This window comes from Microtus oregoni, unplaced genomic scaffold (genome assembly GCF_018167655.1).
Source record: "Microtus oregoni isolate MIOR12 unplaced genomic scaffold, Mior012 000031F_ref0000149, whole genome shotgun sequence".
NCBI classification, from domain to species: Eukaryota; Metazoa; Chordata; class Mammalia; order Rodentia; family Cricetidae; genus Microtus; species Microtus oregoni.
Genome location: NW_024543090.1, coordinates 18,847,996 through 18,992,174, shown reverse-complemented (window position 1 = coordinate 18,992,174; position 144,179 = coordinate 18,847,996).

Sequence of the window (144,179 nt, the reverse complement as noted above, 5' to 3'; positions counted from 1 at the left end):
ATATTCAATCCATATGTTTCTAATTTGTGTTGAGTCAACTCATTCAGATGAACCTCCAGGATGGTAGAACTGTGGCCCAGGCAGCCAATGTCTCTTAATGAATTTTCTTGCTTGTTGTACAATCTTGCCAGGAGTACCTCAGAGCCCAAAGAGCTGAAATTAGTTTAGACCTTGGCTCGATTATTTTCCTTTACCACAATATAAATTTCCCATCAAGTTGAGTCATGCTGACATACTCTGCATTTCTGGTTTCCTTATTGTCTCATTTTTCAACTTCAGTGCCACTGAAACACAATGAGTTGAAGGCATTCCTGCAGCGCTGACAAAGGTCTGGGCGCATCCTTCCTGATTTAAAGTTTCCATGATGAAGAAACGCTAGCATTGGCCAAGTCCAACCTTTCCCACCTCCTAAGGCTCATTTACTTCGAATTTACCCTAAGGGATACAGAGAATGCCAAAGTCATGGGAAAAAAAGTATTGAGATCTTTAAAGTTCTTGGCTGAATGTTCCAACATCTCTTAGCAATGATCATATTTTTAAAAGTCAATCCATCTTACCAAATTAATCTCGGCTGAAGAGCACCTGTTCATTGAGTACGGGAACATAATTTGCAGTCTGCATTTTACACTGCAAAAACTCATCATTGCTACCTTGACCTATGTCTGTCCCAAAAGCTGTGTGCTCTTGCCGTGATAGTTCACACCCTCAGCAAAGATATTAGAATGGATATTTGGGGATGACATCATAATTTAAGGCAGAAATGAAATGCTTGACAATTCCTTTTTATGGGAATTTCATTTTCGATAAAAATGAGCCAAGTTTCTAAAAGAGTGTACTTATTGTGCCAAGATAAGCCTCCCAACAGATATTGTACATAACCCTTCCCTTTCGTTCTGTTTATATCTCTGTTGAACTAAGCCCAATTCCTCATTTCTGCTGGGTCTTTCCTAAGGCCTATGCACAGTTGTTAGTGCTGCTTAAAGCATACTCACTGTTCTTTACTAACCCTACAAGCAGACACAAGCTATTGCTAACTGGCTCCTTCTTTTCCTTGGGACCTACAGAGAGCTTTTCACCCAGCTCTCAATAGAAATTCTCCCTACTAGCAACTTTAGCCTTCCTTGTACATCATAATTTTTATTCAACTACTTATTGGATTATTTTTTATTTACTTGTTCCTTTGAGAGTGTAAACCACACCTGATTGGTTCACCATTGCACACCTAGTACTTTTAGCAAAGGGCCTGGAATATGTGGGGGATATTCCACCAACTCCACTGAGAGAGTTGCCTATTCACATGGCAATATGGATATCATTTTAATATATTAATAGAAAATGTGTTTATATCAAAGGGTTGTGCTCATTAAGAAAACACATAGCTGTCCTTCCTCATAAATAGTTATTCCTTTGCAGATTAGTATATGCAGGAATTTCCTGGCAATCTCTGTAGACACGGCTGTGAACTTGTGCCAAACAGCAAAGGTCACGGGACCTTCTTCCACTGAATTCGCTTGTGCTTACATTAGGTCCAGTCCAAAGCAAGAGGAATGGAAGCAGTTGTTCATCTTTGAATTTTTTTTAATGTAGTAAATAACCCATTGTATTCTCTGCTTAAATTAATCATCCCTGAGCACTTTATCTCTGTTTCTTGTTAGCTATGATTCCCAGAAGTGAATAAGTTTCCAATATTCAGTGCATAAACTGAGATAGAGTGGAAAAACTTAAGAGTTCATGCAAGGATTCAAAACTTTATGCCTTTTGGGTTGACCTGCATTCCTTCGGTCTCCTGATAAAAACGCTAAGCATGTCTAACAGAGTGAAAATGTAAGGCATGCCTGTAAGTTCCATGGGGCTAGGAACTGCTAAAGCCAGTTCCAGTGAAGCATGGGCCAAACAGGAATCAGAGCCTGTATGTCTTTCCCTCTGGCCCTTTGAAAGACCACCTTAAAAATAAACTTTTTACTCAGTGGCCTTTACTTAGCAGCCATTATTCCTCAGTAGAATTGTCATTCAGTTGCTTTGAGTGAGGCAGTCTTTGGGATAGGTAACTAGGCTGACTAGTTACCTGATGAGAAAGTACAACCACACTGAGTGCCTTCGGGGGAGTGTTGAGGCCACAATGGGAAAAGAATCCTATCTTAGATCTTTTCTGTTTTACTTTTAAAAGGCAGCAAAGACACAACACTTTTGGTTATATAAATGAGACTTTCTCAGAATGGGAACTTAGTGCATAGAAATCAATATAGAGAAGTTGCCAGGCAGTGATGGCGCACGCCTTTAATCTAGGCACTTGGGAGGCAGAGGCAGGTGGATCTCTGTGTGTTCAAAACCAGCCTGGTCTACAAGAACTAGTTCCTTTGCCTGAAGAGTTCTTTATTTCTCAGCTCCTAGTCAACTCATCTTACTCCTGACTTATTACTGGCTGGTGACAGAGACTAGACACAGGTTCCCAAGGCTCATCTTTTGGGGAAGTCACACGAGCTGTGCTTAATTCCTTCCACTTCTTCTTGCATTACCTATTTCTACATACATATTTATATATAGGAAGCTATACCGGAGCAAATCAGTACCTGTTACAAGAGCCAATTGTTAAGGTGTTACTTTTGTGAACTACACTAGCTTGAAATCACCTATGCAAAAATATTTACACCACATACATTGGCACGTGATTTTATGGAGCTTGACATCTACCGGAACAAACAGAAAAAAAACATGAACAAGGCAGAACTAAAATAGTTTGACATTAATATACAACTTGCCTCCCTGTCATAAAAAAGGCAGAGAAAAGAGAAACTTTTTTTCTTCTCTTACTCCAAGATTTATCTTTCTAGGTTTGATAATCTCTAGTAAACATGATGATACCCTTCTTACAGTATACAGTAGTCTTTGTTTGAGGATGGTAGAGCCAGTGAGAGATGCTAGCTGGGGAAGGGAAGGGATGTGTGTCTGGATGAGGTAAGTCAGAGCTAGGAGGGTGTGCATCATCTATAGCATGGACTAAAGATGGTCCGCTTCTCCTGTTCCTATGAACAGTTGTGCTCCTGCGAAGGCGCTGTGAAAGGGAAAAGCTGCTGAGGGAATGGGACCCAGAAGGTGGAAAGGCAGTGTCAGCTGAGTAGTGGAGCCAAAAATGAACTGTGCAAACTCCCAGAAAGCAAAGCACACGCAGCAACATGGCAAAGAGTTCGGCATGCTCTGGGCCTTGTTTCCACTGCTGCATGCGCTCTCATAGTCTCAGGACACCCCAGAAGTCCTGAGCAATAGCTAAGGAATTCCCCCTTCCCTCTGCCTTGTGATTGGAGTTTTCTCTTGTCCAAGAGACATTTGCAGCAAGCTAGCCCATGAACCTTGGTGCTCAGTAACCTCAAGAAAGAGGATCAGATGCTAGATACTGACAAGATCCATCATTTTCCTGGCCCTTGATTCCTCTCCCATCCACTCTAAAAGGACAGGACAATAGACTACTATCTTGGCCCTATTCTGTTTCACTTTGTTAAGACACTAAAGGACACCATAATTTTTGGTCGAATAGATCAGACTCCCTTAAAATGGAAATTCAGTTATTATAGTTAGCATATTTCAAATACGTTTCCAAGTGGCGAACATATTGAAGGCAAGAAAAATCCAATCTTTCTGTAATTGCATGCTCGCTTCAAAGGTAGAATGCTAAATGCCTCAGCTGTCAGTTTAGTGGGGTGTAAATACACCTAAATCATGAAACAGACCTCTTGCTTAGGAAATTCCGTCTTTGGAAGTTCATTGATACTCTGAGTTTCTTTTTCATCTGACTGATTCCCCTGTGAGCTCCATCATCTAAATTCCAAATAGAAAGGGATCCCTTTTGTCAGCATGTTGAATGAGTTTAGCATCTGAAGAAAGCTGCTTCTGCTAGAACTACTACCCTGATAGATTAGGGCATTTTCTGCTGTCTTCTGCTGATTGCCATACACTTTTTAACAAAAAGATTCTATTGTCTGTTTAAGATTTTGGATCTAAGAAATCTACTCTGTGGGACTTGGGAGATGGCTCCATTGGTAAGTACTCATAAGTGTGAGGACCAAAGTTTGTGCTGTAGGAGCCTGCTTGTTTGTTCCTGGCTGCCCAGACCACGAAATAAACACACAGGAACTGTATTATTTGTAATACTGTTTGGCCAATAGCTTAAGCATATATCTAGCTTACGCTTATATACTAAATTAACCCATCTCCATTAATCTGTGTATTGCCACGTGGCTGTGGCTTACTGGGTAAAGTTCCAGCGCATCTGTCCCCGGCAGAGGCTACATTGTTTCTCCGTACTCTGCCTTCTTTTCCCCAGCATTCAGTTCAATTTTTCCCACCTAACTCTGTTCTGCCCTGCTCTGCTATAGGCTCAAAGCAGTTTCTTTATTCATTAGCCAATAAAAGCAACACATAAACAGAAGGACTTCCCACATCAAGTTTGGACTCCCAATATGCAGGCAAAAATCGGTGTGCACAGTGTGCCTGTGCATGTGCCTGTGAGCCCAGCTCTGGGAGGTAGAGATGAGGCTTGTTGACCAGTCAGCCTACCCAAAGCAGTAAACTCTAGGTTCAATGACTATGAAGAAGAGGGGAAAGAAGAGGAGGAAGAGAAGGAGAAAAAGGAAGAGGAGAAGAAGGAAAGAAAGAAAGAAAGAACAGAAAGAAAGAAAGAAAGAAAGAACAGAAAGAAAGAACAGAAAGAGGGAAGGAGGAAGGAAGGGAGGAAGGATGGAAGGAGAACTAGAATGACTGAGGAAGAATTCCCAGTATCAATCTCAAGATACACCTGTGCTACACATACAAGCACATATATCTACAAAGTGTTTTTTTCTTTTAAAATGAAATGTACTTTAAGACTTTAAGATCCACCTGTTTAGGCAGGTGGATCTCTGTGAGTTTGAGGCCTATGTTCTGAGTTCCAGGACAGATAGGGCTATGTTGGGAGATCCTGTCTCAAAAAAAAAAAAAAAGTCCTTTAAGGATGCTGTTATTTAAACCTTAGCGATCTCCAAATCTCCAACAGTATCATGGCTACATTGGTGAAATGACATTGCATTGCTCGGCTGAGCATAGGAAAGATGTTATAAGCAGGGGACATTTCCCTAACATGGAAGAAGACGTGGCTTGAACTCATCTTTCCCATTCCTGCTTTGTCTCACCTGTCACTCTCCTCTGGCCTTCTAGCTACATAAAGCAAGTGCACAGAGAATCACTCTCTCAAGCACTCACTCAAGCCAGAGTATGACCCAGGAGTCTCTTTTCCTCCCGATCCTCACAGGGCCTAGCAAGGCCTCCACTTCAGTGGGCACAGACTTTCTTCCAACAATGAAAACTGACACTCTAGTTCTCATTTGCCAATGCCAGCATGACTTGGACATCCCTTTTCACTGGTACCTGCCCCTGTCAGATACCCATGAAGGTCAGAAGGAATGCCAGCAATGCAGATAAGTCCCCGATAACCGGCAGCTGAATGAAAGTGGCCACGTTACCAGGAAGGCTGCTGTCAAAGTGAGCGAAGGGTTCCTGAAAGACTTGGCTGCAGTGGCCTCAACTTACAGCACCTTCCCCTGAGCCAAGCAGGCTGGCATGTCCTATCTAAAGTCTCCTAGGAATGAGACAGTCCCTCTGATCTTTGTGACAACTGCTCGGCATGGCAAAGCCATCCCCAGTGGCTGCTGGGAAGGGGGGCAGTCATGCATTTTCACCCATAGGAATGGATTTAAATGGCTGTGAGGGAAATCCTGACTCAAGTGGCGGGGGGCATTGAAGAACCCATTGGCCTCTTGTGTAGATGGATCTATTGACTGGTTTTAGACTCAGAACTTCATAGTCAAATGAGTCTCTTAGATCAACAGGTAAGGCACTTTCTAACCTGAATACTTCGGAACTATCCTTGCCTACTACCTATTTTCAGGATGGCGAGGACCCAGGATGAGTTCACAAACAGAACCCGGGGAGAGTGGGCTTCCATCTTTTCTCTGGACTCCATCCACCTCTGATGTCTGAGCAGCTTGCTTATTGGTTGGATTCGGTGCTCACTCTCCGCAAGCTTCTCAACCCCATGGCCTACCTCAGTTACAATTTGATCTTTCTTTCACCCTCGACTGTGATTTTAGAACAGCGGGTGTCCTCCCAAGCCCGACTAGTAGTTGGTCACAAGGCTGGCTCTGGGACATTAGCTTCCCAGTCCTGTAATAAGAACAATGGGGTTTCCAGGAAAAGCTGAGCAGGTGAGTCATGAGGCACTTCGCATGACATGGCATCCTACTTGTGTGCGGAATGTATTTTTGTGTAAAAATGAGTGTGAATATTTTGAGTAAAGAAAAAAATAGGGAATGGTGAGAGCTTCCTTCCAATAGCAACCATCATTCAGGACTCTTAATGCTTTCACACTCTATTAAGAAAAGTGAAGTTCGTGTTTCAGAACACTCGCTTTAGAGTAAGTACAGTGCTCCTAAACCCCAAAGCGGTCTGTCTCCATCATTAACTAAAGCCTAGAGGGAGAGGCGTTTAAAGGTATACTCTGCCCAGCTTGCTGAGAAGCTGGGTCCTAAGCCAGCTCTTTCCACCGAGGCCTTTCACAATAGCCCCTTTACCTACATTTCCTACCGTTTCCAGGTTTTAATTTAGAAGTCCTATGATATATTTGACATAAATGCCAAGGAGATTGTATGTAATTACTGATTATTGGCAGCAACCCAGATGTGAGGCAATTATACATCTAGACAAAGTCGATAATTGGACTGATAATGAACCTGAAACAGAAACACTCTTACTCTATGCCTCCTGGAGCTGAAAGGAAAGGCTTCTGAGTCGTTTACACAAGGTATTGAACGGCTTTCTGCCATGAAAGCCTGCTAGCCATACCAAAAGGAACTACTGCAGTTCTTTAGGCTATCAAGGGTCTAATATGAGCACATTCTCCAGAAAAGTCCAGGGAATTATTAGTATAAAATCATTCATGAAATGTTTAAAATTTGTGTGGGAATATACAACTATGTTATGCATAGTTCTTACTCTGGGTCATGGTCAAAAACGTGGGAAAGACACTGGCCCAGTGAGCAAACAGACATTGACCTTTCAAAGATAATTAGTGGAATGTTTTTTCAAAAATAGGCTCTGTCTTAGCCCCCTAAATCTCTTTGTATTCTACAGAAGTCTGTTCTGAGTGAGTGTCAAAACCCAGCAAACTATTAAGAAGTTCAGCTTCTCCTTCACTCCTCCGATCACTGCAAACACTGCAAATTTGACCTCTTGACATGGTGACAATTCAACCTCTCCACTTCCATGGCCACCAGGCCAGATCAGGCCTTCTGTCTTTCCCATGGCAGCTCTCTAAATTGAACCAAAAAGAGTCAGACAAAATGAATACGTCAGACAGTCTGAGACACACATAAAAATATCAGTCACCACGGGCAAAACACCCGAAAATGTAGATTCCATTTGTTAGCTTATTCTGACAGTTCAGTACCATACAGTGGGCAGTTTAATACATAACAGAAAGCTGGGGAGCCCAAGAGCAAGGCACTTACAGGCTGATTGTCCGGCGAGGGCTTGATGTCTAGTTTGTAGATGGTAGCCTCTAGCAAGTCTCTGGCATTGTGAAGAAGCAAGCTTCCAGAGGCTGTGTTGGTAAGGACACCAATCCAGTCTCATGATCTAAGAATGCCCCCAAAGGTACCACCTCTTAATACCATCTTGTGGAGAGGAGAGAAATTCACCAACAGAAACGCAGTCTGACATAGTCCAGGGTGACACGGAGGCTGAGAGGAATTTTCTGATTGTGTATCTCTGCTGGATTGGATGGATTTGGAGAGTATGCTTAAAGCTTTTAGACATTATCCAAAACCTAGCCCTACATTTCATAGTCAGAGGAATGGCAAATGAGTCACTGGTTTACATCTGAACTCTGCAGGTGATCTAGGTGAGCGTCACTTACCCAGCTCCTGACCATATGTAGCACCCGTGAAAGCCGTTACTGGAAAGATTACCAGGGATTTGGATTTGCCCAAGTGCTAATGATCTATTAATTGCCTTTTTGCTGCCACCCTATGCGTGTTTAACTTCTTTGAAGGGCTTGGCTGGGGTTTCTACAAATACAAACCAACATTTACCAGAACTCAGACAACATATGTGATCCTGCTTTCTGCCATCAGATGAATACAGACAGTTAACAAGGACCAAGACTTGATTTTATTTCTATTGAGCTTGTTCATGCGAATCTGACTCAAAGTCTTAAACAGGTTGGGCAGACTCTTCCTAGCAATATCACCCAGGTCCCAACTTCTTGAGCTAGATGGTGGTCTCTTCATTTATCTCAAGCTGGCCATGCACTCATAATCTTGTCTCGGTCTCCTGAGGCCCAAGGACACAGGCATGCTCTTCATGCCCCATGCCATCAAATTGTAACTTATAGACTAGTAGATGTCCATTCTGGGGAAAATGGAAACAAGCTGCCAGTAATCATGGTGCTGTCTGAGTTCATGTTTGTGCTTGAAGAGGGCAAAACCTGCTGTTTGTCAGTGATTGCCTTGAAAAAATCATGAGCTATTCTGGCAGGGAATAGAGTTATTTATGAAATGAATTAGACTGTTTTACATAAAGCACAAGATAAAACAAAAGCTGTCTAACAATCAGATGGTTTTGTTTTTGCTTTTGGCTTCAGGATTTCTTCACTAGAGGCTTCAGGTTCTTACTCATTTATATTGGTAGGCTTTTTCAGACTTGTGGAATAAAAGATTCTGCAGCTCCTTTGAAATTATATTCAGGACAATGAAATCACAAAAAATATCCAGCTTCTTTGCCATGATACTGCTGTGCACTAGAGACACCGGTCTTTGCCTGGCAAGGGCCTGCTCCCAGCTGCTCTATCTGCGGGGCAGACAGAAGGGCTCTGTGTGGATGAAGAGGAGCCAGACACAACTGTACCAAGCCAGAAGCAGGCATCAGGGGTCTGGACATCTGAGGAGAAAGTTGAAAATGAGCCAATGTATGAAACATTGGGAGGTGTTTTAAAGGGCTCTGAAAACATCAAAAGCTAGGCATTAGAAGAAAAAGAATCAAGAAATAAAACTGCCATTTTTTTATAGGCCTTTGGGCTCTCTCCCAATTCCATTGAGCCTAGAAATACTTAGTCGGGCTAAAACTATTCATAATATAAAAATAAAGAAGACATACTTTAAAGAAGAGAAAATGAATGGAAAAGTAAAGCTTTGGAAGAATGCAACCTTTGATAAGTTCTAATTTAGAGTTGATCTGATTTGCCATTGTTTGGCAGTGTTTCTACCTGGTGAGGATTAGACAGTGAGACCAATGGTCCTGCAGACCCCGAGGAACTAATATCATCTTTGTGGGCAGCTTTGTTTGTGTAGGGAAACCTGAAAGGTGGTAAAGAGGGCAGAGAAGAATTCAATTTGAGCCACAGTTATCTTCGTGCATACGAGTTGCACACTTGTTGAGATAGACCCAAGGTGGTGGTTAAATGGGGTCCTTCCTGCAGTCTCAGCCCTTGTCGAGAGGCCTTTTCCAGAGTTTCTGAGACATCAGGTTAGTTGATGTTTTTGTCATTTCTCCTGGGACTTCCTAAAGTGTCTCACCTCACCTTGTATAGAAAACACTACAAAATTTAAATTTTCACTAAAACAGTTTTTAAAGATTTACTCTAATTATAATCAATCAAGTTATTAGTTAGGATTCCTGGGACTCAGTAGCAGCATTCAGGTCTAGCATGTGTGAGGAGCTGTGCTGAAGGCTGAGTACCAGCCACAACCAAACAATTATATACCTAAACCACACTAACCATATTGAAAGTGCTTGTAGCAAGCTTGGTATCTTCTGCACTGTAGAATCTGCAACTTTCCAGCTCTAGGTTCTCCATATCTGAAAAGTAGAGCATACTGTGTGGTGTGGATATGAAACTCGGCTGCTTAGAGTAAGTCAGTTGTTGTCAATAGTAAAATTTTCTTTCTTCAAGATTGCCTGATGGGGCTGGAGAGATGGCTCAGAGGTTAAGATCATTGCCTGCTCTTCCAAAGGTCCTGAGTTCAATTCCCAGCAACCGCACGGTGGCTCACAACCATCTGTAATGGGGTCTGGTGCCCTCTTCTGGTCTGCAGGCATACACACAGACAGAATATTGTATACATTATAAATTAAAAACAAAAGATTGCTGTAAGAGTTCTTTCATCTTACACGTGTCAGAATGGCTAAAAATCAAAAACACCAATGATTGCCTTTGCTGGAGAGGTTCTGGAGTAAGGGGCACACTCATCCATTGCTGGTGGGAATGCAAACTTGTCCAACCACTTTCGAAATCAGTGTGGCGGTTTCTCAGGAAATTCGGGATCAACCTGCCCCAGGACCCAGCAATACCACTCTTGGGAATATACTCAAGAGATGCCCTATCATATTACAAAAGCAGTTGTTCAACTATGTTCATAGCAGCATTATTTGTAATAGCCAGAACCTGGAAACAACCTAGATGTCCTTCAATGGGAGAATGGATGAAGAAAGTGTGGAATATATACACATTAGAGTACTACTCAGCGGTAAAAAACAATGACTTTTCGAATTTTGCATGCAAATGGATGGAAATAGAAAACACTATCCTGAGTGAGGTGTCCCAGACCCAAAAAGATGAACATGGGATGTACTCACTCATAATTGGTTTCTAGCCATAAATAAACGACATTGAATCTATAATTTGTGATCCTAAAGAAGCTAAATAAGAAGGTGAACCCAAAGAAAAACATATAGTTATCCTCCTGGATATGGGAAGTAGACAAGATTGCCGAGCAAAAATTGGGATCTTGGGGGTGGGGTGGGATAGGGGTAAGGGGAGATGGGGAGAGAAATGTGAGAAGGGGAGGATGGGGGGAACTTGGGGAATTGGGATGGTTGGGATAAAGGAAGGATGGATATGGGAGCAGGGAAGCATATATCTTAATTAAGGGATCCAGCTTAGGGTGGGCAAGAGACCTGAACCTAGAGGGGTTCCCAGGTGCCCAGGGGGATGTCCCCAGTTAGTGCCTTGGGCAGCTGAGGATAAGGAACCTGAAATGATCCTATCCTATAACCACACTGATGAATATCTTGCATATCACCATAGAACCTTCATCGGGCGATGGATGGAGATAGAGACAGAGACCCATATTGGAGCACCGGCATAAGCTCCCAAGGTCCCAATGAGGAGCAGACAGAGGGAGAACATGAGCAAGGAAGTCAGGACCATGAGGGGTACACCCACCCACTGAGACAGAGGGACTGATCTATTGGGAGCTCACCAAGGCCAGCTGGACTGGAACTGAAAAAGCATGGGATAAAACCGGACTCTCTGAACAATGAGGACTGCTGAGAAGCCAAGGACAATGGCACTGGGGTTTGATCCTACTTCATGTTCTGGCTTTGTGGGAGCCTAGCCAGTTTGGATGCTCACCTTCCTAGACATAGATGGAGGGGGGAGGACCTTGGACTTTCCACCTGACTGCTCTTCGGTCTGGAGAGGGAGGGGGAAAGGAGTGGAGGGAGGGGAGTGGAGTGGGAGGAAGGGGAAGGGAATGGGAGGATGGGAGGAGGCAGAAATTTTTTTTCCAAGAAAAAATAAATAAATAAATAATAAAAAAAGATTGCCTGAGAATTTGTAATCACCTAGATGGGGCAGTCAGAGCCTGAGAAATCAAAGAATAACAACAACACAGCTCTTATAAACCCAACCACAAAGCAACAAATTATATAAAGGTAATGAGAGATGTCTTTTTTGCATAATCACCATGACTGGTGTGAAATGAAATCAAATGATTCATTAATTTTTCTTCCTAATATTTTCCATGAGGTGCATAAGGTTAAACAGTGTGAGGAAATTCACAAGTAGTCGTTGCAGAGTGTGTACTTTGGTGACTTTTGCTATGAGCTTCATCATTTTAAAGGCAGCACTTCAGTAGACTTTCATGTGTTTTCTGGGCTGTGTGACCATTGCCACTCTGTGATTCTGACAGCCACATCCTTATTAACACTGTGCCCCAATATCCTCCTTCTGATACCCCTGGCAGTCACTCCTACACTTCCTGTGTCTTTACATTTGCCTGCTCTTGAAATTTCACAGGATGTGAACTCTATATTATGCCTACTCTTTATTATATAGTCCATAATCTGCTCTTTATTATGTAGCCCATAGTCTTCATTTTATTATATAGCCCATTGTCTTTGTTTTATTTTCAATTATATGTTATTTTATCTAATTTTTTTCATGCAATATATTTTGATCATGTTATTTCCTCTCCTCCAACTCTTCCCAGAGTATCTCCACTCCCAGACACACCCAAACTGCCGGGAAAGGAGGAGTCAGTTTTCTCCAGTGGGGCAACCCTGGTTTGATCAACCATCCTCCATGTATATCAGGCTTATCCCTTCATGTGACAACCATCTATTATGATAACTCAACAATCCCCCTCTATATGGACATACCACATTTTGTTTATCTGTTCATCAACTGATTAACATTTGAGCTGTCTACACCCACTGGATATTACAGACAAGCTTTTATAATGTTTGTATACTATCTCTAAAAGACCCCAGAGAGATTTTGTCTGCTCTTATGTTGCTCGTCAAGTGATGGCTCTTGGAAAGCGTTCAGTTCAAAAGTCTAATTTAGAGTAGAGTCTTCACATGCAGCTCTGCCTCGGGTTGGTCCAGCAGGATTTCACCTCCCTGATTCCCAACACGACAGACCTCCTAGAGGAATCCACCCTCTGGTTAGAAGAAGACAGACTGGGACAAATCCATCAGGCAGTTTCCAATCAGATGGCTGCAGCCAGGACTTCCCTTTGGGGGTCACTGATGCTCCATTCTTGTCTTCTTTAGCATCCTCCACCTATCCCGGTGTTGGAACTCTCTGTCCAAGGTGTGGCAACATAAACAGGTATTCCTACAGGATCTATGGGCCATTTAGTGACATTCTTAGCCTATAGTGTATAATCATTTTATTAAATCCCAACTATTATTCTTGTTCACAAGCATAGCCTTCACATGACAAGGCCAAACATTCTCTCTGCACACATTGTCACAGGCTTGGCTAGTGAGAGGTGCTTGCCTGCCACTTGGACTTGTGTGCACAGACCTGGGTTATGAAGCAGCTTCATTTCTTTGCTCCAGATCTCCCTCAGAAATGTTTAAAGGCCACCTGTCTATGGAAGTCTGTGGTTATTTTCTTCTTTTCTGTTCTGTAGGGGCATTTGTAAGTGTCTCTGAAAGCCCTCAGGCTTGTGAGATTCTGTGCAGAGGGTTTTTTTTTTCCATTTGATCATTTCTTTATAACCAAAAAAATAAAAATAATAATAAATGTGTAAAAGGCATTTGTGGTGTCTTTTATGAGAAAGGACAGAAAAGGTGTGCTCTGGTATGTAGGAAATACAGATTTCTGAAATTGCTAAATGTGTTTAAAGAAATAAAATTATCACCCTCTTCTATCCCCAGGGACAATTCCAACATGGCTTAAAAAATGTTATTTGGGGGCTGTCATAAAGGAAGCCAAGAGAATGAGCAGCACCAGGAGACCAGATGGCACACAAAACATTCCGATGTTTTGTTTAGAAAATTCCAACCTGTCCATTATGAACATACATTGTCACATAGCTAAGAGGTCTCCAAGCCAAATTCTTGGTCTCTGTGTTTCCTGAACAGAGAGGAAAATGTGTAGCTCTCTTTTTAATAGTTTAAAAAGCACAGTTAAACCTTTGATACATTTCTGAGCATTTCCACAAAGAAATTGTCCTACGTGCAATAAAAGTCTATTTGGTAGGAACTAAACCAAGGAAAGCCTTGGGAACCTTTACTAACCCTTTATTAACGCACTTCCTCTGCAACCTCCATTATCACACCAACTCATGCAGGAAGCACATTTACATAAGTCCCTATACCTTGGCAGTTTGGGGAAAACTGCATAAGCATGATTTTCCATTGAGGGTTTGTTGCTGAGCCCTAATGTCTTCCTTGGGGGAGGGGGTGAAAAGGTGTGATGTCAACAAACACAGACACTAGGAGTTAGGTCTAAGGTTTACAGCAGACTCGTTTATTCAACAATGGGGGTGGAGGAAAACTTATATACCCCTCTGACAGTGCCAGGCACACTCCAGGTTGGCTTCTTTGGGCCTGGTAGGACTTCCTACAAGGGTTCTCCACGCATTGGCTGTGTCTAGCGTGTCCGGGATTAACTCTGTCTCGGTCACACCTTTGTACTGGTAGAAATCAACACAAGTTAAGCTGTTGAGTCCTCCTGAATTCCAGATTAGTTCTTCTTCAAACCCTTGCTCCTTCACAGTCTAGACTTCTAAGGGATATCTCAAATCTCAGAGTGCTCCTATAAATTTACAATGTGGCTGCACTGTCTGTCCCTCCATCCACATTGCCATCACCCTCATCCCCCAGCTCTCCCAACCCTGAAGTCAAGGTCCTTTCTAACGGCTCGCACTTCATTGAAGACTATTATTATTCCTTCAGGAAAGAAGTCTAAACATCGTTTTTGGAAAAGTATTCATCCAGGGGACTTTGGAAATATCTCAATTGGCAAGGTCTTTGCCACGTAAGTATGAAGACCTGAACTCAATTCCTACCACCCATAGAAACAGCCAAGTGTGATGGCCTATGCTGGAAATTCCAGCACTGCTGTGTACGTATGTGTGGCAGTGGGTAAAGACAGGTGGACAGCTGCACTCACTGGACAAGTAAGTCTGGACTAGTCAGTGCACCCAGGTACAAGTGAAAGACCTGGTCCCAAAACACAAGGTGGACAGACAGCTTCTGAGAAGTCACACCCAAGGTTGACCTCTGGACTCCAGACGCATGCGCAGACACATTCAACCTGCACACGTGTGAACGCACACCGCTCAGACACATGTGGACAAATGTTCATCCAGAATTTCTCATCCATCAGTCAAATCATTCATTCTTTGGAATATTGGGATTTTTCCCCCTTTTAGCTAAATATCCTGGAACCAACATATTCACAGCTGCCTTCACCATATACCACAACAACGGCTGTAGCCTCTTAGTTCTTTGTTGGCTGATGAGGAAGTTACAGGCAGGACGACAATTTAAAACTGCTACGTGTGCTAGGTGCTACCAGTCCCATAATATGTACTGCAAATGAAGACCCATCTTCACATAAGGTTGTGTAGGGTCCCCTGAATGCTACCAGACAGACACTAACATGGACATCCTTCACCATTATTGCCATCAGATCAGTATCCTCCCTCAGAACTTGGAAAGTATCCCTTATTTGCTCCACATCGCATAAATGTGTTTGTGGAGGAGTTTCCTGTCTGGAAGGATTCCACCTGTTCATTCTGTTCCCTTTCCATAACATCACCAGGGATGGTTCGTTCGATGAAACAAACTGCAAGACCATCTGGCCCCATACACTCATAAACATCCTCACGTTTACCGCTTGCCAGTCATCCTGGAGCCTGTGTCCATCCCGACGCATAAGCCCCATCCATCCTCCAGGGCCTATTAGTGAGTTACTCTCTCCCACAAAACTTTCTGAAAATTACTCAAGCTAATTCTCCCCATTCTAATTCCTAATGGGCTTATAGCCTTATTATAGTGTTTATTGTACTGTGGGCCACGGAGCAGGTTGTAAATTATGCTTTGCATTTGAAGGTATCCCCAAAATAAGTGTATTCAGTTTATTTTTTTTTCAGCTATGATACAAAGTATTTGGGGCTCTTCATGGCACTTTCACACATATGTTTCGTTCCACTTTGCTCTTAGCCGTTCCTCCTCTCACCTTGCTTGCATTTCCTCTACTCATGCCTCACTGTTCCCATTCTCATCAAATAAGCCCATCTTTTACTTTCTTGTTACAGGAACTGTGTTACCCTGACTCTCTGCCTCCGCGCTGACTTCACATTCCCCCGCCCCCCATCACTCGTATTTCCCTTTCTACTTTCAGTCAGTTTTTGGTTTGATTGATTCTCTGTATTGCTCTTCCAGACTCCGTTTCATTCACGTCTGATCTACTCTTCATTATTTCTTGTCATCTGCCCCTTTAGGGTGCAGCTTGTTCTCATTTTCCTAAGGCCTCGGAGTGAATCATTGATTGTTTGGAATCTCTCTGGCATATTACAATACCTGTAGCTACAAAGGTCCCTTTTAGAACAGCCTTAACTATCGCTTAATGATTATTGTAAATTGTGCTTACATTTTCAGTTGATTCTAGATTTATTTTTAAGATTGCACCCTAATTTCTTTAATGGCTCAGTGGTCATTCAAGAGTATATTGGTCAATATCCAAGTATTTGTAAAATTTCTATATTTCTATTGCTACTAGTTTCTAGTTTTATTTCATTATGATTTGATAAGACACATGAAATCATTTTCATTATTTTATGTTCATTAAGACTTGCTTTTGGAGCTTGCTCTTGTTGTAATAGGAGTGGCGGGGCTGTGTCCCCTGCACCCGGCCGCCCACATGGCTAGCTTATGCCTGAAATAATTATATGGAAACTGCATTCTTTTAAACACTGCCTGGCCCATTAGTTCCAGCCTCTTATTGGCTAGCTCTTACATATCGATCTAACCCATTTCTAATATCCCTGTAACACCACGAGGTGTCTTACCAGGAAAGATCTTAACCTGCGTCTGTGTCCGGTAGGAGAATCATGGCGACTCCTTGACTCAGCTTCTTTCTCCCAGCATTCTGTTCTGTTTACTCCGCCTACCTAATTTTATGTCCTATTAAAGGGCCAAGGCAGTCTCTTTATTTAACCAATGAAATTAACACAAAACAGAAGACTCTCCCCCATCATGCTCTGAGCAGGCAGGAAGAAGCCACAGATCTGTTTGGTGCCATTAAAACCTAGCAGCTGGAGATGGACACATATATGTCGGCTCAGAGTAGTTTGCTCTGAGAGGGTGGGAATAAGCCATGGGCCATTATGGGGAGTGAATATATGGTGGAGTATGGGGGGAAAGGGGCCGAGAGAGGTCTGTACCCTATAGAAAGAGACAGATCTGAAGAGGCTGTGAAGAACAGGTTGATGTGGGAAGCCTGCTTGCTTGCCACCTGGAGACATGGTATTGTCTGGTCTTGGACTGCGGCCAAGTGCCATGTCTGGATTGGTGATCCTCCTGAAGCCATGGTCTGTATCAATGCCCATGGCTCCTGCTACCACTGAGGGCCATATGGATACCTGGAATGGAGGTTTCTGAGGGCCATGCCACCCACAGGGACTAGCCTGAAATGAATGGTCTGTTGAGCTGCAGCCAGAAATCATGTCTGGGTCTTTGCCCCAACCACAACCAGGATCTGTGTTGGTATCCATGGCGTAGGTTACCATCTGGGGTCATGTGGATCCCCAGGGTCTGGGCACCCACCTAGAGCTATATTGGGGCCTGAGAGTCACTCTGTAGCTCGGGTGATGTTGTTAAGAGTGGCCTGTCTTGCCACCTGGGGCCACAGTGGCATCTGGTCCCGGGCTGCTTCTGATTACCATGTCTGAATCCATGGTCCTAAACCAGTTGGAATCTATAATGATGTCTATAGTTCATGTCACCACCAAGGGCCACATGGATGCCCAGGTTTTGGACCACCACTTCTGGCCATGGTGGCAACCAAGGGACATGCCATGGCTAGGGCCGTGACAATTTGGGTGGCTTGCATGGCTAACAGGGACCATGGTGTCAACTTGACCCGAGTTGCTGTGGGGAAGGGGAGCTATCTGGGTTCATGGCCTTACTGAGAACAGGGTCTGCACCTTTGTCCAGAGCTCCTATTACCACTGAAGGCTGTGCAAATGCCAATGGGGCCATACAGATTGGGTGGACAGTGCTGCCACTTGGGGCCAGGGAATCATCTGGGCTGGGCTGTACCCAAGGACCATGTTGGGGTTCATGGCCCTGCCACACCTGGGACTGTATTGATATCTGTGGCTCCTGTTACCATCCAAGGCAGTGCAGAAACCGGAGGCCATGTTGGTGACAGAAGGCCATGTGTCCATGGTGGCCAGGCATATCTTAGTACCTTATGTAAAGACTTGGGGTTATAGTGACACCTAGACCTGAACTCCATGCTGGGGTCATGTCTGGGCCCATGGCCCTTCTGTAGCCATGATCTGTGTTGATATCTATGGCTCCTTGTATCTCCACAAGCCACAAGAACTTTGGACCTCTGGACTGCTACCTGTGACTATGCTGGAGTTGGAGGGACATTTTGCTCCTGGGACCATGCCAACTTTAGTGGCCTGCACTGCCACCTGTGGCCATGGTGTCATCCAGGCCAAACTGTTGCTAAGGGCTATGTCTGGGTCTGTGACTCCACTGCAGTCAGGGTCTGCACAGATAGCCAAGGCTCCAGTTACTACTGAAGGCGATGCAGATGCCTAGGGCACAAACCCACCACAAGAAAACCAGCCCCACTCCTAATAGGAGAGCTGCCCCCCCCCCACTTGGGAATGCTTGCCCTACACCTCACCATGGGTCTGGGAGAACTACCCCTGCCCGTCACCTGAGAGGAATGGTCACAGCAGCCTGAACCGACCAGTTCAGCTGCCATCCAGGCATACATCCAGGGATTGAAGTTGGCATACTCCGACATGTTGTGGGCTAATCCTTCTGTATGCCGTGACTACATATTGCTCTCATTGGTTAATAATAAAGCTGATTTGGCCTATAGTAAGGCAGAATAAGGCTAGGCAGGAGAGCCAAACTGAAAATACAGAGAGGAAGAATGATGGAGAAAGGGAGAAACAAGACAACCATCTGAGGAACAAGATGTACTAAAGAACAGGCAAAGCTAAGAAGCCACATGGCAAAATGTAGATGAATAGAAATGGGTTAATTTAAGTTGTAAGAGTTAATTAGCAATAAGCCTGAGCTATAGGCCAAACAGCCTGTAATTGATACAAGCTTTTTTTTTGTTTGTTTGTTTGATACCAGGCAGTTGGGACAAAGAAAAGCTCTGCTTCTGCTTACACCAACATCTACCACGTCTGCTCCAGTGTTTGAAGGAACTGATGCTGTGGAACCATAGCTATCAGAGAGAAATGTCGGTGGGGGGCAAGTTTTGATGGTGTACCAAAGCCATGACCATTTGCAAGCAATGCTGTTTGCTCCTCAATGCCACAACAGTGGCAATGGAGGGGTGAGGAAAATGGAGGAGTGAAGTGTTTTTCCATTTTTCTGAAAAAAATATTGTTAATTTTTATCTCATTTTTATTTTTTTTAACTTTCCATTGGGGGGACATTACAAGAGGGAGTGTCTTCCATACCTATATCTGATGGAATTTTCTAAAGCTAACTGTTGAGTGTATATTATCCATTGGATAGTTTCAATCTAGTTTCTTGGTGGGTTTTTAGTTTGGATTTCCAAGCTGAGAGTGGGGACTGGAGAAATGGTACATCAGTCAAAAGGACATGGTACTATTGCAGGGGACCTGAGTTCAGTTCCCAGCCCCTACGTCCAGCTGCTCATGACTGTCTGCTAAACCAGCTCCAAGAGTTCCAACGCCCTCTTCTGAACACTGCCATCACCTGCCCTCACGTGCCTACATCCCCACACAGACACACCTACATACACCTACTTCAAACCAAGCGTATCTGAATAGGTAAGTCAACAAGATAGGAAAAAGTCAGCAACTTCCTGGTTTTTGTGGTTACTCCAGGCTAAATAATCATATCTGGAGACGTAGAGCTAGGTACAGTGAGAGTGTGTGGTGAAAGGATATGGTGTTTGTCTCAAATATCTTTTGCTATTTTAAGTCACTAGATATAAATGACAGCCTGGGACACTGGATTCAGGTATGCTCACTCGAAGAAACCACTGAAATTCTGGCTCTCTTTGATGCTTTTTTCCCCCCCTATATCTGTACTGAGTGTATGTAAGAGTGTCTGGAAGGGAAGGGCTGTTTTCTCCCCTAGAACAAGCCTTAGCTGTGTGGCTAATCGGGTGTGTTTTGAAAGGGTCTCAGTTTCCTTCCCTTGATCTAAGGGGAGCTGTGTTTGATCTAACCCACCTAATCTCTCATTTCCAACCAGATGAGAAAACATGGTTCTCAGAAACCCACACCACTGGGATTAAGAGGAGCAAATAAGCAGAGGAAAGTGGTTAAAAAGCAGATCTGAGTTTAGATTTTTAAATTTAAGTTGGCATTAGCCTGGCAGATCCTCCAAGCAACTCCATCTGAAGCTGCTCTTGTCAGTAGCAAGTGTTTTCTAACTTAGATGAACTACCATAAATCAGGGCTCTTCCTCTCCTCCTAGGAACATCACTAGGATGTCTGAAAAAGTGTGAAACTTCCACTGTGTCCATTAAAGTTAATATGCTAAATGTTTGCTAAATCTCTGTGCTCCTGACGTTGAAAAGACCACAAAAGCTACCCAACTTCAAGTCTCTATTTCAGTTATCACCCGGGATGTTTCTATCAGTCTCAATAAATGTATGCCTTCTTAACTCGTCTTGAAAAACATGGTTGTGTTATACCTGTGTAGGGTACAGAAAGCAGAGCTTTTTCTCTGTTGGATAATAAATATAAAGACAAAAATGGACAAATATTCTTAATCCTTTATTTTTTAACTAAAATATAATTGCATTGTTTCTCCCTTGTCACGCCCTCTAACTTCTCTTATGCCTTCCACCCTTTATGAAATTCATGGTCTTTTTTCCTTTAATTATTATTGTTATACACACACACACACACACACACACACACACAAATAAACACAGACAAACAAACTTCTGGCAATATTTTATAAGAATCCTATTCAGGAATGTGGTAGCAGAGAAAGCCGAGGTTTCTGTGGGAGGAAACACAAGATGAGTTCCACGCTCACCTGGGCTTTCCTTCATTTATGTTACAAGGAAGTACAGATCCAGCAGAAAGAAGGGGTCTTCTGGGAGAAACAGACCAGCTTGCAGACCTGCTGAGAAACATGGAGCTCAGAGGACAGGTTACAGGAGAGGACAGAGCTGCACATAGCACAGAAGGTGTTTGTATTTCCCCTTGACCACTTCAGTTCGTGCAAACAGTACGAGACAGCAAGGGCTGGATGATAGCCATTAAGGGTAAAAGCTAAGATGGCTATTCTGGATATCATCCATGCTAAGATTAGATTAGAACTCAAGAAGGAAAAGCCAGAGAATAGCACCCCAACAGCTCTGCTTATGGGTAATCCAACAATAACCCTAGCAAAGACTCAGTGACACTTTGCTGGAATCAGGCTGATCCTTCAATAAATCAAAGAGCTTCCAAGACAATACACAGCATTGCCCAAAAGAAGAAAAACATCTTGATATCCACCTTCTAATAGAGAAATAAAATATTCCATACAATTTTTAAGATGTTGAAAGTGACTCTTAAGGAAAATAGCAAATTGAAGCCCAATCGGTGATAATAGAAACCCAAACCAAGATAAACGTTTTTAAAGAAAATATAGATATAATGGAAGACGAGGTGGGGACATTTGGTGTAAAATACAATATCTGAGGGGGAAACATCAGTAGAAGCTATTAGAACACTGGAAGATCCAGAAGGAAGTAAATTCCTTGGAAATTGTTCAATAGACAATACATTAAGTAAAGTATGCTGGGGTCAAAGGAATCATTGAGTATGTCAGAGACATAGTGCCCATGAGGCAATATTGAGCCATGCTGAGAGCATTGACTGTGGGCAACTGAAGGATGCAAGCATGTGCCAGGAGAGCCAAGGAAGAGGAAAACAAAGAGCCGGGCACAAGAAAGCATTTGAGAAGTTTAGAACTAAGAGTCTTCAAACTTTGAACATGAATATCTACTCGAACATTTAAAAAAAATGATACAGCCAAAGCAAAAAGAGAACAATTTCTAGGCTAATTATAATTAAGTTGATTAAAAATAAGCCTAGGACAAGAGAGAAATTTAAGACCACCCAGAGCAAACACATTAAAAACTACGGAAGCTGGAAGATGACAGAGGGGTGGGGCTCTGGAGAGGAGCATGTTGCCAAGGTATGACTTCATAGCCTTCACAGCCTGAGGAAGTGTCCTGAAAATGATGGCAAGATAAAGACATTTCAAATAAAGAACCAAAATATGTCATAAACAGCAGAACTATACAACTAGGGTGCTTTTGAAAAAGCTTGTCAGCCTGCTAAATGATTGATACTTCAAAGAACCCAGCAAAGAAAATAGTGTGTAAGAGAGTAAACACTTTGGAAAACAATGAAGACTTAGCCATATGTTCTTAACCTAGTTGGCTTTCTGTTGCTGTGGTAAACACCATGACCAGAAACAACTCTGGGAGGAAAGGGTTTATTCCATCTTATAAATCCCAGGTCACAATCCATGACTGAGGAAAAGCAGGACAGGAACTCAAGGAAGAAACACAGAGGCAAGAACTGAAGCAGATGCCATGAAGGAACATTACCCATTGGCTTGCTTTCCATGGTTTGCTCAGCATACTTTCTAATCCCATTCAGGATCTGCCTAGGGGTGACACCGCCCACAGTGGGCTTAGCCTACATCAATTAAAGAAAACATCCCTATAGATTTTCACAGGACAATCTGGTGAGTCAGTTCCACAGTTGGGGTTCCTTCAAAAAACAAATTCCAAACCAGCACAGACATCTCAATTTCATTACAAGACAAGCACCATTTTGAACAAAAGACAATTATGTAATGATTCATTTTAACTCAAATAAAATTTAAAGATACAAAGGATAGAGGGATAGATTCTATAAGATTCTTCTGTTGTCTATAAAGATACCTAAATTTAATTTAAACAAAACTTATTATCAAACTGTAATTATTAAAATGCAGTTTGATAATAAGTTCAATAATAAGTGTGATCATCCTAAAACCAATCACTAAAAGTACAAAGGAGGGTACTAAAGTAAAATAAACAAGCAGACAGAAAAGTAACACATATTTCATTGATGTGCATAACAAAAAAGGAGGAAGAACAAACAGAATTGCAAAGGATAGAATCAGGAAAAGTTGCAAGAGAGTAGACTAAAAATCACATCAAGGATTATAGAATTCAGATTAAGTAAGCTGATTAACAGGCAGAGGTTGTCATACCATATACAAAGGCAAGACCTGACCTTGGAGAGGTGACTCAGTGGTCATGAGTATTTGCTGCTCTGCCCGAGGACCTGAGTTCAGTTCTCAGCATCGACCTACAACCAGCTGTAACTCTAGCTCCAGGATACGACAACCTCTTCTGACCTCCACGGGTATCTGCACCAACGTGTAAGTGCACACACCCCCATACACAAAATCATAATAAAATTAAAGAAATTGCTTTTTAAGACACACCTATACTGGGACAAAGGTGAAAACAACAGAGAAAAAAATTAATGTGTATTTGAAGGAGAAACCCATAAAAAAGATAAGAAAACACCATGAGCTATTTTGTGCTTATAACCAATCCTATATAAATTTTTTCAGAAATCAGAGGAAATGTTTCCCAGTGCATTTTATGAATCCAATATTACCTTAATACCAGATCCAGCAAAAATATAAAAAGAAAACTATGAGGAAATCCTCATCATTCATAATTCATAAAAATCCTTAACAAAATGTTAGCAAGTGAAATTCAGCAATATATAAAAATAACAATGTCCTGTGGCCAAGTGGAGGGTTCCTAGGAATGCAATATTGGTTTTCTACTTGGAAATTGATCAGTGTGACCACGCGATAACAGAATAAAGGCCAAAGAAAGCATCAAACAAAGAGAAACACTTGGCTCTTTTAACAATTGAGAAAGTGATTTAACAGGATCCAGTCTCCATTCGTGATAGACTGGGTCCAGAAAACCAGAAGGAAAAGTTCCTCAGCCTGCATTAAGTGTTTATAAAAAACCTGGAGTCAAGCACAGGGGCGCTTCGGGTCATGAAGTCCTCTGTCACCGTGATGTGTCTTTGTTGCGTACACTCCTCAGAACTCTTGGACCAACACTGTCTGAAGACTGAACTATGTCATAGATCCGAGAATTTAGGTAATAAAAATATGTTAATATCTGAATGTTTGGGTCTACTTACAACTCATGTATTGAGCCCTCATCCCCTTGTGATAAGGAGGGCAAGGAGGCCTTAGGGGCCGAGTAGGCCATGATGGCAGAGCAATGATAGTTCTCGGTGAGACAGGGCCTTCATGAAGAAGCCTATGGAGGCCACTGTCCCCTTTCCTCCTCATATGCAGTCCTAGCAAGAAGGGCTTCTCAGAGCCAGGAAATGGGAATTCACCAGAAAATCATAATAATGAAAATGTCTTGGCATTCAGTGTTCAGACTTGAAAAAATAAATTCCTTGTATTTATAAACAATACATAGTTTCTTATAGTAGCCAGAATTTAATAAGGCAAAATATATTAATAATCACTCAGATTTCACAAGCATGTGACATAAATGCCAGATAATAGCAATAGAAAACATGGGGTAGGTGCTATGGTTTATATCTGGAAGTTGTTCAAAGGTCAGGGTTTTAAAGGCTCTATCAACACGACACTATGGGAAGGGGTTTTAAAGGCTCTATCAACCCGACACTATGGGAAGGGGTTTTAAAGGCTCTATCAACCCGATACTATGGGAAGGGGTTTTAAAGGCTCCAATATCAGTCTGACACTACAGGACTGCTATCACATAAGGCCAACGTTGACATTTGGCTTCCACATAGACATGTATATCTTCATGTATACACACACGCACACACACGCACACATGGATACAAGCACATCTGCATACACACAACACACACCTTAAACACGTGTATACACAAATTCACACACAACTCACACACATATACATGTACACTGCACACACACACACACACAATACACATGTACATGTAGACACACATACATACACATATACAAATGTGTCTATGCACAGGCCCAAAGTAGAAAATAAATTTCATTTCTTAATGTGAGGAAGGAAATTTTGGGAAAATGAAGATTATAAGAATATAATTTAGGGTGGTGGTGGCGCACGCCTTTAATCCCAGCACTTGGAAGGCAGAGGCAGGCGGATCTCTGTGAGTTTGAGACCAGCCTGGTCTACAAGAGCTAGTTCCAGGACAGGCTCCAAAACCACAGAGAAACCCTGTCTCGAAAAATAAAAAAAAAAATAAAAGAATATAATTTATAATGGAATCAAGTACATGCATAATGTTCTTAGCCATAAGTGTGCATAACTAATCCAGTCAGCTTTGGGGAAGAAATTTTGACAAATTGATCCCATGATATATAGGGAATTTCAGAGGATATTAATAAAGCCAAACGATCTTCAAGAGAACTAAGATGGAAGAAGGGGGGTCTTACCATCTGATCACGAGAGAGCTTATTCTAACATTGTTCTCTGAGATAAAGTAATAGTAACATAAGGATATGCTTGTGCTTACATGACACACACATGTGCACATACACACACACCTCATTTTTCCCCTTAATGCATTCAAGAAACACCACAAGTATCCAGTAGTCAGCACTTAGTGCATAGCTAGTTCAGAGGAAACATTTATGAATGAACATTTTTAAGATTGATTTTCATCTGTGCGTATGCATCTATGTGTGTGTGTTTGTGTGTATGTGTGTGTGTCTATGCTCACATGTGTTGTGAGTACCTGTAAGGGACCAGAAGAGGGCATCCAATCTTGATGGAGGAAGGTCATTGGTTAAATAAAAAGAAATTGCTTGGCCCTCATTGGTTAGAAGATAGGTGGGAGGAGTAAACAGAACAGAACACTGGGAGGAAGAGGAAGTAAGCTCAGACTCCACAGCTCTCCTCTCGGGAGCAGACGCCTCAGAGAGATGCCATGCTCCGCTCTCCCGGGCAGACGCACGCGATGAAGCAAGCCGCCAGGTTAGACATGCTGAATCTTTCCCGGTAAGACCAGTGCTCACAGATTATTAGAGATGGGTTGATCGGGATGTGAGAATTAGCCTGTAAGTGCTAGAGCTAAAGGGCCAAGCAGTGTTTAAATGAATACAGTTTGTGTGTTGTTATTTCGGGTAAAGCTAGCCATGTAGGCGGCTGGGGTGCTGGGGACGAAGCCCCGCTGCCCGCATTACTACACAATCTCCTGGAGCTAGAGTCTTGGGCAGATTCAAGCCATCTGACATGGGTGTCAGGAAGTGAACTTGGGTCCTCTATAAGGTTTCAAACGTTTGTAACCACTGAGTCCTTTCTCCAGCCCCCTCGTGACTAGTTTTAAACCATGTACAAGAAGCTACTAATGGTATAGGCCCCTGTGGGTCAGCCTGTTAAGAGGGCTGTTTACCCGCAACTGTGTACCTCCCTTACGCTCCTGAGTACGTTCTTCACACATCTGACCATGCACAAACTTCTGTCATGTTTCTTAGAAACCCAAATCTTGGACCATTTTGAATTAATCTTTCTGACAATGGGAAGAACCCCATGTATCTTTGTTGAATAAATTGTTGTTTTCAATTTACTCTGTTATGTTTTTCATAACTTTAATCACTCGTTACCTTATTCGGATTATGCCAAAGGCTGAACTAAAAGTTCTGCAGCCTGGGTAAGTGGCAAAGTCAGCCTCCATCCTCAAAGATCGTCAAGGAAACTCATTGATGACCAGCTCAAAGAGATGCCCTGAAGGTGGACCTTCCATCTCTGAATGGTAACAGCTGAGCCAGGGGGACGAGCTTGTTTGCCAAGGTTCAATAGGACTAAGGATTGGCAAATTCAGAATTGGGGGCCCTCCCCAAAATTTTCCCTCTCTCTTTCCCCCCTCCCTCCCTGCTTTCCTTCCCTCCTTTCTTCACTCCTCCTCCTCTGCCTCTTCTCCTCCCCCTTTTTACCTCTTTGTAGTAGAAACAAAACTCAGTGGTTTTCAACCTGTGTGCTGTGATCCCTTGGGGGTGTCAAATGATCCTTTCGCAGAGGTTGCCTAAAACTGTCTTGCATATCAGATATTATTTACATTATGATTCATAATAGTAGTAAAAGTACACTTATGAAGAGTAGCAACAAGAATAACTTTATGGGTTGGAAGTAACCACAACATGAGGAACTGGATTGAAGGGTTGTAGCATTAGCAGTGTTGAGAACCACAGTTCTAAGGGAAGATTAGGTTATTAGATCGCTTTATCTTTGAGGTCGTTTGTGATAGTGGCACAATAAAACGGCTGTGCTTTTTGTTCTGTGAAACTATGTTTGCATTTCTGTGGATGCAGCCACCACTCTCATCTTGTGGTACTGGGGATTGAACCCCGGGCCTCACAGGCTAGGCAAAGTGCTCCACAACCAAGCTATAACATAGCCAATAAAAAGCTTATTTGTAAATGTGCCCTTTTATGACACTTTTCTTTGTGTCACATGCCTCAAATATTAATAAAGAGAAACAGTAAATAAAATTCACATTTAGGAAGCAAATGATGGTTTGGAGACATGGCTCAGCTGCTGAGAGCTCTTGCTCCTCTTCCATAGGACCTAAGTTTGCATCCCAGCACTCAGGCCAAATGCCTCACAACCACGGCTAATTCCAGCTCCAGAGGGATTGAAGCCCCTGTCTCCACCAGCCCCTACCCTGAAACCCACATGGACAAACAAACATACACAAAATTAAAGATAATAAAAAACGAATCTAGTAGCAAATGAAAATTAAAATGCATCTGTTACCGTATGATCCCTGGGAAGAATTCCAAGTATTGGACACAGCCAGAATGCTGCTTCAAACACCAGTGTAGGGGGGCATGAAAATGTCTGGGCAGTAAATTAGCAATGAGATGTCTTCTGAGTCATATTTTCCTAAGCAGTGTCTTTGTGTAGCTTCAGAAATAAGATAGGGTCCACGTTGAGCTGAAGCAGACAGAGCTGTTGATCAAAATATAAGGAAAGCAAGAACTCGCGTCTGTTGGACAGCTCTGCGACAGGCCTGGACACTCACACCAGCCAAAAGACAGCGCAGTTGACAGACAAAAGCCAAGACCGGAGGAGCCTGCACAGTGCAATGCTGTTCCTGGGACTGAGAAATTTCTTCCACCACCCAAATCTTTAAAACCCTTGCCGAAAAGTTGTCCGCTTGTACAAACAAGAGAACTTGGGCTTTAGGAAAGCAGTAAACTTCCATCTTCTGTTTTCTCCAGCCCTTGGTTCTAGTTTGGGCAGTAACTGAGTTGGTGAATCTATTTCTAGTTACACTTTCACTAATAGGAACTCAGCATCGCCTTCCCTTGCTAAGTACATGTGTAGTAAACATGTTATCATGCATTTGGAAATGATTCTGATCTATTGGGTTGCAAACACCCATATGTCAAAATTCAGCCTTAGTTGTATTTATAAAGCATTTCTTTACCCCCCCCCCACTTTTTTCATAGATTCACGATGAACAGGGGAGAAAGGCAAGCCCCCCTTAACAATTAGGATTATCCTAAGAAAGACATAAATAAAACCTCCTATGTCAAACCACATTTTCCCCAATTTTCTGAGACACAATCTTCTTCTTTAGCCCAGGCTCCCTGCAAAAATCACTATGTGGCTCAGGCTGGCCTTGAACTCACAGCAGTCCTCTCAAGCACTGAGATTTTAAACCTGAACCACCACATCCAGTTTAGAACACATTATGGAAGACAGAGTTGCTTGCAAGTGGTATGTGGTTGGCTGTTAAGACAATAGGATGTGAGCTTCAGCAATTCAAACGTAAGAGGGAACAGCAGCCTAAAAGGAAGGCTGCTTGTTTAACCAGCACCTTGGGCTGCACGGGAGACACAAGCCAGAGTGCTGGAGGATTTCATAACAGACACGTCTGAGCATACATATGTATACATATGTATACAACCCACATGCCCACACCCGCCTACATCCTCCACACAGCATACATGTCCTTAACTCTTCCAGCTACTTAGTAGATTCAGTTTTCCATGAGAGCTTCTTGAAGATAAATAACCTCTCAGGAAAAAACAAAATTGTAAAAATAGGCCCGCTGAAGACAAATTTTATGTCCTTTGGATTCCCCAACTGGCATAGCTTCCTTTCAAATGCTAATAGGGCAGAAAGGTTAACCAAAAAGTTCCCATTCACATTGGGACAAAATAAGAATTGTGCACTTGGCACCTGCTTAAAATGGAAGATTCTGGTAGTTCTCTTTGGAGAAAAATTTCTCTGATTAACAAGACCCTGGCTTGCTTCAGACCTGTGATATCACCTCTCACATTAAGGGTAAAAACCAGAGCATCCCAGACAAGACAAGAGGTGAGAGCTTTCTCTTATATCTTGGCACTGAAATAGCAGGTGTCATGACCCTGTGTCTCCCTCCTTGCTTGCTGATAGAGAAGTATCATGGGAAACCTTAGCATATGGAGAGGGCTTTTGTGGGTAAAGTGAAGGTTCTTAAAATTGGACATTGTATTTCTGAAGTTCATATAAAACCACTGAGTCCACGTAGCACTGCCTGTGTGCACAGGGATGCAGGACTCCCTGCTGGAACTTGGGTAGCCTCTCAGAGGAGACATTCCTGAACCTTGATGCGTCCTCATTCAGCAGCCATGCATTTCCAACAGCTCCGCAGACAATGCGTGAGCCTCTCCCACCCTTGGAGCTGACTTGATATTGTACAGGTCTTGTGTGTATGTAATCATAGCCCCTGTGTGTTCATGTGAGCAAAATCTCTGTCATGTGGCAAATACTCTCTCCCTATGGGCAGACATCCACTACTTCTGGCTCTTGTAAACTGCCCACCCCCTCTTCTACAATGGAGCCTTTAGCGGGGAGTGTGACAAAGATTTCTCATTTAAACTGAGCGTTCTCTATGGTCTCTTATCCTCTAAATATTGATTCCAGGTTAATTTTCATCTACTGTAGGGGGTGTGGGGGAGAAAGGAGGAGGAGGAAGAGGAAGAGGAGGCTGAGAAATGCACTCCCTGTGAGTATGAAGGTAAGAATTTAGGGTACAGTTTATTTCTATGTCCCGAACACATTATGTGCATGTGTGGAATTATCAAACAATAGAAACTAAAAAATTCAGATGGAGTCAGTGGATGATAAGATGGCGACAAATTATTACAAACTACTCCTTTTCACTAGAAAGCAGTAGTATTCTATCAAATGTCTATGAGACCATTCATTTATTCAGGCAGGGAGGGAAGCATGTTATTTACCCCACCCACACACACACACACACTTGGGGAAATTGTATGTAATTGTCTAAAACTTCTACAAGCATTCTCATGTGTTTCTACTGAAAGTGTATAAAGACCTAGGAGCGAGATTAATAAAATCCATGGTAATTGTATGTTTAATTTCATATTAAATTACTGGCTTGTTTTGAGAGGGTCTGTAGGCACTTTCCACTCTTATCTACAGTGAATAAGTTCCAGATGTTTCTCCATCCTGTTAGGCATCTTCACTTAGAAGTCTTCTGATGGGCAGCATACAATTTCCTTCCTTTGGAAAATCCAATCTGAATTTTCACGTGGTGCTTCGTCCAGTCACCTTTAATGCGATTGATGAAGACGTTGTGTTTAATCTTAGTCCAGTCACCTTTAATGTGATTGATGGAGAAGTTGTATTTAATCTTCCATCTTCATGTCAGTTTTTGCCTTTTATTTTTTTTGGAGTTAATTGAATAGTTTCAAAACTTCATTTCTGTTATCATTATCTTCTTAGGCATAATTCTTTTTGTTTCTCTGTTTCTTAAGAAGCTGGAGTCAATATCTCCAATTTCATGCATGACTTGAGAGGCTCCTCAAAGTATTCCCATCTTAAGGTTTTTTAATTTTTATTGGCTTTTAAAATTGTGTGAGCATGTGTGCATGAGTGTCTTTGTGCATGTGACTTCCGGTGCCCATAGAGTTCAGAACAGGGCATTAGAACCCCCGGGGCTGGTTGTGAGCTGTCCACATGGGTGCTGGGAATCAACCTCTCACTTCCGTGAGAGCAGCATGTGCTCTTGACTACTGAACCATCTCTCCAGTCCTGGTAAGTATTCTTAATATCTCTCTCACTGCTTACTAACGTCATTCCCGTCCCTCACCCCCGTTCAGCAGGTTAATCTTTGTCTTATTGTATTTTATACAGTCCCAGAGTATTCACTGGAGAAAATTCAATGGCTGTTTAATAAGATTTGATTTTTATGTATTTACTTGAGTATAATCCATGATTAATTCTTTTGTTTAGTTAACAGTGTCCTTTCTATTTTCCCTACGTTAGCGTCTCCCGAAGTCAAGCAGTACTAAACTGGCTGGTGTTGAGTTTCTTCCCCTTGGAAACACAGAGAAGCCATTCTAAGAATCTCAAATGATAACTCAGTGATATAAGTTGAAATTTTAAGTTCTATTATTTTCAAGCAATAAAATGAAATTTCTTCTTTACCCAAATCAGGTGTAAGGGAATCTTTATCATGCAACCAATCTTCTTGTTTAAGTTCATGGCCCATATTTATATAAGATATATGTATATTTAAATAACTAATTGCTTATTGAATACTTTAAATTGTTAGCTTTAATCTGCCATTATTACTGAAAATGTGCTTCAAATATTATTTATTAAGTGAGTTCCAGGCTCTTCAGGAAGAACTTTATAATTTTTATCTTCCTTAATGATTTCAAAACAACATATTCTTTCATGTTCTGCATTTTGTAAGGGCTAATTTCACAGCACAATATTAAATTAATTTAAATTTATCAGCCGGGCGGTGGAAATTTATCATTACAATATTAAAATTGTAAATAGTTTACTGAATTTAATGATAGATTATTTAGTCTCGAATTAAATAAAAAATAACTTCAGAGTTTTTGACTTTCAATCAATATTAAAATATAAACATATCACTTATGGAATCATAAATATCTGCATAATGAAACACAGAACAAGTTACTTGCGGCAACTAACTTTGAAATGAAACCCAAAGTATAAATCTGATCAAATGTATATTGTTCCATTATAATACAGTATACATTTTGTTGCTCACTTCCAAAATTAAACTGAAACTATTTCTTTTCCCTCCTGAAAATATTCATGCTAATTATTAAATATAATACTAAGATTTATACCCTGGCTCCCTAGACTTACCCGTTTGTGAAAGGGAAATATTGTGAGACAAAATAAGAGTCGGGCAAGTATAATGCTATGGAGTAAAATTTCCATGAAAATATTTTCATGGGTACTGAAGGAAATCACTTGTGCCAGCTCTTCTTCATGCTCCCTGGGATGTGGTTTAAGGAGTTTGGGAATGCTAGAACACTCCACCCGCCCTTCCCTTGTCCCACTTCAAACCTAATTACTCTAATTTAATTCTCAACGTTTTGGTGCAGATCCACTATCAAAAGTCATTCTTGACCTTTTTTACATGAGTCGTATTAATTTTACAAATCAAAGGCTTTCATTGTGATGTTTCCATACATATAAAATACTTTGAAGATAAACAAAAACACATTACACTGCTATTTTAAGGGCAATTCCTGGGAAAATTATTAATGTTTTTTAAAAAGTTTCTATTTTTAAGGTAAGATCTCCTTAGTCCCATGAAAACTAGAGTTTAAAGACCAAGGATTCCTTAGACACTCGAGGCTGTTCCAAGGGGCCACAAAGTTTGACAAATGGACCCTCAAGAATTATGTCCACAAATGTCTCAAAGGAAGCACAAAGTAATTGGCAAAAGGAGTGAAGTTAGGGCTGTGGACATTCATATCTTACATACTGAAAACAGAACAAATGGAAAGACTTTAGAAAGCACATGTTTGCCAAAATCTTAGAGTCAAATGCAAACATCATACCACAGTTGGGAATGATGTAATCATTTCTTATCTCCAGTATGTGTCTCTGTATGGGATAGAGCTGGATTCCAGGGATATTAGTAAGTTAAGATGTGGTTCCTGAAATGGGTTCCAGGCTGGTCCTCCACAATAATTCCTCTAACACATCAAATCGGTGACTCAGTTTTACAATAGCTTTATTGATGTTATTCCCAAGACTCAGGCCAATAGTATGCTTAGTTCAAGGGGCATCAAGGAAATCTGGGTTGAGACTCATTCCAAGGTTTGGGTCACTCCTCAGTCCCTGCCCAGTGAGCTATTCTGCAGTACCTTTCTGAGATAGATTAACTTTTCCAAGCCAGCAGAATCCATTTTCGAGGGCAGCCTACATGGCATGGTAAAGAAATTAGAAAAAAAAATGTCTCACTCTCAGAGGAATTAGAAGCAAAGAGGCAAAAGCTATGCAAAAAAAAAAAATTATCACCCTCTCAAAGTTGGGAAAAAGTTCTAGACAATCATTATTCTTAGAGTCTGTGGACATTTAAAGAAATAGAAATAAAAATGCCATTAGATTCCAGAATGTAATAGTAACAAAATATACTTGTAGTATGTAGTATAATATATAGTAATAAAATATACTACTAATAATGAATAATAAATATATTACTAAATAGTTAATAAAATATATAATTATTGAGAGTCTTTGTTTGTCTTGCCAGTCACTTCCCAAATCATGACAAGGAGACTTCTTATTGATTATGAAAGTTTGACCGATAAGTTTGTTTTTAGCTGTTGTAACTTAAATTAACCCATTTCTATTAAGCTATGTCATGCCCCAAGGCCTGTTTACCTCACCTAAAACCTGTCCATCCTGCTTCCCTGCATCTCTCAGTGTCTCCACCCCTTTTCTTTCCAGTCTCTTCTGTGCCTGGAAATCCTGCCTAGCAGTTAACCATTCAGCTTTTTATTAAACCAATCTAAGTGACGCATCTTCACAGTAGACAAGTGCATCCCACAAAATATAATATATTTTATTAATTTGAAAAGTTACTTCCATACTTCACAAATCCTCACAGTCAACATTGCAACTGGTTGCCATTGTGGTTTTCAACCAGCATGGACATTTTGAAGGTCACTCAGTAGCGGTCTTAACATAAAAGCAGAGCAGATTCTATAGAATTGCACCTCATTGGGTTCCTGGATCAGGAGTTTGCCTGATGATCCCCCATCCTCTAATCTCTGTCCTGTGTCCCAGTGTCCTGTGGTTTTAGAAGAAAGCTGATATTGGAGCCGCTCCTGTCCTTTCCCACGCTCAGTCCCTGTCAGACGGCGCCTGGGGCTCTCTCACTTTGTTCAACAACTAAAGCCTCTGTCCTGCTTTTGTCCTGTCTCTTCTTGATCCCTGAGAAGGGGAGGGCGTCAATCTAAGAGACAACTTGGGGTATACTGTAGCTGTCATTTCCAGGCTTCAGTGGAAGAGGGACTTCCTGTGATCCCACGGAAAAGCCAGACTTATAAACACAGGGAGGGACCAATAACCCAAGCTGACCCAGAAAGCCTCACCCAGTGCCAGGACCTCACCCAGACTGACCCAGCGAGCTTTCACGAATACCCAAACCTCCCACTTGACCTCGACCGTGCATAGAAGCCTGAGCTTCACACTTAGAACTGTGCAAGAGAGAATACTGATGTAACCAGCACCATGGGTGGAAAGAGCTGCTACACACACCAAGTGTGGTCCTCGTCTGAGTAACTCCCTGAGAAGATGACCAGTTATCTGCCATTGTAGAGGAAATGCCCTGAGGTGGACCTGGAGTGCTCTCCGGTTAAAACCCCCATCATCTTCAAATGCTCTTGGAATTTAGTTACAAAGGAGACATTGTTAAACTATTGGAAAATCTCCCTTGGTGTTAGTTCCTTTGGAAGGAGTGTGTTTTTCCTGTTTCGTAACGCCATCTGACGTGGCCAGGTTGTCATTTTATGACCTGAGCAAACATCAGTGCCCTGGCCTGTGAGGACTGTTATTTCCAGGGTTTTCTTACAAAAATGTAATCAGGAAATCCAATTCTGTGCAGGCAATGTGCTGCCGCCATGATGAAATACAGCAGCTTCCCCTGAGAAGCAGAGTTTTCAAATATTTTTATTAATTACACAAGAATTTCATACATTAAATTTTAGTCATCTTCTACCTCCCCTCCCTCCATTTATTTCAGCTTGATCACCCCTTCCACACACAACCAACTTTATGTCCTCACTTTTTATTTAAAAATTACTTTTCATAGAGTGTGTTTTGATCATCTTTCCCCTCCCTTCAACTCCTCCAGGAGCCACCCATCTCGCTACCCATCCAACTTTATATACGGTCTCTCCCTCTCCCTCTTAGACCTGAGAAGAGGTGTTTGATGATGAAAACATCCCATTTGGGACTCGTGCTACTGAGTCTCTCCACAGACTTTTTAAAAACCCTCTGAATTCAATTTACGCTTGTTGGGAGCAGTGAGAGCCCAGATCCTGAATTTCTTGTAATCCCCTGATCTGAGTGCCTACAGCTGCTCTGAGCAGGAGACCTTCAGGAGTTCCGATGGCAGGAGAGTGGTTTCTAGTGGGTTTGGCTGGGGCGTGGCTATCTCTATATAATCTGCTTCTGAACACAATAAAGGAATTCAAGGATGATACGTGTCACTGTCTCTCTGTCTGTGTGTGTCTGTGTATTTTAACCTCCAGCCCCCTGGCCTGGGAAGCTCGGTAACTGGGTAATAGCGCACAGAGCACAGACACAGGGGTGCGGTGTGCGCCAACGCTGACATCCACTAGACGGCGCCCCACATACCAGGGTCCCCACCATTAAAGAAAACTAACTCTCCCAGCAGCCATCTATACTATCCCAACAGCTCCTCAGCTAGGTAGGGGTGGGACTTCATGACTTCCTCCCCAGAAACCGTATTTATGTATTCAGTCAGCTTAGAGTTCAAATAAGTGAGAAAGAAGTATAAGAAGAAATGTTTAGGTCTGCATCGAAAATATCGCAACGAGCACGAACCCGTCTCCGCAGAAGAGCACACCAAACACCGAGAAACAATTCTGCAATGATAGGAATTATCGAAGAATATGTCTCTCCTATGACTGTATGCCTTTTTTTTTTATCAAAAACACTTTTGACGAATTGATTTATGAGCCAAATGCTAAGAAGGATCACAGAAATGATAAATAGTGCCAAAGGTCTTCATTCTCTGCTTATCATAGAAAAGATGTGTAATCTTACAGATGGCAAAAAAAAAAAAAATACAGGTCTTGGAGAAATGACTCAGCAGTTAAAAACACCAGTCCCTCTTGCAGAGGACCTGGGTTTGATTCCCAGCACCTCCACAGTGGCTCACAACCATCCAGAACCCCAGTTCTAGATGATTCAACAGTTCTAGAATCATCCAGTTCTAGATGATTCAACACACATGCATATGGGACACATACATGCACGCAGGCAAAATATTCATAGACATAAAGTAAAATGAATACGTTTAAAAGTGCAACTTAAAAACAAAAAATACATCACACACATGCAATAAAAAGAATACATACACATGATACACTCTAAGAAAATGTGCTAGAAGCATTTTTTCCTTCCGTTTTGAGATGGTGTTTTATATCTCTCAGGTTGACCTCAAACTCATTATATAGCTAAAGATGTGGCTGGGTTTGAACTCCTGACCCTCCTACCTCAATCCTCTCAGCCGTCAATCCCACAGTCCTGCACCACCTCACACAGAGAGAGCATAGTCTTCTGAACAACACATGACATGCATTTATATAAATGAGATCGAATTATATATGAAATGCATTTGTAAATTTCGTGGCTTTACTTACATAGTTTAACCAAATGCTTTTATAACCTCAATACACAGTTACATTCCCTTTTCTTGGTTTGATTTGAAAATAGCCATACTTACCATCTTTTGGAACTATCAGAGACAGAAAAAAAGCAAATGTCCAAATATGAGTTTTATATATATAGCTAAATGGTTACTGTTCTGTGTTATGCCGTGTTGTCACTGACTGCCCTCTGAGCCAAGTGACTGCCTTTTGGGGGCATCCAACAGTGCCCTCTGCAAAAGATCATTCCAGCCAATTAACTCTGCATCCACCCCTGCCTGAGCATCCAAAGCTCCCTAACAACTGGCAACTCTATGCATGTCCATCCCGCAGGAGGGGCTAGAACACATATACAGGCCAGGGAAGACTAGGGGTACCTCTATCTATGTGCCTACTGCTACAGGGGAGCCCTCATCCCTGCTGGGTAGGGCTTCCTAAAAAGTGTCCACACCTGTAAGTAACCCCTCACCTTTGCTCTGTAAGGAAGCACAATAAACTCAGCGGTTCCCCAGTGTGAAGTTCAGTGCTTTAGTATACTCCTGCTTCAGTTGCGGCTGGAACCTTAGAAGAAGGGGTAGATGTTGCTTATGTCTCTCCCAGGGAAAGAATTGTAGCAACATATTCCTCTAGCAAGATCCCAAGGACAGGAGTTGGAGAAGAAGTTTTTTTTTTTCTTTCCAGAAAAATAACAAAATGAAGTTGCTTCTTAAATGAAGAAAAACTATAAACAACTCAGAACACATGCATCAGTTGAAGAGGACATGGTAAGGAATATAAGCACATATGCACACTCTGCCTGGACCAGCCAAGCATTATGGGAACACTGATTCCTAGATCTACACAGTTTCATACCATGGGAGTTGGAACTGACTGCGTCCTGCTCCCAGCTCTGTGACTTGAAGCTATGTTAACCAGGAAAAAAAACTTTATACTTTTAAGTTTTGTTTTTATTTATTTTTATATGCCTAACTCTGACGATTACGGTGATAATTAAATGACACTAAATATAACTTTGCAAAACAGTTGCCAGTTTGTAGAACTAGAAAGACCTGAGAGAGCTCCTGGTGGTAACAGTATTAGCAGTAACTGTCCAGATCATTGAGACAAATGTTTCATTTCTGCCATATGAAATGACTCCCTCTCTTCTTGAGTTCTAATCAATGACGTGTGATTAATTTAATGTTTTTTCTTTCTTTTCTTTTTTTGTTTTTTTTTTTATTTTTTATTTTTTAAGACAGGGTTTCTCTGTAGCTTTGGAGCCTGTCCTGGAACTAGCTCATGTAGACCAGGTTGGTTGGCCTCGAACTCACAGAAATCTGCCTTCCTCTGCCTCCCACGTGCTGGGATTAAAAGCAAGTGCCACCACCTCCTGACTAATTTAATAATTTTTCTTATGTCACAAAAAATAAACCAGAGAGAGGATTATAGTGAAGATATGATCAAAATACAAAATGTTTGAGGATAAGATTATTCAACCTTATAGAAAAATCCAAGTATTGTTTTAGAAATTAAAGCTCATAAATTGAACTTTATTCATTGTGTCATTATGTCATTGTGTCATAAAGTATTAATTAAATGTCACAAGCTGTGTTTCATTAATAGTTATTGTCTTTATATACTAAAGTGTTACTATCATAGCTATTTTTTTATTAAAGTGCTAAAAAATCATTCCACTTGGTCAAGTTAAGGGAGTCTGATGGAAGTTAATAAAAAGCAAGCGATCAGGGCAAGTAGAGCATAGCAGGGAACATTCCAAAACTTTTATCTTTATGTTAGGTTTTTCACTATTTTTGTTTGTGATTTCTTTAAGAAATGTATTTCTAATAATCCCTTAATGACTATACATTATCAGGAAACAATAAAATAACATTGTATCTTTTTTAAGTGTAGCCCTAGGTGAGTTAACTTTCTATAGGCTTTAGAAGGCAAAGCAATATGCTTCGGACTCACGAATGTGGTCCCTCTGCATCAACCTTGACTGTGAGCAAACTCTGCCATTTTCCACACCATAATTTTCCTTGTACTAAACCAGAGGCGTTATGTGATGTGTTGGGCTGTGTGGTGGATTAAATATTGTTCCCCCCAAAATATATCCACAGCCCAAACTGTGGAGTCCATGAATATGAACTTATTTGGGACAAGGGTTTCTTCCTTCCTTCCTTCCTTCCTTCCTTTCTTCCTCCCTCCCTCCCTCCCTCCCTCCCTCCCTCTCTCCCTCTCTCCTTCTCTCCATCCATCCCTCCCTCCAGAACTGTGAGAAAGTAAATTTCTGTCATGTTAAGGGGATTGGTCCATCAAGAACTCACCCAGGCGACAGAGAAATGAGCTCTGTGAAATAATTTCTCTGCCCCAAAGTCAGGACCAAATGAGTACCAGTCCTTCACCCATACTTTTTGAAAAATTATTTTAATTTATATTTAAACAATCTCCTGCAACTCATATGTGTTCAAAGTGATGGAAATCAGTGATAGTCTAGGGCTTTGTGTTAAACGGGGCATTGGCATCACCCCCACTAGGACTCAAAGAATAGTGTGGCCGGGCGGTGGTGGCGCACGTCTTTAATCCCAGCACTCAGGAGGCAGAGGCAGGTGGATCTCTGGGAGTTCAAGGCCAGCCTGGTCTACAAGAGCTAGTTCCGGGACGGGCACCAAAGCTACAGAGAAACCCTGTCTCGAAAAACCAAAAAAAAAAAAAAAAAAAAAAAAAAAAAAAAAAAAAAAAAAAAAAGAACAGTGTGGAAAGGGGGTGGAAAGAAGGTGGGAGCCCAAGGATGGTGAAAGTGCTCTGAGGCACTGTTTCCTCAGCATGATGTGGCCATCCTACTCATGACCTCACTGTTGCTATGGTTACCTGTACAAGGTCTGCACAAGCATGAACCCTTCCTTCCTACTATCTCCTTAGTCTCCTCTGAACAAGGCTGATTCCAGCTCAGTGACATTTTATTTCACATGCTCCCCATCCTCTTGGATTTCTAATCAGTGGTGCTCACTCTGTGAGTCACAGATGCTTAGAGAGAGGATGCCATTGCAACCTTGTGCACCAGTTCCTTCTGGGCACCATACTGTTACCAGGAAATGGTCTCATGCTTAGCCAGTGTTTATAAGAGAAGTTAAAGAAATAAAACATGAAATATTTGCCATGTTTGCGTGACTGTATTCTTCAATTAAAATATGTTAAACATAACTTTTCCCCTGTGGGAGTGCATATCTATTGTCAAATAAGAAGGTCTTTACATTGGAAGTCAACACAAACATTTCTTACCCAGTATAGAATTAATGGATCTCTCTTTCTAGCCAACATATTACCTACTACATGTTGGTCTTTATATTTCCCATACGTATACACTAAATGTATGGATTATTAGATGAATCACACAGCCCTATGATTTCATTTCAAAGAACATCATAGGGTCGGATCATAAGGAATATAAAAGTGAATGTGTGTTGAGGAGTAGACAGCTTTTAATTGGCTGATAAAAGAGAAGGAAGAGATGGCCCACTTTCTATAGGTGGGGAGTCTTGGCTTCAATACTTAATCTCTGGTCTCAGAACTGTAAATCTAGGTTCTCTCACTGGAGTTATGCAAAGAACTAGGAGAAGTAAAGATGCAAGAGTCCAGGAAAAGGCCACTATACCCATATGACGGACACATCTCCTTGCCCTCAGCCTCCTGTACCATCTGCATGTGACCGCTGGAGCTCTGTAATCAATAGAGTAACAAGAGGATTGCTAACACTCCAAACTCAGAGGTCATAGCCGATGCTTGTTCCCGTACGGTTCTCCTCAACAGACTCAGAGGTCATAGCTAACGCTTGTTCCCGTACGGTTCTCCTCAACAGACACTTCACCAGGAAAGCAGGCGTTTGTGCCCTTGCTCTATGCAAATGCCCATCACCATAGTACAACCCTGATGGCCTCACACTTTTGAGAAGAAATAGCTGACTTCCCCTAAAGATTGTTTTTTTTTTCTAGAAATTGGAAAGGCATTTGCTTCTTTCATAAATAAACATATATATTCAATTCTATGTATGCACTTAAATATACACAATTATTTCAGAAGCAAAATAATTGACTAAATACAAGCCCATTGAGAGGATAGGGTGGGGTGAAAAGCTTTCTAATTGAAACTTTCATACTCAAGGTTAGAATTAAGGACTGATTGCCTTCTTTCCTCGGCGAGACAAACTTGATCTGTTTGTTTGGTTTATTTAGGCAATTAGTTGTAAAATTAGGTTGAGATTTTAAAACTGTGATAGTTATTCTTTACAGGTCTGGGCACTGAGCACAAATATTTCTTTAAGTTTTTCACTTGAGAATTGCCTTCTTCAGGTGAGCGCTGGCAAACGTTGTAAAATGTATAAATTTGGAATGTTAGGAAGTATAGAAAAGGGAAGGAAATGACCTCAGTCTGCAGAGAGGCACAGCGACGCTTTCTTGAAATAAAAGCCTGCTCTGTCCTGGCTGACCCAATGCAGCCCAGTTGAGCATAGCATTCTGTTCTGTCACTTAGTCCTGCCAGGGGAGAAGGGAGCCAATGGCGACACGGGTACCTGAAGTCACAAAGAGCTTATGTGTCCCCAGTCTCCTTCCACATTCTTTCTTGGGTTCAAGGGGAGAGATGCTTTGTTAGTTTCCCCAAGGTCTATCACAAACGGTCTTTGACAAAATGCCCAGAAGGTCTGAGCAAGAACAGCGGGAGCTAGTTGGCGCCAGCGGTGCCCATGGGTTGGACAGTGAAAGTCACTCTATACAAAGGTACCTAGGAACAGCCTCTGAGTCCAGCAAAGGAGAGTCATTATTGAGGAATGAGCAAAGACTCTTGGCTGCAATGGAAGAGGGCAGTTCTGACAGGAAAGAGAAGGACAAGTCTTGAGAGGACTCGTGAGGGTCACCAAAGCCCTTCACCACCCAGGGATAGTATTTCCTCATGGAGGCATTCCAACCAGTCAGATGGTGGATTCTGTGATAGAAGGACTTCTCTCTAAGTGAGTTTTTCATTCATTTTCTCTAAAGTCTGAGATGGGACTTTCAACAGGTTGGTAGCGTTGAGTAATGCCACCCACGTCCCAACCACATCTGGTACAGCAGCACACTATTATCAATGGCTCCACGGGTGGTTATTACAAACACTAGCTCCTGCACTTTCTGGGACTAGTGTGACTCCCCGGAATTAAGCCATTGAATAGAATCTAAGTTTCCTCCATAATTTATAAAGCCCCAGTTTCACATAGTGTTTTTAATATAGCAAATATTTCTTGACCTCATTTATTAGCCAAAATCTTTTTTTCTTTTAAACATTGCTTGGCGCATTAGTTTCAGCCTCTTATTGGCTAGCTCTTACATATTGATCTAACCCATTTCTAATATTCTGTATAGCCCACGAGGTGGCTTACCAGGGAAGATCTTAACCTGCGGCTGTGTTGGGTAGGAGAATCATGGCGACTCCTTGACTCAGCTTCTTTCTCCCTGCATTCTGTTCTGTTTACTCTGCCTACCTAATTTCTACCCTATCAGAGGGCCAAGCAGTTTCTTTATTAGTTAACCAATGAAAGCAACAGATAAGATACAAGACACACCTCCATCAGTCAGTTCTAAAGGCGCCGCAAATTCACCATTCACTTTGGAAAGGATTTTGTTCTTCCCTGTATAGAAGGTTCTAGGTTGGTGTTGTCTTTGTGTTTAACCGATTGCCACCACCCTTCTGTTGTCTCCTATCTGCCATTGTCACCAGTCCAAAGTCTGCTGTAATTCTTGCCTCCATTCCTGAGAGTCCCTGAGTCTTTGTTCTGTAATTTAGATGCTCTCTGGATATTGCAATAATGTGCCTGGCTGTTGTATCCTTTAAGCCCTTCCTGTGTGCAGTTTATTGCACTTTGGGAACTAAAGGTTTGTTATTGTTATCCTGATCTAAAGCTTTCTTTTTAAAATGTGTGTGTGTGTGTGTGTGTGTGTGTGTGTGTGTCAGAGAACAACCTTGTGGAGTTAGTTCTTTTGCATGGGTTCTGGAAATTGATCTCAAGGTTTTGCAGCAAGTGCCTTTACCCTCTGAGCCATGTCGCTGGCCCCCCAGTTTGAGAACTGTCTAGCCGACCTTCTGATTTTCTTCCTGGGGATTTATCATCCAGATGCTGGGCCACTTGGGGTTTCCCACATCTTAGGAGGCTCTGTCTATTATTATTATATAGTCTATCTGTCTATTATTATTATTATAGAACACAAGTAAGTGTTCTATCCCCACCATTTTGCATCATTTCTATGGTCCCCAGCGGCCCCCCCCCCCCCCGTGTTTCCTTAGGTCTAACCCGATGTTAATCGGAGCTGTTGTGTATTTGCCTTTTTTGACATTGTTACTTCTTCACCTGTGGAACTTTGTTCTGTTTCTTTTAACTCTGATTATCCCTGGGTTTTCCCTGGGTTTTTAATTATAGGACACAATAACTATTTAGCCCTCACATCTCCCGACTCTGTCACCTCACCTGCCTCCTGTTAGTGTCCTTGGTTGGATTTTCTTTTAATCTAACCATCAATAGGCCCTGATAGTGGAACTATGAGAATGTCTACCATCAGACTTCTCCCATCTGCCTTTCCAGCTTCCAGGTTTGCCCCACTGTGGATGGCATCAAGGTAACAGCGAAAATGGCTAACGGTCACATGCATGCAGCTTTGTATATACTTGAGAGACACACAGGAAATTTTCTCTTCACCAAGAATCATGCAGCTTGCACATGAATCTCTTCAGAGGGCTGACAGTCTTGAGACAATAAAGCATTTACTTATTATTGAAATGCTTGTGGTCCTGTAGAACATTTTATATATGCATGGAAGGAGGTATAATTAGAAAAGTTCCTGTGATTTTGACAAAGGAAATTGTATTTGACAGTAAAATGATTGATGGATTCCTGTAACAGGGTGCATTGAAACATTTTAGTTTTTCTCTATTCTCTGGAGAGTTAGTAACAAAGCCAAGGACTTCCTTAGTGCCTAAAATAGTGAGAGTTACCCTGTCAGTCATAGACTTATTTCCTAGGAAAAACAAAACAGACTGCAGCTTTTCAAAGTCTCATTATGAATATTCATTTCTCTGTGTGAACAAGAACAGAACTGGTGTGTGTGTGTGTGTGTGTGTGTGTGTGTGTGTGTACAGTGTCAACTTCACTAGTGGATGACAGGAGTCACAAGGCACAAGGACAGGACTGCTGTGTGTGTGTGTGTGTGTGTGTGTGTGTGTGTGTACAGTGTCAACTTCACTAGTGGACAATAGGAGTCACAAGGACAGGATTGGTGTGTGTGTCTGTGCATGTGTGTGTGTGTGTGCAGTGTGAACTTCACTAGTGGACAACAGGAGTCACAAGGACAGGATTGGGGGTGTGTGTGTGTGTGTGTGTGTGTGTGTGTGTGTGCAGTGTCAACTTTACTCATTTAAAAAAAAACTGCTCAAACATTCAGCTTCCTGAAATTAGACACAAAAAAACCAATGGAGAACTTATGTCCCCTCTATCCATAGAAAGCCATGTGAGTATGTTCTGGGAGCAGCAGTATTTGGGTGCACCATAAGAGATGGCTGGCATTTCCATTTAGAAGTGATAACGATTGTATTATAGAAATGAAAAATATAAAAGTCTTCCAGTAGAGGTTCAAGATGGAAAAATTTGAGGAGTTTGAGGACTGTTTGGTTTAGGACACCTAACAGGTATAGAGAGGAAGGCAGAGCATGAGAAAAAGCTCATTTGAGCATATTGTGGGGAAATCCTCAGTTGCTGAGAAGGAAGTTGGTTCTTTAATAAGGAAGCAATAGGAGAGTGATAAGAATCTAAACATGGACAGACTGACAGTATTGGATCTTGATCACACGTTGGCAGTCATGACAAGGACTGGAGTCTGAGGGCAGCAAAGAGCCATCTTCAGGGTGTTTGAAATAATCAGAGTGAAAGGTGATCAGAATTTAAATTATGAAGGCAACAATGGAAATATGATGGGAGGGGTAGGAGTCCAATGGCTGCAATACAAAGCTCCAGAATTGGCTCCACTGATCATGTCTTCCTTGACTTTTCTACATTCCAAAGAAGCTCCACAGGGTGGCATGAATGGATCTTTAAAGGGAGGGATGTCAAAAGAAGAAAGTAGGAGAAGATGGTTTCAACAGCAAAGCATCGATCACTCCACTCTAACTTAACCCAGTGTCCCCAAACCAGATCAGGCAGAGGAAAGGGTCCCCTACTGTTTAAAGTATTACAGTGGCACATGGTTGGATCAAAAGGTGATCTACTGTAAAACTAAACAGTACAACATGTACTCTTCTAAGTTCCCAAAAGACAGTTATTGAAAAAGAAAAAGCAAATAATATATGAGAATCTGAAAAACAGATCATCCAGGAGGTCTACAAATGGCCAAACTTTAGACAGCACTTCTGGAGACAATCAAGACAGCTTTAATATCCTTAAAATACATTGAGATAGAATGTGCTGCCCTGTCAGTGGCCTGCCTGGCTCTCATTGCTCAAATGTCCATGCCTAACCCAAGGCTGTCCAGATAAAGGAGGGTTCATTACCAATATTTCATTTTATTTTTTGAGAGAATTTCACATACAAGAATCACTTCTTACATTCTTTCTGTCATCCCTATTCACCCTCTAACTCCTTTCATGTCCCTCCTATATTCCTTCTCAAATTTATAACCTTATCTTTATTGTCACTTACAAATATATGAATGTGTGCATATATGTATATGCATACATATAAACCTATTGAGTTCATTCAATGTTGCTTATATGTGCACATGTTTAGGGCTAACTACTTAAGGTTGAATTAACCTATCAGGGGACTCATCCATGTAATAAGTTGGTTCTACCTCCCTCCCCAGCTATTGATTGCCTGTGTAGATCTTTATCTAAGAGGTGGCACCTATGAAATTTTCCTATCTACATTGGTATGTCCCCTGGTATTGTCATTATGCAAGTCTTGTTTAGACAATGATACTATTGATATTTTATTTGTACAGTTCTCCCTGTCATGTCTAAAAGATACAATTTCATAGATCTGGGTGTGGCGGGGCACACCTTTAATCCCAGCACTTAGGGTGAGTTCCAGGACAGCCAGGGCAATGTAGAGAGACCATATCTAGAAACAAAACGAAAACACCAAGGAAAAAAGATACCATCTCATAGTGTGTTGGCTCTCTGGTTCTGACAGTATTTCCACCCCTCTTTGGCGATATTCCCTGGACCTCAGAGGTATTTGGCTGTCTTGTAGGAGAATCACTTGAGGTTTGACTCCCCACAGTCCCTTACTGGCTGCAGTGTGACCAGTTGTGGAGCTCTGTAATGGTCTTCATCTGCTGCAAAAACAAGATCCTTTAATGAGAGGTGAGTGACACGCTCCTCTATGGGTATAAAGAGAAGTATTTGGAATACTGTAAAAAAAATATATTGGTTTGGGAAAACTACTGTAGTAGGTTTCCTCTAGGGTCTGTGACTGTTGCAGTCACAGGTAATTGGCTATCTTTATAGGCATGAATCCCTCCCTTCTAAGAGAGTCTTCAGTCCAAATGGACAGCTATTGGTTACTCTCAAGATTTTTGCACCATTTAGGTTAGCCTGTTGGCCAGGCATTGCCGTGGTTTGTAGATTTACAGAGGATAGGACTAGTGATGGCGTTTTTTTCTGGTGGCAGTTTGCATAGCGCCCTCTGATACTATGAGAGCTGGTATTCATGGAGGAGGCTTCCAAGTCTGTTCCATCTGGATCAGTCCGCATTCTGTGTCCAAAGACTGTGGTGTCTTAAGCAATATTGTCTTTCCTTCAAGTCCCAGGAGGTAGCCGATGGCAACAGAAGTAGCCTGTATTCCTTTCAGGGTCAACTTTAGCAATTAGGGAAATAAAAATCAAAACTGCTTTGGGATTTCATTTTACCCAAGACAGAAAGTCTAAGATCAAGAAAACAACCGGCAACATATGTAAGGATGGATGAACACGGAAGCCCATTCACTGCTGGTGGGTTGGTGAGGGTGGGATGGACCCGGAAGCCCATTCACTGCTGGTGGGTTGCAGATAGCTGCAGATCCTGTAACAATCAATGGAGAGAATTCTCAAAAAGTGAACAGTAGGTCTACCATATTACCCACCTCCACCTCTCCTTGGCATGTGCCTGAAGGACTTGTCCTGTTGCAGAGATACCTGCTCGGCCATGTCCAGTGCTGCTCTATTCCCAAGAGGGAGGAAGAAGAAACAGCCTAAGCATTCTTCAGCCAACGAATGGAGCATGAAACTGTGGCACACACACACATTGGAATTCTAGTTAGCTGCATGAAAAATAAAACCGTGAAATTTGTAGGCAAATGGAGTGAGCTGGGAATTAATTACCTTACTAAAGTGAGGGGAACCAGATGCTAAACAAGCATTCATGTTCTCTTATTTGTGGATTCTAACTCCAAACCTTGGGATGGAGGAGATAAAACTTTAGATGCTAGGAAAGGAGAAAAGAACCAAGGTGGGAGAAGAGATGGAGCTCTGGGGGGGGGGGGGGCACAGCAGGACACAGTTGCTGTGGAGAGGAAAAAGGGTAGTGCAGGCTTTAACTGATGCAGGAAGGAGGGCGATGTGAAGGAAGGGAGAAGGAGGGATACGCTGAGGATGTTTAAAAAGCCACAGGAAAACATTATTTTATAAGCTTCCTAAAAATACGTTGTGTGTGCAAATATGTGTGTGTGAGTATGTCAATGTGTGTGTTTCTGTAATTTAAGTGGAGTTATGGTACATTGGGTGATCATGCTCCCCAGAAGTCATGGATTAGCTAACAAAAACTCTAAATACAAAACATAGAAAGTAGTCATTGTTAACATGGTATAACTCAAATCATATGAGCTGTTTTCTACTGTTTAGCATGATTAAATATCATCACATTAACAAAACTGCCATCTTTTTAAGAAAGAGAAGCTAGAAGCTGGAGTAGGTAAAACAGGAGTTTAGACTTGGAGTTGGCATTCCTGGTTCTGTCCCTTACCTGTATAAAACCAAGGGAATCATCTCCTATCTGCTTCTGTCCCTTACCTGTATAAAACCTAGCGAATCATCTCCTATCTGCTTCCGTCCCTTACCTGTATAAAACCTAGCGAATCATCTTTTATCTTTTTCTGTCCCTTACCTGTACAAAACCTAGTGAATAACCCACCCACATAGAGCCCAAGATGTCAGTCATCTGGAGAGGATAATGATGTTGTTTCCATGGAGCTATTTATCTGAGGACCACAGAAAATAATGTGTGTGATAGCCATACTTAGAACTGGATTGACTCTGGGCATTCTTCCTCCTAGCTCTCCAATGAGACAAGTGCTTTCCCAACCTTGTCTCATTTTCCAGGCTCCTCTCTCATGAAGTCTAACTTACTTGTTCTCTTTGTCCTTCATGACTACCTCCTCATCTTCAGGGACTTGCAATTGGGATCTTCTTTCTGGGATGCAGATCTACAAGGGTTTTGTTTCCTCTGATTGAATAAACTTCAGTGTAACAGGGTGCCTTCACCAGGCCCTTGCCTAGTACCTTGTGAAAAGCATCCTTGCTTCCTTCCCTCTTTTTTCCCTCACGACCTTTCTCCCATTTACATTCTTTTTTATTGATTTTATTGAGCTATACATTTTTCTCTGCTCCCCTCCCTGCTTGTCCCCTCCCCTACAACCCTCTCCCATGGTCCTCATGCTCCCAATTTACTCAGGAGAGCTTGTCTTCTCTTCCCATGTAGATAGGTCCATGTATATGTCTCTCTTAGGGTCTTCATTGTTGTCTAGGTTCTATGGGACTGTGGTTTGTAGGCTGGTTTTCTGTGCTTTATGTCTAAAAACCACTTATGAGTGATTACATATGATAATTCTTCAGCTGAGGGGCATTTAGGTTGTTACCAAGTTCTGGCTATGACAAACAATGCTGCTATGAACAAAGTTGAACACATGTCCTTGTGACACGATTGAGCATCCTTTGGATATATACCTAAAAGTAGTATTGGCTGGGTCTTGAGGAAGGTTGTTTCCTAATTTTCTTAGAAATTGCCACACTGACATCCAAAGGGGCTGTACCAGCTTGCATTCCCACCAGCAATGCAGGAGTGTTCCCTTTACCCCACAACCTCTCCAGCATAAGTTATCATCAGTGTTTTTGATCTTGGCCAGTCTTACAGGTATAAGATGAAATCTCAGAGTTGTTTTGATTTGAATTTCTCTGATGACTAAGAATGTTGAACATTTCCTTAAGTGTTTTTCAGCCATTTTAAATTGTACTGTTGAGAGTTCTCTGTTTAGGTCTGTACTCCATTTTCTTATTGGATTATTTGTTCTTTTGGTGACCAATTTCTTGAGTTCTTTGTAGATTTTGGAGATCAGGCCTCTGTCTGATGTGGGGTTGGTGAAGATCATTCCCCATTCTGTAGGCTGTCGTTTTGTCTTGTTGACTGTGTCCTTTGCTTTACAGAAGCTTTTCAATTTCAGGAGGTCCCATTTTTTAATTATTTCTCTCAGTGTCTGTGCTGCTGGGATTCTATTTAGGAAGTGGTCTCCTGTACCAATGCATTTAAGTGTACTTCCCACTTTCTCTTCTATGAGGTTCAGTGTGACTGGCTTTATGTTGAGGTCTTTGATCCATTTGGACTTGAGTATGAAGCGGCATCATTACTGCTAGCTGAAGTAATATGTCACTTGCTTTCTCATTGGTTGTCTTCCTCTCCCCAGGAAACTGGAGTTTGTCTCTCCAGCCCACTGGTCACTCAAAAGGTATCACTGAGAAGATATCATTGAGAATAGCCCTGATGCATGATGGGTAGTTGGCAAGTATTTGCTAAATGGCATTTCTAACAATGAAATGACAGATAATTCTTAAGGAATTATAAAACATCAATATAGAATTTCCAAGTGCTTCCTAAGTTCAAAGCTGAATGTCTCGTAAACCTAATCAAGAGAGTGCTTTACTGGGGGGCGGAGCATACAGTAAAGGCTTAAGAAAGCACAATTCAGTTCTTCTTCTTCTTCTTCTTCTTCTTCTTTTTCTTCTTCCTCTTCCTCCTCCCCTCCCCCTCCCCTTCCTCCTCTTCTTCTTCTTCTTCCTCCCCATAAGCTAATCAAGAGTCAGAGCAATCTGTAACCCCAGGAGGAATCTGTGGACACTACCGAAACAGAAAAGCCTGGGACAGCAGCTGCAGACATGTGGGAAGGGGCTGGAGGGTATCTCCAAGCTGACAATCTGTCTGAAACACTGAAGGACTCCTGTCTGATGCCATCAGAGCCACACATGCCCAGTACCTACTGACTGACTGGGGCTGGCACATCCACGGGGGCGGACCATGGTAGGTGAGCTTCTCTGTTTTCCTCCCATCTCCAGATGGGCTCTTTGGGAGCCTAAGTGTGAGGGGGGAAGAGAGGGTTCTTTTCCTTGGCTCCTGACCCTGGCACTTGCTGACCCAGCATGCTTCCTCCCACTAACAGCAAGCCAGTCTGCAAAACAGAACAACACCTTTGAGATGGCTGTTTATCTGGGCAGCATGCAGCCCGGCAGCCCACGTGGGCCCCTCCTTCAAAAGCATTGCTGAGCGGGCTCATCTGATGAAAGCCTGAACTGTGTCTGCGCCATTTGATTAACAGCATAGGCTGTTTCATTAGGGAAAGTGGCCTGAGGAATCCAGGCTGCTGCGGGGACAAATGTTTTTGCATCTCTGTGGTGCCCCTGGGGCCTCCTGCAGCTTGGAGGCTGGAGTACAAAGAGGGCAGTGATAGGGGCTTCTGGAATCCCATGCCTGGCTCCAAGCATGCTAACCGCCTGTGAGATTGATAGCTAGGGTGCAAAGGCTAAAAAAATTGGATTAATTTATCTCAGCTGTATTCGCTGAAGGATTGGGTTGCGGTCGATACTGAGGCATGGGTGATCAGACCTCAGAGACTGGAGGCAAGTCTCAGGTTTGCAGGGAGGGAGGAAGATGGATTGCCTCCAGGCTTGCCTGCTCCCTAGGAACACAATAGCCTCCAAAGGCAGGCCTGCGTCACAGATAATCCTACAAAAAAATAAAAAATTAAAATTAAAAAAAAAACAGGGAGAAAACAAGTCAGGTGTCCCTTGGAATATGGCCCGGAAATGGAAACGTTCACTTCTCATCCTAGAAAAGGCCACTTGGGGCAAGCTGCCTTAAAACACCTTAAAAGCAGCCTCAGCTTTTTCTAGGATATACAGCTTATGTTTCATGTGAACTGAAAAGCAAATAGAATTCTCTTTGAAACAACGTGTTATTTCCAAAACTGCCAGTCATGCAGCGGTGTGAGTGCGTGTGTACATGTGTATGTGTGTGTGAGGGGGGGGGGGTTGGAGAGAGAGAGAGAGAGAGAACAGGCCTTTGTCTTCCAGGTTCATCTTTTTAAAAATACCTTTTACAAAATTTTATGCCTTCGGATACTTTGGTTGAGTTTCAGTGTACTGAGTACATGCAATGCCCATAGAAGCCAGAAGAGGGCGATGAAGCTTTCAGAACTGGAGTTACAGATGATTTGAGCCACAGTGTGGGTGCTGGGAATCAAACCTGGGCCCTCTGCCAGAGGTGGCACATGCTTAACTGCTTAGCCATTTCTCCAGTCCCACGAGAGATGTGGATACTCCAGGAAATTAACAACCCACAGCACAGCTTATTTGGTTATTAATATTATTATCATTTTGTGGTGCTGGAGGTTATTAACGGCATAGCTTTTACAGAGTAGGGACTAACCCTAAGCCAAAGCTGTTTTAAGAAGTCACCTGGCACTGTGCTGAAGTTTCCCATAAGGAGACTGGCCATTGCACACATCTGTATGAGTTGTCTATGAATGCAATGCTCAGCATATATGATTAATTCATGGGTTAGAGTGCCCGTGTGTCATTAACTAGACAGTCAGCTATTGTCGTATAGCAAGCCCTGCTAATATACTACTGCCATTAAAAAACAGAAGCAAAGCTTAGACAAGCTGGTGCTGTATACCTGTAATCCCAGCACTCAAGCTGACCTGGAGGATCTGAGTTCAAAGTCAGCCTGGGCTGCTGGGCCAGGCTTTGTATTGAGAGTAAAGAAACGCCTTTATAAACACAGCCCATTTCTCACAAGGTTGCCTGTTTCAATGCTGAATGCCATTTTGGAAATAGGTTGAAGCTGGCACCAAAGAGACCATGGGCTTTTAGAATTGAGAGCTGTAAAAAGTGTGCCACAAGGATGGCAATCTCAGGAGAGAATGCCATGATGTTTGGGGAAAGAAATGATGTGGAACATAGTCAGAGACTGCTTGTTCGTTTCCCAGTCACCCAGACCGGAGTAATCACACAGAAACTCTATTAATTATAACACTGTTCAGCCAGTGTCTCAGGTGTATTTCTAGCTAGCTCTTACATCTTAAATTATTATTTTATATTTTACCCTGAAACTTATGATTTGTTGATCCTTGCTTCTTGGGCAGCTACATGGCATCTTCTTGACTCCACCTACTCTCTCTATATATCTCTGTTCAGATTTCCTGCCTGACTTTCCTCTGCTAAACCATTGACTGAAACAGCTTTATTTGTCAACCAATAAAAGCAAGGCATACACAGAAGGACATCCTCCATCAGTGGAAAATGAAGATCGAATTCTCAGCCTTCACTCTGCTGTGAACTGTGTTCGAAGGGAAACTCCAAAGCCACTGTTGGAGAATACTCTTCATTCGTGAAACATACAAACCAAGTTGCACAGAAGGCAGGAAATTTCACTGAAAACCCACTTTAAACCCATGAAGAAATGATATCTCAGGAGGGTTTTTTGGTGTTTTCAAAGGAGGAAACCAGTGCCCCATGTCTCCTGATCAGTCAACTCAGTGCCTCCTCAGTTACACGCCCCACATTCCTGTAACCACCAGGAAAAGTCTAGGGCCTTAGAGCTCAAGGTGAAATCAAGGAATACCCACAAACCGCTGTCTAAATAGAATCACAGAATCAAACATTTACAGAGGGGTGAGTTCGCATTCCTGGATCTAGATCAGTCGTAAGCAAACTGGTGCTCAACTGTAGCTGCTTCTGTGTGACACTGGAGGGACGAGGGGACCCGTGTGAGAGGATTTGCTTTATCTTTAGGAGAATGGGAGTCTCATTTAAGTGGCCCCAAATTCACCCAGCAAAGAAACATAAAAAGGACAAGTACTGAAAAAAAAAATTACCAGTGATAGCAAAAGAAATTACTCTTAGCTTTCAAGAATGGGCAGTCGAGTGGGAGACTGGAAATGACACACTGAGACAGGGGTTCGGAGCCCACATGCCTATAAGTATAGGAAACCACACAAATGAGCCAAGAAGGCTAGGAGATAAGAAACACCCGCTGGGTATCGGGGAAAGCACTCAGTCGTAAAAGTCCCTGCTATGCAAACAGGTGTGCACAGATGATACGTGGATAGGTAGATGATTGATAGATGATAAATAAGTACATGGGAAGACAGACGACGGACAGACAGACAGACAGACAGATAATTAAGATGAATGAAAACATACAATCCTCTAGCCTGGTACCTGTACCCATACCATACTATCCGAGAATACACTATTTAGTGATACTTGCTTCTTTTTACATATTTTGAACAATCAAAAGAGTGAAAGGAAAAGATTACTAAGTTAGCTTTTCCTCAGCTCTTTAGATTTACACCCCAGAGTTGTAAAGTTGACACACTTTTTTGGAACTGCTTCTAGCTGCTAGGACAGAGCCCCACTTAGCGGAAACAGCACCCTGCTCCTCTGAGGAATTACCCTTTTCTTTCTTGGCCACTGATGTTCTCACTATGAAAGCAGATGACATGAGAACTACAGTTCTTCTGAGCCCCTTTATTTGGAGTTGTGTGGCTTGGTTTAGCTTGGGGAATAGGAGGTAGATGTTTCTGTGAGAAAGCCTGAACTATGTCTGTGACCTTCGTGTCTCTTCGCAAATGAATTGAGTCACCACCGAATTCACTTTCTCAGTGATGGAGAATGACATTTATGATAGAAATGTATTGAGATGATTATCACATTAATAGAGATTAACACATGACTAGAGCTTCTTACTTTTATTTTATCAAAGAAAGCATATGTATTAGACCATGGAAGAAAGATAAAAAATTATTTATATTTCAATGTTAATAGTTAGTATGATGAGCAAACATTTTAATGCACCAGTTCATGCATACATGATATGCATAAAGGAGCCTAGAATAAATATTTACACTGATAATTGTGTTTAATGAAAAAATATAAAATGTAAATTAGAAAATATGGTTGGAAAGAAAACTTTAAATTATAAACAGATGGTTTCTTCACAAACTCTCCAATACAGTTTCTGTCCAGTCACTCAAAATCATATACTATGAAGTATATTTTAACTAAAGCTGTTCCTTAACCAAATATACTCTTGATTTTTTTAAAAAGTTGTTTATTCATCAGCTTTGAGCATAAAAATAGGGAAGAATGGGAAAGTTTTAAATGGCTCCTAACAGGCAGACTAAAGTAGATTTTTTTGGATGCCGCATATTTAGAAGTGACGAGAAGTCCCTTCTGAATAACTCCATTGACGACTGGTGTTTACATTGGCTTTTATGTCCTGGCTTCTGTTCTTTCAAAATGATGGGGACAAATAGGTCAAGAAACATTATATTGAGAAAGTAATTTTATTAATTGGGCTATTTGCTTATCTAGGTTCAATCCAGTGGCCCTTTGCCCTAAAAATGGTGTTTTAAAAAAAAAAATGAAAGGTTTTAAAAATGCATATTTTTTTGTATTCCAGAAAGTTTCATGGAACATGCTGTCCTGGAGTTGGAGGCACAAGCCGCATGGCTAAAGTACCAATATGAAGCCTGGATTCCTTCGTACAAATTGAAAATGATTTTCTGAACTCTTGGTAAAGTTTGTTTGTCAGAAAAACACATTGCAAACATGTGAATATAGGCATGCCAATAATCCCTGGGTACAGATTCTTCAAGAAGCCTTGCAGGGTGCTGCGTTTCCTGATTTGTGGCTGCTTGATTCAAATATTACATGAATGTCAAACTGGCTTTCTCCGCTCTGGCTCCAGCCTGCATTTCGTCCCTCTTGGGATTCCTAACAGATGGTACTGCCTGTTCTGTCTGGTGGTGGCAAACAAGGAAACAAAAACAACAGATCCCTCTTTAAACACACAGGTGAGGTTTGTCAGACCAGTCCCTAGCTTACCTCCCAGATGAATTCGCAGGTTTAGTTGCAGCTTGAAATAACATTTCTCTACGGGGAGGAAAGACAAGCAGCGCTTTCTAGAACGATCAGAGTCGGAACTAGACGACACACACAAAGCCCCCTAAGGGGAAAGGGAGAACGTTTCCTGCTTTTATCATGTCCAGTGACTGAGCAGGTGCGGCTGGGCTCCTGTGGATGTGTTCCTGACTGTGACAACCTCACCAGAAGCCTCTCAAATGTGCGAGAATTCTAAGGAAACACACCGCACACAGGCACATCTGACCACTTCTGTGGCTCGAGGCTACTTGAGGAGACTGGTCCTTGTTTGGGGTCCATGGCACCTTCCTACTGCTCACGATTCCACATGATGCTTACAAGGTGCTGAGACAAACATGTCTCTAAGACCATGGTTCTCAAGCTAAATCCTGAGAAGCTAAGCATGGTAGCACATGTCACTCAGAACCTGGAAAGCTGGGTCAGGAGGATTGCATGTTTGAAGCCAGTGTGGGCTACAGAGTGAATTCCAGAAGAGTCTAGGCTTCACAATGAAACCTGTTTCCCAAAACAACAAAAGCAAGAAACAAACACAAACAAAAGGACTCCATAAAATGAATAACTGATTCAAAGTATTATACCTAAGTTCTCTTTGATAATACTCAGAAAGGCTCCTAATAGGTACCATATCAGCTACATTTGATTCACTCCCATGATGACTGTCAAATAAAAACCTAGTTTGAGCAGGGCAGTGGTGGTCCACGTCTTTAATTCCAGAACTCAGAAGGCAGAGGCCCATCTCTGAGAGTTCGAGGCCATCCTACTCTACAGAGTGAGTTCCTGGTTAGTCAAGGCTACACAGAGAAATTCTGTCTAAAAACAAACAAACAAAAAAAAATAATTTGAGACTTACCTTAAAGAAACACTTTCTAAAACAGGCAACATTAAAAGTGCATTGTTAAATGGTCCTCTTTCTGAATCTGTTTTGTCCAAATTATGAATGGATCCATTACAATGACCCTTTGCTCCTAAAGTGTCCTCACAGATAAACCACTTCATTAGGAGACAAGAACAAATGTAATGATCTCGCAATTGTTCTTCCTAGGAATATCAATTTATAGTCATTTCTGGTTAATAGTGTCTAGTTTCCCTCCTGATGATTAGATATTCTATCTAATATTTTCATATCTATTATTAATAGAGCATACACAATGAAATTATTGCAACCACACTAATTAGCGTATCTATTATCTCATTTTATTTTTAGTAAAAACACTTAAAATCTATCACCTTAGCAAATTTCCTACTGTATACAGTCTTGATTATATTTCTCATCTCTGGAATTCAACATCTAACACTACAACTTCATACTCTTGGCCATTTCTCCTACCCTCCTTTCCGCCGCCAGGCACAATTCTACTCTGTTTGCACGTTGATTAGGCATTCCCAAGGATAACCCATAAATGCTCTTGACTTCACAGACTTCCCTCTCAGATTTGTAATCAGTAAGACTCCCAGCACTGCTGGTGTGTGTAATCTGCTGATACAGACCTGCACATACTGTTCTCCAGACATCAGACTATTAAGAAAGCATAAGTGCAGGTTGGTGAGATGGTCTGCTTCTTTTGCAGAGGACCCAGGTTCAGGTCCCATCACCCATGTGGTTCCATCTCCAAGGGATCCCACACACTCTTCTGAACTCCTCAGGCACTCATCACACATGTGGTACATATATGTAGATTCAGGAAGACACACATAATATGGTATGAGTAACAAATTTATTTAAGAAATCACATTTGTTCTTGGGGTCTACGAGTCCCTGTTCCATGCTACAAGATACAGATTTCAAGTTGTGTAATTTCAAACAAAACTAAAACAACACTGTTTAAGGTGTTCAAGAAAAATCTCCAGATCGAAAGCGGACCCCTCAGACAGTTATTTCATTTTGTGTCTCCTGCCAGAACCCTACAGCCCATCATGAGGTGTATGCTGGAGGAGATTATGAATGGCAATTGGAAAAGACAGTAACTTTTATTTCCATCTAGGCCAAGTGTAGATCTTAGATATGTGACTGTATATCCTAGATATAGCATCGTGACTTATCCCTTCTCTCCTCCATCTTCCTCACACAGCCAAGGTACCAGAGTGACCTTGAGGAGGACACAAACGTGTGTTATATTAATAAATAATTGGGTTTAGCATATAAGGTTTCTCACATGATATAGTAGCTTGTTGTGGCCAAGTCTGTTTCCTGTAAGGCCACTTTGAAGAATATAAATCCATGGCTGGGCTCAAATGGAAGTTCTAAACACTGGCATGAAAGACCAGAGTTCCTCAACCTCAAAGCATCCTGGATAAGAAACTCATTCTCAGAGACCAGGAGCAACAGGATGGACTAGGACAGCGACGTGGGTGGTAAAGCTCACAGAAGGGGCCGGAAAACTCATACCTCCTGTGATGATCTCTGCTTGTCCCCAGATTCAGAAAATGAGAATTAAAGACTTTGACAATCATTATGAAATGGTAATAAGAGTTTTGTTTCAATTTTACATTTTAGTATCTATTCCTAATGTGCCTCTTGACAAGATTTAGGACATCCATAATTTGTCCTCGTGAATGAGGGATATTTTGGTGGCCTAGACTGTCTCCCTTTTGACTGACTCTGGCTATAGGAACTCTGTATTACAGATGATGTCCTTGGAAAAGAGGCAGAGTGGAACCAGATGGGTAGACATACATCAACTTATAAAATTGAAGAGTGGATCTCAGGCTGGGGTTCCTGCTCTGCCATGGCCTGAAAGGGTTTGCTGGATCTAGTGAGGGCAAGATGTGGGCGGTCAGTGAAGCCCTTTGCCTTTTGCTTCACTTGCCCTTCTCCTCTGGCTCTCCTCGAAGGATCCTTGAGCTGTGCTTGGCCCACAGAGTTGAGCTGTGCTTGGCCTGCAGAGTTCGCTTTGATCCCCATGACCCACTCCGGGCAGCGTCTATTAGTTTTCAAAAACACGAAGACAGTGTCCTTTAACTTGAGTTCCCATGGCTCTCTTCCTCAACCAAGGTAAATTGGTCTAATTGTCAATTTCCTTGGTGTCTCTTTCAAAGTCACAAAGGAGAAAATTGAAGCCCCACGGGAGAGTCAACCCCATGACCTTGGACTCCCTTGCACAACTGTCTACACTGCTAAGCAAATAAACCACATTTAGATCTAATACAAACACCTTGTCCTTACATGCCCCAGCCCCCATGGCAGGAGCAGAAAATTATACTGGGGTGTTTAAAGATTGGAGGGAAAGGAAGGAAACCTTAAGCCAAGCAAATTGAAAATAAATATTATTTTTCTCTAAACCTGCAGCGGTGTGAAAAAAAAAAAATCTCCCTCCAAGAAAGAAACTCGGCTGTTAGCTCTCAGTGTGCCAAAATGTTAGTCGTGACAGCTCCTACTCTCGTCCTGAGAGGAACTGAGTTGGTGCTTTCTTCTCAGATTGTAAGCTCAGCATTATTTTGAATCTTTTCTAGGCTTTCTGTATTCTAGAGTCAAAAAGCATTTAAGATTCCAGCTTAAAAAAAAAACACATGGAAACAGTCAACTGAAAAAAATATTTTGGCAACTCTGTCTTTCTAATAAAAATAGTATGAGAAATCTTAATTGGATAATTAAAATACTTTGTGGTGTTTTCTGAGAAACATTCCTAAATGATACTATAAAATGATTAAAATGAGGATTATGGTGTTTGGATCCAGAATTGCTTTTTGTCAAAATATTATATACAAGTAGGTTTCCCGGTTCTGGGTGAGGCAGGAAACCTAAAGAAAGTATACATAAATATCCTGATCAAGTGGCATAAGTCACTCAAGGTCAGTGTGTCTCTTGGCTCTTTCAAACGCATTTGGAAGGAGAAAAGATCCAAATCTTGAGCGGGCTATCAACTAAACACCTTCTGTGCATGCACGGAGTGCCCTTGGTTTTGTTAACTTTCTTTCCTTGCTATGGTTTATTTTTCTTATCAATGAAGGCTGGGTGCTGCAAAGAAAAATGCTGTCACCTGAAGACAACTAGAAATGATCTGAGGTGTGTGTGTGTGTGTGTGTGTGTGTGTGTATTTGTGTGTTTCAGTGTCGGTATGTGCATCTATGCAGAAGCACACTGAAAATTTGATTTTGAACCTTTCATACTGAACTAAATGATGAACATCTGCTTGCATCAGTAAAAATAGTGATCACTTAACATTCCATAGTGTGATTTTTCTTTTATATTGACCCAGATGAACCTACTACTATTTAATCACTATCAACCAATGGAAATTGGCCCTTTAATATGACTGAACTTAGTAAAATATATTTAAAATCTGTGTGCTAGTACTACTGGACAGCGTTCTTACCATTTCAAACTGTTATTCAATCTAAAATGTAAAAAGTCGTGATAAAAGTAGAAAAATCTGAAATATTTTGAAAACAAATGATTTTATGTGACAGACATCAAGAGAAGAGATTGGAATCCTAATCCTTAGGAAATAATCATGAATCAGAGACTTAGCAACACCTGCTGTGGCCTGAATGTAGCCCCACAAAACCTATAGCTGAAACCTAGCTACCAAAGTCTAGTCAGAGAGAAGACCTTTGGAGGGTAACTCAGTATCTTTATAAATGCGGCAGATTCTTTGATAAGTACTCTGGGTCTGACTTGTGCCTCATTGCCCTACCCTTGTCCTGCCCTGACCTGTGCTCCTGTCTGGAGGATACAGCAACAAGACACCCACATAGAGGCAGATCTTGTGCTCTGATCAGACCCTGCATCTACCAGGGACTTAAGCTTCAACTTTCCAGCCTCCAGAATCATAACAAATAAATTCCTGCTGTTTATAAGTGCTCAAGCTTTGGTGTTTTGCTATAGAAGCAGAAATGGACTGAGATCCTCCCTAGCAGAGGACACAAAACAGAGAGACCAGAGATGAGGCCATTTGCCATCCACAAGCCTGGGTTACTGTGGATGACAGAGAAGCCAGGGGAATAGCAGGGAGGGGTAAGGATATGAACATGTCGCCCAGTTGAAAGTGGGGTTTCATTGCTGCTGTGATAACAAACTTCCCAGAGCTCTCCTCTTACCTATCTCTAAACGTTCCAGCCTAATGACTTCCCATCTAATTTCCAACTCCTATATCCAGTATGTGTTTCATCTGAATCCAGACCACCAGAGAGGAGTTAAATATGGAGGTGAGTGGAGTTAGGTAAGAGGGTGGTGCTGTCCCACTATGGGGAAGTGGGTAGAAGAGAGGAGTCAGATCACCTGGAGATCTATGTCGGCGGGAGGTAATGACATCCAAAGCCTCCCATGGGTCTTCAGTCTTGTTTGGCCACGCCTCAAACAAGAGCACCAAGCAGGGATAGGCAGTTCTGCATGTGTCTGCCTCAGCCCAGCCCACGTTGCTCCACTGCAGGCCTAGCAGGGCCCTGGAAGTTCAGAGAAACCAAGGCTCACCAGGGAAGCGCTCCTTTTGTGAACACCACTCTGTGAGTATTTTGATTGTTTCTTATTAATTTCCTAAAAATCGTTTCTGCCATTAATAGTGACCACATAATTAAAGAAGAAATGGGCAGCCAGGAGGGTTTGTTTATTTTTCAACTTGTTCATTTCAGACGTTAGGGATGGATCAGGGTCTCTAAAGTAGAAAGAGATTATGCAAATTATTCATAATTATTGGGAAAAGAAACTGGCTAAAAAGCTAAGGAAAAGAAATCCAGCATTACAAGCATTTTTTTTCCATATGAAACTTACGAAAAAAATATGTTTTACAAATAAATATGCATCTGCCCTGAGATGATAGAGATGATACCTTAAGAAACTTATGTCTAGCCACACAGATTATCACTGGGTTTTCTGGGGACAGAGAAAATGAAGTAAACCCCTTGAACTCACTTAGGAACACTGAGTGTACCTGAGGCCAGGGAATAGGTCTTCAGTGATATTGTCTGGAGCAGCAGCTTTCTACAGGGGGCAAAGGCCCACCCATTTTTCTCTTAAATGCAAATGAAAAACTGGTGTTAAAAATGGATAGGAATTGAATTTTTTAGACTACCCACTGCTCTTTGAAATAAGCAGTAAAGACAGTTCAAGCAGGTCTAATGAATGCAAGGCACCAAACCTGCAACTGGAAATTTGTTGTCTTGGAAAGGTCTCTCGCTGTAGAAGCTCAGGAGTGTCCACCAGTGTTAAGTTGGTGTCAAGTAAACAGCCAAGCCAAATAGTGGTTGCTTACTACTTGGTTTGCAGGTGGTTGGGGCCATGAAACCACTTTTCAGAGACGTTAAGGCTCTTCCAGGGAGAAGAGAAGGAAATAGGATGGGCAGAAGGGGAGGTTCTGGGTCCCAGAACGAACTGTAGAGAAAGCCAGAACATATATTACGCTTGGAGCAGAGACATTTTACAGCTTTTGAATCTAATAAGAAAAATACATATTTCTTAAGCACACATCAATACCGAAATGACTTCCAACAACAACAATAATAGGTAGTATTTATTAAGTACTTGAGTCTGGCCCACAGCACATAACCTGAGGTAGAACCAGCAGTCAACCCCGCACAGTCTGCATGCAGCATCTCTCCAGCACTACTTCTTTCCCATCATGTATTAAACTGAGATGGAAGGGCTTGCTTGCCTCAGTTGGGTTTTAGGTTTTGAGACACAGTGGCAATTGTTTCTTTAGCTCCTTCCTTCTAGAAATCAGCAAGAATAAGGGGATTTGGGGTGAGCATTGCTAAGAGACATTGCTCCTGAGGAAGAAGCAATCTGGAAGTTTCCAATTCCACTGAGTTGTGCTTAGTGTTACTGTGTTTTTATATGGTGGATAATTAAAGGAAAACAGTTGGATGTATTTCGGGATGTGTGGTTTAGTGGGCGTTCCTAAAGGAAGCCAAGAAACAGACATGAGATGTTCCCTGTGGCAAGAAGCATCTGGTCGTTCACAAACGCTCGCCAAGTCTTCATGTCTCAGGCATCCTCCTCACATCCACCAAATGAAGTATGCTTCTTATTCGTGGCTCAGTTACCCTTCAGGCTGCAAAGAGAGGCTGGAAAAGAAATCACACAAGTGGTCTTTCCTCTCTTTTCTCTTTCTTCAACTCCAAGAGAAGGCCCTTGGAGTTGAAGAAATCCTTATAGCAGAAATCAGTGCAATGCCACGTGCATAGAGCATTCCTATGTACACAAGAATGCAAAGATGGACCCTCCAAGTGTCTCCTCCCTCTCTGGTCCTGGGGGCCAACTCATATAACCCACTGCAGCTGCTGTCCACGGTCCTTTCTGGCGACTGCTGCTCACTGAGCTCTGATGACAACTCCATCCTGGAGGACAATCCCTGGAGGAGTTGCTTGAGACTGAGGTAAAATACTCTGCACCATCAAGGGTCTCTTACGGCTTCCCTGCGCTCCATACTTAAGCTCAGGCATCACGGTTTTCATTCGGCTCTCCAGTCATTCATTTTCCAGAGTGCTATCGGCTTTTAGAAAATACCATGATTGAGTTGGTCTTCAGATGTTAAAAATGGAAAAACTACATATGCAAAGGAAAGTAAATCAATGCCCTATTCTCCCATGTTCCCTGAGGAAACCTGAATCATAGCTAAGACATGGAAAGTATCTAAGTGCCAACTCACAGATAAAGAGACAAACACATGATATGGGATGTCCTTCTGTACATGTGTTGCTCTTATTGGTTAATGAAAAAAGCTGTTTTGGCCAATAGCTTAGCAGAGTAAAGTCAGGTGGGAAATACAAACAGAGATATACAGAGAGTCAAAGAGATGCCATGTAGCTGCCGAAGGAGAAAGATACTGGAACCTTACTAGTAGGCCACAGCCTTGTGGTGATTCACAGATTAATAGAAATGGATTAATTTAAGGTGTAAGAGCTAGCTAGACATATGCCTAAGCTACTGGCTAAAGAGTTTTGTAATTAATATAGTTTCTGTGTGATTATTAGGGTCTGGACAGCTGGAAATGAAAGCGTACTCTCCTTTTACAAACATATTGCGGTATATTTACACAATGAAATATTTTTAGTCTTGTGAAGGAAGAAGAGACTGCCATTTGGAGCAATGTAGAGTAACTTGGAGGAGAGCATACTCAGCTATGTAAGGTGCAGAAGGAAATATAAGGCATGATCTTACCTGTCTGCGGAATTTTAATCAATCATCACATTGATCGCAGGGGCTATGGAGGGGGAGGAAGTGGGGGATATAAGCCAAGGGTATAAATGTTCAGAGACAAAGGTTGGACATACCCAGACATCTGTGTACAATGTGACGACTGGAGTTCACCGTTTCATGTACTACAAACTAAATGAGAGAAAATGCACAGTGATCCTACTTCCAAAACTGAATGATAGAAAGGCTAATTTCTTTGATTGTAATAATCATTTCACTGTGTATATCCAAGCATTAGGCTGTACATCTTCAATCAATATGATTTTTTAATTTTTATTTCATCTTAACTTTATGTGTGTTTTGCCTGCAAGTATGTCTGTGAACCGTTTGTGCACCTGGTAGCTGCAGAGCCAGAAGAGGACATTGGCTCTCTTGGAACTGGAATTACAGATGGTAGTGAGCTACCGTGCAGTGCTGCGCACCACGGCCCCGGTCTGTGCTCTATGCTTTAGACCCCAGTTTGCGAGCTTTCGAGCAAGGGGCTGGAGGCTGAGAACACAGATGCAGAGACAGACCGACACACAGAGAGACATACCAATACACGCAGAGACAGACTGACACACGGACCTCCAACGCTGGTTCAGAAAGCCCAACTTTAATTCACACCATGTAGGCTTAAATACACTGCAGTCAATGGCCAACAGGTGAAAACCCATCCTCTGATCCTCTAAGTTGGCACAGCTTCTAGTAACTTCAATTAGAAGGTTCTAGGAGGGAGAAGCAGCTGAAAGCCAGGACTCAATTAGTGCCAACAGTGCAGGTGCTGGGATTGAGCTCTGCTGCTTTGCAGGGGCCATCATTAGTTTTCACCACTGAGTCATCACTCTAGTCTGAGAGATAATTATTAAAAGAGGACTTTAACCAAGAAGAGTCCTGTGCAGGTCCACCCCACACCTTGTTCAAATCTTCCTTTCACCCCCATCGTCCACACACTCAGTCCTTCATGGCACCATCCTTGCTTCCCATCCCTGTTTCTGGGGCTCTTAATTTCTATCTAAAGCCCCTGCTTTCCACCCTGATCTCTCTCTCTCTCTCTTCTCTCTTCTCTCTCCCTCTCCCTTTCTCTCTTCTTCTCCCTCTTTGTTATGAACTTTTTATTGAAAAAAAAAGTCATACAATATATTTTCACCCTGTTTTTTCTTCCAAGGTCCTCCCTACCCATCCAACTTTTTGTTCTTTCTTTCTCCTTAAAAACAAACAAATAAACAAAACTAACAATAACACACAAAACCACAAAAAAATCAAAATAAACAAGCAAAAGTCCACGTTGACCTCTTTACAGACTATTATCTCTGTGGATTTCATATCACCACCAACCCCAGAGTTTTCTTAAAGGTACTTGATTCTGTCCTCTCTCCCCACCAAATCATGATGAGTCTCCCTGACATGTTTCAATGACATTCTACTTTTTCTATGAGGATTTCACACACAAAAAAATCAAGTCGTGTTTCTATAAAATATGACTTTTTTTCACACAACTAACCTCAACATAGTCAAATAGTTTTCTCAAACAATCTTCAATTGTGCCCAGATGTTTTCAGTGTGTACTCTTTATTGAATCTTAACTGTATGATCAATGATTCATGCATGCTTACAAACTTATATTCACAGTTAGCCATCCCTGAGGTGGGCACGGCTGCTTTACAAGGTGCAGTCCCTGGAAATGCTTGCCCACCGTCTGTTTCCCAAACTTCTAGTCAGGGGAGAGAAAACATATGATTGTGACATCTCTCTCTCTCTCTACTCGTATCTGTTTTCCTCCCCTTCTCTCCCCCACCCCTTCTGCCCTCTCTCCTCTCCTCTTTCTTATTTCATTCTCTCTTATTAAGATTCCCTAAAAGTTTGTCTCACCAGATTCTGTTCCCAAACCTAAGTTTTTCAAACGCTCTTTCTACATGTGAGTCAGTGAGGAATGTGTAATAACAGGAAAGAGAAATATACACACTTTCCGTGCTTGGCATGGCCCCGTGTTGTGTGGCCTGGGAAGGTATGTCTGGGAGTATCATATGGCCATTGCCCAACCTGGACACAGAGGCGCTCTGTATGGTGTCGCTCACTGTCCAAGCCGAAGGAACAGACATTCAGTTAAGTTGGCTCACATTGACTCTTTCAAGCGAGTTCATAACATGTTTTTTTTTTCCAACTGAAAATCATGTATTTTTTCCAAATGAAAGAATTCAATCACTCCTTTCTCCTCGTCCCCAGCCCCGAATCATCTTTTGCTTCATCATACTCAAATGGAAGGTAACAACATAATTTCATCAATTCTCATGAATACTTAGTACGTCCACCTTTCAATGAGGTCTCCTTTTACACGATCTCCAGTAACTGGATATTTACGAATTCTGTAAAACCCTATAAAGAAGGTATTGTTTTTATGCCTGTTTCAGGTGTGATAAGCCATCCTGTGGATGAATGTCCTCCAGCAGGTCTTCTGACACCCTGCCACGCTTGCTCACCTGTAACAGCAATAGCAAACCAGTCTTATCAGAACATCACGAAGACTGAAGAGTTCAACAGCAGGAGAAAGCAATGCATCCACCATAAGCACCGTGTAAACAGCAGGTCTGTTACTGTGGCAACCTGGAGCAGGAGGTGATAAACAGATTATTGGGTTTCTTAAGGGATGCAAGTTCAGCACAGCTGCTTCCCCTGGAAAGCAGATACTTACGCTGAGTTCCTCCTTTCTAAGAAGTTCCCTGATAAACACATTCCGTTCTGATCTCAGGCTGTGTATACATCATTCCTGCTGCCTGCCCAAGCACTGCAAACAAATAGCAACCTTCACCTTCTCTGCCCATCTCTTACCTACCCTGGAAGGAATGAATTCAAGGGTGGCCTCCTCCTCCCGTGGGCCTGTCTGGGAGTTTCCACTGAAGCTTCTTCATCCTGTGGCATAAGTGGGAACTCTCTCCACCCGTGAGCAGATAAGATCCATGCCTATGCTTTGCCTGACTCTCTGTAACCTCCTGATAAACTGCCTTTGCTTTGACACTCAGCTGCACTCGGAACAGTGACTGATAAAAAGTAAGAATTGAGTAACGTGGAATAATTGTGAGTGGATGAAGAGGGGGAAAGGCCCCAGTTTCCATGGCCAGCACTGTAAAATTTTCTTACTGGGGCTCTTAATAGTTAATTTTCTAAGCTTATTCTTCAGAAATGTGTGCCCTTGTAAACTCTAGGGGAATGCCATGTTGTGTGGAACTACTTATCTACGGTATTGTATTTTTTTCCATTTTCTGCCTGTGTCTTCCCTGTAAACAGGGTCCCTCTTCTTACTGAGATGCGAGATGGACACAGACTGACTCCACCTTCCTATCACTAGGGTCTCTGTGCATGTTCTCCCAAAGAGAAAAACGGGAGTAAGAAGCAGAGCATAGACGTCGTCGGGGATCTGTAAAAATCCCAGTGATCCCTGCAGAAAAGATACTTAAGAAATAACTTTGAACTTTAGCATTCAACAGCTTTTAATGTTCCAGACAATGAAAAAATAAAAGCTTTAGTTCTATAAAAGCAGAAATACCTTTCTAGGCTTTATTTCATATCAGAAGGCAATAATGTTTGTAAATGTCTCTGTGAAGTTTGACTGTAATAAAACTCAGTTATAAAATATTTTACAGGCAGCAAACTTCAAAACTCAAGGCTTTGACTCTGTTAAACAAGATCTTTGCAGCATGCTACACAACTACAAGAAGCACACACGCACACACGTGAACACACACACAATATAAATACCTCTCACACAGCCATCAATGGTGTTCTCGTCCTTACTACGGATCAGTCAGAGAAAAACTGACAACTCGAAACACTTCGCCCAAAAGTTCATTTGATAGAAATCTCCTGCAACACCACAAAGAACATTCAAATGCCATTCCTTGTTTGCCTACATCATTCAGTAGACAAATGGATGGAGCTAGAAAACATCATATTGAGTGAGATAACCCAGACCCAGAAAGACAATTATCATATGTACTCACTCATAAGTGGCTTTTAGACTTAAAGCAAAGAAAACCAGCCTACAATTCACAATCCCTGAGAACCTAGACAACAAAGAGGACCCGAAGAGAGACATACACGGGTCTAATCTACGTGGAAAGTAGAAAAGGATAAGATCTCCTGAGTAAATTCAGAGCATGGGGATCATGGAAGAGGGTTGAAGAGGAAGGGAAGGAAGGGAGGGGAACAGAGAAAAATATATAGCTCAATAAAAATAATAAAAAATGAAAACAATAGTCTCTCAGTTGTGCTGTATCGCCTATCCAATGATGTTTTTCCTCACTTTTATAATCTCTTACTATAGTCATTTATTCTCTTGGTCTCTTTACTAGAATATAGACCTCAGGAAATCAGTGACTTTTCCCCCACTTACTACTATATCATATATAGGGGGCTAGCATAATTCCTAACACTTTATTAATAACTAAAATGCCCATCGATTTGAGCAGAACTAAATGAAATAATCGATGGTAGAGGTAGGAGCCCATGGACAATGTAAAGGAAGGCTAAGGAGCACACATTATAATAAGCCTATTTCCAAAAGTGACATACAGCCAGACATGTGCATTGTCTATTTGTGTTTTCTCTGCCTGTGGTACACTACACAGTGCCAGTGTCACCCGCTCTCTAGAACTGCCACAGACCTACTTCATCTGTGCCAGAACTATATTCTATATAATCTTGCCATAAATATTCTTTGAATGTAGCTCCCTACAGATGCCTGCCTGTTTACCTTCCGGGTAACCAATGTGCCTTCGGTACAGTAGTAACAAACACACACTGATTGGACACTGAGGGTTAACGACACCTCCCTTACACTAACAAGCCAATTGCACAAGGGTCACAAACCTTGTTCAGGTCACATTCTAACAAACATATGTTAGCTGATTGTTCAAACCGGACTTTTGTTAGTAATGTCTGGCTTAAACTGTATCTACAAACTCAGCATCTTCCTGTCTGTATCTGACCCTTGGCAAGAGCATGGTCAAGGAGGAAGAGGCCTCCCCTCCCCTTTTAAGGAATTCTGTCAGGAACTGCAACTTTAGAGGTGAGTCTGAGAAACTTGACCTCTAGTAGACAAAAGTGGGCACTGAATGAACCGTCTAATAATTCCCTATGAGTAAGGTAGCCTAACAAAACATCCAAGAACACCAGGAGCACAACAGAAAGTCAAGGTAGAAGGCACTGCCAAGGTGCCTTCTCCAGGACCATTCTCCCTGTTTGGGCATCAAGCATATGTGTCGTCCCACTACAATCCTGGAATTGGCCCACACCATGTGTAGAGGAGGCCCAGGAGAATCATTGCCAAGCATTGGAAACTAGTGGTTTAATCCACTGCCAACACATATTCTGTTTGGTGTGATATTGCATCTTACAAACAAGAAAGCATCGAGAGAAAGGGGTCCTTTCATTTGGCATATTTGAAAGTTGAAGAACCAAAAGTAACTTAAGATGTTGACATCTTATTTTTCCTCCATGGCCTCTACACACATGGCTTTCATCACACTCTGCCCCTGCCCTGTCAAGTCTTCACTAACACCACTGCACCCTATCCATAAAGTGTTAACGATCTACAAATCTCAAAACAAAGATTACGTATTTAGAAAAAGAGTCAGACCTTCCTTCATCTACCCTCCCTTCTTTCCCCTCCCCTTCATTCCCAATTTTGTCAAGCGATCTTGTCTGTTTCCAGTTTCCAGGTGGGTCTATATGTTTTTCTTTGGGTTCACCTTATTACTCAGCTTCTCTAGGATCGCCGAAGATGAGAGCAAGGAAAGAGATATCTTGATTGAGGCAGCCATTAATAGGGTTAGCAGAAACCTGGCTCTAGAGAAAATCCCAGGAATTCATAAGGACGACTCCGCCTAAGACCCTAAACAGTAGAGGAGAGGGGATCTAATCTTGACTTGCCCTGTAGTCAGACAGATGATTATCTTAAAGATCACCACAGAACCTCCATCCAGCAACTGAGGGAAACAGAGGCAGAGACCCACAGCAAAGCACTGGACTGAGCTGCCAAAGTCCAGTTGAAGAGTGGGAGGAGTGATAATATGAACAAAAAGCTCAAGACCATGATGGGTTCACCCACTGAAATAGTCTACCTGAGCTAATGGGAGCTCACCAACTCCAGACAGACTGGGAAAGAAAAAGCATAGGACCAAGCTAGTCCCTCTGAATGTGGTTGACAGTTGCATGGCTGGGGCAGACTGAGGGGCCATTGACAGTGGCACCAAGATTTATCCCTACTGCAGGTACTGGCTTTTTGGGATCCTATTCTCTTTGGATGTATTCCCTGCTCAGCCTAGATAGAGTAGGGAGGGCCTTGGACCTTTCACAAGGCAATGAAGGTTAGATGGGGGTGGGATGGGAGGATGTGTAGAGGGAATGGAAGGAGGGGAGGGAGTGGGAACTTGGATTTTTAAAAAAAATCTAATAAAAAAAAAGAGTCAGGAAGTTGAAATCCCACCTGCCCCACCATTTACCACGATTGCAAACATGATATCAACGGGGAAACCCAGTCTTCAAGGTTTCTGCCGGGGGAACCACACTGGACATGGAGCCTCTCCCCACATCCGTAAATAAAGCAGTGCTGGATTTCATTCTCTTTAGATCCCAGTGATCAGTTGTCCTCTGGATTTTGGCCAGTTGCAGTTGTCTGTTTGCACCTATAATCCCAGCACCCAGGAGACTGAGAGGGAAAGGCTGCCATAGTTTTAAAACTGGTTTGGGCTTCATAGCGAGTTCCAGGCCAGACTAGAATACAATATGAAGCTCTGACTCAAAAACAAACAAAAGATGTAATGTGTTCGTTTGCAAATATTCAACTAGACATTTAAAGAGTCTCACGCATCCCTTCAACAAGGCTTTAATCTCCTCCCCAAGCATTGTCTTTGGGTTGATATATACTGTTTCTCTGGCCCATTTCTGGAGAGACGACTCGCTGCATACTTGCCTTCAATAGTCCGTAATCCTCCTGCTGGAATGTTCAAGAGATGATGTTCATATATGCAGCAACACTTATCTTAGAAGGAGGGAAAGGAAACTGTTTTCAATGTTGTCATATTTCCAACTGTTTCCTCAGGGGGAAAAAATAGTAAAACTGACCAGTGGGGGCGGGGAGAGGAGCACAAGTCAGAACCAAGCATCCTGGCACAGTGCTGTCTCCCAGGTCCTGTAATCCCAGGAATTAACTAGGGCTCAACTCAATGTGTGCAAAGCTTTCAGGTGAAGAAAGAAATATTGCTACCCCATCTTTCAAGCTATTTTCTGTCATGTCCCCTCGAACTTTTAAAACAGTATGGCTTGAAAATCTAGTCTGTACATTGCTTTGGCTTCAGGGTCATAAAGAATTTATAAGTTGTTTTCTCTCCAATCCCTCAACCTACCAGAAGGATAAGCAAAACCCAAGCATTTGCATCACCCCAACACACACATCTGACACACACATACACCTCTCTCTCTCTCTCTCTCTCTCTCTCTCTCTCTCTCTCTCTCTCATGCACACACACACACACACACACACACACCTGATATACACACATCTCACAGGCAGTGGTACAATTCTCTGAACTTGCCTTTTTCTAACCTGTGAAGGTTTGGTGGGGAGAGATTCCAGGCTCAGGTATTTACCCGGAAGAACTGACAGCTGCTGACTGCCAAAGCCTCTGGGACACTGGGTAGGACAAATCGTCTTGGCAAGTTATTGATAGTTCCTGTTGATGACGTCCAAGTGATGATGACCATGCTGAACAATGTCCTCTGAGTCCCCAAGTTCATCTATAACCCTGTCAAGGCAGTACAAACAAACGCCTTCGTTTTATCATCTAATGCTAGTGGTGGCATTTGGGAATTTATAAATCATAAAAGAAAAAGATGTCTGCCTTAACTTGTGCCTGTTAAGACTGATGTCAGCAATGTAACATTAGCCAAGCATGTACAAAGTCAAAAGAGCTTTCTGTAGTTACCTGCTGCTGATGGCAAGCCCTGGGCATCTTGAGTCTGGGGGGATTGAACTGGGTCATCATCACAGCCATGAGCACAGGCACTGTGAGACCAAAGTCATCTGAAGCCCACCTACCAGACTATTTAGGAAAAGGTTTATCCACTGGGGTAGAAGGCAGGAAACATGGTGCGAAAGGCTCGCATGCTGTCATTCCTTATATTTTGATGAGTTTTCCATCTTCACCGAGAAAACTATCTAAGGGGTACAGTAAAAAAAAAAAATGAGGCTTTCTTGATGTACAGAAATCAGAAGAAGCCAGGGTTCTCGAACCCTCACCTGACAAAAAGAAAAGCAGCTGCGGTATGGATCTGTGTGTCATTACCAAGGCCATCGGCCCGAACAAGCTCTCGGTGGTGACCGGTCAGTTACAACTTCTGCTGGATTTCTAGTCCTCATTAAGAAGCACTAAGATTTGATTCTGTAGCTCCACAAGGATCGTTGCATCTTATTTAGTAGGACAGAAAAGGGTTTCAAGATGGCCTACTAAGTTATATCACTGACACACAGCCAAGAGCTTGCCTGGAGCTGGCAAGAGTGCAAAGAACATTGCATAAGTGGCCTTGAAAGGACTAACAGCACATTTTTACACCATAAAGTTGGCACACTGCTAAGTGTGATAGTACGAATGGCCCACAGCATCGTCTCTACTGGCTTCATTTGTATTAACGTCTTAACAAGCCAAAGAAATTGCATGAGTGTGCCAAGGGCAAGGGATGTGTCTCTAGAAGTAACTGCCATCACGAAGGTACACAGTGACATCCACCAAGGACTCAGAGAAGAAAGCCCTCTTCTCTGAAGACTGCCTAATTCTTGAGGGAGATCAGGAAGCTGATGAAGACTCTTGCCTTTTTACAGGCACCTCAGAAATCTCTCCATCCTTGCCAGCAACAGAACCCATCATTTTCCTTGTAGACACATAAGGGAACCACATTTCCCGGCTTCCCTTGCAGACATAACACACGTCATTCACAGTCTTAACTGATTCACCCTTTCCCACTCTCTCTCGGGAAGAAACAGATATATCTTCTATTTTGAGGATCCATATCCTTCGAGGCAAGTCCACATCACGTAAAAGAAAAGATTGAAGCAGGGAGCCCCTGCCCTCAGGAAGCTATGGCTACCATGTAGAGATCACTACTTAACCAACTTCCTGGGACAGTGGGTGCAGAGCCCTTGAGGGGTGGTGGATGAGTGGAAACAAGAACAGACTGAGTGAGCATGGACTTTGCCTTGTAACTACTAAGGAGCACCAGGAAATTACTCTTGGTCCAGGTTATTATAAACTTCATTCCTCAATACCATCGTAAATGACGAACAGATTAACATAAAATCCTTCCCAAGAAACATTCTTTTCTTGCTTTTCTTAGTCACAGGAGAGCCTGGATTCTTGGACGGAGTCCTTGTTGAGAGCCAACTCAGGCTAATAGGTTGGCCTGTCTCAGCATCAGTAGTCAACAGAAAGCTTCACGTCAAGGACAGCCAAGGCCGCAGCTGTGCCTCATCATGCTTTTGTGGGAGATAGTTGGCATAAGAAAACAAAAGTCTGAGGAGCCTCTTGAGAAACTGGGGTGGTTAAATACAAAATAATAAAAAGCCAAGTGTTTTTCCTTCTATTTCCATGAAAGAAAGGACATATTCTAAGGCTCTCAAGTTTTTTTTTTTAAACTTTGTTTACCAATGCTGTCCATTGTTGGTTGGTAAGGAAAAGAGACCATCAATTAATTCGATTCTCAGTCTGTGAGATGATTTTTCTCCATACATCCAGCTTCTTTGGGTTATCATCAAGCAGGGACTTTTTTCTCTCCATTTTTTGGGGAAAAAAACTCTTTAAATTAATCTTTAGGTCAATATATAAAGTAATGGCTTATTATGGCATATTTATGGATAATATATCAATATAGTTTGTTCTAATTTGCTCTTTTCCCTCACTCCTCTTTCCCTTAATAAATCTTAAAATAGAATTTATCTCCAGGTTTCTCCATTTGGGGTAATTAATTAGTTTTATTTATGTATTTATTTGTCTGCTTGTTTTCCTGTTCGTTTGTTTGTTTTCTATTTTTGAGACAAGTTCTTGCCATGTAGACCAGACTGGCCTCAAACTAGTGATTCCCCTATCTCTGTCTCCCAGGCCTGAGATTATAGACTTGCTCTGCTCTGCCAAGACTTCATTTGGATTTGACAATAAATGAGTTAAGGAAACTATGTTTGAAGGAGCATCCAAGGACTGGGTGTATCTCCTAAAGAGTCAGAAATACATAGCTCCCCACCCCAGACACTTTAACCACATTCATGTTGGCCTTGGAAGGCATCAATGTGAAGGCGCAACTCTCCAGTAAAGTCCTGGATTCTTCATGGCACCATACTGATAAGAATCAGATGGCTTATGATACATGTCTATACTATATACAGGTAGACGTGGGATGCCAAGCCAAACAGGGAGTTTTCTCTGTGATAAAGAGTGATGAGTGGTTTTTATTTCTTTCTTTCTGTTAGTCTATATTTTGTTTTGGAGGCAATGAAAATATGCTATTTGGACAATATTATACCGATTATAGAGGAAACTGTTTTTCTTTATTCTTTGTTTTTCTGAGAAGAAATTCATAGATGGATACTTGTGTTTCATCAGCTCAGGAAAACAATGTAGTTGAGAAGACAAAAGGGCAGGTGGCTTTAAAGAGGCACTAAAGTTGGTGTGTTCCTTTCACACAGTGGGCATCTCTGCACAATATATGTTTTTTGATTTGGCATCAACATGTGGTTTGAGGATCTATTTTTTTCTGCAGCTTTAAACAAATATGCAAACTTTTTCTAAATGCAAACAGGCACATACAATTGCCTGAACCAAAATTATATCCAGGGTGTGAGACAGTCTGGAAAAGGTCACATTGGGTTCCATACCCTCTGCAGTGCCCACAGACGGGTACCCCACTATTGACATACTTTGACATGAAATTGAAGAGAACGTTAAGCACTGGAAAAATCTCAAAAGGTTTCCCATTGCCCTCAGGGAAAGAGAGATACAGTTCATCACTTCATTGTCATTGTGCTAAACCATAAGTCATAACAACAACAATTATGAAATTAGGCTTGGGAAGAGACAAATAGGGCCAGTCCTATTTTCAACAGAAAATGCCCTTCAATGGAAGAATGGATGAAGAAAGTATGGAATATATACATATTAGAGTACTACTCAGCAGTAAAAAACAAGGACTTCTTGAAGTTTGCGTACAAATGGATGGAAATAGAAAACACTATCCTGAGTGAGGTAAGCCAGACCCAAAAAGAGGAACATGGGATGTACTCACTCATATTTGGTTTCTAGCCTTAAATAAAGGACATTGAGCTTATAATTCGCGATCCTAGAGAAGCTAAAGAAGAAGGTGAATCCAAAGACAAACATATAGACATCCTCCTGAATATTAACCTTCATCAGGCGATGAAAGGAGACAGAGACAGAGACCCACATCCGAGCACCGGACAGAAATCTCAAGGTCCAAATCAGGAGCAGAAGGAGAGGGAGCACGAGCAAGGAACTCAGGACCGCGAGGGGTGCACCCACACACTGAGACAATGGGGATGTTCTATCAGGAATTCACCAAGGCAAGCTGGCCTGGGTCTGAAAAAGCATGGGATAAAACCGGACTTGCTGAACATAGCAGACAATGAGGACTACTGAGAACTCAAGAACAATGGCAATGGGTTTTTGATCCTACTGCACGTACTGGCTTTGGGGGAGCCTAGGCAGTTTGGATGCTCACCTTACTAAACCTGGATGGAGGTGGGCGGTCCTTGGACTTCCCACAGGTCAGGGAACCCTGATTGCTCTTCAAGCTGATGAGGGAGAGGGACTTGATCGGGGGGAGGGGGAGGGAAATGGGAGGCGGTGGCGGGGAGGAGGCAGAAATCCTTAATAAATAAATAAATTTAAAATAAAAAAAAATTGACCCAGTGTGATGACATTAGAAACTTGGAATTTGGGGAAGTCATGAAATTTGCAGTGTTTTCAAACTGGACTCCCAAGTCTCTTGAGATAGGAGCATTTCATCCACTCAGCCACTCTGTGGCATGATGTTATGGCATAGAAAACAGGTTTAAGACATATGCATAAGTCGTGACTGCAGAAAAATTGCAAGATATTGATCAGCACATAAAACCCAATTGTATTGCTATTCATTATCAATAACCAAATTGAAAATGGAAAAAATAGCATGCATAATAATGATGAGTAGAAAAAAAGCACAAGCAACACTAACAGATTGGATAATTTATATAAACTATTGTAACAAAAATTTAAAATTTTGAATAAATGAGAAGAGGCATAAAACACATAGAGTCAAAATAGATTTAATACAATTAGAAGATATAAAACTAATGATATCAAGTGCTACTTTAAAACAGGTTGTCTGTAGCTAGGGCAACACTTGGAAAAATGTATCCCTTAAATGCATGCATTAAGGATAAAACTTAATTTGGAAAAGACAACAACCTAGGAAAATACAAATCAAAGAACACAATAATAGTAAATAATTAATGGATGGAAATTGACATATAAAAGAAAAGGGAGGTTGTAAAAAATTACAAAATTGAAAACTGCTGAAATTGAACAATCACTGGAGAAAGATGGCAATAATATCCATTATTAGGAACAGCAGTGTAGACACTGCTTAAATGCTGTGGATAGGTAAAAGAAGATGATTTGTAATAATTTTTGAACAGTCTACTTGGAAACTTAGTTGAAATATTTTTAAACTCCAGAAAAAAAAATATATCAACATTACTTCAAGAAAACATCCATTAAGAAATAAATCAATTGTTGTATTTTGAATAATATCAGCAATTTATCAGCAATTACTGCAAAGAATTTAATTTTTTTCCTTAAGAGAGGACTCAGTGCTTAAGAGTGCTGGCTGTTCTTCCAGACAACCTGGGTTTGATTTCCAGCACCCACATGGTGGCTCACAACCATCTGTAACTCCAGTTCCAAAGGATCCGCTGCCCTCTCTGGACTTGCACATGTGATTGCTACACAGACATACACACAGACAAAGCATCCATACACATACAATGAAAGCAACATTATTGCAAAAGTCCCATAAGAACAAGTACTTCATTGGAATAGACAAAGGGTAAGTGTTCCTCATCTTATTTTACAGAATTGCAGCCAACACCCTACCAACATGTGATAAGAGAATTATGGGGGAAAAAATAAACAACAAAACATGGGTCAGTCTCTCCCGAGAACAGAAATGGAAAAATCCTAAACGAATTATTTGCCAAGTGAATCCCAATGGAACAAAGACTGTGCCTCATGATCAAGCAGTGTTTACTCCAGGATTTTGTACTCCAAGGCAGTGTGCAGGAAAGTCAGATATGCGAATGCACACACCGAATGTTTGAGATTTGGGCCTGCACGGGGCTATAGATGCTCTGATTGCTTTAATTGTACTTCCAATAAAATAGATTAAAATATTATGGAGGAAAGAGTGGAATCCAGAAGAAAACTCAAAGGATTTTGGAGAGGGAGCTATGGCACAGCCTCCTAGTGAGTAAGAGAGTAGAGGAGATAAGATATGTCTACATTTGGGGTCATGAACTTAAAGATCACTTGCTAGAGATACTGGCTTGTATAGTAAAAAAAAAATGGTGTGGGACCATGGTCCACATTCTGTCAATTATATTTTATATAAACGCTGATTGGCCCATAGCCAGGCAGAAAGTATAGGCAGGACAATCAGACAGGAAGTAGAGGTAGTCAAGGAGAACAGGAGAATTCTGGGAAGAAGGAAGCCCTTTCCTCTGCAGTTCTGACCGCCACAAAAGAATCAAGATGCGACTGCCTCACCAAAGAAAAAGGTACCAAGCCACATGGCTAACATAGACAAGAATAATGGGCTAATATAAATTGTAAGAATTAATAAAAAGTCTGAGCTAATGGGCCAATTGGTTTCTAACTAATGTAGACCTCTGTGTGATTTCTTTGGGACTTAACAATTGTGGGAACCGGGCAGGACAGAAACCCCCAACAACAAAAAACAAAGTTTTTTCAGAATTAAGAAACAACAAATGATCTTGCCCTTTTCTACTTCCCAGAATTTTCTAGTATAAGAACTAAAATCTTGAGAGGAGAGATCCTCTTCCTAAGCCTTCAATGTCAAAGTCTAGTGGTTGTTCCTCACCGCCTGACCTCACTTAATCTACATAATCATCTTTTTAGGAATATTTAGAGTATCTAGAAGAAGATTTACTTATCATTGGTTATGCCCAAACCTGCAAAGTCCCCCAAAAGCCAACAAGGAGACTGAGTCCCATATGTAAGAGCAAAGAGCCTTAATTTTATATAAGTTTGCAAACTCTCCACATGTGCAGCATACTGGAATAAACGGAGAGCCCCGAGCTCAGTTAGAGTTGGGTTTTTATAGTAGTAAAGGTGGGAGTGAGGGGTTTCTGAGGTTCAGGACCCCTGATTGGCTGACATTTGTCTAGGAGTGTCCTGGTGAGTGTGCTGGCAGATGATCCTATCTACAATGGTTGGAACGTTAGGCATTTCCTATGGATGGTCTGTTTTTGGGTGGTGCTCAGGTAATCTCAGTTTGTGATTCTTCCTGAAACCAGGTATTGCTTCAGTATGAACTACTGAGACTCAGGCCTCTATTAATTTATCAGTGGCTGAATCCTACACTGGCAGGTGATAATGGTTGGAAGTAAAGAACTCCCTTTGGGTGAACTGTTCCTATTTAGATTATCATGACTGGCTCCTACATCAATGTGGCCAGAATACTAGCTGTGATACCTCCTCATGTCATAAACTAAACTGCCTTGATTAAATTTGTTTTAATGAGCTGGGTTTTTGGTATTATTTCATCTATAACAGTTTGAAGTAACTGATCCTAGTTCACTATTGAACGTGTGTTATGCTAATCACTGTTTTTCTTTTTAATTTCTGGTCAGCCCACCTACAAAACTCTGAATGTGTTCCATCCTTTAAAGATGCATGGGGCCCACTCTTCCTCTTTCTAAGTAGAAAAGCAACACACTCAAAAGCTACTTTCATTTGGAGCTCATGAAATTATTTTTTAAAAAAATGTCATCATTAGTCCTAATTTCTTTCTGACAAATTTCTTAAACTTTGGGATGGTTTCCAAAGGATTTTCTCAAAGGATTTCAGCAGAACCAGAGCACACTTTACTCCTGTGCTATTTGGGAAGATAGGCTTGCAAACAGAATAGGGCAAGCAAGATTTCAGCAGAAATGTTTGTTTCAGAAGTTTATATGAATAGATTATGTTCTTGTGCTTTTAATCTGCCTCCACGTTACAGAGGCCTGGGATTATTTCATTGTGATATTTATAAATATCTTTGATGTATTTTGCCGTAGTGTCCCACACCATTGTTTAGACTAACTTAAAATTTTCTATGTGGCCCAAATTCAAAGCAATCTTCCTTCTTCAGCCTCCTGGTGCTCGGATTATGGAAGTAAACCACCATATCTGGCTTAATTATGTCTTTTAAAGGAAACTGATAAGAAAATTTACAAGTGTATGTGCATATGTGTATGGTAGGCAGGAATTGTATTCATGTTTCTGTTTGACATTTTTGCTTCTTTTATCTTTATTCCAGTAGAACTTTAGTCTCACCTGTAAAAGAAAGAAGTAAAACATGATCAAGTTTTCACAACCTACAGGCAATCTTTTGCACCCTGGTTAGTTTTATGTCAATCCAACAAAAGTCAGGACCATCTGAGAAAGCTCTTCTAATTCTTAAAAGAGAGAGGCAACCTTCTTATAGGTGGTGGCTCCTGTGGGCTGATGGTCCTGGGTTGTATAAGAAAGCAGCCTGAGCAAGCCATGAGGAGCAAGTCAGTGAGCAGCACCTTTTAATGGCCTCTGTATCGCTGCTTGCTCCTAATTCTTGCTCTGAACACCCTGCATGATGGACTGCAATCCTTAAACTGAAATAAATCCTTTCCTCCCCAAGTTGCTTTAGATCATGGTGTTTTATCATAGCAACAGAAATTCTAGCAGGTTGATTTTTTATAGAAAAATTCCGCAAATATTTCAATGTCAATCTATAAATGTTACATTGCCTAGCTAGCCTATCTCATCATAAGCAGAGAAACTCTGTTACAGATAAGTCTTGCTTTGCAAGGGTCTACTTTTAAGCCAATAAAGAAAGCCCGCTTTCCTGAGACAATGAATCCATAGCAGTTGTGTGTGTGTGTGTGTGTGTGTATACAATCTGAAGTAAGTCTAACAAAACAAACAAATTTTTCTTAATGTGAAAAATGCAGGTATATGGAATCCTAGTTTACTACTTCTGAGAAACGGAGAATGGTTAGCAACTCTCAGGAACTCAAACAAACACCAAACTTTGCCAGCCTTAAACTGCTTCACAGCTGAATGACCCATAGACTTCCAGACCTGGAACAAAGTTTGGTTCCGTCTTGAACAGGTAGTGTGGAACACAAAACCTGCCCAGTACATTCTTCCCTGGAAAATAAACTCAAATCATCTCATCTAGTTTATAAATATTGCCTGGAGGAAAACTTCATTTTATCCACATAAAAATAAACTAAGAGGCCATCTGGTTCACTTCCTTGCCCTTCTCACTTCCCTGGGCTCACACAAGAAGGCCTAGACCCTCCCGAAAGCTCAGGAAGATGCTGAAGAGGTGGGACACATTTTTCCTCAGGCTCCCAGATAGACACAGTCTTTCCTCAGGCTCTCAGTAGACACAGCCTTCCTCAGGCTCCCAGATAGACACAGCCTTCCTCAGGCTCCCAGATAGACACAGCCTTCCTCAGGCTCTCAGTAGACACAGCCTTCCTCAGGCTCTCAGTAGACACAGTCTTCCTCAGGCTCTCAGTAGACACAGCCTTCCTCAGGCTCTCAGTAGACACAGCCTTCCTCAGGCTCTCAGTAGACACAGCCTTCCTCAGGCTCTCAGTAGACACAGCCTTCCTCAGGCTCTCAGTAGACACAGCCTTCCTCAGGCTCCCAGATAGACACAGCCTTCCTCAGGCTCTCAGTAGACACAGCCTTCCTCAGGCTCTCAGTAGACACAGTCTTCCTCAGGCTCTCAGTAGACACAGTCTTCCTCAGGCTCTCAGTAGACACAGTCTTCCTCAGACTCTCAGTAGACACAGCCTTCCTCAGGCTCTCAGTAGACACAGTCTTCCTCAGGCTCTCAGTAGACACAGCCTTCCTCCGGCTCTTGGGTTGGCACAGCCTTCCTCAGGCTCTCAGTAGACACAGCCTTCCTCATGCTCTCAGTAGACACAGTCTTCCTCAGGCTCTCAGTAGACGCAGCCTTCCTCAGACTCTCAGTAGACACAGGCTTCCTCAGACTCTCAGTAGACACAGCCTTCCTCAGACTCTCAGTAGACACAGCCTTCCTCAGACTCTCAGTAGACACAGTCTTCCTCAGACTCTCAGTAGACACAGCCTTCCTCAGACTCTCAGTAGACACAGCCTTCCTCAGACTCTCAGTAGACACAGGCTTCCTCAGACTCTCAGTAGACACAGTCTTCCTCAGACTCTCAGTAGACACAGTCTTCCTCAGGCTCTCAGTAGACACAGCCTTCCTCCGGCTCTTGGGTTGACACAGCCTTCCTCAGGCTCTCAGTAGACACAGCCTTCCTCAGGCTCTCAGTAGACACAGTCTTCCTCAGGCTCTCAGTAGACACAGCCTTCCTCAGGCTCCCAGATAGACACAGCCTTCCTCGGGCTCTCAGTAGACACAGCCTTCCTCAGACTCTCAGTAGACACAGCCTTCCTCAGACTCTCAGGTAGACACAGTCTTCCTCGGGCTCTCAGTAGACATAGTCTTCCTCGGGCTCTCAGTAGACACAGCCTTCCTCAGACTCTCAGTAGACACAGTCTTCCTCAGACTCTCAGATAGACACAGTCTTCCTCGGGCTCTCAGTAGACACAGCCTTCCTCAGACTCTCAGTAGACACAGTCTTCCTCAGGCTCTCAGGTAGACACAGCTTTCCTCAGGCTGGCAGCCCCACCTGAGAAGTCTACACTCAGGACGCACAGTCAATCAATGCTGAGCGGGCCTGCAACCCTGTGCTGCAACATTGTCATTTCCTCTGCAAACTCAATGTCTCCCTTTGCCCCTTAGATCTCCTGTCCATTTGAACAACAGGATTTGCAAGTTGATCTCTTTTGGTCCTATAAATCTCCACGGAAATAACATGCATTGAAGACAATTATTTTGGTCGTTCAAATCGGGAACAACACAAATACAAGGAGTGACTATTAGCAAGCCGGGGTGGAGGCGGAGAATGGCAAGAGTATGATTGCGGAAGATGTCCGAGATCTCTGCTGCCACTCACCTGCCGAAGCTCTGTGACCTGAGCCCAGGGAGAGAAGGTCAAAGTTCATGCCACCTCTTTGTTCTCTTGCAGATCTTCAATCACTTCTGTCTCCACACCACCCACCCTGTGCTCTCCACAGTTTTACTTCTAAGAGACTGAGAAGCCAAGCGTGTTTTCAAACAGTACGGAGTCAGATTACAATTTCAGGATCTTGGGTAACTTAAATTCTTCAAAGTATAGCTTTTCAAATATTTTGAAAGCAATTAGTGATAGTTTTCTTGTCTGTGAAATGAGAAACTAATGATGTCATTTACGCAGACCAACTGAAAGGGTCCTAGGGTTTGGCTTGAGACATAGAACATGTTCCAGATGTGCTCCAAGAATGTTGGATGCTATGGAAAGACTTAGATAAGTAAATCCTCTCATACTTCAAATCTAGGGGAGAAGCTCCCAGTAACGCCACCGCTTGTGAATCCGTGAATGAGTCGTGTTAATTCCCCTGACGTGCATGCCAACAGAGAAGTCTAGTCTTGGCTTCTGTTGAAGATGTAAATGAGAACACGGAGTTTGGCACTACAGCGGCAGTCGCCATCTTGTAGCCTGAGGGATCGCACCTAGGAAGGAAGGAAGAATAAAGCCACGAGGAGTGGCTCGATATTGGTGACACAACCGGTTTGCTGAAATGCCAGCTCAGTCTTCCATTTAAACCAAGAACACTGCCCCGGGATAATTTACACAAAGTAGCAGACACCTGGGCATGTTACTCCTTCCGTCACCAGCAGGAGGTAGCCCCGTGCTAAAACTGCCCTTGGATTCTTGAGAATGAGCATTCCCTAGAGCATCAGGATAGAGTCTAGACCTAAATCTACAGCAGCAGGACAGTCTCACGTGGTTCTTAAGTTTGCCTTCCTTCTATCATCCCTGAAAGGCTCATAAGCAAAGGAAAACACCCTGGGCTTTTCTCTTAGGCATGGAAAGTGGTGCCATTTGCAAGGGACAGATGAGAGACTCTGAGGGGTCCTGACGCCATCTCAGGGGAAATGACACCGTGGGTTCAGGTACTAAAAGCTGACTGAACTCCCACAATGCCAAGGAGAGCCTGGTTAAAGACGCAGCTATATACCACCTTACCATCACTCAGTGAAAGGAGCACATTCTTCAGTGTGGCTTGGTCCAGCAGGTAATTCCCTTCCAAGCTGGCTGACTTTGCTATGACTTCTAGTTAAAGGTTCCAAGGTCCTGGTTGATGTCATAACAGCAAAGGCCCAGAACAGTTTATTTCCACTCTCTTCAGCCACAGTGTCCCCTTCTCCAGCTCGAAGGCCCATCTGTACATCACGGTTGGTAAACAGTACATGGTCTGGTTCTGGCAGGAAGTTGAAGTGGATGGCAGTGTAGGACTGGAACCTTCCATGTGCCCCTGGTGCCAGAGTCTTCTAAATCAAGCCTGTTCTTTCTTCCCAAATGCTGCAAACTTTTCCCCGTGTTAGTCAGACTCTGACAGTTCAGTGACTTTGACCACTGCAGGCTGGAATGTGAACTTTTCCATTTTCCAAATAATTAAGACAAAAAAGGAGTTCGATGGAAAATGACCAGATTAAAATATATCATTCAATAAAGTGGGAAAGGAGGTCAGGCTGGGTCTAAGAATCATCATAGATATGTGATAAGTAGGAAGATGAATTTTAAGGGGGAACTGAATAATTCCTTTATTAATAGCACCGAGAGAGATGAAAACACTAAGCCCCGGTATCTATCAGCTACAGCATATACATTCTCTTGTGCATTTCTTACAAAATACATATATCCTAGCAGTTTTCATTTCTAGTTTTTGGAAGTTAAAATAGCCTGTCCAAAATCATGAAGAAAGTAACCACAGAACAAGAGTGTCATTCTAGGACTGTCTCCTGAAGTAACCAACAGAACTGGGTGTCACATCATCCTAGGACGGTCTTCTGAAATAACTATCAGAACTGGTGTGTAACCTAGGACTGTCTCCTACAGGGCTTTACGCTTTCCCAACCAGTCTTCACTACCACGGAAAGGTTAAATGGTGACAATACAAGCCAAGAGGTGGAAAGGCCGGAAAGCAGGACAAGTGAAGGATAGGGAACAGATAAATCAATCATCAGGGAGGGCTGGAGGGTCTCATCGAGGAACACAGCTACTTGTGTACCCTCGACTGAAGATCGGTTCTCGATAGAGGTCATCCTCTTAAAAATACAGGATTGTGGAAACCAGTCCTGATAGATACACCTACAAAACATTCCTATACCTAAGGCTCAGGGATCATTGTGCTAGAGGGGACAGAAAGATTGTAAGAGTCGAGGATCAGTGAGGTTGTGTCTCTTAGCAATATCAGAGGCTATAGCCATCAAGCCTCACTGTAGTGATATTTGATTTGTCTTTTAATAAATAAAGCTTTCCTGAAGATCAGAGAGTAAAACAGCCACACTGATCATCCTTATAGACCAGGCAGAGGTAACACACACCTTTAATTCAAACACAATGGATAGGAGTTGACTATTAGAATCTGTAAAGTCTTTGAATATGAGGGAAAAGTGATTGGAAAAATTCACATATCTCTGATCTCTGAAAACCTGCACTATAGAACTGAAATGATTCTATCAGTCCTTGTTTTATATGCAGCAGCTATCTGTGGGATGAAGGACAAGACATGATGTACACCCTTGAATAAAAAAGCCAGCCTCTGAAGGATACTCATTGACTCACAGAGGATAATGGCTACGTGAAGAGCAACAACGAAAATCCAAAAGAGAGAATCCTGATCTCCACTCAGTGTTCATGCCAATGGTGAAGGTAAGGAATACAGTCAACTTTCAGCCACCAAAATTACATAAGAGTACTGCTCAAAGACAAGTAGACCAGATAAAAACACTGTTCTTATGCCAAATGTTCTACAATTGAGAAAATACCTACCCTTAAGTGAAATCAAATACAGCTTCGTGGTTTGATGATACAGAATAACAATGCTCTCATTTGAAAGTCCTCTATGCACAATGCATCCCGGCCGCACAATCAGTGTCGTAGCCCACGTAAATCTGGACTTCTGACCTTCCTACCCAAATACAGCAACTGATGAAAATAATTCTCAATAAAATACATGCTAACGATGTGTTCTGACTCTGTTGCCTTTATTTCCAAGATTCCGTCATTCCTTCTTGCCGCTTGGGAGTAGGATGCCCTTCCCAATTCACTACATGAAGAGAATCTGCAGGCTCATTGGTGAGACACTCCCATATGGGTGACACACGGGCTAACACTAGAAAGACGTGATCCCAGATGCCTTTCCCAAGGTGAAAGTGCTTGGTAAAAAACTATAAAACAATTATTTTATAATGTAATAAAGTATTTTATCTGAGTTATATTAATAAGCTACCATTTTCAATTCCCTGAAAATAGACACTTTATCACTGTACTAATGTTTGCTACAGTGATTTGCTGGGACTGAGTGAGTATTCAAATCGCCAAGGCAGTTCGCAGGGCTGCTGATGCTGGGGAAACAAAGGAGGCTGGCCTGAAGTGGGGGGGGGGGGAATTGGAGGAATGTGAAACGCAATACTCTTCAATTAAGGAGGAATTTATGGTTACTGCAAGGCTACCTGGCGAGTGCCGTCTATTCAATGACATTGAGGTTTCCTGTTACTTCTGACAATGGGTGACCTTGGACTAGATTGTTCAGGGCACACACGTCTCCCTCACCAGAACAAACACAGGTGAGCCGCCTAAGCCCCTCAAGCCTTTCTAATTTGCACACTGAAGTCAGTCAAGTTCAGGTAGTCAAAACTGGTGCTTTATTTGTTATGAAAACAGTAGCTAGAAAAGCCAAACGCTTTGATTCACCTATCCCAACTATTTCCTTTAGAAGCCAACTCCAAGCCAAGAAGTTTTTCTTGTGTCTTCTCAGACAAGACAACAGTCCCCTTAGATCAGACTCACAGATTGACTGTGGGGTACACACTTCACTTTTGGAGGTAATTCAAACCAGCTTTAAAACCAACTTTGCTTATGTCAGTGAAACAAACAAAACAAAAACAAACAAAAAAAAACACACCAGAAAAAGCCTGTGGATAGGAGGCACTTGGAAACAGATGTACAGGCAGCAGAAGAGAAGGAAACTGCCAGCAAAAACAAACAGAAGGGTAGCAGAAGACAGAGGAAGATGGCTTCTAACGGGGCTTACTGAGATGAAAAGCACAAGAAAATCCACTCTTGTGCTGGATCAGCAAGAGTCCCTTGATCTTAGTTTAAGAAAAAGAAATAATCATCCCTGCTGCGGGGTCTCAGTGGAGCACAGGTGGAGGTGAGACAGAGGGGACTGAGTCACCTATCTCTGCCACCATTTGCTTTCCCAAGAACCATATGATTCTCTGATATAGATACTGGAGGGATGTGAAGGGGGGCACTTTTATTTGTGCCTGAAGATAAGAATCAAGACAGTTGAATAAAATCTTATTGTGCATCTATACCACATTTCACTATCCCACTGAATGCGGTAGCCTGAATCTAGAAGAGACAAATGCCACGGGTTCTTGCTCATATGTATCTCAGCTTCAAATATTTAGAATTGTGGGTGTTAAGATGAAATATCTACAGAAGCTGGGGAACTAGAAAGGGGCTACATTGGGGAGAGAAAGGGCTTAAAGAACTTAGAGATAGAATGGGGTACAGAACAAAAAATAATGGGGGAAGGTTTACAGACAGAGTAGATTGAGAGGGAGGAGCAGAGTTAGGAGAGGGATTAAATAAGAACGTTTGGAAAAATTTATGTGGAAATCTATTTTATAAGCATATATATATATAAGATAAACGTGTGTATATACATATGTGTATTTATATTTACCTATACACACACACACACACACACACACACACACACACACACACACACACACATATCCAACCTCCCAGAATCCATAGGCCATCAAAAACAAGCCCAGTTCCATATGTGGAATATCCCTCATTGAGCTGTCCAACAAAAGCCCCAGAAACCCTCAAAATAATGAAGGCTATCATCGTTTTTTGTTGCTCTCCAGAACTTGGTGGTAAGTCCCTGTTGCTGAAGACACCACATACTTTGGCTGCAAGATGTGGAGAAATCAAGTTTGTACTGACCTGAAAGTGAAGATGGAACTTATAAAATAATCCCACACTAGCTCAGAATTGAGAATAATAAAGGGTTATTTATTTAGGGGTAGACTCACAGATCACAGTCCTCTGCCTGGAACGGGGAACAGGAACCAACTGCATCCAGAAGCCAGGAGAAAGAGCAAGGGCGTGCTTAAAGTCAGCATTTATAGTAAAAGAGGCCACACCCAAGTGGGCTGGTATCTTAAAGACTACTGGCTGAAGGAGTTCCTACAGCACCTCCCCATTTTGTTTAAATGAAAGAGTTCTAAGCCTAATACAAACCATATACAATAAGAATAAATATTAAGTATAAAAATTAGGATTGCAACCAGCATAAACAATATTAAGCAAGGAACATAGGCTAAATGTTTCAATAATCTTTCTATCCTAAGGAATATAAGTCTTCTATTAGAAAAAAATTGGCTAAATCATAAGAGGAAAGTAACTATGACTATCTAATCTTTAACCCTATCAAAGGCCTGAGAAGGGAAATAATATTACTTGAGTAGGCAGGAAGTGCAATTAAGCAGCTTCCAAAATGTGCAGTAGATGACAGAGACAACTGGCTACCTGGGCAATCGCCCAAAGTCTCATTTGCAATGTTGAAATGACCAACTTTGGCTAAGGCCTAGAGTAACTGACAGACCATTTTCTGAGGCAGAAAATTTTTCAGAACCGTCTTACCCTGTCCTGGCAAGGTTTGGCAGTCTTTTTTCTTGTAGCCTGCTTGTCCTGTCTAGACAGCATTCATTTTGTCAGTGGTCGAGGCATGGGCAGTTCCTTGCCCAAAGGCCAGTTTTGCCAAGAAGAAAACAAGCTCCAAGTAGTGTCTTCGGTGCTCAACATTCTCTCAGGAATAGATCAGTGCTGCCAGGAGCAATTGTGTCTCACATCAACAGAACCCTAAGTTATTTAAATACCATATTCTACAGCAATTTGAAATGATTGGAGATTATCTATCTATACAAAATGCCATCTCTGTGTATCTGAAGAACCTGATTAGTCTAACTATAAGTATGAAAAACATACATGGATGACTATAGATTTATAATACTTAATACCTATATAGCTTAAAGACTAAGACTTCATATTAGAATATTAATCAGTCTTTAGACAACTATGCAGCAAATGATGACAAAGATCTCTAAAGGTGAACAATGTATAAATATCTTGATCAGAAGTAGAACGTATAGTACAATATGATAAATATATTCTAAAATTGTATCGATATATAAAATGTCTTAAGCAGAGGTAGAAACATGAGTGTATACAATATGACAAAATAACTTTGCCTAGGTGTACAAATATTATAAACAGAAATAGAAGCATATTCAATATAATTTGAATTTGTATCAATATACAAGAATCGATAACAATATAAATTGCCTATAAATAAAGCTCACAAGTATTCACTCTATTACCACTATTATTGGTAGTATGAGTAAGCTCACACTAATCTACCTATTATCCCATCAATTCCCCCCCCTTTTTTTCAAAGAGATCCCTGAGCCTACATAATTTCTACCCCAAACCACAATCCTGTACCAGTTATAATCAACCCCTAATTGATGTCCCTAACTCTGAGGACAAACTTTAGCAGGAGAGGGGATGTTGTCTTCTAGAATTACTTCCAGCTGTTATGGGGGCAATGTTCTTTCTATGGGATTCTGTAAAAGTAAATGATAGGTAAGTTTCAAAATTACTGTCTGGTATAATTGCAAATAGTCTTTGAATAGTCGATAGGGTTTTTCTGAGGTTCCAGAGTTCTGGCCTGAATGTTGTAAGACGGTGCACCATTTCAGCTAACCAAGTTGGAACCATCTTGAGCAGTTGGTACCCAAAACCTGTTCTCATAGTAGTGCTATCAGCATCATGATGTCATATCAACCAGGTGGAGTCGTTGTTGTAGGGACCCATTTTCTTCCTGGAAACTTCAAAGATTACTGCAGGAAAGTCTACTGTTTATTATGGAAAACTTAAACATTGCTCATATAGACATATATTCAATGAAAGATATGATATAGACAAAATAGGTATGGAGAAAAGTAAAATCTTTCTTCTTTCTGTCCCATACCAGATGGATCCTGACACGAGACAGAAACTATGAATTTTTCTTTTAATAACATGTTTGGATTTAGAGAAGAATAGCCATTGTCCAACTCCAAAGCCAGCTTTATATATATGGGTATGCACACACACACAGAGACAGACAGACAGACAGACACACACACACACACACACACACACAAAGACAGACAGACACATACACAGACACACAGACACAGACACACACAGACACACACACACACACACACACACACACATATATATATATATATATATAATGAATTTTTACCCTCAGATGACCTTTCCTCATAAGTCATATTGTCATATTCCTCTTTGTTTTGTGATAGTTCCTGTATAGTTATTTTTTTTCTCTTTAGGTGTCCAAACACCCGTCGTCTTTTGACTTTTTGAAGATGTGTAGTTTCCCTCAAAGACAAGAATAGAACCTGGCCCCAACCCTTATGAGGCTTCCTTACCACCTATATGATTGTCTCCTCTGTGTATGAACTGTTGTTTCTCTGTCTCTAGAGGCTGCTGGCTGAAGGAGTTCTTACAGCATGGACGCTCTCTCCTTGATGGCTAGCTTTCATCCATAGCACCAGAAGGTGTGCTGTCTGTAGTGGAGAAAAGTCAATAAGAGTATTATACAGCTGTTACAGTAACAGCCTACTTAGCACAAGATCCAACAACATTGCAGTATATATGGAAGAGGTTCCACCATGACCATGGAACTATTGTCAGTGGATAGCTTCTGGGAAAGAAAAAGTCACTTTTCTTTAGGGGTGTGGCCAATGGCAGGTTGCCCATCCAGTGGATGGTCTCACATTCATGAATACAAGGGCAGCATTAATTGTACTCAGTGGATAAAGAAGAAGAAAAGAAGAGGGAAAAGAGGGAGAAGGAAGACATAAGGTGGTTGGGGGAAAGTGTGTGAAGTTTCCTGGAGGAGTTGGAGGTGGGGAGTAGGGGCAGGTATGAGCCTATTATCATATAGCTGTATAGAATTACCAAATGCTAAAAACAACAATTTTAAGAGGACTATAAAAGTATGAGCAGAAACCTGTCTTGGAAAGCCATGGGTGTGTACCTAGGAGACTGACATAGAAAGCCATGGGTGTGTATCTAGGAGACTGACATAGAAAGCCATGGGTGTGTATCTAGGAGACTGACATAGAAAGCCATGGGTGTGTATCTAGGAGACTGACATAGAAAGTCATGGATGTGTATCTAGGAGACTGACATAGAAAGTCATGGGTGTGTATCTAGGAGATTGACGTAGAAAGCCATGGGTGTGTACCTAGGAGACTGACATAGAAAGTCATGGGTGTGTATATAGGAGACTGACGTAGAAAGTCATGGGTGTGTACCTAGGAGATTGACTTGGAAAGTCATGGATGAGCAAGTTGAAGAGGAAAGGGTTTATTTGACTTATGCTTTGACATCATAGTCCAACATTGGAGGAAGTCAGGACAGGGTAGGAACCTAGATACAGCAACTGAAGTAGAGACCACGGAAGGATGCTGCTTACTGGCTTCCTTCACATGGCTTACTCAGCCTGCTTTTTTTTAGAACCTAGGAGCACCAACAAGTGGACTGGGCTCTCCCCCATGAATCATTAATTGAGAAAGTATTCTATAGGCTTGCCTATAGCCTGATCTCCAGTGGCTCTGACTTGCGTCAAGCTGACATAAAACTAACGAAATCAAGGCAGAACCCAGAGGAACGGCTCACCTGACTGTGGCTCTCCGACTTCTAAAGCAGGGCTTTCGTCCATTGAAATCACATAGTGTAGCCCTTTCCTATGGCTTGCTTTCATCGCAAAGTAGACTCTCTACGGGAGACGAGGGGACCAGGGAAGGCTGATTTCATTTGATTTCCGGTCCCGAGTACCCAGCATAAATTCCCTGGAAGATGCCTCAGTCTCATTGGTTCATCATAGCACAAGTGAAAATACTCTCCCCAGGTCCTAAGCCCGCAGAAGTCTCCACGTTAAAGTGCAACATGCGCTTTCTGTTTTCGGAGTCAAAACACTCCTGTATGGGCGGCTTCCCAGGAGTATGTCCTCAAAGGCTCCAGGCCCGAGTCCCTGCCTCCAACCTTTCTAATGTTTCTGTTGTGGAACAAATGGCTCTGCACCCCCAGTGGGAGTGTCCCTCGGACTCCTGCTGCGGGACCGCTCTCTGCAAGAGGCCAACTCAGCTGTGCCACGTTGTGTGCCCAGCACACATGGCCACTGGCTTTGATTGGGGAAATATTCCCGATCTGTCGGAATAATGATTTCAGTGTGTTCTGGGTAAGTTCATGGTGTGATCCCGTGAAGGTACCTCTTCCCCCCCCCCCCCCCACCCCCTGCATGATATGTTGTGATTGGATTGCTTCCCTGTCTCAATTTCAGTATCAGGCAGGGGGAAATAGCAAAACAGCATTCCTTCATGTAGATAACAGTAGGCAAGCTGGCCACTCCGGGCTGGTAACATAATCCCACCAGTGTACTCTGGCAGCGGGGCTTCCTTGAGGGCAAGGACAGACGTTCTCTGCTCAGAAACAAGCCTGATAGATATTATTCCAATAGCCTTCTTTCTGTCAGCAGAAATAAGGCCCCAGGGAAGAAAGAGCAGCGGGAGCCTGTCTCTGGAGTGAGCCCGAACGCCATCGTGGTCTCTGCTTGCCAGCTACATGGCCTTAATTATGCAGGCATTCACTCAGGAATAGTGCAGACCCTGTGTAGGTCTGTGCCTTAGATAAACAAGCTGCTCTTGCTGAGCCTCAGCTTTCTCAGCAGCAAAGCAGGGACAACAGCACATACCTCCCCAGGACCATGTGAGGACACTGCACATAAATCTCGCAGCCCACCGCTGGCACAAAGGATGCCCTGCTTTAGCTGTGGCTTTTTGTGGTGTCGTTCCCTATACTCACATCTCTGCTATCCTTCCTCCCAGTTAAGACTCTGGACGATGCTCACTCCCTTCATCTAGTGAGCTCGCTGTTCAGCCTGCTTTCTGTATTCCTTTTTTAATGTTTACCTGGTGCTACCCACAGCAATGGAGCTGCACAGGCAATGTTAGAAATCATGTGGTCTGTGCCCTGGTTCCAGAGCTGGGCTACAAAGTCTATGACTCAGAGTGCTCTTCCTGAGAGCTTTCTGTATGCTCAGCAGCACACACGAATCTAATATATTTAACTATGTATACAAAATTTTGTACAACTATATGTTAGAATAAGCCAAAATATAAATATAACATTCTGATATCATATATATATATGTATCAGATAGAATTGTATATAATTCATTATACAACTAATATATATTATTTTATCAGATTAATATAACAAACTATAGTAGTCTACGTATTATGCATCATATAAAATATATGTACAAAATATATAAATATTTTATCATTTCCTTTCCCAAAGCTGACAAAATTTCTCATCAATTAGACAGAAACGCTTTTGAAACAATAAAGTTAATACAGAGAGACTAAAGTTGCCCCAGAAATGGTCCATAGAAATTTCCCAGTTCATCCAGGTTACATTACAAACATGGTAGCAGAGGAGAGGAAGGAATTAGAAATGGCTTCCAGAGTCCCAACCTCCATTCTCACTGCCCCAGGTCCCTCAGGGTACTGACATATGTCTAGTAAGTAAGTAACAATGATGTCTGTGAAGGTGACCAGGAGCCCAGATGTCCTCCAGTGAAGATGAGCCATCCTACAAACTCCACCCATCTCCACACAGGAGTGACCAGGAGTCCAGATGTCCTCCAGTGAAGATGAGCCATCCTACAAACTCCGCCCATCTCCACACAGGGAGTGCTCTCAACTTCTTCAGAGCATAGTCCCCAGAGCCCTGGGTGAGCTATTTCTTGGCAGAGGACATCACGGTGGTTCTGATGCAAGACCACTTTACTTTTGCTATACATTTTACCATTATTTTTTTCTTCTTACTCAGCAAGTGTTTATTGCTTGCTGGCTGGCTGGCTGCCTGCAAGGTGCTTGCTGTGCATTTAGCGTTAGAATCGTAGTTACCTAGTATGGATCTTGCATTGTGATTTACCCAGAGAGAAATCTGCCTTAATATGCTAGCCAGAACAACCCTAAAAATGTTCTGGATCTTATCTGACCAGCATTCCCTGGTTGAAACTCAGGTTTAGACCTCTTCTAATACCACCAGAGGATTCCAGTGTCCTGGTTCCTATGCAGGCCCAGGTCTCTGTTCCAACTCTCCTCCCATCTACAGGCACACCCCAACGTCACGTGTGCTTTCCTGACATTCATAGGGATTACCTATGCAGAGAACAGTATACAGAAAGTGTTCACTAAATGTTATTTGTTTTTTATTGACCTCCCACCAATCATCATCATGAGAACACGAACTCACCTTCCTTGTACAATGTTCTGTCCCTATCACCTACATGGCAAAGGTTTAAGATGGATGTATAAGATTGGTTTCGGTATTTATTTATTTCAAGATCTGGGAAAGCAATTTCAGCCTCCTCCATGGAAGTGCTGAGCTGGAACTGGAAGTTACTGATGCCGAAGTTCTTTAACACACCCCTGGAGGAAATCACACCATGGGCCCCCCAAAAAACTGGAGGTTCATACCATCCCAGATGAACCATAGAGATGAATGCTGCCAGCTAACCCAAAAGCAAGCCACCCTGGAAATAGGTTTTCCTATCCTACTAACCAGAGACAGCAAGGGTGTGCACAGCCTGTGGACTATTTCAAGCAGAGTGTTATTCCTCTGCACCTCATCTCCATGCCAACTGTGCACAAAAATGACAGGCAGTAATTTTCCATGCCCAGAAAGTACAGTGTTGAGATCTATCTCACAACATGACATGGACTCCTCCCATCTCCTGCCACCCCATCAACCTTATAAAGTCCTCTGACAAGAAGAAAACATGCCCAAGAAGAGCCTAGGTGAAGCCTGGGCTTTAATTTAAAAACAAAACAGCATTTGTTCATTAATAAATTAGTCGGTTTGAAGACATTTAATCATTAGCTTGAATGTGTCATACCTCAAGAGAGATCTTTGAAATTTCAGTATAGCACAAGACGGTAGAGTAGGCTGATTCAGACTGATAAGCCCAGTCTTTCGCGTGGGTGCTGAATTCCCATCTCTTCAAGCCCATCAGCCGGTTAGTTAGTGAGCAGGCTTCAGTACCTGTGTCTTGGGGTTGTGCTGACCATAGGAAAGCGTGTGGGGAGAAAATGCCGAGTCGCATCACATATTTTTGCAGGTTTCGGTACAAGGGTATCAACCAAAAAAAAGGAAGGGCATCACAATCAGAGCATGCCAGAAATGCCTTTAGGCAGTGTATTTATGATTGATGTTTTTCTATAATAATCATATGATATTGCTGTGGGTTATTTGCTAGACTAGGAAATAGAAAAGGCACAAGGGAGAAAATGGAATAGAACCAAAACTCTGCAGAATCTAAACAAAATTCCTTCTTTATCCAAATCACAAATTATCTTGACCAGTACATACACAGTACTTCCAAGGTATTCCTCTTTCTGTTTATCAGTAAAGATCTGATAGGGCTGGAGAGCTGACTCAGCAGTGAAGAGCACGGGCTGCTAAGCGGAGGACCTGAGTTCAGTTCCTGGCACCCACATCAAGTGACTCACAGTTGTCTGGAACTCCAGCTCCAGAGATCACTGCATCCAGGAAACAAGGAGCAGTATGATAAAAAAGGACACCTAACATTGTCACTCAGAACAGTGTCACGAAACCCACACAATTCAATTTCATTCCACCCAGGACACAAATCATTCCTTGGTACCTTTTTCCACACTACGTATTCCAACCACCCACTGGCCACTTAGCAGCCACCATAGGGATCAGATTGAGTACCAAAGTGATTATCCACATAGTCATTGTGTGGTAACAATGTCACACACCTTTCCTAGACACTGACTGATGATGCCACATCTTCCCAAGAAAAAAGAAAATGTTACAAAAGCATTTTGAAGGAAAAGGACCAAATCTATATAATGTTTACTATAGTATATTATTATAATTATTTAAATAATGCTCATTTTCATTTCTTATGGTGTGTGATTTATAAATTTTAGTGGATATATATATATATATATATATATATATATATATATATAAACACTGTAACATATAGGTCTTGATATTGCCCACAGCTTAGAGCATCACCTAGGGATATCTTAGAGTGTATTCCCCAAAGATGAGGGACTACTCTATTTTTCAACAATCACAACATTGCTAGTGAATGAGAAGCAGTTGATAAATCTGGAGTCATGAAGCTATTGAGTGATTAGGTAGCTTTCTGGACACAAGGCACCCCTGCTTCATGTTGGTCTCTGGTGTCCAACACAATTCTCAGAATCCTGCTGGGACTGGGAGATGAAGATGGGAGGGGATTTAAACAGCTGGCTCTCCTGCTTGGAATTCTTTCAGGAATAGTTCAGTGTAGCACTGTAAACAGTGGGATGGTTTCTAAGTACTTCCTTCAGGGTGACAACCCGACAGGTAGGTCTTGGATTATCAATGTAAGCAACTCATTCAAACAGAGAAGCAGGCCTGTGCCTTTAGATCAGTCTTTGCCTACTGTGGCCCCAGAATGAAACAAGCATCTAGTCCCACTGGACTGTGTCTTTTAGAGGCCAGGGCCATGGGACTCCTCTTGACCACAGAAGGATATTTCGACTTACATCTAGGATGATAATTACACATGTCATCCTTTCAACATGGAACACGTTTCCTCTTTTTATCCTTAAAGACGAAAAAGTTTTACTACTAAATCTGTCATTACCAAGTGGTATTTTCTTCTGGATCTATGCTGGGACCAACCACTATGCCAACTCACCAAACACAAATAACACCCACCCTACACACACACACACACACACACACACACAAAAAAAAAAGCAGGAATTAAAGAAGAAAATATGAGAATAACCAAGGAAAGAATGTTTACTTAATGCGTGTTGCAGTGTGTTCTGCAATATAAAGAAATTATACTCCGTGAGTTGAAGCATATGTAGACACGAGGCTAAGAATTTGTTACTAGAAGAAGTAATCATCATAAAATAGGGCAGCAGGGATGGGAAGCTATAAAACAGATTATATGACCTATATCTTTGAAAATCATGTATGTTGGACTCTGCTATGCTTCCACGGGCTATGTATCCATCTATAAATTTACTTCATTATAAAACCATGGAGGAGGCAGAGTCCCTGGAGGAGATATGACTAGCACCTTACACTGAAGCCAGATCATAAGTACTTCCTGAAGACAGAGTCACAATAAAATGGTTAAAGCAGATGAACAGGGTCCTAAAAAAGATATCAATGCCAATGAATGGTTTCCAAGCATGGAATGGACAGTGCCTTTCAAGAAATGTAGATTTCTCTGCTCACTGTGATCTGAGTCTCCACCAACCATACCATCTAGTGATGGAGAAAGGTCATTGGTTAAGTAATAAAGAAACTGCTTGGCCCTCATAGGTTAAAACATAGGTGGGAGGAGTAAACAGAACAGAATGCAGGGAGGAAGAGGAAGTGAGCTCAGAGGCAATGCTCCCCTTTCCCAGGCAGATGCGATGAAACTCCGACCCAAATCCCAACACTTGGGAGCAGAAAGAGATTGACCTCTATGACTTCAAGATGTGGTAGCATACACCTTTAATCCCAATGCCTGGGAGGCAAAGACAGGCGAATCTCTGAGAGTTCAAGGACAGCCTGGTCTACAGAGTTATTCCAGGTCAAAGATATACAGAGAACCTGACTCAAAGCAAAAAGTTAAAAATAAAAATAAACAAAATAAAGGTTAAAATAAAGCCACACAAAGATAAAAAATAAACAGAGAATTTTGATACTATATGCTATTATGCTCTCTTTAAATTATTTAAATGCTGAGGAAGGAGCAACAGCTTCTAAAAGATATTTATTTATAAATGCTGCTGAACTAATCCAACATAGATATTTTAAAAATATCTTGACTTCAGAATTTGAATCTAAGGATATGATACTTTGGAAAAGAGATTCTTCTTTTGTTTTCACAGAGGATGAGACCTTATGGATTTCTTCTATTCCAATATGGTATGATAGACCTCGCTCTCCTAAAAGGTTGCTGTAAACACCCTCAAAAAATTACTTTGCTCAACTGCCGACTGAGATGAACCTAGCAGACAGGTTATCCCATAAAAGACCTGAATAACAGTGCCCCCATTCAGCAGAAAGCAGTTTGGAGAGAAAAAACTGTGCCCATATTCTCAAATATTGTTTACAAATATTCTTTTACATTTAAAGGGGGATATGATATAGGTATGGATAATTTGCATTGATATGGATTTTGCTTTAGTGATTTAAATTTAAGGTCAATTTTGTTATAAGTATATGTATTTCTGACATTGATTAAGGTATTGTGATTGTGTAGTTCATTTAAAAATGTAATGTATATATGTTGTTAATGGATAATCATCGATAATAGTCAAGCTTGTGGTTATGTTAGATTTTTTAGATGTACATAGATATATTTTAGATAGGCATTCTTCATATCTTTCAAAGATTATAGAATATGGCATTTTAAATGTTTTAATAACTTAGGGTTTTTCATGACAATGAGACACTCTGCTCCTGGCAGCACCAATCTACTTCAGGAAGAAGATGGGCATCGAAGAGGATCCTTATGGAGTTTGATAGCCATTTGGACAAGAAACTGCTCTTGCATGGACTGTTGCATAAACTGGACACAGAGAACCCACAGAGAGAGGACTGCTGAACTTGCCTAAAGGTGAGATGATCTTTTGGGGTTCCTGATTCATGAAAGAGTCTGCGAGACATTCTGCAGGACACAGCAGTTAGTAACCGAACTGCCTTTAAAATTTCCTGCTCCATGAAAATGTCTCTGGATACTATGGGCCTGTAGGCCGAAGATAGATGCCCCAACGGTACAGAGGAACTTTGGGTGACTGTCCAGGCAGCGAGATGTCTCTGTCATTTCTAGAGTTTTGGATTTCTTGTTTACTTAGGTAATATTATATTGTTCTGGAGTCTTTGATAAACTTGAAGAATGGTTAGTTATACTTATAGTTTTCCATTGTTATGATAAAAGATAAGGTAGATATAAATATTTTAACTGTAATTCTTGCTTAATAACTGTTTTGTTTTATGTAATTTTGCTATGTTAAAGTTAAAGCCTTTCCTTTTTGTTTAAACAGAAAAAGGGGAAATGATGGAGGAAGGTCATTGGTTAAGTAATCAAGAAACTTCTTGGCCGCATAGGTTAAAACATAGGTGGGAGGAGTAAACAGAAAAGAATGCTGGGAGGAAGAGAAAGTGAGCTCAGAGGCCATGCTCCCCTCTCCCGGCCAGACACGATGAAGCAAGCCACCAGGTCAGACATGCTGAATCTTTCCTGGTAAGACTGGAGCTACACAGTTTATTAGAGATGGGTTGATCAGGATATGAGAATTAGCCAGTAAGGACTAGAGCTAATGGGCCAAGCAGTGTTTAAAAGAATACAGTTTGTGTGTTGTTATTTCGGGTAAAGCTAGCAAGAGCTGGGTGGCGGAATGCAACCCGCAGCTCCCACAACAATCTAGGACCATTTGCAGGACTGCACTGGCAGAGTTGGATGCCTTGGGATCTGCCTCCCCATCCCTTCCCCAAAAGGAAGCAACCACTCAACACTGTACAAAATCCATGGGAATTTCAGGGAAGCACTGAACTGATCTCTTAGAAGTGCTTAGCTTTTTCCTAGAGATGTTTAGCAATAGAACCTATTTTTCTTCAAACTTTTTCCTGCTGTATTGGAGTGCTGTTAATCAGGTATTTCATGGTGCATCCTATGTGCTAGGTTCATCTCAGTCACGAGTTAGGCAAAGTAACTTTTTGAGGGTGTTCACGACAACCTTTCAGGAGGCCTTGGTCTATGAAACTATATTTGCTTGGAGGCAATCCACAGGTTCTCATCTTCTGTGAAAACAAAACAAGAACCTCTTTTCCAAAGCACCGTATCCTTAGACCCAAATTTTGAAGTCAAGATACATTTATAATATGCATGTTGGTTTAGCTTAATAGCCCATACAATAAAATGCCTTTCTGTACTTAGCTTCTTCACAGTCAAAAAATTCAAAGAAAACACAATAATATACAGAATCCAGACTCTCTGTGAATTTTCCATTTACATAGCTTATTTTTCTTTACTTCTTTTAATCTATGACTATCTGTAATCTGTCTCTTTAAAGACTTTACCTCTTTCTTAGAGCATTATTTATGAATATCTATACTCTTTTTCTTCTCTCTCCCAAGCCTATGTACATTTATCCAACACCGTAACACATTTTTGGGTCTTTTATGTCTGAATTTGTCCTTATTGCATTGCCTATAATTTTCTACTCTCTTGAAGAGCTTTTAAAATGCTAAGCAGCAGCCGGGCGGTGGTGGCACAGGCCTTTAATCCCAGCACTCGGGAGGCAGAGGCAGGTGGATCTCTGTGAGTTCGAGACCAGCCTGGTCTACAAGAGCTAGATCCAGGACAGGCTCCAAAACCACAGAGAAACCCTGTCTCGAAAAACCAAAAAAAAAAAAAAAAAATGCTAAGCAGCTTGGTTGCAGCTGTTCTGAATGTTGGCTCCACCACTCTCCAATTTTAAAATGGTGGAAGCACCACCAGTGCTAGCTCTGGGGCCACCAGGCAGGAACAGCGCTCAGCAGTCCAACCCCAAGAATGAGCTTACAGCACATAAACCTTTTTTATCTGAGTTACAGCCAAATTTGCCACACAGAGCATTGCACAGCCTGGAAACATCTCTCTCTGTATGGTGGCAGGAATCCACCATGCTCTCCTGCCTGCCCAAGCCTAGTAGACCTGATCCTGCCCACTGCCCAGGCAGGAAGACCACGGGCATGGTCTCGGATACTTTTCTCCAGACCCTGCGTAGGCACACAAACACCAGGGCCCACAAATACTCCATATCCAGAGTTTGCACCTGGGTCAGGGCCCAGGAAGCCTCGTTTTAAAATGGCTTTTTTTCTGCTGCTATTTCTGAGTCATGAAAATCTCTCTGTGCATGCCACCAGCAAACAGCAAAAAGCTGTGTTAAACTCTGTTTTTGTGTCTAGAATTCATTTTCAAGGTTTTATGTGGAGTTAGTTGGCCACGTTGAAGGAGCCGATTGTTACAAGGAGTGGGCCCTTTGTTTGTCCCGGCCACCCAGCTATCTTACACCTGAAATAACCACACAGAAACTGTATTAATTAAATTATTGCTTGGCCCATTAGCTCTAGCCTCTTACTAGCTAACTCTTACACCTCGATTTAACCCATTTCTATTAATCTGTATATTGCCACATGCCTGTGGCTTACCAGGAAAGATTCAGCATGTCTGACTCTGGTGGCTCTCTCACAATGCTTTCCTACCCCTAGCATTTGGTTCTCTTTTCCATGCATACCTAATCTGTCCTATCAAAAGGCCAAGGCAGTTTCTTTATTCATTAGCCAATGAAAGCAACACATAAACAGAAGAACCTTCTACACCAAGTATCTCCTCATACATGGGTAGAAAAGTGCTGAGATTAGAAGGTAAGATGCCTCCCCGAGGCTTATGTGTTGAACACCAGGTAGTCAGATGGTGATGCTATCTGATACCTTCAGGAAGTAGAGTTCTGTTAGAGAAAGTGGGTCACTGGGTGATGACTTTGAAGTTGTACAAACCAGCACAACTTCTTGTTCACTCCTTGCTTCCTGTCTGCAGAGGCAAGGTGACCAGCACCATCCTGCTCTAGCCATTATGCCTTCCCCATCAGAAGAGAATCTATGTCCTAGAACTCTAAGGCAGAAGAAACCTTCCCTTCCTGATATTTCTTCTTGTCAGATATCTTGTTGCAGCCACGGCAAAAGTAACTAATTCATTTTTTTCCCCTGGGATTTCCTTGAATTTCCTCTTCACACATTACTGCTTTGTATGTCAATGTTTGGGTTGATAGTTATATTCCACCAAGTCAGAGACTGTGTCAGACTTTCAGCAGTCAGTTATTACCAACATATAGCATAGAATTTGTCGTGTCAAGGATGCAGGGAAATTTTACTGATTACAACGTGAATGAGAGAGGCTCTTCCCTAACTAAGGACTCTAATCATGACCCAGAGTCCTTTTTATTCTACTAAGGGACACAGATCCAAAGCAAGAAGAAATACAAATTCTAAGATCCTGCTATCAATGTTATTTTATTATCAGTGCTGTTCCTTGGTTAAGTCTCCAAGGACCAAAGAACTTGGAAACCAGCAACACCCTCTTCTTTTCTGACAAGTTAAGAAAATTTTCAACCCTCTTTTCCCCAAAGCCCACCCTCCCAAGTGGGTTATTAGCTCACACAGGACTCCGGAATCAACAAGGTGGTCTTTGTTCAGTTGCATATCCATGGCTCTATTTTTGCTTCCAACAGCCTTGCTCTCGCCAGGCTGTCTGTAGTTCTCCTCAGAGGATGACTGTTGCCAACATGTATAATTCTTCATCAGAGTTCCTTCATACTCTGAAGATATTTAAAATTGCTATACCCTTCTGAGATGACCATTGAAGCCATCTCTTTTTATTTACTCCACCCACAATTGCCAAGGCAACCATCTTGATGTTTCCTCAGGCATCACCTGTTGTATCAAATAAAGGACTTGTCTTTGCAATGCATTTCATATTATGGATCCAAGGGTTGAGTTTCAAAAGAATCTGAAAAACACCTCAAAACATTTGCAAAATATTATGCAAACATACAATTTTCTTTTTTAATCTCTTATTATTAATTAGTAAAGTTTTCCTCACATGATCACAGTTTCCCCTCCCTCCACTCCTCTTAGTCCCCTCAATATCTCCTCCCTTCACCATTCACTTCTTCTTTCTCTTCAGAAATGTACAAGCCTCCCATGTATATCAGTCAGCCATGGCATAGCAAGTTGCAGTAAGACTAGGCACCTCTCCTATTAAGGCTGGATGAGGCAACCTGGTGGGGGGAAAGGGTTTCAAAAGCAGGTAACAAAGTCAGAGACAGACCCTGGTCACTCTTTTAGGAGCCTCACAAGAAGACCAAGCTGTACAACTGTAATATACATGCAAAGGGCCTAGGTTAGTCCCATGCAGGCTCCCTGGTTGGTGGTTCATTCTCTGTGTATCCCTATGAGGCTAGGTTAGCTAATTCTGTGGGTTTTCTTGGGGAGTCCTTGGCACCTCTAGCTCTCATAATCCTCCTTCCCTCCCCATCTTCCACAGGAATCCCTGAGATCTGCCTATTTGGTTGTGGGTGTCTGCATCTGTTTCCATCAGTTGCTTATTGAAACTTCTCTGATGTCAGTTGGGCTAGGCAACAATCTATAAGTATAGCAGGCTATCATTATGAATCATTTCACTGACTTCTTTTTTTCTTTTTTGCCAGCCATGTTTGGTTCTATCCTAGGTCTCTGGGCTGTCCAGTCTCCGAGTCCTGAACACCAGGTGGTGTCAGGTAGTCCCTCTAAAAATATGGGTCTCAAGCTGAACCAGTCATTGGTTGGTCACTCCGTTATCTATGCCTCCTTTGTCCTGGCATATATGGTAGGCAAGGAAAATGGTAGGTCAGAGGTTATGTGGGTGGGTTGAGGTCCCAACCCCTCCACTGGAAGTCTTTTTTTTTAAGTTTTTATTTTTTTCTTACCATTGGTAAATTCTTTTTATTGTTCATCTCACTGGTCTTCCAAATGCTGTTTTGTATGGCACATAGAGAGAGGATCTACTTGGATGTGCGGTAACAGGAGGCTCCCTCTGACTAATGATCAGCCCTGCCTGGAGAGAAACTTTTTAAGTCTGTCCTAGGCAAGGTGTGGGTGTGAATCTAGAGCTGTCTCTTCCTTCCTTCCTTCTTTTCTTTTTCTTTCTTCCTTTCTTTCATGTGTGTGTGTAGTCTGTGTGTATAGTCTGTGTGTGGTGTGTGTGTGTGTGTATGTGTGAAGGTTTTCCTATGTAGTCCTGGCTGCCCTGTATCTCATGGAGACTGCCTGCCTCTACTTCTCACCACATTCACCTCTCTGGATCTGGCCCCTTAAGATTGATCACTGTCTTAAAGGGGCAGGTGTGTGTTCCACTGGAAGTCTTTCCTGGTTACAGGAGATGCCCAATTCAGGTTCCATATCTTCCATTGCTAGGAGTCTTACCCAGTGTCACCTTCATGGATTCCTGGACATTTACATTGTACCAGGTTTCTAGCTCATCCCAGTGATGCCCCTGATCCCAGTTGTTCTTCCCTCTTGCTTAACTATGTTCATAGCAGCTTTATTAATAACAGTTTCCATCAGCTGAAGGATGGATAAAGAAAATATGCTACATTTACACAATGGGCTATTACTCTGCTGTTTAAAACAATGACATCATGAAATTTGGAGGCAAATGAATGGAACTAAAAAAGATCGTCCTAAGTGAGGTATTGGAGGAGAGCCGCTTGTTCCTCCAGGCCGCCTGGCTAGCTTAGACCCAAAATAATCACACAGAAACTGTATTAATTAAATCACTGCTTGGCCCATTAGCTCTAACTTCTTATTGTCTAAGTCTTACATACTAATTTAACCCATTTATAGTAATCTGTGCATCACCACAAGGTCGTGGCCTACCTGCAAAGTTCCATGGCAGCTCCATGGCTTCTCTCCAACCACCTTCCTTCTCCCAGCATTCAGTCCAGTTTTTCCTGCCTATCTAAGTTCTCCCCTATCACCAGGCCAAGGCAGTTTCCTTATTCATTAACCGATAAAAGCAACACATAGACAGAAGGACCTCCCACACCAGTGAAGTAACCCAGAACCAGAAGGACAAGCATAGTATATACTCCCTTATATGTGGATATTAGCTGCAAAGTATAGGATAACCATGTTACAATTGAGAGGTCCAAAGAAACAAAGTAACAATGAAGAATTAAGGGAAGACTCATGAATATCACTCTGAAGGAGAAATAGAAAGACATCATGGGTGGATGTGAGGGTGGGCATGGGAACAGGAAGGATCAGGTTGGGAGAGGGTGGAGGAAAAGAGTTCTCTGAACACACATTTTCTAAGGAGAGGACAGTGGTTTTGTCTAGATGCTTAGAATGCTGTGGTTCTGATAACCTCATGGTTGCACAGATCCAACTAGAAGGTTCCTTGAAGGCATCTTTTAATTATTCTCAGCTAGTGACTTCCTCTTTTCTAAACACTCCCAACTAAAGTTATTCCTGGGCTTGGAGAATCTTTCCCATTCTGTCAAGTCATCTGTCTTACCCTCCATCTTAATATCTCTCCAAGGAAGGAAGACATGATAGCTATTGGTGAAGAAGAGGAAATCTTTCTTCGTACCTTTCAATGTAAAGAACTTAGAAATGTAAGGATCTGTATTTAAATATGATCAAAGTCTAGGGCTCTATGCCTAAATATGCATGCATATGTGTGGCTGCACTCTTCCGTTTCCTACATACTGACAAGGGGAAAGAACGAAAAGAACGTGTGGCCTAGGTAAATTCTAAGCCTCTTTGATCCCTAGAACATGTACAGTCACATGAAATCCAGCCTTACAGACAGAGGTGATGCTAAGGCTCTTATCTATACAAGTTGTGTGGATAAAACCTACTGCGCTCTGTGTTCTGGAAGTGTGTGCATGTGTGTATGTGTGTGTTGAATAATATACAGGCAGTATCAGACTACTGTCCTTTGTGGGGTTTTTTTCACTACATAATTTTCATTCATCTTTTGCACATCAGGTGCCGGAAAGGTCTCAGAACAAAACAGGTCAAAGGAATCTTTGATATCCTTAGCATAATAAAGCACATATTGAATAGATTTTCTTTAAAAGCATACATGGCAATACAGAGCTCATTCTTGTTCTAGACTTCATGTGTATTGACAAGATAAAGAAGTAGTAGTGCTTGGGCATCATTGTGTCCCTGGGGAAGGGATTAACCCTGCCACTCTCCCTCTGTAATACCAGTTTAAAATTCTATATCTGCAGATATATAGCCTATATCTTGTGTGAACTCTAAGGAGTGAACAGGATCTCAGAATTCCTCCATCTTTGCCAGTACTGTTTGTTAGGAGAAAGGGGAGTCAAAGACAGTTTCCCAAAACCTGCATTGCCCAAAAACAACACTGAAGCATCTTTTTTTGTTTATTAGATTAGCAGCCTCTGCAATTTTTGTGCCAACAGAGGAGTGGGATAGGACTCTACTTTTAAAGGCCATTGCCCTTCAGCAACTAGTGAGATAAGAGTTCTGGAGTCAATGCAAAATTATCTAAACTCCTCATGATGCTTTCAGACTTTACAACCCAAGTATTTGTCCAAACGAGTGGCCTTCCTCGTGCTAGACTAGGATTCTTCCATTGAGCTACATCCTCGGCACTAAATCGATCTTCTTAATGCTAGAAGCTATATTTAATTAACAAACAGCATGTGCTGTGATGGTTGTTCTCAGATTTATTAGTTTTCATGCATTGAAACAATTAGTGGACAGATTTATTAGTTTTCATGCATTGAAACAATTAGTTTTTCAAAGTAACTTCGTACATATATCAAGATGTTAGTAACATACAAAGACCATGGCAACACCCCAGCGACTGAGCTCCTTTGCCATGGAAACATGACTGAGGTCACTAGAAGGGTACCATCTGTGACGGTGAACACGGCTCTAAGCTCTCTGAACTGACAAGGCAAGTCCTCGGCGTGGATTTATCTACACACAGGGACAATGTGCCACTGTGTACACATCTACACACGGCCACAGACCACAGGCAGTTCCCACAACGCCCTCCCTTCAGGGCATCACAAGAAAAACAAGCCACTGTGCTGAAATCACACTGACGCTCATTATTCTAACACCGGGGAAAGAAATATTAACGCAATAAAGGTTTAGAAAGAACCGAAGCACAAAACCTGCGGTTTTACATCTGCAGTCCCATTTTACACACCGTGAAGGGACCGGTCCAGAGCTGGGCAGATCATGGTCCTGGATGTGGGGGGTGGTCACTTATACTCCCTCTGTTTTATTGCAGAGAAGAAACACATGTGGAAACCATCACTCACCACAAGGTGCCATTTCGGTTAGCATTACCATTGACTTGGGAGTGGAAAGCACACTTTTTAGCTCTGTAGTTCTAAAGTTTTAGGAGAATAAACAAGACACTTTCCCTCCTCCTTCCCTTTGTTTCTTCTTTGAGAAATTCAGCTTATTTTCCCAATAATTATCATGCAGAAGCAAACACATTTCCTTCCAGTATTTATGTCCATCTACTTCTCAACAAGTGGCCAGAATATTCTATTATGTCCAAATAATTCACCCTGCACAATGTAAACAGAAAGGTAATTAGAAAATCAACTACCGCTCAAAAGATTAGCCATTAAAATATATTTAGAAATGTAATTTAAGAATTAAAATGCTGTTTGGGGACTCACTTGTTAAAATATTCATCATGGCTCAGGAAAAGACATGCCTCATGAATTTTTCATGTCTCAGTGGTATCGCAGCAGGTGACATCAAGTTTGAGGGGAAAAGGATCACAACCATAAAACCAAAGGTGGGCTTCCCTCAGAATCAGAAGAGAGGGCTCTGAGGAGGGTCTGAGAGCAGACAGAGATGTGACTTCGGCATTCTGGGGTGGCATTTGTGCTAATGGGTACTAACACCAATGCCTTAATGGGCCCAGAAACGCCTAGGGGTGGAAGAGGGACTTCAGAGTGAGGCTCACTGGTAAGTGCGTGCTTCCCACCTGAGTTCTCAGCCTCTTTCTTTCGTCTTTTTCTTGGTTTTTTTTTTTTTTTGGTTGTTGTTGTTTCAAGATGAGAGTTCTCTGTGTAGCCCTAGCTGTTCTGGAACTCACTCTGTAGACCAAACTGGCCTTGAACACAGAGATCCTCCTGCCTCTGCCTCCTGAGTTTGAGGATTAAAGGCATGTACCATCACTGCCCTATCTCTCTCTCTTTCCTACCCTCCCTCCCTCCCCTTCCCTCTCTCCCTCCCTCCTTCCCTCCCTCCGTGTGTGTGTGTGTGTGTGTGTGTGTGTGAGAGAGAGAGAGAGAGAGAGAGAGAGAGAGAGAGAGAGTATAATTTATTTTACATCCCAATTGCAGTTTCCCCTCCCTCCTCTCCTCCCAGTCCGTCACTCCTCCTCCCTTTCTATTCAGGAAAGGGCAGGTCTCCCATTGCTATTGACAAAACATGACATATCAAGTTGTAGTAAAACCAAGCACCTCCCCTCCCCTTGTAATTAGGCTGGGCAAGGCAACCTAGCATGAGGAATAGGGTTCCAAACACCAGCAAAAGAGGGTACCCTCTGCTCCCACTGTTAGGAGTCACATAAGAAGACCAAGTGTAGCCAGACACTTTGTTTTGTCTAGCCTGGGCCTGCTGGGCCAGTTTCTCTCCCGTCCACTGACCTCTGCAACCACTTATAGATAAACAATCACTCAGAGGCTAATATTTTTTTAAAACTATTTATTTATTTATTATGTATACAATATTCTGTCTGCATGTATGCCTGTAGGCCAGAAGAGGGCACCAGATCCCATTACAGATGGTTGTGAGCCACCATGTGGTTGCTGGAAATTGAACTCAGGACCTTTGGAAGAGCAGGCAATACTCTTAACCTCTGAGCCATCTCTCCAGCCCCTCAGAGGCTAATATTAATATAATTGTTTGGCCAGTGGCTTAGGCTATTACTAAATAGCTCTTACTTGTAAATTAACCTGTTTCTAATAGTCTGTATATCAGACTATTGGACTGTGTGACTGTGTATTGCCTTAAGTGTTCTGACATCTTGTCCTATGGGCAGCTTGCTAACATCTATCTCTATCTCACCTCCTTCTCTCTTTTTTCTTTTTTTTGCAAAATTTTATTTATTTATTTATTTTAGATTTTATTTATTATGTATACAATACAGTGTGATGCCTCCATGTATGACTGCATGCCGGAAGAGGGTACCAGATCTCATTGTAGATGGTTGTGAGCCACCATATGGTTGCTGGGAATTGAACTCAGGACCTCTGGAAGAACGGTCAGCATCCTTAACCTCTGAGCCATCTCTCCAGCCCCCTCGACCTCACCTTCTTTCTCTCTCTATCTCTTCTTTGATTTCCAGCCTAGCTATCTTCTATCCTGCCATAGGCCAAAGCAGGTTTTTTATTAATCAATAGGAAAAATACATATTCACAGCATATGGAAGGGCTCCAGCATCAACCAAGCTATACAACTGTCACATATATGATGTAGAGGGCCTAGGTCAGTCCCATACTGACTCCCTGGCTGTTGTTTTAATCTCTGTGTGCCCCTAAATGCCCAGATTAGTTGATTCTATGGGTTTATTTGTGGTATCTTTGACCCCTCTGACTCCTAAACCCTTCCTCCCTCTCCTCGACATGAGCTCTGTCAGTATGACGATCTGCTTCTATTTCCTCCAGTTGCTGGTTGAAGGCTCTCTGACGACTACTGAGCTAAGAACCAGCCTATGAGTATAGCAGATTCAAGTTAGATATCATTACGTTGGCTTGTTTCCCTTCAGTTGTGTTTGGTTCTTTCTGGGTGCTGCGCATCGTGCCCCCATGTCTGCGCTCCGTGCGCTTGCAGCCATTTCCCAAGCTTCGGGCAAGGGGGCTGGACGTTAAAATACACAGACACACACAGACAGAGAGACAGCGACTCGGGTCATCCTTGAATTCCCCAAGAATGCCCGCTTTACTGTGTTCAGGGGCAGATTATATAGAGATAGCCACGCCCCAGCCAAACCCACCAGAAACCACTCTCCCGCCATCGGGAACTCCTGAAGGTCTCATGCTCAGAGCAGCTGTAAACACTCAGATCAGGGGATTACAAGAAATTCAGGATCTGGGTTCTCACTGCTCCCAACATCTGGTCCTTAGAATGGTCAAAAAAACTGGTAGCACCTACACTGGTGTGCGTCTGGAGAAAGTCATTTCTTCCCAAGACCTGGGACTCTATCAGATTAGTTTCTTCTGTGAAATCATCTTGTCACCTCCAGAGCAAGGGTCAATAGAATGTGATTCTTAAGCTTATCATCACTTGCTTGAAAGATGCTTCACCTGTAAGTCAGTCATCTTGAAGTTATTATTTTGCTTGGAATCCAGCATCTCCTCTGCTTTCTATTCTGAAATTATCCTTCATAGATTATTATTATACAGGATTATTTCCTAGGCCACCTCCAAACCACCCATGTCCATCCAGTGGGTCTCACTTAGAAAAAGATGGAGAGTTCACGGTCCATATGCAGAACCAGCTACCTGGGCACCCAGCCGGAGCAGCGACTCAGGGTCCCGGTTCCTAAGCGTCATATGCTTGGACTTAATGCTCTTCATTTGAGCTCATCAGTTCTCACAATGCCTTCTTGAAATTGTGTTTTGGAAATGATGTCCGGATGGACAAAGAGCTGTGTGTTCAGGGTTTAGAACCTCAGTTGGTGGGCAATTCTTCATTTTATCAGTTCCTGCCTCCCACCCAACCTCATTCTTTCTGCCTCTGACAAACTGAGTTAAGTCTTGAACCTGAGGAGGATCTCGACCTGGTTGGTAACCACAGTGCTTTGAAAAGCGATTAAGTTGAGGAAAGGAAGCCATCCCCTCACTCCCATAATCTCAGTACTGAGCATCTCTCAGCAAAGTAATTGAAGTCCCTTGGGTACCACCTCTCATCAATTATGGGGTAGGAAAGCCCATGAGAAGGCTTCCCTGTACTCTAAGGACACAGAGGAGCCTATTAATCTAGAGTCATTTGCAGGAGAAAGAATCCTGGAGACAACGGACTTCCCATGCATATCCAGAATGGAATCCCCTGGTCACATAAGGTTTGTGCTCATCTCTGAAAGAAAGAGGCCATCAATAGCAAATAAAACTATCATAATAGACTGAAAAGAAAAAAAGCATGTTTTAATTCTGTACCTTTAAACGATTGGCTATTTCTTGCTTCTCAAAAGGGGCCTCACATTCTATTTCACACAGGGAATCCTGATGTCCTCGGCCTTCCCTAAGTATCAGCACTGTCCTTCCTGCATCTCCTCAGTTTCCGCACTGATTTCCTCCAGTCTTCCTCTCAAGCAGCCCAGAGCTGAAGGTCAGAACACGTCAGCCTCAACCCTGGTATTCAAGCTCTTCTTTTCTGTCTCCCTTGCCAAAACTACCATTTCTTCCATCATCTCTTCACTTTAATGTCTATTTGCCTCAAATATCACCCCTAGAAACCAATCCCTAAGAGTCCCTGTCGTCCCTGCATAGTACAGAGATGTGTGCCCCCACTAATCAAGCTTTATCTCCTTACTCAGTTCTGCTTCTCTCTAGACCACAGTCAACTCACAGTGGGCGTGCACTCTTCTGTCTACTCAGCCGTATACAGGGCATGTCGGGTGCATCTTGACTTTGATAGAGGATTCCTTTCCTACCTGAGTTTTCAAGAAATATGTGCTGACCAACAACCTGTGGTCTAGGCAGAACTCAGTGCAGAAGCAGGATGAGAGGTGAGACATCAATAACCTCTGAGTCCATTCCTCTAGACTTCGGGGCTTCTTTTAAAGGCAATCTGGCCTTTCCCGTGCCCCACGGGTGCCACACGGCCCAAGTTTGGAAGCGGTGGTTCCACAGATGTTTCCACTGTTTACGGATTCCCAGCCAAGTTCTCAGCCCTGTGAACTGAACTTGGTTTCCTTCAAGTCCATGGATTCCTTTTTAGCAGGAACCTTTTCATGACAGTGAGGAGATCTCCGGGTCTGTGTTGCTCTCTGCCAAGATTGGACTACTTCTTTATAAATTATGGTACTTAAGGATTCTTGGAGTTATTCAGAGCCACAATAAGTAAGCAACAGCAAATCACTAGTCCCAGAGTGAAAGCAGTTTCCCTGTGCATATGAATTACACAGATGCATCTCTCCACAAAATGGATCTGGGATCACAGATGAGGCAGGGAAGATTCTGATAAATAAATCAACTAAAAACAAAGTAAACTGGTAGAAGAACAAAGCAGACAAACTCTGTGGACATAGGACCATAGTCCAGTGTGCTCTTTTTATACATTCTCAAATCACCAAAGAACTGGTATTTAATACTCAAAGAATCCAGTCTCTTTGAGCTGTATTTGAGCAATTGTGCCTACCTTATTTGAGGTCAGAAGAAGACCCTTCTAGCTCTTGACAGATAGAAGCTTTTTTCGCAAATTTCATCCCTTGTGTAAGTATATATGTATATATACATAAAGATATGTGTGTGAATATACTCTAGGAAATATGCAGTTGAGTGAAGGCTGAGACAAGAGGTGGGTGGGGAGGGATGATCAGGGTCAGCAACAACAGGCCCCATGTATGAGTGAGCCTGGATGTGCCTATTACAGAATTCCCTCAGGTCATGAGACCCATACAAATTCATTATTTGAAACTTGCTGGTTCTCAGATGTTCTTTAAGTCAGATATGTTCTATCCCAATATAAATAATTAAACTCTGAGCCATCCATAGAGCCCTGTTCCACGTCCTCTTGTCGCAATGTTAAATAACACAGAATGTGGATCAACATAACAGTACTGATAAAGGTAGCACACTCGGTGGCAAGACCAAAAGCTGAAACTGGAGACCTTGCTTTCGTTGCCAGCTGCATAGCCCATTTTAAATGTAAAGGAGAAACACTCGTCACTGTAAGACTCAATTCAATAAAGTACTAGTGCCACCAAGTCTCCTATGTAGACAGAAACTTTGTAAGATATTCTAGGAGGACTTAAGAGCAAACAGGGCCTATTTCCTCCATCCACTTCACAAAACAAGGCCTCCCCTACCACCCTTTCTCCAAACAGACGACCCAACTCCATTTTCATTGCCATCATTAGTCACCTTTCTTTCATACTGACATGATTTAAAAAGATCTGTACTGTGTCAATAATTTCAACACGTTTGCATTTCCATTTTGGCTGTGTTGAAACTTTTTTTTGCCATCTGTTTGTCCCTAGACTTTCCATACTCAAAGTGTTGAAATAACCAGATTCAGTGGTTTATACCTGTAATCTTATGATACAGGGGGTCTGGAGAGGAGAACCCTAAGTTCAAGGGAAGCCTGGACTGCACAGTGAGTTTGAGGACACTTGTTCTTGACCCTTTTCATCCAGCCTCTCTCTGAGCCATTCTAGAAAGCAAAGTGCCTCACGTCTGTCACCGTTTGTACCTCCTTTTCATGCCACTACTTCCTTTCAGGGCATGAGAAGCAGGTGCTTTTTTCTATTTATACTGGTATTTGTCACATGAACAAATGAACATTGTGAATGGGAAGGGCAAGATGGCATGGCAAAAAGAGAAACATTTGTAGGAAGAGCAGATGGCCAAAAGGGCAGACTTTGTTGAGCAAGTGGCATCTATGTGGATATCTGAAATTCAGTGGGAACTGGCAAAATGATGAATAATAGATAGGCTCACTGTGGACGGGTGAGCAAAAGTTAACTGTGGTTTTCCAAGTACTACCCGCATGTCTGTTCTGGGAGGGCATAGCCATTCCTCCACAATTTCTATCTCTGCTCCAAGATCACAGTAGGGTTCTGCCATGGGCTGAGAGGCAACCTGTCCTTCTAATCGTAGAGCAGACTTTGGCGGGCAAATGAAAGGTGCTTCAAATGTATTAACTGCTGTCATCTGACTCTCGCTGTTTATATATGAACCAAGAATTGTCTGTGCTCTGAGCTTCACAGTATAGACTTAGTGGCATCCCTGCTTGGACAAGAGAAAATGGAAGCCCCATCAGGCGAGAAAGGTGGCAAGCATCTCTTTTAAGGGATTGGAATCGCTTGCTAAGCAGTAGAAGAGGGTGACCATTGCTACCATTTCATCAAGGCTCACTTCACTTCTCAGACAAGTATCAGATTCTGGAAAATTTAAGAGGTGGTACCTAGTTGTAGAAAGTGGATTACAGGGGTAATGGGTCTGAGGTTTATACATTCTTTTCTGCTCTCTGCTTGTCATTTATCATGAAGTGAGGAACCCCCTCTAACACAAGCACACACACACACAAACACCATGATGCATGATGTACGACATTATGGTCTTTCCAAGTACATGAGACCAAGCGACTATGGCAGGGGTTCTCAATCTTCCTAAAGCTGCAACCCTTTAATATATTTCCTCAAGCTGTGGTCATCCACAACCATAAAATTATTTTGTTGTTACTTCATAACTGCAATTTTTCTACTTTTATGTATTGTCAAGTAAATATCCAGGAAATCTGACACGTGACCTCCAAAGGGGTCACGACCCACAGTTGAGAACTGTTGAACTGTGGATTGACATCTCTGACAATGATGCCGAACAAATATCCACTCCTCTAAAGTATTTTGTCACATCAATGAGAAAACTAGCTGAGACAAAATAAAGAATGCTTCGAGACGCAGCCTTGCATTAGTAAGATGAGGTTTTATAGTTTTCTTGGCTATTTCACACTTGCTTCCTTGTTTCTAAAACTGCTTGAAGCTTAGCCTATCTTGTTAGTAGATAGTCAGGGAAGAAACATGGCCATTGAGATTGTGATACACACAGTGATAATTGTAACACATGCTATAATCAGTAATAGTAATTGGTAATTTTCGGTTTTTTTACATACCATGGGCAATGCTTTAATGGAGGTGTTTTCTTGTAACTTTTACCTCATTGTTGACCCTTTCAAAGCCCTAGGAGATCGTATTCCCATTTTACAGAAGGAAAATCCACCCCGTTTTCACATAACAGGAAATCAGGGTTGCTTCTCTAGCAGAGTCAAGCCAAGAAAAACAGGAGATAAGCACAGATTGGGGAAACCTGGCAGGAAATAACACCCCTGGTCTCTTTACCATTCAGCACCAAAAAATGCTTGCACTTACATGGGCCCCATGACGTGTCAACTGTCTCAGTCCTCAGAAATGTACAAAAGCTGCTCATTGTAGGATATGGGCCTTGAGGTTGACTCCCTTTCTCTTGCTTCCAACTCAAGATCTGGTCATAAGAACTACCTCTTGCAGGCTGTTCTACTAGGAGCTGCTGCCGTTGGCTGTTTACACGCATATAGTCTTGGTGCTATGTAACACCAGTGCCTGGGGCTATAGTTGCAGTTCAGTTTTATTCTCTGGGTTATCTCATCATCCTGAAACAGGGGAGAGTAAAAGTTCTTATTCCACTTTTATAAAGACAATTGAAGTTCAAGGATGTCGTCCTCAGTCCCCATTGTTGACCAGCACAACTGGGTACCAAAGTCCCAAACTCGGGCTCTCCAGAGTAACACAGCTAAGCATTTTAATAAGTTGAAGAATGCAGGCCTCTACAAAAGATAAAATTCAGCTTTATAGCCACATGAAGGTATACCCAAGGAATCTTTAAGAACATATCACACAAAACAGAGATCGATGGAGAGCTGGGCTTTATCCTGTACCAGACACTCTCAGACTCTCTGACAACATTGCAGTCAACATCCATGGGGTTTTGGCATGATTGTACATGGTTTTCATATGCCAAGAAATAGACTTTGGACAAATTCAATGGGCTCTTCTGAGAAACACGCTATTTCCTCTCATGCTGCTTTAATTCCGATTGGCTGGCGATCAGAAGAGCTGCATCCTAGCATTTCACCTGCAAAGACAACTGTGTGTGTCTGTGTGTGTTCTTTTATAAAATAACATCCGGTAGTTAAGACTTGAGGCCTTTTTTTCACCTTGTAGAGGAAAAAAAATGAAGTCTCCTGAGCTCATCAAGCTACAGTTAACTCATTCTGATAGCTTACCAGAAAAGGAATTCACACTGCAGTGGCCCAGATCCCCTGTGGAATGCCCCTCTGAGTTTGGGGAAATCCATGTCATCACTTCTCTCCCGTTAGGGAGTCATGGGTATTTGTAGCTTCTTCCGTGGTCAGTCAGAGGTCGTATGAGACCAAACAATGGAATCCCGCCCCAAGGACAGAGGAAGACTTTGGTTTCATGTCCCAATCAGAATTCACACGGTTTCCACCTCAGACATTTGTTTTCCAAAGCACTGCCTGGATTTGAGTGCTGTGCTGTAGACACCCATTGCTACTGCTCCTGTGGCTTCCAAGGGACTGGGATGTAACCAACAAAAGCTGCATGCTGAGGATTCAAAACTGCAAGCTTCAAACTTGAGGGTAAAGCCCTGCAAGAGCCCTGGGCCCTTAGTGCACACAACGCTGTGCTTGTGTAAGACAAGGGCTTCCTCGCTACAGATGCCGCTAGGAAGGCCAAACACTCTGTGGCTAGGACCTGTAAGTCTTTCGGAGTAACCGTCAGAGGGTGTGCAGAGAAGCAGAAGGGAAAGGTGTGGTTCTTAGAAACAACTGGGAAGATCTCTAGATCTCTATGTTTTCTTAGTACCTCAAAAGCAAGAAGGAGAACACATCAATCACCACCTCAGAGAAACCTCCCTGGTCACGTATAATATAAAAATACCTTCCTTCCCACACCCTCTGTCCTTCCCCTGGGTAACTGTGTCATGCTGGAATCATAAAATTTCACTGCACAAATCACTTCCTGCAGGGTACTCTTGTGTATTTGGTTGACACTCAAAATCCCCATATCACAAAGTGATACCGTATCAGTGAACCAGCCCTGTTATCTATATATCCATATTATCCATGTTGGCCAACAAACCCCAGTAGAACAGAGGGTACCCATCCAGCTGGTTTAGCATTATCAGTTCCCATAGATATTCCCAGCACCCCTGGCAATCTAAAGACACCTTCTTCCCCTGATGTCTTGTGTGAAGCCAAGTTAGAAATTATCAGGGGCTACTCTTCTTTTTGAGCCCCACAAAACTATCACTGCTGCAAGAACAGGGCAGCCCCCTTTCAGCTGCCAGAAAAAAAGCACTTCCGGGAAGGAAGTCCCCTTTTGGTGATAAGATTGCCTTGTTTTCATTCGTTGGCAGCCACAATAAATGGTCTGTTCAAACAGGAAGACTTTCCTGAGGAAGCATGGGAAACGGGGGTGGGGGGATGGAGGTCCATGGCTGCTGCTAGAGACAACCGTTTCCATACACTGTCTGGAATGCACAGAGTGCTGTTTTCATCTGCTGACAGTGGACAGGGGACCACGAGGTTGACGCCACACCTATTTCTAAACCGTGGCTATCTCCTTGCATCAAACCAATGGCTGGTTCTCTGATCAGTAGACTGGGAACTGCTCTTAGCACAGCACAGACGCAAACCCTCTGACTTCAGTGCACGGTGTCGGCCTCTCTCCTTCTTGTCTCTCTAGAATGCACACAAGACACAGTGATGATGGAGCTATGTAGGATGGTGCATCTGATCTCTAGTCTAGGTCAAGACTCATGAGGGAGCAGCAAGCTCCCTGCTCATGTCATATGGACAGGGAAAGGACAAAGGAGGGACATCCACTGAGATGCCATCATGCTGGGGTCATTGGAGCTGTGTCATCCCACCTCAAAGAATATAAATGCCCCCAAGGGATAGTAAGTGGTGTTCTCATTTTACATACTAGAAAATGAATCATGAGGAAGTTCAATAAACAGACCAATATCATACACTAAGCCTTGAATTTTTCCAAGCCTAGGTCCAAAATCAAATCTTAGGTTTTTATACTGCACCATTCTTCCCAAATCTGTAGCACACACAGAAAGTATTGGGAAATGCTTAGAGGGCAACATTTTATCGTAAGAACAAGAATAAGTCATACGTTTACTTTAAACTTTCTTCTTATATATAGTACTTTGGAAAGAATGTAGAGTAAAACTTTAGATAAGAAGCTGTGTAAGAATGTTCCAGGGACAGGTTGATAAGATCTGGAAATAGGCATGTCTCAACTAGAATTTCTTGGTTTTAAAGACAAAAAAAAAAAACCTAGCCATGAAAACTATCTGGGAACTTTGGGAGATCTTTAACTGACATGGTTTATAGAGACTTACTTGAAGAGTGTGGCTTGAAATGTATCCTAAACAAAGGCCCACAAGCTAGAGGACAAACAGAATGCTATGAGATACAGGAAGTGGCCTCTGTCTTTTAACTTCCCGCTCACTTCCAGAGACCTGGGAGATGAGAGTTACCCCCAAATTTAGTTCCCATACCAGAGATCCAGTTTGGTAGTTGGAGAGAAGGGGCTGTGCACTCTGAGATTCTCTAAGAGAACGCAGGCACCTGGCGCTGTCTTCCAAGATGACACCCAGTAGACAACATAGGTGAAATCAGAGGGCTATCCAGAGGTGGGAAGGAGCCGGAGCAGACCGAAACTGTTCAATCCCTGTGAGTCCTACCGTGAAATGTAAGGAACGGCATCCCAAGCGCTATAACCATCAGATACTTAGTAAGAGCCTAGGGTGGGCCAGACAGCAAGGCAGTGCTCTTAGAGACAGAAGGCAGCGTACAGATTGTTATAAAAGGACACACAGAACACGGATGTCAGTCATTAGAAAGGTAAATGATATGTCACTAATTTCCAAATGTCAGTCATTAGGTATAAGGCCTGTGGAACAAGGCCTTGAGATTCAGAGAATGGAGAGATTGGTGAACCCAAAATGATTAGAAAAGTTACCCTAAGGGTAATCAAATTGGAATACTATGCATTGAGCTTTAGACTGGCAAAAAAAAAAAAAATCTTGCTAGGCTGTTGTAATAGGAGCGGTGGGGCTGTGTCCCCGGAACCTGGCCGCCCACATGGCTAGCTTATGCCCTGAAATAATTACACGGAAACTGCATTCTTTTAAACACTGCCTGGCCCATTAGTTCCAGCCTCTTATTGGCTAGTTCTTACATATTGATCTAACCCATATTTAATAATCTGTGTAGCCCACGAGGTGTGGCTTACCAGGGAAGATCTTAACCTGTGTCTGTCTGGAGTGGGAGAATCCTGGCGACTCCTAGACTCTGCTTCTTTCTCCCAGCATTATGTTCTGTTTACTCTGCCTATCTAAATTCTACCCTATCAGAGGGCCAAGCAGTTTCTTTATTAATTAACCAATGAAAGCAACAGATAGACAGATGACCCAGTAAAATGGTCTGAGCAGAAGCAAGGACATTGAATATACAAGGTGCCCTCAGGAACTAGCACATCAGTGGTCTAGGAAAAGGGATCCACAAAAAGTACCATTCCGGAAGGGAGACTTTACTTAAAATGCACCAAAATGGAGCTCTTTTCTTTATTACCTGACCTCAATCATCACCTCAACAGTGCTCAAGACTTCAGGGAGGGAAGAAAAGACGGCTTTTTCTCTACAGGACTATGGGGTTGGAGTTCAAATATGGCAGTAATAGTGTAAATAAGACAGAACTAAACCTGAGATAGGCTGGCATCAAACTCCAAGGTCCCAGCTCCCTTCCTAGACCTTAGCCACTTGGCTTGGCCCAAACTTACCCAATTCATTATGAGGCTCCCAAATGCCCTGGGCTACTCCAACCATCCCATCATCCTCTTTACTCCTCCTCCATCCCTCAATAACACTCATCTCCCCAACCTGCACAGGAAGATTAATGGATCCAGTACAGGGAAAGATCCTCTTGTATATTGACTTTTTTTTAGCAGCCTGATTTATACCAGAATCAAACAGCTCTGGCCCTAACTTTGCTTCTCCTCAAGGTCTTTGTTCCCTTTAAGGCAGTGCTTCTCAACCTTCTTAATGCTGTAACCCTTTCATACAGTTCCTCATGTTGTGGTGACCCCCCCCAACAATAAAATTATTTTCATTGCTACTTCATAACAGTAATTTAGCTATTGTTATGAGTCATAATGCAAATATCTGATATGCAAGATATCTAATATGAAACCCTTGTGAAAATGTTATCCAACCCCTAAAATGTTCACAACCCATAGGTTGTGTTGGTGCTAAGAAGATAAAACAAAATGACGTGTCTGGGTACTGTGAACACCAGCATTGCTAGTGTTCATTGTGATGATATGTGTTCAGTGCACTAATATTTCTTCTATACTCTCAACCCAATGTTGAAATTCTAGAAATAATGTGACCACTTAGTTTGGTCAGCCTCCCAACTCCCCTCAAGGCCCATTTAAAATTCTAACTCTTGTGAAAATGCCTTCAATTACTCTGGGCATTCCCTCATCAGGCTCTGGTCCCTGAGTTCCTTAGTGGTGCTTAGCTGTTAGCAGAGCATCTGCAGGGCTGGTGCTATACCGGCCATGGGACCCACATGTGGGCTACCCCTTCTCTAGTGACCAGCACAGAGTGTGTGCCCACCAGCAGGAAGGTGGTATCAGCACTGCATAAATATAGATATAAGCATTTCTCAAAGCAGCTTAAAGTGTTGACTCATCTACTTTTAAAATCAAAGTATTACGAAATACAAATTCTTAATATTTAATTAATGTATTATTATTTTTCACATATTATTAATTAATGTAATATATTATTTATTAATATATTGATTAATATGTTAATATAAGATATTAATATGTTACTACATTAAAACATCATAGACCTTGACCTTCTTCTAGATGTGCCATAAGGATATGAGTGAAAGACAGACTTCTAACATGAAGACCCTGCTTACTGAATACTGAGTACTGAATGCTGGACACCACCCTAGACATTTTGTGTGCACCATCTCACTCAAATATGAGAATGAACCCATGTAATTACACCAACTTTGATAAGAAGTGTCTACAAAAGCGTTGGGTGTCTATTGGTGGGCTTTTAGGAAAAGTTTACTCCTGAAGGCTTTGACATCTATGGACATATTCCTAGCTTAATAGCATTGTTGGGAAGCTAGAAACAGGTTCATCTAGAAGCAGGTCCCAGAGGTTGTGTCCTGCATCTTAGTTCCACACATCCTTTTTGTGATACTTCACTTGTCCGCAGGTCAAAACATGGAGACCGCAGGCTGCAAGCTCTAAAATCATGAGCCAAACTGCATCCTTCAAAGTTGATTGCTTCAGATCCACGGAAACCAGTACCACTGCATATTGTTACATCTGTTTTACATTAAAGGAAACTTATCAGCCTCTAGTGCTCTACTTAGAATCTCATATCCAGCCAGTGATAGACTCAACATTGGACCCAGGTTCTGTCTAGCCCAAAGCATGTGCGCTTAGTAAAAAACAATCTTCTTGTCTTGACTAAGAAGTTTGCTTTTAAGGCCTTTATCCCTACTGAACTTTCCCACCGAGAGTCCTTGTCTCTGAGATTTTGACTACAAGAGTCTTATCTCTTCAAGGCATTCCACAGACCCTCCCTAACTCAGTATCTTTCAATTAAGCAGAATAAAGTCTCCATCCCAAAGATGCCCATGTGTTTATCCTCAGACCCAGTGTGGATACTATCTATATTAAATGGCAGGGGCATGGAGGAATTAAAAACAGTAGACAGAAGTAAGGTGGCTTATCAGACAATTTGTGTATGAAAGGATTAAAGAACCCAGTACAATTACAGAGATTTTCGTAATTGAAAGAACACAACAGGAGAAACTGATAAAAAAATGTGACAATAAAATTCAAAGAGCAAACAAGGGCAGTGCAGTTGCCAGAAGGTCCCAAGCCATGGACTAGGCAGCTGTAGACGGAGACTGCTCTGTTGTTCCCACCACCCAGACCTGAAATAATCACACAGAAACTGTATTAATTAAAACACTGCTCAGCCTATTAGCTCAGGCTTCTTATTAATTCTTATATCTTAAATTAACTCACTCTATTATTTTATATTTTGTCATGAGACTTGAGGTAAGGTTCCAGGGTATCTGTCTCCTACGGCAGCTACATGGCATCTCTTTGACTCCTCTTATTCATTCTCTATATATTTCTCATCCATCCTGGCTATATTCTGCTCTCCTATAGGCCAAATCAGCTTCTTTATTAACCAGTGGTAATAAAACATATTTACAGCATATGAAGGAGAATCCAGCATCAGGCAGCTTCTAGAAACTAGAAAAAGAAAAGAAATATTCTCCCCCTGGGACCACTGGAAAGAATGCTTGGCTTTGCCCCAGTGAGACCTACTTCATACCTCTGACCTCAAGAACTATGAGGTAATGAGTTTAATGAAGCCTGGTGGCATAGGCCTATAATCCTAGCTACTCAGAGACTGAGACAAAGAGCATGAGTTCAAGACCAGCCTGGGAAACTTTGTGAGAACCAGTCTTAAAAAGTAAAGGGAGGACTGGAGGGAGATACTGCCTGATGGTAGGATGCTTGCCAGGCAAACACAGGACTTAGGGTTAATCTGCATATCATGGTAAGTAACAAACTACCTAAACAACAGCGTTGTCTGGAACCACCAGGCATCATTGGTTTCAGTTCTAGGAAGTTATTGTACTCCTATGGGAACAAATAAGGCCAAGTGACAGTCTTAGAACCTTGTGACAGCTCACATTACAGAGGCTATAATCTAAATAATGGGAAATCTTTGTGACTAGAGGTTGAGACACCACAAATTGTTCCCATAATTAAACTGAAGAACACTGAATGACCAATTCAAATTTTTCAAGAAGAATGAACAGGAACTGGCCCCCTATCTTCTCTCCTGGCCTCAAACATGGTGTATTGTCATGTTGATGTGGGAGGTGATACAGGCTGTGAATACGTTTTATTGCCATTGGTTAATAAAGAAGTTGCTTTCAGAAATGGCTTAACAGAGTAAAGCCAGGCTGAAAGAGATATAGAGAGAGAGTAGGCGGAGTCAGGGAGAAGCCATGTAGCCACCCACAGGGGACAGACAGACGTCTCTGTCGAAGCACACCAGAAACTTTCAGGTAAGCCACAGTCACATGGAGATACATAGATGAATAGAAATTGGTTAATTCAAGATATGAGTTACCCAGAAATATGCTTAAGCTATTGGCCAAAGAGAATTGCAATTAATACAGATTTCTGTGTGATAATTTTGGGAGTCTGCGTGGCCGGGAAAGATACAAGCAGCCTCCCCCAACATCATGTTGCACTAAATTTCTGATTAGCTGAGATTTCCTATGGAACTAATATGTTCTTACTAGTTCCCCCATGATGCCCTCTCCTCTGGGAAGATCAAGAGCGGCCAGTGAGGTGCAGGCCAGCTGCTGGGTCCACGCTCCCTCTCATACAAACCACATGCACAAATAGGAAGACGGCTTCCAGGGCTATCATTTCCTAGCCAGCAAGTGTCTTGGGTTTCTCTTTAGTGGTTAAGGATGTGTCACCCGGGCGCCTTAGTATGGGGCACTTCCAACCTTCAATTAAGGAACTGCCATTTACTCTCTATATTAACATCCAGAACAGTAAACACAGTGCCCCACGGTCATTAGAGACAGCCATAATCCATGGCCTGCTGTGTATTGCTGTCAACCCTGCTGCATTTGACAACTGAAGTAAATCCCAAAGAAAGCATGAGCTTTCAAAGCCAGCACTCCACTGAGGATATCCACCCTTGGCTGCCTCCCACCTCGACCATGATTCAACCACAGGGTTTTCAACCCTTTGTCTTTTACAGAAAAACAACCACTTCTCATGCTGGGCATTGTACTGCTAGTTTTCATGGATGGGACCTAGTGGGAAATCTTTCCTGCAGGCTCGTAAAACAAATTCAGGTGGCTATGATTCCTAATCTAAGGGAGGCCATGATGGATCGAGCTGAAGACATCCTTGAAACTCCAACCAATTCAACAAGCAAAACAACTGTGAGCTGTTGATGCACACGAGAAATAGAGATGATGCTATAGTTAGACAGAAAGACTGATGGAACTCTCTCGGCCTCCTTGTGGAGCGTGAGCAGTTTTCTTTTCACTGTAGCCTGTGTTTGTCACATCCTGTCCACACAACACAACGGCAAGCCCTCTGATCCAGCCTCTAAACTTCTGAGTCAGAAGACGGGGAGGAGATGCATACTACACGCTGATAGATTGCTTAGGAGGCATGTGCCTGGATTGCCAAGGCGATATAAAGATCTAAATGTTACATAGGGAAACAAGGTGAAGAAGTAAGCTTTCTCAGCAGATGGAAGCAGTCTGGGGCTCAACACATGGGTTAAAGAGGGAGTGCTTATCTCTTAACTTTCCACTGGGCCACTGGAAGGGATATCAACAGGAAATATCCCTGGGAGTGAATCTGATGTTGGTTGTTACATTCAACACTCAGCATCCCTCCCGGTTATTGCTTCTTGATAGGCATGGACCACCCTCATGCATCCTCATCAAGAGGTTGCCTCTAGGCTGAGTCATGAGGCCTTGGTTGGTGTGAGCAGATTTAGCAAGCTAGCATGACTCAGAGAAACTCGAGGTTCCTAGCATCCTTCAGCTGCAGCCTTCTTCAGGAGGAAGCCAGAGAACACAGGCATGCCACCCTTTAAAAACTCGAGGTTCCTAGCATCCTTCAGCTGCAGCCTTCTTCAGAAGGAAGCCAGAGAACACAGGCATGCACCCTTTAAATAAAGTGTGCATCTTTAGAGGAGTCGCTTTGCTTCTATGTTACATTGCCTTTTTATTGGTCAGGTGTTATTTCAATGTGTGTGAGAGGTGTGCATGTGTGTGCAGGAGCACATGAATGTGTGTGAGTGAGTGTGTGTGTGTGTGTGTGTGTGTGTGTGTGTCAGGAGGCAGTATTTAAGAAACAACATTCTTAGGACATCCCTAGCAAAATCTATCTAGTCCCCCGCTTTTGACAACACTGTCCTTGGTCTGGAGCTCACTAATTAGACTGTCACATCAGTGAACCCCCAAAATCCTCCTGTCCTTTCCTCTCTGAAACTGGGATTACAAGCACATGTCACCATATCCAGCATTTTGATGTGGGTTCTGAATATCAAATTCAGCCCATTGAGCTTTCATGGCAAGCACTTTTACCAACTGAGCCATCACGCTGGGCCTATGGTGTGTGTGTGTGTGTGTGTGTGTGTGTGTGTGTGTGTGCGCGCGCGCGCGCACGCGTGTGCATATGTGTGTGGTGTTATTTAATAAAGTCCACAAAAGCAGACCTGGAAAAAATGTACACTATTCCTTTTCTCTGGCCATGGATTCTTCAACTGTCTAGAAAAGACTATGCCCCATTCCCTATTGGGAAGGTTGTATTTACAATAACAAGCAACCAAACACACTTTCTTATCCTAATTCAAGGCCCTGCAAGGAGCAAGGGAGGAGAAAGTGTGAGGCAAAGTGATGGAGGCATCCACATTTTCTGGAGAGCTTAAAAGATTTTTACAGACCTAGCGTAGGTCTCTAATAGTCTTCAGAAATCACAGCCCTTTTTTCAAACTGGCCAGAGCTACTGATCAGGTTTTTCTATGCATTGTCGCCACCTGCTGGGAAGTACTAGGATTGGCTTCTGGTGCCCTATAGGGTGGACACCTGGCCAGCTCAGGAAGGTGTGAGAGATGAGATTGTCAAGTTCATGCCATGGCTTTAATTCCAGAGGGAGTCGCTAACCTGGCCTTGGCACACAGAGATCTGAGCTTTAATACTCTTCTGGAGCCCTAAAGTCTACATTCCCTCTGGTAGCTCATCTCACTGTTGAATCACTTTCTCTCCAAAATATTTTTCCTCTCTGTGATCTCAGCGCCACTTCTGCTTAGGTTAATTTCCTACTGATGTGTTTTGATCAGGAATGAAAACCAACTTCTTCCAGTTCTCCGAGGGAAATCCTCGGCATGCCTGCAGAAAGAGCCATGAGCGTGCCCAGTTCCTCTGCAAAGGTCTCCAGTTTTGTCTTTAAATTGACTTTGTTTGGCCTATTTGAAAATGTACTCCCCTTTCCAACAGCTCTTCCCGAAATACTTCCAACATCTCTATCTTTTTCGATCCCAGGAGAACCCGACACCCCACGGAGGAATCTTGCTACAGGCAAGGACCGTGGTGCCAGCATCATGCAGATGCCTCTCAGATGATCCCTCGGAAAACATTTTCTGGGCACCTTTGTGAGACACTCAGGTCAGATCCATGCAGGAGACTGAATGAGTCAGTTACTGATAAACTTGCCAGAGAGAGAAGAAGCAATGCAGCCATGTCTGTACACAATGTGTATAATCGCACTGAAGCGTGAGAAACAGGAGTGGCCACGGGGCTGCGGGAGGCCAATGAAGGAAAAGAATGCTTTTCGACGGGCAAGTGAAAGGCTTCGTGGAGCCAGCGGGACCGAAGAGCTCTTTGGCAAGTATGCAGAATTCAGGTGAACTGAAAGAAAGGGGCTAGGAAGGCACTTATCATCCTAAGCGGCGCCAACAGTCTGACAAATGCTCTGGAGCAGTGACCCTGGGTGGGGATAGGAAGGACAGGAGGTGGCCGCGTTGGGGTGTGTCGCGGGGCAGTAAGGGGAAGGTGGATGGGATGGATTGTGAAAATATCTCCTACAAGGGGGAGTCCTTCAAGAATTCATTTCCTCTGAACATTTCACATAACCTTTATTTGCTTTTTAACAAATTGGAGACAATTCTGCATCTCTCTCAGCTGTTCTCAGGGTCACTTGGTTCTCATCCAGTGTCGGGTCTCAGTTCTGAATCTTTGCTAGAAGCTGCCGCCTGGCTGTCACCCGGGTTTTCCTCTACCTCTGAGCACCCTGTGTGACACTAACCTGACCCCACTCCTTGTCCAGCCCTTCAGAAGACAAGGACTCGCTGACTAGGCCTTCCTGGCTTCGTTGCCTGACACCGTCTGTGGTAATTCTTTTCCTTCAGAGGAGGTAGAGAGGTGGGACATTGGGCGGTGAGACCCTGTAAGGGCTGTCAGCCCCTGTAGCTTCAATGCTCTCATCGTTAAGGAGAGGGAGGCCCCTTTCTAGCGTTTGCATCCCTCTCCAAAGCGACTCCGGCCATTTTTTGAGAGCTAAGTTTGGTTTCTCTTAAAGAATTTGCTTCTGAAAAAAAAAAAAAAAAGAGTCTGAAAAAAACTGGATCTGTTATGTCCTCAACCTATTTTGAGTTATGTGCTTCCAAACAGGAGAAAGAGAAGGGAGGAAATGAGAAGCAGGCCTGGCTGCCCTTCTTGCAAACTGCCTCTCTTCCAGAAGACACTTTTAAAGACAAAGAGAAAATGACTGATCAGAAACTACAAAAGAAGGGGGGGGATAATGTACTAATACAGGTGACACCCAGCAAGTGCTTCAGCCAGTCTGTCCCCCAGAGTTTAAATCACTACAGGGACTTTGCTCGATTGAGTCTGTCCATATTAGCAAGATACTATGGAGCCAGTGCCCTGATTTTAATTAATTCTTATGATAATTGCTATCAAATGGGGTGCTATCATCCCACTGAACAGATGGGAAAACTAAGGCTTTGGGGTTTTTTTTGATGCCTCATGCTGAGTGGACCTGACAACCATTCTCCTGTGACTTTTCTTGAACTGGAGGAATGAAACTTCTGCTCTTCAGATACATACAGCCTCGTAATAAACTAACGGAGAGGTCTTGTTAGTGTGGAACGGTAAGACCCAAGAAGGAAAACGATGTCTGCCCTTGTCACCCTGGACCCTGAACCATGGAAGCCTGCGGCTAATTCAATCACAGCAACAAGCTTCTCTCGGGGAGAATGATTCGCGTTCTCAGGCCTGAAGCCTAGCCAGCCATGGGGCCTGAGATGTAAACTGGGAAGAAACAGTAACCACAGGGTGGGGGAAAGTGATGGCAGCTGGGTAGTCAAGAAGAGGCTCTACAGGGGGGAACAGCTCTCATCCAAATTGGCCATTTCTGCTCACTTCCAAAGACAGGGAATCAAAAACATATTGAGAATTCCAACCTGACTTCAACAGCAGAGAAGTCTTTAAAATGCCATTGAGGGGAGGGGGGGGGGGGAAGCGTTGGGATTTGAGCGAGGACCCACAGGAATGTGGTATGGACTCCTCTTTAAAAAAAATACTGCACATTCTTCTTCCCCATTCTCTGATTTAAATGAGTTTCCCAACCAGCTGGAGCAGATTCTAAGATCTTCTCAAGTTCTGACTTCCTCCATACTTAGCCCATAGGAGGCCGGCAAGTATGTGTTAATGGACCAACCAACAGGGATGCTTTAAGCCCCAACATCCATAACACCTAGAAAGGCCTTTTCTTACTGTGGTCAGCACTGTGTCCATCCTGGAGACTCGCAGCTGCCCAGTCCGGCCCAAATCCTACATTTCCCCCCCCAAAGTTCTCCCCAGATGACTATGCCATACCAGGTCAGTTCCTAATTTTCCATGCTGATGGAAGAGAATGCTTTATTTCTTCTGTAAGGGGAGAAACCACATTTTGCCACTCTTGGTTATGGCTGCCATTTGTCTTATATTGAATTTTCAAAGAACTCCTTCATCTTACCTGCCACTCACAAGGATGCTTGACAATAGACAGGTTTTCTTGGTTACAAATAAGAGAAGTTCAGTGTGGTAGAGCTTAACTGGAAATGAAAACTCAGACAACCAAGAAAGACTGGAGAACAGGCTCTCTTTCCCACCCACCTCTTTTTTTTTTTTTTTTTTTTGGCGCTCTGCCTCTCTCTGTATCTCTCTCTCTCTCTAACTCTCTGCACCTCTCTCTCTCTTTTTCTCTTCTCTTTCTTTCTCTTCCCACAAGCTGTTTCTCTTTCTCCTCTCTCTCTCTCTCTCTCCCTTCCCTTCCCTTCCTTCCCTTCGCCTACTCCCTTACTTTCCCCCAATAAAATTCCCCATGTTAAAAACAAACAAAAAAGACTGGAGGACATATTTCAAGGGCTCAGAAAATAGGGATAAATAACTGTTATCTCTCTCTCTCTCTCTCTCTCTCTATCTCTCTCTCTATCTCTTTCTCTCTGTGTGTGTGTGTGTGTGTCTACTTCCCTCCTTTTTCACTTGCTCTCTCCCTGTCTCTCATTTTTCTCTCTATCTTTTCTCCCTGCTCATGTATGTTGTTCGCCATCCTTCCTGCTTCATTTGACTGACATGTGAAGTAGAGGGCAGAGATATTACTTTTTCTTATCAATGGCTAAGGGTTTGCTGGGCGGTGGTGGTGCACGCCTTTAATCCCAGCACTCAGGAGGCAGAAGCAGGCGGATCTCTATGAGTTCGAGGTCAGCCTGGTCTATAAGAGCTAGTTCCAGGACAGGCTCCAAAGTTACAGAGAGACCCTGTCTCAAAAATACAAAACAAACAAACAAGAAAGCAAGCAAACAAAGAAACAAAAGACAAAAATAAAAAAAGGAAGGGACTGGAAGCATCCAAAAGCCAACTCTCCATCTTAGCAAGGTATAATCAACTATGTCCTCTGAAAACCACACTAACAGTGAAGCTTGCACAGCTGCTTGGGTCTCCAGCACAGTCATGTGATGCTCTTTAGTAGATTCAAGATGAGAAACCAAGGTTCCCAGTGCTCCCTCCCCAACGCTGTAGTGCTTCGCTGCTAACCGGTGACCTGGTTCAATAAACATCAGCCTACAGAAGGTTGGTTAATGTCTCCTCTAATCGAATGCTCCTCTTCCACTTGGGAATATTTAGGATGAAAGAGAAATAATCTTTAAAAAATGAAGCTATCACTAAATTGTTGTTATAATGTAGCCTGGAAATTTACTAAAATAGCAATTACAACAACTACAACATTGAACCATCGGGGGTGCTCACTATGTGCTAACAACCATTTTTAGGGATTTGCATGTGTTAACTCCCAGCTCCACGGGACTAATCACCACTGAATGCTGGAAAAGCCAAAGCTGAGAGGTCAAGTCACATGTAAAGTCACACAGGTAGGTAACAAAAGGATTCTAGGTCCCGACTGATTGTGCTCAGGCCTGGTCTCCTTTCTTCTTGCTATCTGCCTCTGTTGCTATCTGTTGCTGGACTCCCTTAAGATTTATTAAAATACTCCCATGGCTGTTGCAAGATCTGGGATTGTTCACAAGCCCCTTGGCCTTTTTTCCTCCTTTTCATGACTTGAGCTTGCATCACTAGGACTTTCTGGTTATTTTTGGAAGTGAAAGAAATTGGGGGGAAAAAAATTGAAGAAATGATCTATATGTCAGAGATATGCCCTGTAGCCAGATTAGTTACCCCCAAAGAGTTACAACAACTAATTTTTGCTCCTTTCTCCAAGGTCATTTTTGCCATGATCTTGAGTTCCTCCTTGATGTCTCCGACTTGGCAGAACCCAGGTCACTGTCCAATCCCACTGAATCATCATCTTCTCTTTCTAGTTTTCTTTGTTCTGCCAGGAACTAAATCGCCCAGCTCCTTGACATTGTAGCACTGACCTGTAGCTCTCGCTATTCCAAATTTGTCTTCTTCCTGAATGTCCTAGCAAGACTATGAAGATCTCCAGAAAGAAGACATACTGATCTCACTGGGGCTTTAGTCTCCATTGCCCAATGCAGAGATGATACCACGAGACATTCAGTGTTACTAGAATGAGTGAATACATTAACTCAAGTGAGAATATATATGAAGACAATGCAATTACTCGATAGAAAGATGCCAAAGTAATTCCAAGGTTATATCCAGTTCTCTCCTATGTTGCTTAAGGTGCAGCGAGACTGAAGCTTTGAGAAGGAAACCAACGGCCTTGGAGTGGAATCAAGAGTAACAGTCCATGTTCAGGCCCTATCATTGTTATGTCTAGAATGCCAAAGGAAGAAGAAAGAATGAATAAACACAAGCCAAACCATGTAACTACCGGGAGCCTATAATCAAATTATTTTGGTCACCTCCTCTCGGTCATAACCATAGGAGTCCACTTCTAAGCATAGGTCAGAAGGTAATCTGACCTATGTCAAACACAGGATTCTGCTGGGTGTATTTCCTCAGCTACATCCTCAAGTAACAGACTAGCTCTTTCATGGGTATGGGCCAAACAGTTGGTCTTGTTTTCCACCCTTCCTACTCAGGCAACCGGAAGCAGACCTCCTTCTAGCTGCACAGTGCACTCCTGCACAGTCTCTATTAGAACACGCTCCACAGAATTTCTACTTTGAGCACCTAGACATTTGGTATCCCTCCCTCTCCTTCCCCTCCCTTTCTCTAATGTTAGGCACTAATGAACTTTCTGTTGTAGAGGTAACCAGTGCTTGGGTTGGATCTGAGTCCCACTCCACAGGAGAGAATTAGTGCCTGGTACTGTGACCCCAGTCAAAGACTCATGATTGGAGAGGCCATGAGGGTTAGAGAGAATTCACTACTGTTGTATAATTGACATGGAGACATTCTTCAATCTAAATATTTGTGTTTATTTTCACAGACAAAGGCTAATGACTCTCAACCTTGGCCAGGGAATCTCCTCTCTGCAGGAGAGTGGTGTATTCAGAGAGTCATAACTGCTCAAGGTGCGGAGAATAGGTGACACCGGAGCACTCAGTCCTATTCAGGGCATTCTGTCATCCCTCCAAGGCTCAGGAAACATCGCAGAAAAGGCAGAAAGAAAATAAGAACCAGAAGACAAGAAAAAAATATATGTGGAATGCTCTCTTTTAGGCATAACATGGGTATTGGAAACATCATCTCATCAAGCCTAAACAGGACTGGGCCTGTCAATAATCAGTCATAGATTGGAAAAGGTTGAAGGGGGTCCCATGCATCCTTGATGAACTGTTGTCTTCTGGTGGATTATTGTCTTCAGTCATCTACCTTCATGAATCTCCAATGAACAATTCCCAAACCATAGTCATACAGATGGTCCTAGTGAAACCTAGTGGGTCACAAAAGAAAAACGGAAGTCATGAACATAGGAAAGGGACTTGGGAGTGGTGAAGTGGGAGGGGGAGAGAAGGTGAGAATGGGAATAATTAACATTCATTATACACATAAACGAAACTGTCAAGGAACATTTGATTAAAAGGAAGGAAAAATGAAGAATCCAAAAATATAGCTTTCTGTTTTAGGATTTAGAAGTCAAGATTTAGCAAGATATAGCTTACCCATCTTAATGAAGAGAGTAAAAGAAAGGGGCACCTGCCATTTAGAAGAGACGTGGCTTATAAATTAAACTGGGTAATATCAGATCTCAGTATAGATATGGTATTAGGCAGGGTTTTCTAGATAAGAAAAACCCACAGAATGAACAAATATGTATCAGAAGGGAATTTAGTAGACTGGCTTCCAGGATGTATTCTAGAAAGTTCAACAATGGCTGTCTTCATGATGTGAATCCATCTGCTACTTGTAATCCACAGGCCAGACACCTCAGCAGTTCCAGTGTATCTCTGAAGGCCCAGATGATGATGCCTGGATAGTCTCTCTCTCTCTCTCTCTCTCTCACTCATTGGGCACCATTCTGTAACATGTGGGCCTGCTTTTCAGGATTTCTGTCCTGCCCAGTTCCTGCAGCCGATAAGCCCCAAAGAAATTCAAACAGTGGTCTCCATCAGTTATAAAACTGATTGGCCCATTAGCTCAGGCTTCGTATTAGCTCTTATAACTTATAAAGCCCATTATTCTTATTTATGTTAGCCACACAGGTTGAGTTGCACTAAAATTTCCTAAATTGAATGCTTTTAAAATGGGTACTGATGAATTAGCTTGTCAATTGATGCCAGAAGCCATGGGTGAAATTCACTTCCTTGTGGATCTACTCTGTCCTCTTTGATTCATAATGTTACACATTTTACGAAGGTTCCACCTGCCCTTGAGGATCCTGGGGAATTAGTGTTGAGAGGCTCACTGATCTAATTTCTTCCTTTGTTTTATTAGCCATCAAGGTGAAATGATATGTTTACTCCAGCAGGATGGTAGAGCTCCAGGGAGAACTTGCTCCAGCACCAGGCCAGCTCCAATGCTATTTATGACACTAGCCTTTGAAGAAGAATCTAGACTAGGGTGAACTTTCTCCTTTCCTGCTGTCCTTTTCATCACCACAGCCACCAGGGACCTCTCATTATGTCTCTGTTTACTTTGTACTTTGCTAGATGCCCTCCGTAGGACATATACAGGCTATTTCGGTAGCACCATGCACATAGAAAAACGTTTTGTTTAGGCTCCACCTTTGGTTCATGTTGCCTGGAGCCTGCCAAAGTTAATTGAATTGGAGAGAGAAAGCAAACATATCAAGCAGAAAGAGATAATTATGGCTTTAATCCTACCACTCCTTCCCTGCATGTCTCTCTCTCTCTCTCTCTCTCTCTCTCTCTCTCTCTCTCTCCCATAGTTAGACTTCTATAGCATCCACCCAAGTCATTCTAGAAGCAGAGGAAGAATCCTGTAGGGCAGCCATGATACCAGAGCCATCCATTATTACAGTCTTAAATTGGAGAGCCCGAGGGAGAGACCTTTGTATGCCACTAATTATAATATAGCTATAAAATCTTTTCTATAATAAGCAATTTTCCACAAAAACAACATTTCTAAGTCTCCTGGGACATAGCTGAAGCATAATTTGAATTTCATGTCCACTTTTAAAATAAAAAGCTTCAAAATCCTTAAGCATCATACAGTTTCAATCTCGAATTGTTTGATTTTCAGTAGAAGCCCCATTGGGGAAGAGAATTCATTGCTCTGGACTTTTTGACTTAGCCTCGGTGAGGCTGCAGAATGGCTGAGAACAGTACACATATCTATGAAGGGTCTTTGAAGAGAGAAAAATGGTCAATCGTTTTCTACTTTTCCTGGAAACAAGACATTCTGATTTTAGTCTGTACTGAAACTGAAGAATTGAGAAAAAATATTAAGAAGTCAATTCTGGGGCTAAGAAGATAGGTCAATGGGTAAAAAGTCTTGGCCCACAAACCAAATTACCAGAACCCCAAATTTTTTAAAAAGTCAAATGTGAGGCTGCCAGGATAGTTGGATTCCTGGAAGGCAAGTTGTTCTCTGATTTCCAAATATGTGCCATCGCACATACATGAGCACGCGCGTGCCCACGCACACACACACACACACACACACAGAGAGAGAGAGAGAGAGAGAGAGAGAGAGAGAGAGAGAGAATAAAAACAAAATGTTAAGGTAGAAAAGTCAGATAGAGTATCTGTAATCACCATGGTCCAAAGACAAGATGGGATGCAGAGACTATAGGATCAGCTGGATGTTCTTGGACAGGTATGAAGTTCAGAGGCAGAAACAAGAGGAGAGACCATGCCTCAGACAACAGGGAGGAGGGAGAGAGCTGACACCTGAATAATGCTTTGACCTCCCACCCCCACGTGCATTCACACTTACTCATGCACATGTTAAATAAAAAACTTAGTAAACAAAAAGTCTATTCTTCCAACAAGTATATACTCAAATTCATCTCCTGTGATGGGGACAGGCCAAAAATCCTTCAATATTACAGAAAACTCAAAGATCTTTAATATGAAACAGCTCTGAGAGAGTACTGCCTAAGACAGTGGTATGCATTGCATATCCTATCCAAAGGCCCCTACTGGTCTGAGCACATGCTCCAGATAAAGTATTACAAGACTGCAAGGTAGAAGAAGAAGGTACCACTTAACTAAGACCAGGAAGACCAGTCTGCATGCAGTCAACAAGAAACACTCTGGTTTTGCACCCTGGACAGCAAGAGGCAGATGATGGGGGGTCAGGATGTCACATGTTGGTGTTTTTGAGACAGACAACTTGAAGATGGCTGATGTGGCCAAGAAGTCATTGGTGGGAAAATGTCAGTACTGGTCAGATTTTGTGCTCAGCATGGCACAACCTAGAGTCATCTGAGGCCAGGGACACTTAAAGAATTGACTGAATTACATTGGCCTGTGGCCATGGCTGAGAGAGTTGTCTTAATTGATGATTAATGTGGAAGGACCCAGCCCACTGTAGGCTGCACCATTCCTGGGCAGGTACATTTGGGTTGCATAGGAAAGGTAACTGAGCATAAACCAAAGAGCAAGTCAGTAAGATGCATTCCTCCATGTTTTCTGTTATGGTTCCTGCTTGAATTCCTGTCCTGACTTCCTTCAATGATAGTCTGTGACCTGGAAGAATAAGCTGACAAAATTCTTTCCATTTCCCAAATAGTTTTTGGTCACAGTGTTTATTAGAGCAACAGAGGACAAACTAGAACAGTCCCCTAAGCATAATAAAAGGAAAAAAAAGGAAAGGAAACCAGGAAGCCATATTAATGCATATGGACTTTAATTGAAAAATAAGGAAATGCCGTTAATAGGTTTTAGCTAGGGAAGTCACACAGAGAAATTTTTGCTTTTAAAAACTGATCTTTGTTCAATATGGAGAATAGTCTCAGGGTGTGAAGGTGGTGTTGGGGGGCAAGCCATGGGACTGCGGAGGAGTGCAGCTAGGATGCTGGCATAGAGCCTGGAATGGTGAAAGGAACATAGAGAGAACAGGTTCATGGGCTCTGCTTAGGAAGGAGAATGAAGACAATGAAGCAAAGAATAGGGTTTGAGAGGAGATGAAATAGAAATTAAGATATCCATAAGAATCTTTATTTGAACAATAAGCTGAGTTCTGACCAGTGCCGAGACGGGAGGTAAAAATTGGAAGAGAACCAACTTCCAGGAGACAGAGTCAAGATCTCAACTTCAGCCACAGGTAAAAATAATAATAATAATTGTAGTGAAGCCATGACCATGAAGGAGATCTCCGATAGACAGAGCACACACATCCTCTCTTGTCTCGCACGTCTCTAATGTATGCATGTCACCCCTAATAGTATGTCCAACTTGATGTTTGTCTCATGTTAACGAATAAACAATGATTTTTAATTGGTACATTAAAGTATACAAAACCATGGTCTCATTAGCTTTTGAAGACAGAATTCTCACTTAAACAAATGATGAACGTACTAATTTGCCTCTTCCCCGTCACAATTTCTTTCCACAGCATAAATAATGTCTCCCTTTCTAGGACAGCAGAGAATCACAACTGGTGACAAAATAAAGTGAATGAAGATGCAAACATCCAGATCCAGCTGATTGCTTTTGATCTGAGAAAGAGACTTGGAGCAACTACTCAGTGATATCCCTAGTGCCCGCTTGGGGTACCCCCTCAGCTCTCAGCTAAAAAATGACAAATTAGCTAAAAAATGGCAAATAAGATTTTTTGAAACATGCCAACTCAAGAGGTCAATGGCCAATAAGGTCAGTGAAAAATATAGAAAGTTTTAAACTAGAGAAAGATGAGAAAATAGATGAGACATAAAGCCAACAAGTAGAGGTTGAGCCGACCCACCAGACTGTTTAGTCTAGGCACAGTTGCTAACGTGGTTTTGACTGCACAGAGCGTAAAGCCACTGAGTATCTCCCTTCTGAAATTTCCCTTTATCTTTTCAGAGATGCTTTCAAAGGAAATTGCTAAAACGTTAAGGTGGCCAAATAAGAAAACTTAAGTGCTGAAGACCAATTTCTCATGAAAGCCAATGATAAATGTATCTTAATACTGCTTTTCATCCTGCACCGTCAAGGGTGTTAGTGACTGTGCAAAACACAATGGCCCGTATCTACCGAAGATGAGGCTTTCATCTTTCATTTCTGCATCCATAAGTGGTACTTTTAACATATTCACCCACAAAAGACCCTTTTATAGCACTCATTAAAGCATTTTTCATTTATATCAAACAATTATCTTTGAATAATGTCCAGTTTTTAGTTTCAGATTTCCTTGTGTACATAGGGAAAATTAATGAAAATGCTAGCTATTAATTCCAAAGAAAGAAAACTGTTAACACTACTAAATAATGATGATTTTATACCAGCCACATTGCAGAGCATTAGTTCTTTTCAAAAGAATTGACTTACTTTTTATCCAGTTTTTTTCCTTTAAGTTCATTTAGAGAGTGATACTATATCTGACATAATTGTGATATTTGAGATAAATTCAGTTTCAAGTTTAACAATAAAGAAGTATTATTTATTTGTGAGGTAACAATGTGCATTCAAATGTATTGGAATATAACATAATGGGAAATTTTTCATTGATTAAATTTGTTCTTTGATAAGTTCACATATGTATATAAGACATATTTACATATAATACATTACATATAATATATACATATAATACATTTAAATTATATCTATATAATACATATAATACATGTTTATTCTCAGTTGCCCACCCTGTCTTATCTCCTTCTCACCCTATTATCCCCCTCTTCCTTATAGGTCCCTTTCCCACAACCATGTGTTGTTTTGTTTGGAGACCCTCTCATCTTAACCGTGGATATCTGTGTGACCACTGGGTTTAAAACCAGCCATTGCAGCTTGGGGTGCTCACCAATACATACAAAACTGAGACAATGACTACCCTTGCCTCAGAATTCCATCAACTTCTAAGTATTCAACGGGGAGAAATAGGGCCTCATGATCCCCTCCATCCCCAACCCTTGATTGGCTGTTAACAGGCACAGTTTGTGCATCCCTAGCACAAACCAAGACAGCTGTTGTAAAGTCATGTTTAGAATGACTGTATCATACCCTAAATATAGCATTCACCTCTCCTCCTCCTGTATTCTGACTCTTACATATTTCTGTTCTTTCTTCTTCAATATTCGCTGAGCATTGGAAGGGGCAGTATGAATATCTTGTTTAGAACTAAGCACTAAATTGTCACTTATCCTAAGAATCTTGAACATGCAATGGGTTTCTGCATTCACCACCATTCAGTGCAAAAAGAGACTCCCATGACTACGGCTGAGAGTAGTGTTTGTCTATAGGTATAAACATTTTTAGACTATAAATGGATGCCATGCCAATCTAACAAAACGGCAGTAGTGAGTCCTAACTGGGGCCCATGACCTCCACAGACATAGCTTTTTAATGAGGTTTATAGTACCGGGCATGTATTCCCTCTTATGCAGTGAACCTCAAACCCAATCCAAAAGTGGCTACTTATCCCCTAACAGTCATGCAACCCCTGTACCAGTGGACACATCTTGCCTGATGTGTTGGCATTCAAGTTTGTAGTGTTCACAGCTGGATATGACCCTTGATGCCGTTTCTACACACACACACACACACACACACACACACACAGAGAGAGAGAGAGAGAGAGAGAGAGAGAGAGAGAGAGAGAGAGAGAGAGAACCCTGCAAAGTAACTTCTATGTAAGCTAGTCAGCAGGGCTCGACCTTGCCTTTTCTTGCAACCAGACTTTGTGGTCTATTTTGCAATAGTGTTTTTTTCCCCTAGTATGGCGGGCAATCAACATGAATAACAACAGTCTTTATTTGAGGGGACCATCGGGAACCTCATTGGCCTACAGCTCCTAAAGTGGTACCCCACATAAAGCGCTAGCACTTTTGTTTAAAAGTCATCTTATTTATTAAAATAAAAGCCTGAAAGGGCAGAAACGCACTTAAGTGAGCTGTGGAATGAACACCCTGCATAGGTAAACCCACAAGACGCCACACCATTAAACATATGAATGATTGCACATTCTCAAATACGTTCTTGACAAATACAAAAATGTTCTTAGGAAAATGGTATGCAATTTAGAGTTCCTAAGAATAACACTGTTATAGGATTGCTCAAGACTTTGAATAACTACTTTCTAAGTTAGCCTGAAATGATATTAAAGTTTTGTAGTTGATACTTCTAAATTTATGTTCTACTTTGGTCAAACTTGCCTTGGAAATTCCTTAACAAAAATATCCAGCAAGGAGAGCCAAGAAGTTCTTTTAGAAGGTTTATTGAAAGCAAAGCTTGCCAGCAGGTATTCATCATTCCTCCAAAGGATACAGCTTAACACATTTTATTATTGTGACCTCAAACAATGAATAAATTCTGCTTTTAGAATCCTGTAATTTCTTCCTGCAATATCTCAACCCGTAAAAGATATATGGATGGAACCCCTTCTTTTAAGTAAATATATTTATATTCAGTATTACAGTGAAATGAAATTAGCACGCCTACATCTAAATTTGATTAAATGCTCAAAAGCATCTTAATTGGAAACAATACATTTAGACTTTTTTATGTAAAAATACTTGTGAATGTATCTTGAATGGAGCCTTTGAGTTCAAATGTTAACATTTCAATGGAAAAATATTAAGCTAAATTTCAGTAGAATTGTGAAACACTAGGTATCTTGTATCCCAGCATAGCGTTCGTGTGAATGTGTGTGTATGTGTGTGTGTGTGTGGTATTTGCAGTGCACGTGTGTGCGTGTGTGTGTGTGCGCGTGTGTGTGATATGTGTAGTGCATGTGTGTGTGCTTGCGGTATGTGCAGTGCATGTTTGTGGCATTGAGTACAGTGTACATATCTGAGTGGGTATATAGAGGCTAGAGTACAACCTTGGGACTTGTACCTCAGGCACCGTACACGTGTGTGATCTATTGACTTCATTTGATATCATTCATATCTCTATGCGAAAGTTTTTTTAAAGCATGTTAAAAGCTTTATAGTTTAAATATGTCATATTTAATTATATTTCTAAGAAATGAGGCAAGAAATCCAGCAAAGAACAATAGGGGAAGGTTCTCTCCTGGGCTTGTCATTCACTGCTTCAGCAACAGTACTGACCAGCGTCTCAGCCATCCACCCATCTCTGTTCCCTGGCACTGGGGTCACAAGCAGGTGACGTCATCACACCTCACTTTTCTCACATAGGCTTCGGTAAGTCTCTCTTTGCTAGGTCCTCATGCTTTCAAGACGAGTGCTTTACCAACTGAGCTGTCTCTCCAACCGGAAAGACCGTGTATTCAGTGAAACACTTCACATGCTGTGGAGAGGAGCCGATCCTGTTACCAGCTTTAACAAAGATTGGGGATGTGTAGAGGCCTGACTGCATAAGGACGGCACAAAGGAATTTTAAAGGGCAATAAAAATTGTTTTTCTCCTGGTAGTTACATAAATCCATATATGTATGAACACCCAGAGTTGTACAGTATTAGTATTTTTTACTGTGCATAAATTTTGACAGTAAAAAGATTACAATTATATCTAAAAGAATAAATGAAGAAACTATAATCCCAAAACTTATTTGGTTAATGTGTATCTGTTTTATTGCTCCCTGTGCTTTACTGTATCTTAAGTATGACTTAGGTAAAAACCTTACAATTAAAAGCTATTAGTCCATTCTCAGTCACCTGAGACCTGTGTGCTGTTTCTTGTTCACCGCCTGAGGCTAAGCCGTATTCATGAGAACTCAGACATGACCTGAGCTTATAGCAACTAACTTTTGATATATTCTCATATTGCTACGTTGATGCCTTAATGCTCAAATAACAGCAATAATTCTAAATTTGTTCTTTATTTTTAAATGTGTGAGTTTTCTGTCTCAATGTGTATGTGCACATCTATGTACATTGCCTGCGGAATCCAGAAGAAGGTGCTGGACCCTCTGGAACTAAAGCTAAGGACACTGGTGAGCCACCTTGTGGATGCTGGCAACCAAACTTGAGTCCTTTGCAAAAGAAACAACACTTTTAACTGCTGAGCCATCTCCCCAGCCCCCAAAATGATGACTCTACAGGCATAATTTTTCTTCATACTTATTTTCACCATCAGAGATTTCAATTTTTTTTCTGTCGTTTACAGCTGAAGCATTTAGGTAATATAACAATTTTGCTTATCAAGTCATTTCATAAGTGGGGGTTGGTTTGGCACTAGGTATAACATTAAGTACCATCAACCAATTGAGAAAGGACATGATGTGGATATGAGTTCTAAGTGTTGAACGGAAACCAACTGCAGAGCCCCTGATATCACAGCACACTGCAGGTTTGTTGGCAGTTATTGGGGAGGAGAGCGGCGGGGAAACTGAGTCACCACACGGCACATACCATCGAATTACAGACATGCCAGATTCTCTGAGTCTAAATTTAATTTGACGTTTGATTCAATGGAGCAAGTACATATTCTTTATAAGTATAAAGAGTCCATCCTCATTTTATATCCACACATAGATAATTAAATCGCGTTTTCCTTACAATCCTATATGTCAATGCTAGGGATTCAGGGGAATTCTTTGTAATTTTTACATAGCATAACCTCTGATCTAAAGCCATTTGTTCCTCAAAGTAAGTATTTTTAGTTCGTGGGGAGTCTTTATGCTTTGGAAAAAAGAGTTCAACAAACTGAGGGGAGAAGTGTAAGCTCAGCATGAGAAGGGCAGGATGGCTGCTCTGGTAGTGTTTTGGCGAATGTTTTTGTTAGAAATCCTTTGTAGGTTACAGTTCTTCTTCAGAACATGAAGCGGTGATGACCTCAGTAACTAGGTTGCTCTGCCTCCTTATCCCAAGGACCTTGCGGTTCTTGAAAACACAGCATACTTTTTTCCTTAAATCTTCAAAGATTTTGTATATTTTAATTAGGCAAGTGTTCTGTGTCATTATGGCATCTACAAACATAACTTGTTTACATTCATTCTCCTCCCTCCTGCATTCCTTGGTCTCCCCTTAGGCCCTCTAACCGCGGGAGCCTCCTGTCTTTTTTCATGTCCCATATTGCCTCATCACATTCCTCCACTCTTCTCCCCTCGCGATGGTCCTCCTAGTTCCGCGACCCCTCATTTACTGCTGCATTTACACAGACATCCTTAGAAACACTAAAAACTAGGGCCCACACACATGTGAAAAAGCACATACAATATGTCTTCCTGAGTCAGGACCACCTCATCTAATACAATAGTTTCAGGTCTTTCCATTTTTCTTCAAATTTTGTAATTTCATTTTTGTTACAGCTTAATGGAATTCCATTTTATATTTATCTACCACGTATTCAATGTCCATTCGTCTGTTGATGGACATCTAGGCTAATTATATTTCCTTGCTAATGTGAAGAGAGCAGCAATAATCATGGACATGAAAATATTTCTGGGGCAAAACAGAGAGCACTTTGGGTGTATGTATGCCCAGGAATGGTGTACCTGGGTCATATGGTATGTGTATTCTTAATTTCTGGAGAAATGCCGCACTGATTTCCACATTGACAGTACTGGTATGCATTCACCAGTGAATAAGTACTCCTCTTACCTTGCATACACACACACATACACACACACACACACACACACACACACACACACCAATTCAAAGCAGATCAGAGGCCCTGATTTATGGCACAGCTCAGAGGTAGAGTGATTGCATTAGTCCCGGTTCAATCCCCTACACAGAGAAGGAGAAACCTACTTTGAACTTGAACATTCTAGGTTAAAACAGTACAGGAGAGATACTTTGGCATGTGCTTTCTGAACATAACACCAGTCGTACACAAAACAGTGCTAAGAATCGATGTGTAAGATCACATAATATCCTAAGGGTTCTGCATAGCCATAGAAGTGATTGACAGAGCAAACAGACAATGAACAGAAGGAGAGACTATTATGGCAGCTACCCTTCAGGTAAGGGTTAATCTATATAGTATATAAAGTGATGCATATAAGCACAGAAAACGCAGCTCACTTCCCTGTTGCCTTAAGTCTGTTTCCTATAAAGCTCCACACAGACCACGGAGCACCTATGTACCACTCTCCTCCCCAATGCCATTAGCACCCAAGCAAGTTCTTACTGCACAGTCTTCTTGGGATTGTCTACAAACAGTTACTGCTTCCTTCACCCTACTGAGACCTTTAACTCCTTGACATTGCTCCTTGTCATGTCCCTCTCTCCATCTCACATCCATTCCTCTGACAACTGTTTACTGTGGACCTACAATGCCATCACTGTGGCTTTAGTGGGCATCCAATCGATAATTAATTAGTGGGGAATGCTCAGGTCTTCTCTTCTAAGGCATCTCTTTCCTCATTAAAGCAGAGTTGATAAAGATCAGTTCCTTGAAAGTAGCCAGAGTGTCTCTCTGGCAGTCTGATGGAACTCAGCCCAAAGAGAACCAGGTTTGAGATGAAGGACCCTTGACAGCCATTCACAGCAGAGGCCCAATGAATGCATGGATGTCTAAGTGAGCAAACACTGCTTTTCCACCTGCACAAGGAAGTCACTTTCTCCATTAGCACTTTCCATCCCAAAGGGGAAAGCCCCCACAGTGCAAAGACTCGGGACAAGAGATCTATTACTCCAGTAGTTGGGTTCATATGTCTCTTGCTGATTTTTCTGACTTGTTGAGACCTATTGCCGGCTTGGCCACGGTTCTAACATATCCTGGCCCATTCTGCTGGCTTCACCTCAGCTCACACTAACACATGTGGCTGAACTCAATATCAGGGTAGACAATTTATGAGCACTTGTAATCACATGCCACCCACATCCGATTAACCCCATAAGGGAAGTATGGGTTCTTTCACTGCAATGTGCAAATCCCCATCTGCCCCATACCTCAGCTTTTCCAGATGACCCTTCCCTGCGTCTGAGTGCTCACAGTCTCCAGCCAGGGAATAAGAAGCCCTTTAACACAGCATGAAACATCCCTTTGATTTTTAGTCCAGCTGCATGCAAGGTTTTCCCACCTTGAGCCATTCCATTCCGTGTCAGAGCTTTCAAAACCAAACTACGAAGAGCCAAAGATGCTGACCACACACCAGCCACCCAACGGTGAGAAGGCACCACTGGGAAAGAATGGCAGCGTGCATTTTTTTTTTTATTTTGACCTTGGCTGAAACTGTTTTAAAAAGAGGAAATGCTGTAGCAAAGACCTACCAGACCTGGGCTGCATCTGGCAAAAGCGGCTTGGGTTTCCATCCTCTGCTCTGTTGTTTTAGGCTTCTTCCAATTTCCATTTCACAAGATGAGTCTGTTGACACACTACCTGTCTGTCAACAAGATTCCCTCGGGCTGGTGGGCTGGGGTTGATCAATGGTCATAGCACTGTTGATCTAGAAAGTGGAGAGAGAAAGCTCAGATTAGTAAGGAAAAAAATGCCTGTGCTAGAGGAAAGGGTGAAGTGAATCTTTTGATGAAGGAAGTCTTGGAGGAAAGCAATCCCGCTGAATGGATGATAGCCGTAGCATCTCTGAGATGGTCTAGGCTTGTCTGTAGACTCTGCCCTAAAGAGCATGGAGGTGAGAGACGCAGTTTCCAAGGGGTCCTGGGGTAGAGTATGGAGCTGTACTATTGAACTGGCATTCTGGTGTCTTTAGATATTTGACAGGAGACAAGTACAATAAAATTTGACTGAGGGCTTGTTGCTTTGTGTTGGACGGTTTGGGAAAAAATGGCTAGTGGTTCACACACTTAGAGATTAACCCACACTGATGCAGCTCCGTGCTATCTAACTGCAACTTACCTGTTCTATATAGCTTTTCTAATCTCCTTATTTGTATAATTGTTCTCTAAGCCACTACAGTACTCATAAGATTGTAGTGACTAGAGCAAACACGGCTCCTTTTCGTCAGGACTTGTTCAATAAGACTGTAACTCACGATAGCATAGTCTGTCTTCTTCAGTTTCGCAATTTCGGGTCATAGAACAAGGTCCAACACAGAATAAGCACATGGTGAGGATTTCCTGGGTGAAGAAATCAGCAAAACAAGGCCCAGTAATGGACTGTTGTCTTTAGGACCTTAGAAGACTGTCTAAGTAGACTTTGTTTCTTACAGTGCCAGTAGACAGAACAGTGAGCCTGACTGGCCCATGGGTCAGATAGAAGCTAAGATTCCTTAACCTAACAGAAAAGGAAATGTCAATTGGCTCTTCCATAGTTGTTATGGAACCAACCAGAGCCTCAAGAAAAGAATCTGTCTTGAATCTATCCTTTCAGCATGCATGCAGGACTATAGGTAAGTGTCCTTCCTTTTCTCTTCTTAAATATCTATTTTTATTTTACAAATGGGTGTTCTTTAGCTCTGTGTATGCCTGGTAACCAAAGAGCCCAAAGAAGGTGTCAGATCCCCTGGAACTGGAGTCACAGATGGTCTGGAGTCCACCATATGTTGGGAATCAAACCAACGCTGGATTATCTGAAATGACGGTGAGTGCTCTTAACCTATGAGCCTCCCCTCCAGCCCTGGGATAAACTAGCCAACTCAGTAGGAGGGGTGTTTATTTTATTTGTTTTCTTTCTTTTGTTTTGTTTTGGAGAGCTCTGATTGGCCTGGAACTCACTATGTAGGTGAGATTTGCCTCAAAACTCACAAAGATCCGCTTGCACCTACCTCGAGTGCTGGGATTAGCGGTGTGTACCACCATGCCCAACATCTTTTTATAAACCGTATATTGTGCAAAGTAATGGATTTATGACATTTTAACATAGTATCTCATTTCTTTGACCATATTAACTCCACTACCATCTCTTATCTCCTTCCAATTAGATTCCTTCCTCTTGTCAAATAATCCCCTCTATTTTACACACACACATACACACACACACACATTCATTCTACACATGAGAGAAAACATATTTGTATGTCTGGGTCTGGTCTATTTAATTTAATATGCTGATATCAACTTTATCCATTTCACTACAGATTACATCATTTTATCCTTCTTTACCTGTGCACAAAGCTCTCTTGTTTATATAGTTCCTTTCTCCATCCATCTGTTGATGGATACCTAGGCTGGTTGTGTAATTTGATTATTACAAATATTGCTTCAAAACAAAGATTAGTAGGTGTCTCTGTAGAGAGCTGACTTGGATTCTTTCAGATGCATTTCCAGAAATGGTATAGCTGGATCACATGGTGGTTCCATTTTTAGTTAATTTTAGTATTTTGAGAAAGTCCTTACTGATTCCCGTCTGACTGTAGTAGCGCACATTGCCTTTCTCCCACATCCTCATCAGCATTTGCTGTTCTTTGTTGCTCTTTATGCTATTAGACATTAGAGGTTGTGTGTGCGTATGTGCGCATGCATGCATGCATGTATCTGTGCACATACATATCCATGTGTATATGTGTGTATGTGGGCACACATGAGTGCAGAGGTAGAAGCTGATGTCAGATATTTTCAGTTCTACATGGTTTTTTTTTTGTTTGTTTGTTTGAGACAAGGTCTCTTACTGAGTTGAAAGTACAACAGTTCAGCTTAGCAGCTGGCCAGGAAGCTCTGGGATATTCCTCTGGCTACCTTCCCAGTGCCGGGATTGCAGGTGTGCAACATAACCCCAGCTCTTTATACGGATGCTAGGGATCT